The following is a 144,179-nucleotide window of genomic DNA, read 5'->3' on the forward strand; positions in this document are numbered from 1 at the left end:
GAGCCCACTGTTTCATTTAGTAACTGCCTTAAGATTGCTGCATATACTTTAACTATAGGTTTGCAAATGATTAATGCATGTCTGTTTCATAATTACCCTCTATGCCTCCCTGTAATGCTCTAGCAGTATTCAGTATGAAACTATGAAAACCACCATTCTTCTGGTTTGAGATGTATTTAATTAAAACTGCAATTCTACATGTTATTTCCACAGTCCAGTAATTTATTTTAAATTGGAGTATTTCAAATTCCACAAACAAAACTGAAGAACAACAATATTTTGTTTGAATTCTGTCTTCTGTACACTCAGTGATCTAAAACACCACAATATCCAACATACACAAACCTCAGGGAAGGGTTAGTAAATACATACATGTGGAATCATGGTGCTCTTTGTTCCTGAATGGAATGGTCCCACAGAAAAAGCACAGGATACAGCACAACATGAGGGCACCTGGTACACATGAAGTGAGCAAAACACACTAGCATTTTCTATATGCGCAATGGGGAAACCTGCATAGGTTAAAGGGCCTTTGATGCTCATTTAAAAATCAGGCAAGTTGTCTGTATGCATTTTTCAAATAATTTGGAGAGCGCCGTGATCCAATGCAGAATATGCTGATTAGTGTTGTCTTTGTTGGCAATGACAGTCTCGCATGGTCACATACCAGTATTTTCACTTTAGCTTTTCTTTGAATAAAAGATTTAAATGCATTTAGACAATACATACTGAAAGCTGTTTACATACACTAAATTTAAGAGATTCAATATTAGAGTTTCTTTAAACACTACAGAGTGCAAATCAGGTTCTTCACAATAGATTGAATAGTAAGCAGTTCTTCAAAGAATGAGGGGGAAGAAAAAAAAGCCCACATGAATACTATTCCCCTTTGAAAAGAAGTTCTAATGATGCGGAATGTGAAAATAAGGTTTTAATATAGGCGATCCAAGTCTATAGTTAGAAACAAAAAAGTAGTCCTTCATGAAATAAAGGTTACAAGAACACATTGCCTGTTTCCCCGTTTATAAACTGAGAAGTGGGTAGACGATGCTTCAGTATGAAAATAGGAGACTACAGCATCAGCTTCCATCTCACATGCTGTACCCAAAGCCAGGCTGTGGCTGCCCATATGGTGGTGCAGTGTAACCATAACCAAAAGGTGCCTGGGGAGGGACTGCCACACTGGGTCCTGCTGTTAGCATCAGCTGGGGCTGACCTAAAGGTGACAAAGAGGAAGAGAGTCTGTTAGCACCCAGGGTTAGCACTATTATCTTTTCCACTCTAGCAGCGCAATCACAATTCACTGAGTAAGTTGTGTGGGGCACTTTTGACTGTCCCAGTTTGGAATACAGTCTCACCCTGAGAAGGTTCCTGCCTAAAAAAAGCCAACGATGCAGAATTCAGGACCACAACATCCTATATTTAAAGCAGTAACACATGCACATTTGACATCATCAGGCCATACATTTGCCAACAAGCCTATCACATAATACACATTACTTTTAGTGACTAAAATTTTAGCACGGGATAACTTTACAAGTTGTTAAAGTTAATTTAAATCTCTGATTTTAAACATCTGGATGGTAATGAAACCTAACATGTTCTAGCAGATAATCCAGCGCTAATTTAGCGGCAGCAATAGAAGACACATTCAAATATGCACTAAATATGCAATGCATTAGGTATGAAAAGCATGGGAACATATATACCTTCTATCAAATACTTGCTGATGAAGCTGAAATAGTTGTTGACCACATAAAGAAAACATGACATGTAAAGAACTTTTAGAGAGAGAAACACAATGCCTCCCTAGCCCTCCAAATCATCTCCTGCTAGAATGTAAGCTTTCTTCCACCAGAACAGAGACTCCCTGTGTCCCCTTCTTGTAATACAACCAAAATTATCTTTACGAAGTGAGTTTTTTGGAAGTGATTTACCAAAGACTCACCTCGATTATCTTGAAAATTCTAACCCTAGTTCAACCTACTTAAAACGCCATGAATGCCCAGCAGTCTGTGGATGCCTAGTAAATAACAACTATCTTTTTTATTTCTTTCCTATTTCAAATACGTCAAACCTCATGTAACATTTTGTCTACCCAGTTTACCTATCATCATAATAATAGTAATGATAATGATGCCTATACTGTCCTTTTCCTTAGTTGCCTGAGACAAAATGGTCATAATTTTATACTTCTTTCCAAAAAACATCTGGCTATAAAGCTTTTAATCATTCAAACCACAGAGGCTAATATAAGGAAGACAAACTGCTTTGCCTGCGCTATCTGCAAAGTTCTCAAATGGAAACTCAAGCCTCATTTTCTGTCTTAGATCTAAGATTTAAATTGAGGATGCATCCTTTATGTAAAGCACACTGAAGACAGCCATGGCACATTGGTTCTTCTAAAAACCAAACCCACTGTTAGTTGATTCTTTCTTAGTGACTTAGGAGCAAACAGACCAGTCATTAATCAGGTAACAGGAAAACCTAGGCCATCTTTAATAACTATTTTTGAGATATTCTATGCATGGAAGATATTCTATGCATGGAAGATTATCAGAGTGGATAACATCAAAAAGCATTTTAAATGGTCCTCAGGAGAAAACAGTAATAGTTGGGAAGACTATCCCTTAATTCACCACATCATTTGCCCCTTTCAAATCTTACTACATTTGAGAGGGTCTAACTTAAAAAGAGACAGATTACCATAAACAATGGGCTGAGTCTCTGTAGCTTGTTCTTCTTCTTTTCTTAACGACTCCGAAGCATCTAATTTATCCACCTAGAGAAAAACACGTCATGTCAGTTAGAATCTCAAAAGCACTCCGAACTTAGGTTTATGGCAGAGAGTGGAAAAGCCTTAGTATGTTAAATTCTTTCAAAATAAAACAGACTGGCAAGAACATTCTCAGGCCCCGTCAAATTCAACAGCAATATTCATACTTCAGTAAGGGTGTTTTCAGCACTGTCATAATAACCCCTCAGGAAGGAGGGGTTTATAATGCATAAGAGCTCACGCCAGGCTAAGACTGGACATGCTGGGATGCAGCCTGAGCAAGGGAGAAAGTGAGAAGGAAGTGTATACACTATCAGAGGTGATAAGGAACTCATAACTATCAAGACTTCCTTCCCAGGGGGAATAGATTTGAAAAAAGTGAAATGAGTCTAAATGCTTGAGCAGGATCAGCAGCTTCCAACTAACACAGCTCCCGCTGAGGCTTATATTTTATAGACTGAAGCCTAAGTTCCAAGGAACTCCATTTTCAATCTTACTGTGTAACATCATTTTTCTTAGTTGCCTGAGACAAGATGCAAAGATTAATGGAACATGTCCCTAAAAAGTAATTAGGGTTACCTGACTTGGCTCCAACTTTAGAGGAAAGCTTTTACTTTTAATGAAGCCAAAGAAATAAATGGCTATGCTATACTAGCTAATCAAATTGGGAAGTATCACATAGTTATCAGTCCCAGTGTATGAGTGAAGGGCATGATGGCTACTACTCAGCTCTTTTAAGAGCTAGGTGGGGGCTTTGGCAAACCACTTCTTCAACCCATGTATTTCCTCCTCTAGAAAATGAGGCTAACATAACTTCATTCAGTAAGTCTGTAACACACACTGAGAAAAAACAGGATCCTGGCATTAGAGAATCTTCTGTACCATATACTCACATTGCCTTTACACTAGCCTATTATTTGTATTTTAAACTGTATTTAAAAATTGGCATCTGAGCCAGTTTTTCTCTACTACAAAACTTCAAATCTCAGTGTTCTATGTAGATCCATGGAAAAGTTGTAAAAACTAGATCTTCTGAAAATGCTAAAGCAGGACCTGTGTTCTACTGGAAACTTAAAATAATACTTTTGAGTGTACACACAGGCACCGAAGGTTAGGAAAGTATTATTTTGTAATTTTAAAAATTACATGTATTTACTGGGAGGCAGGGAAGACAAGCATATCCCATGATGTGCATGTGGAGGTCAGACAACAATCTGAAGAGTTGGTTTTCTCATTCTACCATGTAGGCCCCAGCGACAGAATCAAATTTCATGCTTGGCAGCAAATGTCTGTCCTAGCTGAGACAACTCAAGACAATGTTTTATACTTATACTAACTTCTCCATGTTAAAAGCAATTGGGTCTAATCCAGTCTTGTTAAAGGACTTTTGAGAACTAAGGTTGAGTAGTTTGTCTACCCTAGGAAAATGGGCTTGTTTTGCTTTAAGGTTTGTGTTTTTGTTTTGGCAGGGGAGGAAAAAGACAGTTTCATTGTGCATCCCTGGGTGGTGGTTTGCTTTTATATACTGTTTTCTTACTTTATAGCCTTTATGATCATGTTACAAATTATCCTAATATCAAATTAAAGACTACCATGGAATGTAAGGATCATACCCACTATTTGGCATTCAAATTTACAAGAAAAATTATTCATCTGTAGAATTTAAAGCACAGCTATGCCATCAAGATCATTTGGGGTTTGCTAACCTGGCTAATATGTGAGAATAGTTTACAAAAGTTATAGAGAAAACTTGGATGCCTGTACATAAATAATTTCTAAGATAAAGAAAAATGAAACCAAAAAACCCAGTACTGCAAAATACATCTCCAGACTTTCAAGGAAAAAAAAAAACAAAAAACAAAAAACCTCAAGTAAACAGACACGTATTGTTGAACACAGGTCTGCTTCAGAAACACATGGGAGACTAGAAGAGCCAGCATTATCCAAATGCCTAGTCATTGACATAGGCAAGGAGGGAAGAGGAAAAACACAAATTCCAGAGGAGAAACACCAACAGAGGCAACGGTGTCAGTGTTTTTATATAATGGGACAGCCTCAGGCACAGGAACATCCAATTTTTAATAGCCCAATTTAGATTGTACAAAAAAAGAAAAAGAAAAATCGGAGAAGGCTTTTATGAACATAAGCTTTTGTTAAGAGCTGTAACAAAAGTTTCTGATCCTTGGGTTTAAGAAGAAAAATTAAACACAATCATGCCACTGAAATCAGTTCCATTGACAATATGAAAATCAACTAAATTGTAAAAGGCTTTTCCACAAAGACTGCAATATGCTGCCGAGTAAAAGTTAACATGCAGTCAGTTATTTTGGTGTATGTGTGCATGAAAAAAAGGCAAAAGTACTGAAGCAAGAAGTGAGATCTGAAGATGACTGGTGCCATACAGGCTCAAGAAACACACACAGCCCACAGCAATGCTCTATGTTTCAGAGTAGTATGATGTAATTGCAATGACTTGTACATGCTTGATTTAAAACAACGCATAACATTACAGTTCAATTACCCGTTTTTCACACACACGCTTTCTAACTGTCTTGCTTACTAGCTGCTGAAGGGTCTCACACACAATGCATTTTACTCAGGTTTGCCCTAAGTTCCAGTGGTGACTCCAGTCTGATCAACAGAATCCCAAGGCATTGGCCCCACCCAAATTCATTTAAATTTAACACTCCTTTATTTCCCGACCCCTTTCTAGCCATAATTTTATAGCAAGCGTAAGTTTTAAAGTTTGCTTCATTTATACTGGGACAGAGACAAGCCAATGAAGGAAGCAGCAACCAAATGGTGCCTAAATTTGGCATTCTTGGATGATGAGGCAAGTAATCAACAAGAGAGCAAATTTTAGGTAGTTTCTAAGGCATGCCTTATGACAGATAGGTGTTAATATTGCCTTGTTATAAACATAAGCAATCCATGTTGCTTAGCAACAGTTACAGCAAGCTTGGCTGTCTCATGATTGAAAAGATTTTGGTTCCTCTTAAAAATGGACTAGCACCATGAGAACTGGACACCTGGAGAAACATGAGGAAAGTCTCTTCGGAAGCAGCTAGTATCTCTTGTATCTACTTTCAGCAAAAAAAATTAGTAAGAATCAAGAGATCAGAAACTGGATCACAGTCCTTCAATACCACAAAAAACCCAGGAAACAAACAAACAAAAAAGCCCCACAGAACTCCAAAAGCCTCTTAGGGCATGTACATACAGATATAAATTCAACAACTGTCAGGCAAGCTCACAAAATAAAAAAAGAAGATATTTTAATTTATTTCAAATATTAAGAGAATCCTACTATTGTCCAGATACCCTGACAGGGAAAAGAAATTTCCTGATAGTTTGGAATTAATATTGAAACTCACCATGCTCAGTTTTAATAATATATTAAAGAGAGACTGTGAACCAACTACTGATTAGCCTCCTGCCCTTCCTAAAGCCTATTAGCCGATTAGTAGCAAACATCTACTAATGTCCTACAGCTCTATTATAGTTATGTTTCAAGGGACTTGCAGAGGCTTAGTGAAAATTTATTGGGGGGGGGGAAGCAGCAGCAGCAGTGTAGAAAAGGAAGGAAAAAAATCATGCAAATTTCTTAGACTTAGTCCTCCAGACTTAAAGATGGAAAAGAATCAACTTTCACCTTTTCCTTTATTGCATCAACCTGCAAAGGAATTCAGAAGGTGCAGCTTAGAAAAAAATCAAATTCCATATTGAGCATAAAAAGGTAGAATCAGCAACAAAGGTTCAGGGGAGAAACATGTACCCACTAAAAAAGGTAGGAGCGGAGTGGAAGTAAAGGGCAACGGGAAGCAAAACTGAGAATCCTTTTAACTTTAAAGCTCACTGCAGAAGTATTTATGCTAAGTCAGTGTGAAAGGAAGCAGCTTAATGGCTAGTAATGGACAGCGCTTAGGTTAACAGCAGCCAGGTCTCAAAAGGTGGCATTATGCATAAGAAAAGAAGCTTGGCTCCCCTGTGGCTAAACTGTGGTAACTCTTTTAATCACACTGAACTGAACTTACATATAAAATATTATTCCCTTAAAAAAAATCTAAGTGCAACATGAGGTATGCAGGTAGGTGGTCCCCTAAGGAAAAAAATTTCCTATCCTGGGGTTTATTAGTAGTGTTTCCCCACTTGTACTCAGGAATGTTGAAGAGATCAGAAGTGAGACTTGATTTTGTTCTGACAAAATGGATCTTTTAATATCATTTAAATTTTCTATGCATAACAAAAATCTATTCTAACATCAAAAAGAGATGCTAAGACGAGCAGTAAATTTTATAAGGTGGCTGTATCCTCAGTTTATTTAATGTGTATTTAGGAAACATGGGTAATTGCAAATTTCCTATTGTATTTTTAAATTAGGTGTCTGATTATCAAAAAAAAAATCTGTGATGATTAGCAGGTTGTTAATACAATACAGCTTCCCCATGGGAAACAGGTAATGACATGAAGTCAGGAACCAAACAAAGGGAATCTATAGAAGTACATACGGAAATCCGAGTTAAAGGAATTGATTTTAAAATGCTATTTTAAAAGATCTCATTCAAATGTTAAAACAGATAGTGCTATTCACTTTAAGAATACAGAGGGTAAACAATGACAAGCTTGAGTTCCCTTCCTAGTCATGGCATCTGTCAGCTCTTAAGAAAAATTCTATATAATAGGAACATTTTATGATCAACTAAATAATTTATACTAGAAAAAAATAATGAAAACTAATATGCATGTAGAGTTGCATATATTCTCAAGATTATTAGTTTTGAATATACTTCTGAGAATCATTACCTTGGTCAAATATTCTTTCATGACCTGGATGAAATAGGGCATGGCAAAATCCATGATATTGTGCCTCCATGCCGTTTCCAGGACAACATCTGGTCTTAAAAGATCATAACAGGTAAAGAGACACGCTCCGAAGCACTCTCTTTTTTCTTCCTGCAAAAACCACTGTAGGAGTTCTTCAGCCAATTCTGTATCTTTAGATTCAGAGGCATACTGCATCGCGTCCTATTCAGAGAAACAATGAAGTTTAGAGGTTTACCCAAACATGCTGACTTAAACCAGCCCTGGAAGTTAAAAAACAAAACAAAACAAAACAAAAACCCACTGACTTAAAGACCACATTCACAAAAGGGAGTTACCCTACCAATTCTCACACCCACGAAAGTAACACTTGTAAGACACCATCTGAGTTGTTTGGACAGCCCACCCCCACTTTATCAACCTTGTAAAGGCTGTCTTTTTTGCACAGCTCTACGCTCTGTTTCCAGCGATTGTTGCCTTTGAAGAGATAAGCAGCAATTCTTCTGAATTCAATGAGTTCATGTTTTTCCAAACGCTGAGCAAGTGAGATATTGTCAAAGTTGTCATAAGCATCTATTGATGTTCGCAGAGCCTTAAGAGACAAAGCCATTCAAAAGTCAACTAAAGGCTTTCACTTTAACATTTTTCACAATTCATTTTGATGGAAACAATTAGATGAAAGCATAAAATATACCAAGACAGATTCAAGCATCAAACTACAAAAGTTGTAACCTATGTTCAGATGTCAATCTTCTTCATCTGCTTCTAAAACAATAAATAAAATCCTCAAATGTACTGCACAGTTTTCTTAAAGTGCAATCTCCTCCCAGGTTTCTGGTATTGATACTAACTTGACCAGCTATGAAGCTGGGAGAATATGTAATATGGACAACAACTTGTGCTGTCAGGAAACTATTCATAAAATTACATGATATTCAGCCTTACAGACTAGACTCTGAACCTAAAGGAAATCATGCTGACCCAGAAGTCTGAGTCTGAGGCAAGCCTGCACTGCATGCACTACTAGGCAAGTTCCAGTCAGGCATACAATTAAGTGAAAGAAAAAAAATGTCAATTAGCTTAACTTAGACAGTTTCTATTTATGTGCTATCTTTTACAAAAGCAAATTTAAAAGACAAATACTAAAATATTACACAAGAAAATAGTTAGGTTTACTTACTAAGAAGTAAGTTTTATGGACTAACTGAAAAAGCCTACGCACCCACATGCCTGCTTTATTAAGGATAACAGTAGCTTTCACTATAGAATCTGGTTAAAGGCAACTTTAAACCTAATCAGATTTACAAAAATCCAAAGGTTTTACCTGGTAATCTTCTTCTGTAATAAAGAGGTTGTTCAGTGATTCATTCACAGATTTGTTGTTGTGGTTCTGAACTGAGCGTAAATATGGTTTCACCAGTGGTAGCTGTTTAACCTTTAAAATAAAGTTTGTTAGAAAGGTAGCCATGGTTGAAGGTCTATGAATCTTCACTATGAAGTTCGGTTTAAAATGGTTACCTTGCTGAAATAATTGACTGCACGAGTGTGATCCAACCGTGGAGACAGCACCATGAGCAAGTCATTTAACAACAAAGGCTTGAATTCTAAGTAGAACTGGATTGCTCTGTAGTACAGTTCCACATTGGCCACCTAAAATAGGAGAAACCCATGCATTAGAAGCCAGTTCCGCCAGCCTGGTCTACAGACCAAGTGCCAGGATAGGTTCCAAAGCTACACAGAGAAACCCTGTCTCGAAAAACAAAACAAACAAACAAAAAAAAACAAACAAACAAACAAAAAAACCCCCGCAATTCCTTCCCAATGAGCCTTGTCCTTCCACAGCCCATACCCCTGAGGGTATGCATACCTTGGTGATGATGTCTTTGAACTGCCCTTCCTTCCATGCATCAGTGGGATGGTTCATCATGGTGATTATGGCATTATCATACTCTTCATACTTGTCATACAGGAACACCAGCTCTGCCCAAAGGTGGGCTTGTTCTGCAGCTCTCAGCACCTGTGTAACAAAGACCAGTCGTGTAAGATGCAAGCCCGACTCCTGCTATTAGCCTAAATGATTAGAGCTGCCTCATAGTGGTGAGGATTGTTACCTTAGGAATATTCACTCTTGACCAGAACAACTCCAGGTGTTCCCTCATTTTCTGTGGCTTGAATTTAGAATACAAAATGGCTAGTTCGGTAAACATTCCCATGTGAGCTCGCTCTAGTCCCAAGGCTGCCTCCAACATGGTGATGAGTTCTTCAAAATATCCACGATCCTAAATAAGGGAAATGTGCAATTAGAAGATAGAATATCTATACAAAGGTCTCAATTCATATAAAGGTCTGGTGTTACCTGATAGTAGTTAATAAGTTCCTCTAATTCATCTGCATGTACTACAATATGAAGTCCACACATTTGAGCCAGACGGAACTCTTTCCCATCTACACAGGCAAAGCAGACCTACAATAAAAATTTTCCAATATGAGAATCCAAATATAAATGCAGACAGTTATGTCACCTCAACAGTACAAACAGAATTTTCAAACAAAATCTCAAGTCATCATTCAAACTTAGATTTAAGATTACCTCCTTCCATGTCCGAGTACTATTAGCTTTTCTAGCACCATCAACTGCTGCCTGATATTCACCAAGGTGAACAAGGGTAGATGCCAAGCGTCCGAAGTTAGAAACATTATTGTACAACAGCTTAGCAGCATCATACATTTTTTCATCATAACAACGGTCACCAACCTAGGAGGAAAAGGTAATCCATTATCAGTAAAATACAGGTCTCAGCTCAATCCTTTTTTCAGGTTCGTATCTTTACACTGAGGAACAGATAGGGACAGTTGCATATGTTGTAATCCAGCACCCAAGAAGTTGAGGCAGAAGCACCCCAGGTTTAAGGCCACCTGAGAGATTCCATCTCCAAAATTACAAACAAAATGAACAAATACACACACTCTCTGCCTCTCCTAAGGATAATTTAATTTCTTAGCACTAACATGTTGACTCTTCCAAAATGATAAAGATGCTCAATCACTGAGTTTTACATGTGTTTAAAACGTGGGGTCAGTGAGATAATTCAGTTGGAAAGGTGCTTGCCTTGCAAATGTTAGGACCTGGTTCAATACCCACCCCCGCCACCCACATAAACAGCCAAATATGATGATATGCACTGATGAGCTGACAGATCAGTCCTTTAAACACGCTGGCCAGCTGGTCTAAATTACTTTTTGACACCCAACCCAACAAGAAACTCTGTTTTTTTGTTTTTGTTTGTTTTTCTAAAGCAGACAGTACCTGAAGGGTGAAAACAGAGCTTGTCCTCTGGCCTTTGCATGGACCTACGTACAAGCATCCCACCAAACATACACACACATTTAAAATGGAAACCCACTTGCTGAATATGAGCATTATTTGGCCCATTGATGAACTCTTCTAATTCTGCAAGGCGATTTGTTTTAGCCAGTGCAAATATCAATTCTGTTTCCACATAGGATTCTCGAGCCTTCTTTCGGGCCATCTGCAAATACTTCACCAGTTCTTCCCAGTTTCCTAAATAGACAAATAAGCCCATAGATTAACATCCTTATTTTATATCTCAAACAAATATATAAGATCTGCTATTAGCACCCTCCCCTTGCCAATTATAATTATTTTTTGAGAGTGTATCATGCTATGTTTATGCTTGCTGGCCAGCTGGCGCAAATTGTTTACTGATACCCAGACCAACAAGAGACCTTTCTTTCTTTCTTTCTTTCTTTCTTTCTTTCTTTCTTTCTTTCTTTCTTTCTTTCTTTCTTTCTTTCTTTCTCTTTTTAAAAGTGGATAATGCCTAAAGGGGGAAAACAGAGCTTGTCCTCTGGCCTTTACATGCACCTACACACAGGCATCCCACCTAACACATACACACACAATTATGATTATTATGATGATGATGATGCCCAGGCTGTTCATGAACTTAAGGCCTCCTGCCTCAACTTCCCAAATGCACATCACTTCACCAGCTTAACTCCCTTTACAAAGAAATAGCACACAGAATAACATATAAAGATGGATACACCTGAAAGTATAAAAATTCCATTATATTTTTGTATCATTATTCATTCAAGGAATATTTGATACCTTCCCCACACACTTCCTTTAAGTTACACATTACAGTTCTATCAGGATTTTATCAGACCTATTAAATTCACACAATACAGTCAGTCTTTGGTCGGATCAAGATGCTGGGTTGAAAGGTTTCATAAGTAATCAAGAATCATCTAACATCTACACAACTAAATGTTGAGATATCCAAATGCTTAGCTTAGTAATTTTCTAAGGTCTCAAAGGCATAAAGATTAGAAGTCATACCACTAGTATTGGCAGCCTGAACAACTTCCATGTAGGATGAAGGATCATCTGCTTTGATGTATGAATCAATGGCTTCCTTCACCATTCCTTTCTGCAACTGAGCTTTTGCAAGTTGACTCCAAACAGCAGGCTCATTGCAGCGTTCAGCAAACTCATATGCACGATCCAGGTTTCCAATATGTTCAATTAAGACCTGAGGAACATTTTTGAATTGGTGTTACAGTAAAATGGATCTTACACATTTACACTGATAGCATTTTATGATTATTCTACTTTGATAGCAATCTATGTATACCATAAAGTAATGCATCAAGTCATTACTTTAATTTATCTAATTTCAAGATTACCTGAACTGCTGAAGTATTGACATCAAACTTCCGGAAAATAGCAAATGCTTCTTCAAACAGCTCATTGCTGATGGCAATATTGGCAATATCTGGAGCATCATAATTATCCAGGCGGTTAATATACTCCATAACACGTGTTCGGTCAGCCTTAATTGCAGTGAGGATGAGGAGGTTTTGCAGATTCCTTTAGAAAGCAAGACATTCAACCACAATGTTCATAAAGCGTATCAGTGATAAGGAATAAACACTGTGACACTAGAGGGTTATTTGTCTCAGGGGAAAGTGTAAGAACACGTAAGAGTATTAGGAGAGTAACAATTCAGAAGACTGCCTCTAATCTTTATCTTCTGTTCCTTCCCCAAAGTGGTTAGCTACAATGAAAGACTGAGCAGAAAGCTGGTACAATCATCTGCCAGCGTACCGTACCTGTGTTCACTGAATACAGAGTTATCAAGGACAATTTTCTCCAGCAGTTCAATGAGTTCATTAGGAAGATCTGCTGTCATAAAAGCCTTCACAGTTACTGACACCTCTTCTGGGTCCTGAGTTTCAGACAAGGCTGTCTGTACAACCTACAGATGATATACAGGGAACCGTTACGAAAAATCAAGGTATTTTCAAGAAGACATGGCCTAGTAAGGATAGGTTACATAACTTCTTATTAGAAAACCTCAAACAGGAGAAAAACGATCTCTAACTTACTACTAATCTTTGTACAAAAATAAACATGAACGTACATTAATAATTACGTTAACGTTAGCAATTATGTAATTTTTACTTTCTCCTCATAAAACACTGTCCATAACAACACTTACCACTATTACTTTAATGGCTTCCTAGTTTCAAATCCCTAGATGCAGATTATAAAATGAACAGCCCTGGTTTTGGCTACTTTCATATGCCCAGACGTCATGACAACTGCAGGAAACTTTCTATCTACTTGAGACTGTGCCTTGGAAATGCTTCCTAGGGCTAGTGAAAAACTCGGAGGTAGTAATCTATACTTCAAAAAGTGCTGTACCTCTCTATCAGAAGAATTTAAGAATTGTTATAATAATGAGCAATAACCAGCACTTTAAACTTGAGATTGCAATATTATATAGATATAAAAACGTCAACTGTGGTACTGTGGTTATTTAGTTAGAGTCACTATGACTGATTTGGGCATTATGTGTGCTATTATGCACTATTCCTGTGGTTGTGTGCATGAATGTGTTCAGGTACATGTGCATGTATCAAAGGCTGACACCAGGTGTCTTGCTCACTCCGTTTTCGATAGAAGTCTCTCCCTAAAGCTGGAGCTCACCCAGCTGACCTAGTTGACTGCACTAGCTGACCAGGATGTCCCAGAGATCCTTCTGTCTCTGTCTATACATCACTAGGGTTAAATACAGGGACTCCTAAGTCCAGTTTATATGTGGGTGTTAGGGATGGATCTAAACTCAGGTCTTCATGCTCGCCAATGGAACCATCTCCATGACACCTACTTGGACTTTTAAGAAGAATTGGAAATAGGTTCATGATACACTCATCACTCATGATGAACTCAAACTTCTAAGTGCTGGGACTTCAGGCATAAGCCATCATATCCCCTCCCCCAAATCACTTGGATTTTTGTGTTATGTATTATCAATTCCATTGTGTGCTGACTTACATGAAGACATGTTTTAAATGTCTTCAATTTAGTCAACTGGTCAGATAATAATGTCTAGTCAATCCTAATTTATTTCCTTTTAATGATGATGAACTTAAGAAAATTATGTTTTTAGATTTCACTTTCCTTAAATTTAATGTATATCTATGTATAATTTTATATTTATGTAGCATTTTAATGTTCTTTAACTTCTTCTGTTTTCTGCTATAGTTAAATATGACTCATTTGAGTTTATCTAGGTTGTAATGAGAGCAAAGAATTCCAAGGCAAAGGAAGGGCACCATTTTTGCTGTTTTTACCTGGTCAATCAATGGTCTTCTGTATGGATTGCTTTCCAGTAGCACACTACCCCACAATTCTGGATCTTTTCTACGGACCAGGTAACGGGAAAGACTTTTGAACAGGGAATTCTCATTGCAAACCTAGTGAAAATAGCAAGGGTTATTTCAACACACAAAGTAAAAATACTACAGATAACGCTTTGTTTTGTAAGAAACCTATTACTTCTGCCGGGCAGTGGTGGCGCACGCCTTTAATCCCAGCACTCGGGAGGCAGAGGCAGGCGGATCTCTGTGAGTTCGAGGCCGGGCTGCACCGATAGCCTCCAAAACAATACAGAGAAACCCTGTCTCGTAAAAAAAGAAAAAAAAAAAAAAAGAAATCTATTACTTCTATATAATCTCTTAGGGGATGTCAGATGTTCTCATGGAAACTCAACAATGGAAAAAAAAGTTTTAGGGGCGTTAAAAAAAACATTCCATTATAACATCTGTTTACTTTTTTTGAGATGGTGCAGAGCTTCAAATCCCTGTCCCCTGCTGGAATTACAGACATTCACTACCATACTGAGCTTACTTTGGATGTTAAAACATTAGTATTGTATTACTTTAAATCATAGGCTTTGTATTATAGCCATACAGGGCTGGTTACCTTCAAAGCTTTCTTTCAGCGTTTACTAGTCTTGCATACTTACTTTTTCATACACTTGCATATACAAATGCACAATCTCTGAAAATATATACATACATAAGACAGTTTCTTAGATCTGATCACTAAAATGATTCTAGAAGCAACTATATCTCCAGTATAGACCTCGGTTACTAATAGCATCCTTCGCTAAAAGGGATAGGGGCCCTTTGGAAAAATGAGCAGCTCTAGGCTGGTAAAGTTACACAATGAGCCTCCTTCATTGTTTATCAGAAATGAAGTACCCTAACAAATCAGGTGACAATCTGAGTTCCAACAGAAATAACAGTTGTTGCAGAATATTTGTTAACTCTGCAAAGATATGTTGCCTTTGCTAATGTGCAGAGTATCTGTTTAACTATATAAAGATATGTTGCATTTGCTTAATTATGTAAAGATGTATTTCTGTTTTACCTTGCCTGCTTAAGGCACCTGATTTGGTCTAATAAAAAGCTGAATGACCAATAGTGAGGAAGGAGGTATAGGTGAGATTTCCAGACAGGGAGAGTAAGTAGAAGGAGGAATCTAGGCTAAAAAAAGAAAGAAGACCAGGGAGAGGCCAGGGGCCAGCCAGCCAAACAAGGAGGAAACAGGAAAGTAGGACACACAGAAAGAAAGTTAAAAAGCCCCAAGGCAAAATGTAGATGAATAGAAACAGGTTAAATTAAGTCAAAAGAGCTAGTGGGACAAGTCTAAGCTAAGGCCAAGCATTCATAATTAATAGTAAGTTTCTATTTCTTTATTTGGGAGCTGGTTGACGACCCAAAGAAAATTCCAACTACAAATAGTAATGAATAAGAATTCAAACAGTAAAACAAGAATCTATGAATCCAGGAATGTAAGAATACAACCTGATAAATATGACAGAATTTTTTTTTCCAATGATGTGGATACTACCCAGGGCCATGCTCATGCCAACCCAGTATTCTACTCTAAAACTCTTAACACATAATTGATAAACAAGAGAAAGGACTGAAGTTTCACAGAGGCTAAGCAGGGTAGGAGAGGCAAGGATGTATGCATGGCCCACAGAATGTGCCCATCTGATTATAATGTGCCTCTGAATGCAGAAGCATGAGACAAACACCATTTAAGAAGTATTCTGGCTGGGTGGTGGCTGTGCTCGCCTTTAGTCCCAGGACTCAAGAGGCAGAGGCAGGCGGATCTCTGTGAGTTCAAGCCCAGCCTGGTCTACAAAATGGACAGCTAGGACTGTTACACAAAGAAACCCTGTCTGGGGGTGGGTGGGCAGAAGAGTATTCCAAGCAGAAATGTATGATCTAAATCCAATCACAGAGAATCATTACAGAAGTACTTGATTGTGGCCAAAAGGCTAGGAAGTAATACAGGGAAACTCAAAATGAGAAATGTTTTACTTTTGGCCAGGCATAGTTCAGATGATGCAGGCTTTCCCAGCACAGCATGGGAGGGACGTAAAGGAGACTATACATCTATATGAAATGTACACATGTCAGTGAGATGGCTTAGTGGGTAGAGGCACTTGCCACCAAGGCTGATGACCTATATGTGGTTCCTGGGATCCATACGGTTGAAGGAAACTACAGATTCCCACAAGTTGTCCCCTGACTTTTACATACATGTACACAAAAAAAAGTAAACATTTTAGCTTACAAAACATACAGAACAGACAAATCTACAGGGGTTGAGTGTGGTTTGGCATTTGTGAAGGTGTGTGGGAAGCAAGAGTATAGAGAAGCTTTACTGAAAAGAGGGTCTCTTCCTCAGTGATGAGACCCTGAATGGTGGGCAAAAATAGTGATTATGTAACACTGTAAATTACTAATAGTCACTTAGTTGTTTACTTTATGTTGAAAAATTTGGGGGCCGGGCGGTGGTGGTGCACGCCTTTAATCCCAGCACTTGGGAGGCAGAGGCTGGCGGATCTCTGTGAGTTCGAGACCAGGCTGGACCAACAGCCTCCAAAACAATACAGAGAAACCCTGTCTTGTAAAAAAAACCATAAATAAATAAATAAATAAATAAATAAATAAATTGGGGGGGGGGGCTGGAGAAATGGCTCAGATGTTAAGAACAATAACTGCTCTTCCAGAGGTTCTGAGTTCAATTTGAGTTCAATTTCAGCATCCACATGGTGGCTCACAACCATCTGTAATGAGATGTGCTGCCCTCTTCTGGCCTGCAGCTGCAGGCAAACATGCAGGCAGAATACTGTATACATAATGATTTTTTTTTTTTAAAAAAATGGAAATTTTGGCTTTTATCCCACCAATAAATTTTTTAACAGAATAGATATAAAAGAGTGTTAGCAAAGGTATCCAGCACTAAAAAAATTTTTTTCTAAGAATTGATTCATAATAAAAACACTAAAGAGGATATAATTAAGATCCTAAACTACACAAAAACCTGACAGATCCTTCAAAGTACCTATTAATGTATTGACTGTAAATAGTACCTATGTGAAGATACTTTTTCATGGGGTTAACATGTCAGATCAGAAAGAGTGTACACAGACTTTACACTTTGAGCACATTTAGGTTTACTACTTATTTCCAATTAAAGTTTTTTAAAAGCACCTGACTGCCCAGAACTGTTCCAAAATACCTAAAAGTCATACAGAAATTCAAGTTTTGTTATCACAAAAGATAAAAGTTAAAGGAATACAGCTGCCTCTGCACATGCTCAGCACGCAGAACTTACATTGATGAGCTCCAGGTCACACTGGCCACGTTCATAAGCGACACAAGCCAGATGTGGGTCTCTCTTCTCACAATACTTTCCAACAACACGACTGTCATAATAGGGGTTTTCACGAAGAAATCTCTCTGGGTTGTTATTACTGTCGATGTATATTTTGGCTAATGCATTGTGAGTAGCAGGTTCCTCACAGCCCTCATGAATTCTGGCCTCAAGCCAAGGTAGAAGCAGCTTCAATCTAGTGAAAACAACAAAGCCCCAACATGCCACGTTACAAACAGCACAACCCTCTCATAACTTTAGAAACACAGACACATTTCAGAGGGAAAACTCCATTTTCAACTCCAAAAGCTAGCCTGACCCCTTTCCATCAGCTGTTGAGCAGCTTCAGACATCATTACTAAACTACCTGGGGCTACAAGTTTATCTGCTGTAATGTGGAAAAACAGTACTATACCTGTTTCTTTTTTCAACTTCAGCCACAAGCTCATCAGTAGAGAATTGACCTCTTACAACAAGAATCAAATTTTTAATGACATCTTCTGAGCAGTCAACATCAAGCAACCCTCCAATAACCACAGGGAGTCGACTTGGATTTACCTAGGTTTAGAAAAGAGAAAATAAAACGCAAATCATGACATTAATAAGCAAAACTGACTTAAAAATATAAAAGACCATTTTTTTTAAAAGCTCATAAACTGTGAATCTAACTTTCTAGTCAGATGAAGGAATTTAGCTAAGTCCAGCTTTTAGTAAGGCCCACAGTCTGGTCAGAATCAGGAGTACCTGTCTCATAGACTCCCATGTTGGTTTATTAATTAGTTCTACCTAAGGATTACTCCAAAAGCTAAGTAAAAAACTAACAACATCCAAGACAACTATGGAAGATTACCGAGTATAAAAGCTTCAATTATGGCAAAACTGCCCTGCTAGAGTATCTTAAAGTTAAAAGATAAAGTTTCCAATACCTAAATATGACATTGTTTAAAACACATGCTTGGGGCATGGTTCCTAGATTTTATAACTTCTTCAACTCGCACATGTCATATACTAGCATGGATGTAAAAAAAATTTTTTTTGGTTTTACAAGACAGGGTTTCTCTGTATTGTTTTGGAGGCTGTCGGTCCAGCCCGGCCTCGAACTCACAGAGATCCACCTGCCTCTGCCTCCCAAGTGCTGGGATTAAAGGCGTGCGCCACCACCGCCCGGCATGGATGTAAATTTTTAATCAACAGAAAGATTATCCTGGGACAAAAAAATACAAAAATCTACTTTAGCAGGCAGACCATTCTTACCAGGCAAAAAATTTCAAGAACAATTTGGAATACTGTAGTGTAAGGTTTCAATTATTGAAGCATAAAAATATTTACCTTCTGGACATATATCTCTATATACTTCTGAAGGTTGTTTCTATATAAATACAGCACCAAGTCATGGACAAAGTCAAACCGATCACAGACGATGATAAGTGGCAACTGATCTGTTAGTTTTGCCTCCTGAAAGAGGGGGGGGGGGAGAAAGGGTTTCAATTTTCCCCTTGCATTAAGTAAAATATAAGAATCCATTCTGTGCTGATGGGAAAGAGAGGTTCATACAAATTTGACTCTTCTGTTAAAAGAAATAACCCCAAAGCTGAATGCACATCTATCTCCCCATTTCAACATATTTTACTAAACAAAGCTTAGATTCACAAGCAAACACCAAGCCCTTCCCATACATCCGTAATTAAAAAAAAATTAACAAATTAAGCTTTGTAAGCCACCAGCAGAAGCACACAGGTTTTAAAATCACTACATTGGGACTTTCATTAATAAATAGTTCAGCTGAATTTGTCAATTGGTTTAGTCACTATCCTCACATAGGTGGCACAAATGCTCACATTTGCTTCAAACTAATGATTTCTTCCTCTAGCCCTCCCCAATACTAAGCTATATACCCAGGCTCTAACAACCTACTTTAAGTAAGTCTACCAAGAGCACCATGATAGTGGCCATGAATTAAACACCACAAAGAATTTAAAGAAAAGACATCTTTAAATTGCCAACTGCTTTCACCATTACAAAGACAAAGCTACATGCCTACTTATACTGACAGAGGTGTTAGACAGGGAAAGGTAAGACCTGTGTGGGGCAATTACCTGATACATGTCCTGTTATATTCCACGGACATAAGGTACAGCACAAAAAACAACAGTTTCCATCAGGAATTCATTTATACACAGTGACACATCCCTCAATAAATGATTCCTCTAAGAGTCAAATAAGGAAACAGAAACTAAGCAGAATAGGACTTTTCCTAATGGTAGTCAAATCTTTTAAAGGTTAGAATAAAATGGTTCTTTTGTCTTTGTTCTACCACTGAGCAACATTCCCAGACAATTAAAATGGTTAAGATTAGGCTCTAGCTACCTAATTATAAATCACATGAAGATTAATCCATGAAAGCTTCAGAAAATATCAAGAAAATTTTGTGAGCTAAGCTAAATTGAAAAAGTAAAAATGACTATAAATTTGAAGTCAAAGTTCAACTGCAGGCTGTTCACATTAAGGAAATACAATGTATGAGCATTTCAAAAAGTGAAAACACTACTAACAGCTGCTTCAATTATTTCTAGAAAGTATGTCTGCTTCTATAAATGCAGAGTTTCTAGGCCAATTTTCCCTCCTAAACAAACATTTAAAAAATTCAGTGTCTCACATAAATCTGTGCACATAAAACACAAGCTTCACTACTTAGTGGAATAACATACAACCAAGTCACTCAGTCGTTTCATTCTTGACAACAACTGTGGCGTTTTCTTGTTTGTCTAAACCTTCACAACATGCATGAAATTAATGCTGCACATTTCCAAACATTTCATTTTTAATTATGTGTATGGTGATGTGCACATGTATGTAAGAGCCCACAAAGGCCAGAAGCACTGGATAACCCCAGAGTTACAGGTAGTTTGTGAGCAACCTGACACAGGGGTACTGGGAACTGAATTCGAATCCTCTCGAAGAGCAGTAAGCACAGTTGACTAATGAGCCATCTCTCCAGCCCCATGCTATCTATACATTTTCAACTATTTACTAAGTTATTAACCTTTATTCTTCTGGAGCTGTGTAAATTCATGTAAAGGTTTTCTACAACATGAATGTAACAACTATTTGCTGAATATTTATGTATCAGGCACTCAAGTAAATGGTCCTGTGTCTCAAGGACACTACCACTGAGTGAGGAGAGACCAGCTCCTTCAGAGCAGAGGGTATTAGAGTGACAATGAAGCAGGACAAGAGGAACTGGTACAGATATTCTATTGTTTGCACACGTAATGTAGACGCAAGAGAACTTCGGGAGACATTCCTCAGGAACACTATTCACCTCACCTAAAGTCTTTTCATTGGCTTGGAGCTCACCAAGGGATCCACCTGGCCAAGGCTTACAAACATGAGGTATCACAGCCAATATTTTCATTTGGGTTTGGGATCTGCCTCAGGCCCTCATGCTTTAATGGCAAGCACTTTCCTGACTGAGCTCTAGTAGTTTCTATTTTAGGTCGAGTAACTTGAGGAAAACCTCTCATGACATTTGATCAGAAAGCTGAAGGTCAAGGAACAAGTTATGAAGGTCTTAGAGAAAAAGCAGTCTGGGGCAGATGCAAAGCTCCCAATACACAAGTTCCAGAACACTGAGTCAGTCACCCAGGAAGACTGAGGCAATTCCAGGAGACAAAGCATAAAGGGAGCAAGGAGTAAGTCATGGGTCTGAGAATAGTTCCACACTACAGTTTCCCATATCTGGCTTAGATTTTGAGATTTTTATTTGTTTTTTAAAGTCTTGCAAGACAGGGTCACTGTGTATAGCCCTGGCTGGCCTGGAACTTGCTCTGTAGACCACAATTCACAGATCCACCTACCTATGCCTCCCAGGTGTTGGGATTAAAGGCTTGGGCCACCACTGCTCAGCTAAATTTTTTGTTTGTTTTTGTTTTTCAAGACAAGGTTTCTCTGTGTGGCTTTGGAGCTGTAGACTAGGCTGGCCTTGAACTCACAGAGATCCGCCTGTCTCTTGGATCAAAGGCGTGTACCACCACCGTCCAGGTATAAATGCTTTTTAAACTTGAGAATGTCATACTTAAGTTGTACAGGTTAAGTTTACTTCTGTTTTAACATAAAAGATAACTCAAACATTATTTCCTAAAGCTGAAAAGAAATTAAAAGAAAAGATGAGTTTAATTACAAAAATAAATTCAACTAAGAATCTGGTTGTATTAAAAAAAGAAAAAGAGGCCAGGCCGTGGTGGTGCATGCCTTTAATCCCAGCATTCGGGAGGCAGAGGCAGGCAGATCTCTGTGAGTTCGAGGCCAGCCTGGTATAAGAGTTCCAAGACAGCCTCCAAAAGAACACAGAGAAACCCTGTCTTGAAAAATCGAGAGAGAGAGAGAGAGAGAGAGAGAGAGAGGGAGAGGGAGAGGGAGAGGGAGAGGGAGAGGGAGAGGGAGAGGGAGAGGGAGAGGGAGAGGGAGAGGGAGAGGGAGAGGGAGAGGGAGAGGGAGAGGGAGAGGGAGAGGGAGAGGGAGAGAGAGAGAGAGAGAGAGAGAGAGAGAGAGAGAGAGAGAGAGAGAGAGAGAGAGAGAGAGAGAGAGAGAGAGAAATAGTGATGATACTCAGGAGGAAGTGAGCCTTTGTCCTGCACTAGCAGCAAAGACCAACGGACTTCTTGCATTTGGTAAGTTGTTTGGGAACCCTAGAAAGTTTGGTTTTTGGCATTATCATGCTAGCTAGGCTCCCCAGAAAAGTCACAAGGGATAAGATGTGACTTATAAAGGTTACCTTTCATTGTACAATGTTAAGACAATTTCAGCATTTTGACTACTTTGTTACATTTAAAACCCCTATGGGTTCATCAGCTATGCAACACAGAGCCTAGGATCAATTCAAGAGAACTAGTCAATACAGTTATGAACTATCTCCAAGTGATAGTAGCCAGAGAGGTAGGAAATGCAATATTCATATAAAAATGGTTTCTACTCAATCTAGAACTCTCCCAGTAGACAAAAGTAAAATAACTACATGTGTGTGACAGTGGGCAAGTAGTACTCTGTGGGTTTTACAGTTTTCCATAGATAGATAGCTACAACTACTTTTTCCCCATAAAATAACTGGTAGGCCCAAGAATACTGCTAGCAAGCAAAGATTAATATTAAATAATTAACAGTCCTTAACTACACTCTAAAACTTAGCATTCGTTAATGTATTATTCTTCACTCCAGCAGACAGTCTTTACTTCTCTCCAACAGAATTCATGTGTCACAAAGCCAAGATTTCTTGACACCTCTTAATTTATGAATTATACATAATTAATGTTTTCTTTTCTAAACTCAGACAGATTTGATGCTAGAAGTAAACCTGGATGTTTTCTTAGCACATACTAAAGGATCCTGAAAATGGTACCAAAGATAAACTGATAAAGAAAAACAACAACAAAAATATCTAAGTAAGAGGCTGGCAACATGGCTCAGTAGGTAAAGATGCATGTCACTGAGATTAACAGACCCAGGACCAACATGATGTAAAGACAGAACTGACTCCTGGCCTCCATGTGCTTGGGTAGGCACAGGAACATCATCACCAACACAAAATGAACACGTAAATAATGCTTTTAAACAGAAGAGAGAGTAAACTAAAGGAAAGCTAAGTCAGGATTGATGCATGTGGTTCGTTACCTATAACTCTCTGCATTCTTGAAAATGAGGCAAGGCCAGCCTAGACACTATGAAGTCAGACTACATTCTCAAAAAACAAACAAACAAAAAAAAGGAAGGGAGCTACATAAAAATGGCTCAAATGATAAGGGTGTTTGCTGAAAATGTGATGATGTGAGTCTGATCCCTGGGACTTACATGACAAAAGGACAAAACTACCTAATACGCACAAAAATACAGACAAAAAATTTTAAAGGCAGTCGTCAAAATAAAATATAATAAAAATTGGGCCTAAAAAGAGAAAAAGAAAAAAGGAATCAAAGCATTCTAAAGACTGGAGGTCAGGGTGATTACTTTATTCCCCCATTTCAAGACCTAGTCTCACTATGTAGATCAGGCTGGCCTTGAACCCACAGAGATCTGCCTCCCAGGTGCACATGGGTAAAGATCTAAGTGCTCTAAAATGTATTAAGAACAACTTTAAAAAATGTTTTTCTAAAACAGGGCATAGAGGTGCACACCTTTAATGCCAGCGCTTGGGAGGCAGAGGCAGGCAGATTTCTGTGAGTTTAAGTCTAGTCTTGTCTACATAGTGAGTTCCAGGACAGCCAGGGCTATGTAGTGAGACTATGTCTTAGATGGCGAAAGGAAAAAAAAAAAAATCCCAAAATGTTTTTCTTTTGAAAATTAAAAAAAAAGGATATTCTTAGAAAATGAAACTGTTTTTCCTTCTTTTTAAACAGATGGTAGTTCTTATGTACTACTTACTAATTTCCTTCCTTATTTCTTTAGAAACCACAGAGTATGAAGTTTAGAAAAGAGTAACCAAGCACAGAATTTGAGAATACTAAAATTTTCAAGAGTAAGGAAAACATTTCTAAGCATGGCTGAACTGTAGAACTGTTGACTCTTCACCATCCACAAGCAGCTCAAAGCCACCTACCTTGAGAAAATTCTTAACTCGCTCAGGATCATAGCAGTTGCTTTCTCTGCAGATTCTTTCCACTTCTTTGATCTGCCCAGTCTTGCAAGCCGCCTGAATGTATTTAAAGTGCACATCTGGGTCCTGACTAAAGTTAACAATGGATCCCAGAAAATAAAAGAGACCTTAAAGAGACAAAAACAATTAAAACTGAGAAACATAAGCACATTTTCTTTCCTTATTGTTTTTGGAGCCACGGTCTCACTGTGTAACCCTGACTGGCCTGTTTGGTTTTTTGAGGCAGTGTCTCTTTATATAGTCCTGGATTTTCTTATGTAAGTCAGGCTGGCCTCTAACTCACAGTGATCCTCCTGACTCTGACTCCAAAGTGCTGAAATTAAAGGCATGCGCCACTAAGCCTCGCTACATGGACACTTTTAAGAATGGCAGAACTAAAAATTATTTAAGAATTAGAAGCCACTGGGCGGTAGTGGTGCATGTCTTTAATCCCAGCACTCAGGAGGCAGAGGTAGGCAGATCTCTGTGAGTTCAAGACCAACCTGGTCTACAAGAGCTAGTTCCAGGACAGCCTCCAAAGCCACAGAGAAATCCTGTCTCAAAACCACCCCCCTGAAAAAAAGAATTAGAAGCCATCACTATAGAAAATGTCCTTAAAAAATTGGCTACTTAAAAAGTCCAGTAAGAATACAAATTAATCCAGAAACCTGTTCAATAAAACAAACCTAAGTTTCAAACCCTACAAAGCAGAAAATTCTCTTTATGAGTGTTTTTCTGTTTTTTGGGAGGATTTTTACTCAAGTTGTCCTTGAATATGTGACTCTCCTGCCTCATTCTTCTGATGGCTAAAATACAGGCAAGTGGCCACTATGCCTGGCCCTAAAGTTTCAAATAGTAAGAGACCAATAACAAAGCAAATACCACATTCCATGAGAGATTCTAAATTAAGGACCATATACCAGATGTTTTCCCACATAAAAATAAGAGAAGACATGTAAAAGCAGTTTCAAAAGAATTTAGTGTGGTGCTGTTCAAAACTTTCTGCATCGATGAGTTTCTCTCACCTATACTGTCTGCTTTAGCCACTAACCTCTCTACACGTTCAGCTAGACTGACTACAAAAATTTTAAATAGATACATGTGGTCAGCAGCTACTGTGCAAAACAGTAAATTCAACATATTGTTAGCACACAAAAAATAACTTATAGAATCTCCTATTCTACCCCTCCTATATAGAGCACTAATAGCAGAGAAAAGGTTAAGGAGGGACTAAGATTTAGCTAATGACTCTAAGAGCCCCCAAACAAGTGGTTAAATAAGTATGACTGCTAGAATGGATGCTCTTGTGACTTAGTGGGTAGGAGTCAAAGAATATGGTAATTTTGCATACACAGGCAGCTGCCACACAGTGAGTAATCACCCAGCACTAAGCACCTGCAGTACCAACCTAGCGAAGCACAAAATGCCCTTAAGAGACCAACTTGCTATTTCAAGAGCCAGATCTATGCATGCAGTACTAATGCAACTAGCCATCAGTATTTTCATTTATACAATACAAAGACAATACATATTTTATCCCAAATCCTGCTTTTAGCTCACTCATAAAAAATCCAAGCAGATGTTCTTCTACACTGTATATATAGGATCTCATGCAGAGGTCATTTCCCATAAAATTTAAGTTTTGTATAAGACAATTTCCAAAGGTTTGAATATATGTCTCTCTTGACTACCAATTCTTACACTAATTACCTTCAAAACTCTTGAATGACTCAAAGAGTTCAATCAGAGACTGAGTTGATAGTTGTTCATGATACTTAGAAGCCACTTGAACACAAATCTGTAGATTTTGACGAATATTGGCAGACAGCATGGCTCTGAGACATTCTAGGGAGTCTTCAACTGATAAGGAGCCAAAGTAATTCACTAACCACTAGAGAAAGAAAAAAAAAAAGAATAATTTACTATCATCCAGTGCCAACATACCAATTAATCACAACTAACAGATAAGAAACAAAATACCTCAGGGTTAAGAAGATGGGTATGAACAACTGCACGTTTTATGTCATACAAATCAGTGAAGTGTTCTAATGCACGCTGCAGTAGGCCCGCCTTTTCACACAGCTGGGCGATATGAGCCCGGTCATAGTGGGTGAACATCTGATTCCCTAGAATGGCATCTGCAACCTAGAAAACCACAGACAGGATGAGCTTGTATCACCTCCTCTTTACATCATACACAACACCCAAAAAAAGACATTACAATTCAAGACTGAATGAGTGAAAAGTATCAAAGAATACTAGCTAAATTTTCTTCATTAAGAACACCTCAAAACTCTGAGTAAAAAATCTAAACTTCTGCATAGTCACTCACAAGAACAGGAGTGGAAGCATGACTAAAACACATGACAACTATGTTGGCTGTTTGTATGTCAACTTGACACGGGCTAAGGTCATCTGGGTAGAGGGAACCTCAACTTTGGAAGTGGCTCTAATAGACTGCTAATAGGCAAGTTTATAGGACGTTTTCTTGACTAATGATGGGGAGAGAGGTAGCCCACCAGTTAAAGTGTCATCCTTAGACAGGTAGGTAGTCCTGGGTTACATAGAAAGCAGGCCAAGCAACCCAATAAGCAGTGTTCCTCCATGACCTCTGCTTCAGTTCCTGCCTCAAAGTTCCCGCCCTGACTTCTCCCTGAGTTGCTTTTGTTCATGGTGCTTTATCAATCACAGAAACAGAAACCCTAACTAAGATAACAGCACGTACCTGAGGAGCGTGCATAAGGTTCATCTCAAGCAAGCGTGTCTGTAAAGGACCTTCAGAGGGGCGGTTGTTCTTCAAAGCGTCAAGTAAGAAGGCAGTGCATTGCTGGATTAGATTGTATTCCATGAAGACATCTACAATCTATTAAAAGACAAAATCAGGAGATACAAGATACTATTGAAGGGGTGATCAGTTTGGGGGGTAATATGAACAAATTACAATGTGTATGTATGAAAAAGTCACACTAAAACTCATTTTTTGCATTAATAAAAATTTGAAAATTCCCAAAATATTGACAACTTGTATACAAAATCAACATGATCTTTTTATGTACAAAAATGTAAAATACAAGTTCAAGGTTTACTTATTTTTAAATGTTTATTGATATTTATTCATTTTATATATATGAGGATATCACTTATAGTCATACATGACTTGAGTTTTTGCTTGTATGTATGCATATATATCACATGCATGTGTGGTGCTCAGAGGCCAGAACAGAACATCATACCCCCTGGAACAAGAATTAAGGATGCCTGTGAGCTTGGAATCAAACCTGGGTCCTCTACAGGAGCAACAAGGGCTCCATAGTGCTGAGCCATCTCTCCAGCACCCCCCCCACACCTGATTTAAAGAATATTATTTAGACAACCTGACCTCATACTTAAATTATTGGAAAAACTAAGTATATGAGTATACCAGCTCACACCTGTAAATGCTAGTATTCAGGGGATAGGAACTTCCAGACCAGCCTGGTCTACATATGAATTCCAGGCTTAAAGAGCTACAGAATGAGACTTACTCTTAAAACAAATTAAACCTAAAATAAAAGTAATTTAAAATGCAGTTACTGTGAGTAATGGTTTAGAAATAAGTTTAAAGAAAATCAAAGGAAACACAGTATGAAAAACTGACTTACACTTTTCTATATGCCCCTCTTTCCTCAACAGTGTCAGACACCACTGTGTCTTATCATTTATATATCACTTCTGGTCCTTTTGGACAAGATCAAGTATATGATGTTTCATATATCCTTCCCTAATCAAAATGGTGGTTATTTTAAAATATTTCCTGGGCCAGTGAAACAGCTCAGTGGATAGAGGCATGTGTATGCAGGCCTGACAACCTGAGTCCAACCAGGTGGCAGGAAAGAACAACTCCCAAAAGCTGTTCCCTGACAACCATACACAGGCCATGGCACACCTGTGCCTGTATTAACAGATATGAGATAATAAATATTTAGAAAATCTACTCTTCTGTAACATGTTTTGGTAAGATACTTGGGGTTTAGCCTAATCATCTCAAAGTTTAGCTTAGTCTTCCAAAAAGTTTTGGAAGTTCATAGACAGTTCCATGTCTATGAACTATACAGCTTTAACATATCATTACCTGTGTGATATCAGCAAGAGGCTCTTCGTCCTGAACTAACATTTGAGCAAACTGTTGTCCCTGATCTGGACTGATGCGCATTACATTTCTCAGGAGAAAGATCCAGTCTGGAGTGTATCCAACCTACGAATAGAGACTTCAGTCATGCCACAAAGTTTCATTTTTAAAGGATTTATAGCTTTTTCTATAATGAAATTTACTAACAGAACTACTGATAAGTATAAAATATTGTTTATAATTTAAGACAGTCAATAAGACCTTTATGATGACATATTTGCTTAGACTATATGATTGTATTCCTTCTAGTCATTTTGAAAACTGTACTAACACATTTTTAACATGGCTCTGCTATCTTAGAATTATATTTGCTTTCATGTATTAACACTAGTTATGAACTCTGCATATAGCAATTAAGGAATTTTTTTTAAAGTTCAAAGAAATTAACCAACAAAAATGAATCAAGTTAAGGCTAATTTCTCTCAAGCTTTTTTTTTTTTAAATAAATTTGTGTTGATAATTTGTTCCACTGAACTCACTTTTTTAGCATATAAAACAATCTTCTGGACTTGACCTGTCTCTGCAAAGCACTGGATGACTTTATTCGGGACATTGGCCCTGAGGTACACACTAAGTGCCAACGTTGGGTCCACAGACTTGACAAGATCACCCAGTTCTTCAGAACATTCCAGCTGTCCAAAGGAAAAGAGAATTTGGTTAGTGACCCATTAGTTGTTTCATAAACAAGAAGTTGGTACTACTCCCCTATAAATATAACTCATGTAAAGATACTCATTTTCCAAAAATATAAATGTGCAGGATTTGTGATTGGGGAACTCTTGTTACTGCACTCACAAAAATAGTTCTGTGCAATTCTCCAGAATGCCTCCTTAAACAAGAAAGATAGACACTAAGACTTTGTTTGCTTTTAGGAATTTCTTACTACTTTGTTAAGAATATACCTTTTCTTTATTCAAGAGTCTTATACATCTAACTACTAAGATTCAAATATTACAGTCACGTTTTCAACTTCTCAAAAAATAATGTCACAGGTTTTTCTATTTGTATGTGCCCATGGAGATCAGAAGAGGACATCAGAGATTCTCTTGGAGCTAGAGTTGGAGGTGGTTGTGAGCCATATGACATGAGTGCTAGAAACTGAACTCACGTCCTCTGGAAGAACTTAATATATGCTCTGAATCACTATAAGTTATCTCTTTAGCCCCCCCATAATATAACTTTTGATGTAGTATTGTCAATGAAAACGGAAAATGTCAGTTAGCCTATATTATTAACACTTGGAGGCTAAGGCAGGAGTTCAAGACCTGCCTGTGCCCCAAATGGAGACATTGTCTCTAAATAAGTAATTAATTAATTTTAGAAATTGAGCAAAACGACCCTTATTTATATAAGGGCTATTTTAAAACTCTAGGGGTAATTTTTAAACTAGGCTATAATCAAGAGCCTAAGATCCATCTTTTATCTTTTTTTTTTTTTTTTTTTTGGTTTTTCGAGACAGGGTTTCTCTGTATTGTTTTGGAGGCTATCTGTCCAGCCCAGCCTCGAACTCACAGAGATCCGCCTGCCTCTGCCTCCCGAGTGCTGGGATTAAAGGCGTGCACCACCACCGCCCGGCTTTTTTTTTTTTTTAATTTTAGGATTTGAGATAGTAAGTCAGGACACTAAATTTACAAAGTTAAATATACACAAATCAAAAAATTTCTAGGTAGTATACAGCAGATACATGTTCAAGTCAGCTTCCTAAGAGTTCTGTTTTGTAGTCAGGTGGTGGAGGCACACGCCTTTAATCCCAGCATTCAGGAGGCAGATCTCTGTGAATTCGAGGGCAGCCTGGTCACTACACAGAAAAACTTGGTCTTTAAAAACAAAATAAAACCAAACCAAAAAAAGGTTATGCTTTGTATGAGTTTCAACCCCATCCCTCCTTTTTGGCAGTTTTGGGAACTGAACATAGCAGAGCCTTATAAGTAAGTCACTCCTCTGCCACTAACCCACACTTCCTGTCCAACTTTCCACTTTATTCTACATATACTCATGAATGCCAGAGACTATGGGGTCAGGTTATCAGTCCCCTGGAAGTTACAGGGAGCTATGAGCCTCCAGATTTTGTGTTGGGAATTTAACTTGGATCCTCTGCAATAGCAGTATGTACTCTTAACCACTGAGCCATCTCTCGAGTCCCAATGGTAACGTTTTAAAAAGAGTAACCCTTATAACTCAGCATTCAAAGAAGTTCTATCAATCTAAACATCTTAACTGAACATGTTAACTAATGGGCGATGAACCAATTTTATTACAAGTGAGTCCCATGTGAGTACAAGCAAAAGGTAATGATATTCAAAAAATTAATACCCTTTCATATAGGTCAACTCAGTTTTATCTTGATTGTTCTCATCCTGTTATTTTATGAAATTAAAATAGCTCTCATATATTCAAGCTTAGCTATTCTTTAGTAGAGAATGGTATGTGGCCAAGCCTCTCAAGTCTGAAATAAAATCCTCTAGTATCCTGTAAGACAAGACTAGCAGAAGCCAGATTAAGAAACATGAACTTAGCCTCCAGAATGTACCAATACTACCAATACACACTAAAGCCAAAAGGTTTAATATCTTTGTAAATAATTCACTACAAGAGTGCTACCTCAGTTCCTGACAATGGCAAGAAACTTGGCAACTCAATACATTACTTAGGTAGGAAAGCTTAAAAGTTACCTATTGCCCCATAAATAATATTTATTGCTTGCTTTTCAGTCATTCTTCTACATTAAAAAAAAATTGTGCTCTGCCAGGCAGTGTATTGAACACCTTTAATCCCAGCACTTGGCAGGCAGAGGATAGCCTAGTCTACAAAGTGAGTTCCAGGACAGACAGGGATATATAATATAAAGTCAACAGTACAGAAAGGTAGTAAATATTTTTTTTTACAAAAGGCTCCCATATTTGAAACCTTTTAAATACTTTGTCAGGTAACACCACTTGACACTATGAAATCACTGTCAAACACTACCTCCCTACATCAAATACAGCAAGCTTGGCTGTCTTGTAAACACATGAGTGATCTTACATTTTATATAACATGTTCTCCCTGCATACCCAAGTATGTTTACCAGCATCAAAAATTACAATTGTTGCTTGGAAGTGGTGGCGCATGCCTTTAATCCCAGCACTCAGAAGGCAGAAGCAGGTGGATCTCTGTGAGTTTGAGACCAACCTGGTCTACAAGAGCTAGTTCCAGGACAGGTTCCAAAGCCACAGAGAAACCCTGCCTCGAAAAACAAACAAACAAACAATATTACAATGTTGATGAGTTTATAAATTCTTATAGGGAGGGAGGGAAAGGAACTACGAGGCTTGCATATCAAGTGTGGGATAGGGAAGATCACATGTTGAGCAATGTCAGATACATAGAAAACATGCCTGTACAATGAAGTAAGCATCTCATGTGAAAATTTTCCAAGGTCAAAAAAATAGTAACTTACTTCTAGGCTACTAGTTTTAACTACCAAGCAATAACCCTGGATCACATTTTAAAATGACAAGGTCTCTTCTTGTTCTACTTCCACTAGCAACAGATAACAGATGGAGATACTCTGATGGAAACTAACAATTTTAACTTGTTAACATGGTATTTTAATCAAAGGAAAAGTCTATCAATATTAATTAAAAGTACCTTATCTTCTTTCAACCATTTCTCCAAAAGCTGTTTCCGTCCTTGCTGAAGTACAGGTCTACACAACTCCAATGATTCATATTTGTTCAGCTGGCCCTGGTCCAAAAGGATTCCAAAGTACTGAAGTAGAGGTGAAGTTTGACCTGGCTGAGCTGGGACACTCTGGAATCGACGGATGGTGTCTGGAGTACGAAGGATTCCCTTTAGAAAGAAGAAATATTAAAGATTCCTCAGTGGCTAAATCACACTACTAAACCTATAGGTATCTGATCAATCTGAACTGCATGTTTGACCCATTAACTCCACCTTTCAAATATTCACCACATAGTGCAGATTCAATAAATGTCTGCCATATAACTGGCTCAGTGTCACAAAAATTATTCAAAATCAGAAACATGCCAAGGTAATTGATTATATCAATGCATGAAACAATAAGCACAAATAGGCTTTCCTAGGGTTATCTACTTTCTAATGGTCACCCTTGAAAACATATACTTACAAGTAGGATTATAGTCTGGGCATGTTGCATTTATATATTTAGGAATATGTGCATCTACATCTATGTATGTAACAACAATTAACAAAGATATGAATTTGAAAGAGCAACAAGGAGGGACATATGAGAAGGTTTGGAGGGAAAAAGTAGAAAGTGAGTAATTACATTATAATCTCAAAGTTTTTTTAAAAGGTTAAAAAAGGATAAACATAATCATGAAATGATAACCACTAAGTCATTAAATCAATTTCAATTAAGTACAAGTTTCATAATTAACACTGGTTAGGAATCCAAGATTTTAATTCAGTTCAACATAAAGTAATGTAAAGGCTTATGGGAGTAATTCAGCTCATTTTTCTGACAACTATATACAGACTACAAATCCAAGAGTATCTGTTTAGTGATTAACTTTCCAAATTAAAACAGACAGCCATTGTTTATTAGGCCAAACAGCGTTGTACTTTAGTAATTGAACATATCTGCACCTATACCCACCATAGGTCTATAGTTACACATCCTTTCTAAGATTCTGGGCTTTTTTAAACATCAACTCTAGAGACACTGAGAATTAATTATCATATTCTATTAGAGGAAAAATATAACTGTTAAGTTACTAGTTACTCTTACAAAGCTGGTTCCTCTTCTAGCAGTATCAGAAATAGAGAATATTAACAATCTGTCAATCACAGTAACTCCAGTTTCCTAACTATTTACCTTTGGTGCATTAGCAGCCACCTTTGCAGCCTCTGAGTAGTTTCCTTGGGCAAAAAGAGCGTTAAATTTCCGGGCAAAGAGTTCTTCAGCGCCAGCTAAGTTGTTGCGCACAGCCATTCTCAGAGCCAAATCAGGATTTTGTAGGACATTGGTGATGTAAGGAATTATGTTTTCTTCTTCCACACAAACTGACAGAACCTGCAATTTAACAATTAGAGAATCATTAGACTGTGTTAAATCTTTTTAGACTAAGTCACAAAAGTAACTCAGTTACTTTTGTGAAATTCTGACACTTGCCTGTTTTGCTACCATCATAATTTATTTCTAGAACCTCTGCTATCAGTGCTTACAGTGTATGGTAAAATTACAGAAGGAGCTCTAGGTTAACAACCAGCACAATAGCAGAAAGAAGGAAGCACTCCCAGTTCTATAGCTCCTGATCATCAAATCATCCCTAACCAATTTTTTTTTCCTCATGAGAGACATATATAACTGAATATATAGATGAGAACTACATGATTTTCAAAAATCACCTTTGGGTCAGGCAATGACTCATGCCTTGAATCCCAGTACTCAGGAGGCAGAAGCAGGCGGATTTCTGTGAGTTCAAGGCCAGCCTGTCTATAGAGTGATTTCCAGGACAGCCAGAACTGTTTCACAGAGAGACTGGGAAACCCTGCCTTGAAAAACCAACCAAACAAAAACAACAACAACAACAACAAAAAATACTAATCTGGAGGAGAAGCAGTAAATGACAAAAGCTATACAATACTAGATTTTAAGAATCTTAAGCATCTAAGAAAATAAAACCCGTCCTGGAAGAATTTTTTTCTTGTTTCAATACAACATTCTCACAAAGAAAGAGCCATTTGCTAGATGATAGGAAGAGTTGCCAAATATCTCAAACTCAGAGCAGCTATTACCAATTGGATGATATCCTACCCAAGTGGGTAACTTTACAGACACCACAATAGGTACTTTAACATATGACCTTCTCACATTAAATATTCAGTAACATTAAGGAAGCTAAGAAGTGGATGTAGATAGAATTCTTATCTCTGTAGCTGATGGATCCTGTCTTGGAGATAACAGAAAAGAAACCCACAGAAAAAGGAGTTCGTCAAATTGTTACCAAAACAGTTTCCCCTCCAGAGATTTACTTCTTTTGATAATAAAAATATACGCTGGGTGTCGGTGGCGCACGCCTTTAATCCCAGCACACAGGAGGCAGAGGCAAGTGGATCTCCGTGCATTCGAGGCCAGCCTGATCTACAGAGCGAGTTCCAGGACAACCTCCAAAACAATACAGAGAAACCCTGTCTTGAAAAACCAAGAGGGGTGATGGTGGGGGGGGACAAAAAAACAAAACACACCTAACTGGCTCTAAACCAAACAGTTCCTATGATATAGTATTAAAAAGATTTATTATACACTGTAGTGTTTATATTATCTTTTTTTGGTGATGAAACTTACTTTAAGGATGAAATATCATATGAAAACTAAATATAGATGATGGAGGGATGGCCCCGTAGGTAAGAGCACTGGTTGCTCTTCCAGAGTGCCTTGGTTGATTCCCAGCATCCATCTGGTAGCTCACAACTGTTATTCCAGTTTCGGGGGTTCTGATGCCCTCTTCTCATCCCTATAGGCACCAGGTACTCATGTGGTACACAGACATACACGCAGGCAAAATACCCAGACACATAAATAAATAAATAAATAAATAAATGATTCATGCCATTTACTGAACCTAAAAATAGGGTCAATGCAAAAACAAATTAGACAACAACCTATCTATTTTATTATTGTTTTATTAAGTTTTATGTTTTTTGAAACAGGTCCTCACTGTGTAGCCTTGGCTGGTCTCCAACTCACAGAAATACTCCTGCCTCAGTCCTCCAAGTATGGAGATTAAAGGCATGCACCCCATGCTGAATTTTATATAATAATCTTTTTATTTATTTAAATTATATGTATTTAGCACGTGAATGTGTATACTCATGCATCAACACACACCCTAACACAATTTTATTAGCTTTAATCTTCACCTTGAACAGATATCTAAACTTATATCTGCTATTTTATATCCTTTGACACTCATCTCATTTCTTCTCTTTGCCTTCCTCCCATGATGTACTCTTTTCTGATACCCAAAAATTATCTTTGGAAAAAATACACTAGTGATAACATGTTACCTAAGCGGTTATGGTAAAGGTTTTTCTTACTTGTCCCTTTCTGTTGACTCCTATTATTCCAGCTGTGGCTTCATGAGGTGCAGTAACGAAGATTGTTTCTCCACTGATTCTGTTCATGTAGATGCATGTGCCAGTCTCAAGATCATAGAGGTGGATATAACCATACTTGGTAATCAGGAACACCACATCATGCTTTTCACTTATCTGAAGAGAAAATGAATACTTTCTATAAAACTCTGACATGAAACTTAAAATGCTAAAGTAATATTAAGGTTTCCTTCATTACAGCTTGTTATTTATATGTGGGACAGATAAAGCTCAGACATAAAACACAAGAGTATGAATGAAACCTGAATGACAAAAGAGAACATAATTCTGACAATTTAAGATAACACAATTTACTTATTACATGAAAATAGGATTCTTATTTTACCAAGTTTTATTAATAATTTTTACAGTAATTCTTTTAAGTACCATTCATCAACTATGGGCAGGATTTAATTTGAGATTTTTACAAATCCATTTATTTTGATGAAATACCTGCATTGCAACAGGAAAGTCATTTTGTGCTTCTGGAGGAAAGAAAACATCTACTGCTTTCTTTGGGAAGGGCTGGTTCCCTGTCGGTGGTGTACCAACTTCAATGATATGCAACTGTTCAAAGAAAAGAAAATTACTATCAATCTAAATCATTTATCAGCTAGTCATTGTAAGTTTTTTGAAGCCCCCCAAACGGAAATAACCAAAACATTCTATAACCAGTGAACTGTATTTGATCCATCTACACTGTGGGATACTCCTCCATAAATTAAAACTGACAAGGAGGAAACGGATCTCAAAGTCACACATTTACTTTATGATTTCTTTTTTGTTGTTGAAACAAGGTCTCATAATGTCGCCCTGGAAACAATATTTAGGTCAGGGTGGCCTGGGACTCAAAGAGATCTGCCTGTCTTTTAAGTGCTGGGATTAAGGCATGTACTACCATGCCCAGCTATATACCGTTCTTGAAGTGGCAAAATTATAAAGGTAGGAAGTAGGTCTGACTCTAAAGTCATGATGGGGCTGGCAAGATGGCTCAGTTGGTAAAAGTGCTTATGGAATAGGTCTGACCACCTACCTAAATTCAATCCCTAGAAACCATGTAAAATAGTCACATGCATCTGTAACTCCAGCACTCTTAGGACTACATGAAAAGTTGAGGCAGTGCTAAGTGCTAGGATTCAAATCAGTGCCAATCTCTTTCTTTAGTCTTGAAAACTACTTACTAGAGAGACATTGGGTGGAAAAATGTAAAAAAAAAAAAAAAAAAAAAAAAAGATGAAATTGGGGTCTTTCTGATTCAGGGACACAGAGGACAGTACTCTACAAGTTCTGGCAGCAAGTAGCGTCAGTCTTCCATTTTAGAAGCAGCAAACAGTTGTTTTCCATGTCTCTCAGAGCTAGGATGCAAGCCATGTGACTTTGCCTATACTGGACTTCAAACAGGGAGCTCAGGACACCAGGCTATTTTAAGACTGAGGGTGAGTCCGTCTACTGTGGTAGTGGTAGTGAAAATAGCAGCAAACTGAGTCACCAGGCATCTAGCAGTGCAGGCATAACAAAAGCACAGCATGATTCCTTGGTGGAACCCTGGCTACTACCCATTTTTTTCTGATTTCTCATTTCCCACATTTAGTGATACAACTGTCCTAGCTACTGCCAGGTATCCAGTATCCTGTCAATAAATTTTTTATACTCTAATCAACCAGACCTTGTTTCTGCTGTCCTCAACTACGAATTCTAATACACAAAGTGCTTCAATCTGTCTAGGTAATTTCAATGTACAGCTAGGGATGAGACTCTCCAACTTAAGCTGCTGTCCATTCCATCGATATCAAGTCACCTAGGGGATTTAAAAAGGACAGCACTTAACGAAATTAGACCTCATCTTGGGCAATACTTAACGAATCAGACTGTAGACATGTACTGCACACACAAATGGGTATTTTAGCAACTCTAATGAGGCTATGCAGAATAAAGTGGAAGACACCAACAAAAAGCCTTTGATAAAGACAATCAAAACTAAGATTACAAAGAGCACAAAGCTGGGCACAATGGTATAAAGATCTACAATCCCAGCACTCAGGACCGACTTCAAAGCCAGCCTAGGTTATATAACAAGATACTGTTAAAAAAGTAAGACCCACAGATGGCAGAATAGGAAATAATATTAAAAGAATGTTATCATTTTACACAAGCATTACTATACATACCATTTGTCAGTCACCACAAATCTGATTATGAAATTAGTAAGGAATAAAGATGACTATTTTGAACTTAGATAGCAAAGAGCAAAAAAGACTCACTAAAATAATTACCAGACAACTTACCTTCCCTCCTGCCTGACCCCGTACAGCAAAACAAAACAACGTTGATTCTTCTGCGTTTCCTTCCATCTTAAATTGTGCAAAGCTAGCTGCATGTCCTTCAATAGGTTGAGACACCTTCCTATCTACAGAGTAGAGCTGCATAGCTCCAACCACACGGTTTTGCTGCAAAGGATCAAAAAATAAATAAAATTTAGAGATCCAATGATCCAGTAGACCTCAGATTCAATTTGTGAAGCAGTTATAATACTTTGCCATTTTCAGCAGCACTTGTTACTGAATCTCTCAATACTGAGTTGATACATCTTAACTTAAAGTTTAACTCCAAGCCTTATCTTATTTAAAGCCTAATAAGACGTGCCTCATGCTCATGTTATCATCTCTTTACACCATTTTAATACACTACAGCACACTGACTCCATAATAAATTCTAAATCACTCAGTCACTACTTAATCTGTAAGAATTAAAAACAACTGGTAAAAGTACTGAAATTCTATGTTAGCAATTTAATGTCAGCAATTTTAAGCCAGCAACCGTTATTTTTAAAAAGAAAAAAAATCTTTCAAAAATCAGTCAAATGCAACAATATTGGGTTTAAAGACCTAACTAAAGTGTATGTCAAAACAGTTTCTTAGACAACTTTTTTACCAAAAACTAAACAAATATTACCTGTGCAGATATGCCCGTCAGAAGCAACCACTTCTGCTTTGCATCTGTACGGTAATTGATAATCTGGCATCCTGCAAGGCTAGAATGACGATCAAACATTTTCACTGGCTGAGACTCTCCTTCCATACTCCAGTGATAAACTGCATTATCCGTAACAAGAGCAACCGTATTCAAGGAGATCCATTTCCAGAAGGTGACATCATCAGTCATGGTGTGGGCCTTCATTTTACTTTTCATTTCAATGTTAAATATTTGAAGAGTTTTAGCAGCTAAATACAGAATTAAAGAATAATGAAAACAGTGAAGTTCAAAATGAATTAATATCTACCTAAACTAGCCCTTAACTTCCAAATAATGTGGTTCCATCCTAAGACTAATGACTAACTACACACAGGAGTCATATTGCTAGAGCTACAGCCACTGAGGAGCAAACAGCTGAGACCAAACAAACCAGTCTAAAGCTACAACCTTAAGCAGAACTCTTACCTCTTACGGACATGTCTGCAACACTCTAAACACATGACATCTGCAGGATTCTACATCCCAAATGAAAATGAGACTAAGGAACAGCTTTCTTATTGATAAAAAACAAAGCTGTAACTTTCATTATAGTTAGTTCACACAAAAACTAAGGTAGCTGTATATACGTAAGACAAAGCAGATCTAACAGAAACACAAGGAAGAAATATCTACTTTTTAAAATGCAGTCATCTCTCATTCAACTCAATCTTGTGGAAACTGCGTTTTGAAAAGAAGTTGTACTTCAACTTTGTCATGTCACCACAGCGCATGCTACATTTAACTGGTCTAAGATACAATGGGAAAATAGAAGTGCTGGAGAAAGGAAAGGGAGACAGGGAGGAGGATGGTTTCAGATGCTGTTAATATACTGGAGGTGAGAACAAGTTCAAGCTTCATCCAGTTAAGACAGCAAGCATTTAGTAAAGGAGGGTGGAATTTGCCTTGAATGTTAAAGTCCAGAGTCAGATGCAGGGGCTTATACTTAGCATTTGAAACTGGTCACCATTGAAAAGGTGATTTCATTGACATCAACAGTGGTCAAAGTCCAGCTATCACTAGGCTATGAAGAATAGTCCTCCAAGACTGAGGATAACTCCATTCCTGAGCCACAGAGAATCTGGCTCCAAAAGGACAAAAGCTGTCAGAGTGGGAGGGTGACAGGATAGGCAGGAGACAGACAAAGCCTAAGGAGCTTTGTACCACAACCCGTCTTACTATGTAACAGAACCTTCTTCTATAAGGACTCCCATCCCACACAGTTTATAAACCACAACCAGACTCAAGAAATTGTGGAAGTTATAGTCCTGTTTATAAAAAGAAGGCACGAAGTTTAAACCGGCTTCAGAGGGCAGCAGAATTTTGTAAGCATTTGCCTTTCTTTTATTCTGTTTTTCATGAAAGGGGCTGGAGAATATGTAAGTTTAAGGATCTGGGAAAGGGAACAAGGGACAACATCCATGATACAGACCAATAGACACGGAAATAACATACTATTTTACAAAGCTATACAAATTTCTCAATTATTCTTTTTATAGAACAGGACAATGACTAACACAATCTAATTTAAGGTAACTCACCATCTGCACACATAAGAAAGCATTAAGAAATGTGATAAGATAACAGTAACATTAAAAATAGAAAAGAATTTGGCAAAATTTAGTTGATGCCTTTTAAAAAGAAGTGTGATGGACGCTAAGCGCTTGAATTCAAATCACTTAAGGAAGATAAAGGACACTTAAAATGTAATATACTTTTATACAGAAGCAAAATATATGCCGTCACAAAACATCTGGTTTCTGAAGATGCGATCGACCTTTCCCTGAAACAAATTCTGATGATTTGTTGACTATTCTATTCTTAGCTCCCAACCTGCCCACCATTTATTTACCAGAGGGCTAGGTTAATATTGACACTCCAAAGTGTTCCAAAACCTGTACCACAAAACCAGAAAGCTAGGATTTCTAATTTTCGACTTTTATGATGCTCCACAATAAAATCTATGAGAAGATTCCCAAATCCTGGCCACCTATGAGATGTTCAGCAGGGCATTTGCTACCAAGTCATCCCCAAGAGCCACATGGTGGAAGGAGAAACAAACTTCTCCAGGTTGCCCTCTGACCTTCATATGTATGCCCTCACACATAAACACACACACACACACACACACACACAAAAGGTTATAAAAGGAACTCTTAAAAACTCCCCAAAGCCAAAGAGTTCTCAATACTTCTAGACTTGATCATTTCTAATAAGAGTTATTCAACATTTGTATTATTAGAGATTAAAGGGGCTGGGCATGGTGATGTATGCCTTTGATTCCAGTACTAGGGGGCTTTTTGAGTTTGAAACCAGCCTGATCTACACAGCAAATTCCAGGACACCCAAGGCTACTGTCTGAGACCTATCTCATCAAAACAAAACAGAAAACTACCAAAACCAAAACAAGCCCCCAAAAGTTTAAATGATATGAAGGAAAGACTGATTAAAACTTCAGCACCTCTAGAAACTCATCCACACTTACAAATTACTGGGAATCTGAATTCTTTTCTCTTATTATTAAGAAAAACAAGGGCTGCAACATAATAGCTCAGTGGTAATCATCTGCAAACCTGCCACGTGAAGCCTTGGGTTTAATCCGTAATTAAAGCAAGAAGGAAAAGGAGACAATTTTAAATGCCATTTCAAGAGTCCAGTAGTTTGGTACCTAGTCTTCTTAGTAACTTCTATTCTTCTATTAACTTAATTCCAAAGTTCAAAGTAAAAGAAAATGGAGGTTCTCAGATGAGATTGTTTAAGTTCATTTAAATTGATAAGCAGTACAGTTCCCTTGTAAACAAGTTAGTTTGGCTGGGCCTAGTTGCCCCCACCGATGATCCCAGCCACTCAAGAGACTTGGGCAAGAGAGTCAAAGCCAACCTGGGGAACAGAGCCAAGACTCAGGTAAAAATAAGGAAGAAAGTAAATAAATAAATGAGTAGATAGGTAAATAGATAATGTGCAAACACTCTTGATTCCAATGCTTGGTATTCATTCATTCTCATTCTTCTCCATGTTCTCTGACCAGAGTCAATCAAGCCATTTTCAGAGCTTGATGATCTAAGTTCAAAGAAGCCTATGGTATAGAAGGGCACAGAATGGAGAAGCTGATCATCAATAAACTTAGTGTTTAAGTCCTAATATTAAGCTATGGCTTATTATAGAATATTACTTTAATTCCCTTATACAGAAATGCTTTGGTTTCATCATATCAGATATAAAACATTAATGTATTTATCCTAATACTTAAAATTTTTCCAAGTACATATATTCTAAGATATTTCACAGAAATATGCATTTAAAAGTCATGAACGTTAACTCAAGTTCAGGACTGATTACAGCTTTACAGATTTAATTAAATTTACTCAACATACTAAAAGAAAAGGAGCACACCATTAACTGTATTTGCACAAAATACATGTAAGAATTTCATGAAAACCACCCCAATCTTTTATACCTTTCAGCGCAATCACTTTGCTGGCAGGATTCATGATGGCACTGTCTGCTGAGATTGGTCTTCGAATTGGATTACTGGGATCATTCATATCAATGATTACCACCTGGGCCTGTTCTCCTACTTTTTCTCTAATGCAGATGAATTTGTCTGACTCCATAGTCAGGGTACTGAAGCCAATGTTTGCTGGGTTAATACCCAGGTTCTGGAGCTGAGAAGAAATATAGATCACGTTACCAAATGTGCAAATAAAATTTGACATTCATAATATCATCAGTATAAATAATACTTTAACCATCAATGCAAGATCAACAGTGACAAGAATGGGAAAGTAGCCGGGCGGTGGTGGTGCACGCCTTTAATCCCAGCTTTCAGGAGGCAGTTGGAGACCAAGCCTGGTCTACCGAACGACTTCCAGGACAGCCTCCAAAACAATACAGAGAAACCCTGTCTCGAAAAACCAAACCAAAAAAAAAAAAAAAAAACAAGAATGGGAAAGTAACAGATTTTCTTCATTGTCTTAAAAAAAATGTGGCATTCAACTGCTGTATGCTAACTTCATATTACAACTACAGAGGTTAAATACGAGGAAAGAGCACCTTCTGAGTGCTGGTGTTTATGGTTCAGTGATTTACGACCATTATGTTTCTTGGTGAATTGTAAATCTTTGAATTATTGGACTCACCCTCTCCTATCCCCAACTAAGCACAATTATTTATCCTCCTCTATTAGGCTTTGGGGACCTGTAGTTTAAGGTAAAGTAATATTTTTAAAAGAAAAAGATTTAAAATGTCAGGAGTTCTCAAACTGAAGAAACATGGGCTAGCATGAGCAGACAAGGCCATGTTGTACAAAGAGTTGGAACAGACTATACAGGAGTGGCTCTGTCAAATACCTCCATATAAACAGTACTTGCAAGGAGTCAGGCTAGAGAATTCTCTCCAGGAGAAGCACGTGCTGCTAATGCACAGGGATGTACAAACGTCTAAGAGAGCTAGTACTTAAAATAGCATGGAGAGTATAGACTAAGAAAGGCTTGAGCAGGGAATCAAGATTATACAGAGGCAATAAAGAATTGCTTGTTTGACAAGCTAAATTTACCTCCTAAGAATCCAAAACTTACAATATAGATAGAGCTACTTAAGAATTTAAGCAGTTGGGCATGGTAGCACAAGTCTGTAATCTAAGCAAAAGCAGATCTGAATTTGAGACTAGCCTGGTCTACAGAGAAAGTTCCAGGATAGCCAAGGCCACATAAAGAAATTGTCTTGAAAAACCAAAATGAAAATAAGGGGTTTTTTTTCTTTGTATAAATAGCAGACACTACAGTATTTGCTCAAAAACAGTGGCTCTACAGATGGTACATCTTTGAAAACAGTGTATGAGTACAGAAAAAAGGATCTCTACTAGAATGGGTCACTAATTCTCTGGGCGATTAAATCCTTCTAAAATAGACTGCCTGAAGGGCTGGCTCTACTAGCCTAGGCCAGATCATACCCCCATTTCCCCCTCTCCTTCCATGGTAGCAAATTCTCATAGTGTAAACTGAGAATAAGCCCTTGTCCTCCAGCTATGTAGTTTCCCTTCACTGCACTGGCTGAGCAATGTCAGCTCTATTTTATGGAATTCTTTTGTCAAATTCATTTGCTACAAATAAACAGGCCAGGATCTGAACAAGGTCCAGAATGAGTTTAACAGCTTTCTTTTACTTTCACTTCCCTTTAATTCCTCAAATACTATTGGTAAAATAAGTTATAAAATGTAGTTATAACTCAGACACAGCACACCAGAGGGCAAAGAGCCAAGAAACTATCTAACCACTAATGACATTAAGGTAGAACATTAACTAGCTTTATAAAATAAGCTCAAGATATGCTGCAATGCCAGGCAAATTCACAAGCTATAAAGTAGGTAACTTATAATGAATGTGGAATTGATTTTTACTTCTTTTTGACATTAACCTACTGGGTCAAGACAGGGTTTCTCTGTGTTGCCCCGGATGTCCTGTAACTCACTCTGTAGACAAGGCTGGCCTTGAACACACAGAAATCTACCTGCCTGCACCTGTCTCCCGAGTGCTGGGATGAAAGATGTGCACCACCAGCTTCTACTTTTAATTTCAGAGCTGGAGAAAGATGAATGGGAAGTTGTCCCCAAATTTACAAATGGACCATGAGTGGGATTCAGAGAGGAAGTCGCTTCCTTGGATAAACTAAGGAAAACCAAGTTATCCACCTTATTCCTAAGGAGGAATACACATTTGTTTTTCAGACTAGAGGGCCATTAGAATCTCTCAAAGATTCACTGTGATAGTTTCCTTCTCAATAGTTGGAAAAAGTGTTCCAATGGCTCAGAGTTCACATAACTATACATATAAACACAGCACACTAACTTCTGAATTACTCCATGAGAATTATATGACTGTCTACCCCAAGCCTTCACCTACTGTTCTTTAGAATTTCAGGTATCATTGTTTAATAATTTCTTTGGTATGTGAAAAATGCAGACTTATATAAAATGTTAGTCAGAAAGTAAAATTAAAAACAAAATAATTTAAGGAGCAGGACACAGTGACTGACAGCCTGCAATACCAGCACACAGAGGGTGAAGCACAAGGATTGCCAGGAGTTTAAGACCAGCCCAGACTATAGAGATCCTGACTCAAAAAAGCTAAACAATAGGCTGGAGGGCTCTGCATTAAGAAAACTGGATGTTCTTCCAGAGTACCTGGGTTTGATTCCCAGCACCCACATGTTAGTTCACAACCATCTGTCATCAGCAGATCCAATGGATCTGATGCCATCTTCTAGCTTCTGTGGGTATCAGAAATGCACATGGTGCATAGACATACATGCAGGCCAACATCCATACACATAACACCTTTTCCTATTAAAAAAAAAATGATGCCAGGCAAAGGTGACACATGCCTTTAATCCCAGTACTCAAGAGGCAAAGGCAGGTGGGTCTCTGTGAGTTCAATGCCAACCTGGTCTACAAAGTTCCAGGGCTACACAGAGATATTACTAATTGAACTCAGAAAAGGACTCCTTTCCTATCCTTCAATTTCAAAGGCAACTCTAAGATAAGAAGCTACTATTAGCAAAGACAGTAAACCTAAAGAGCAGAACGCTTAGTAGTTCCCTCTTGAAATCATATTATTTGTCTTAAAAACAACAAAACAAAAACCAGAAATGTGTTGTCAGTTTGAGAATGACATCTTGAGGGTACTCTGGCATGGAATGAGTATTCAGTGCTCGTTCTGGTCAGTAAGGGCATTAGTCTAGTCTTAAGGAGCACGTGTAAGGGCATTTTTTATACGGAAAAGGGGAAATCCACCATAAACTGAAGAATGAGTCACATGACTAAATATTTTAAGGAAAATGGTGAAAGAACTTGATTACTCCAAGTGGCTGGGTTTGATAGCTTCTTTCTACCTGTGATTCTACTTACTCGGGGAGTTGAGGCAAAAGACCATTAAACCTAAGGCCAACCTGGGCTATATCACAAGACTTATCCCAGAAAGAAAGAAGAGACTTAGACAGAGACAGATAAGAGAGAACCAGTGAGCAAACATGGAAGAGTGAGTGCAAGAGACAGCATGAGAGAGTTTTATGTGTGTGTATCAAGTAGACTAAATTGAAACTAAAATGTTTAAACATATTTATAAGTTAAAATACACTTAAATTATTACCATTTGTTTAAAAACAAAACAAAACCAAAAGCAGATCTCTGTGAGTTTGAGGCCAGCCTGGTCTACAGAGTGAGTTCTAGGATAGCCAGGGCTAACCGAAAAACAAACAAACAAATTAATGTGGCACTTTGTAAAAATTAAACAAGAAACTTCTCTTTCCTAGAAAAGTCTTTCCTGGATTTTCGCAAAAGATTCTGCTATTTAGCAGAAAGGTGCACTTGCCTCCACTTCTGCAAAGAAGGTTAGCAAGTTCTTTTCCCTTCCTGGTATTACTTGAAGCAAATGCCAAGATTACACATCAATTCTGTTCATATTTTCCTATAATATAGGCAAAACAGAAAAATACTATCATAGCAGTGAATATGGTCAGCCACCATTAACTGTAATTCTAACTTAGACGCACCCTTAGAGTAAGAACACATAAAAACTTGCCATGCTAGATAACTATATTTAATGGTATTTGTACAGATAAAATCTTTCAAAATGTAGCAATACTACTACAGCTTTTATTTTCAACACAGTCGGAAAATGTTAAGTCAACTATAGAGGTGTATGATCTATGCCAGAGAAACTGATGAATTCAGAAGACATAAGTCTGCAAATTTGCATCAATTTTAAGACCTACAGCAATACCCTAACTATATCCAGATTTTAGTAGTCTTAAGTGACAAAAAATTGCCACTGAAGCTAAAGATATTCTTCATATGTTTGTCTTCTAGCTAGTTTTGTTGTCAACCTGACATAACCTTGAGTCACCTGAAATGAGAGACTCTCTGTGAGGAATTATCTAAAGCAGGTTGGCCTGTGTGGGATCATCTGAACTGTTTATTGGCCCTGTGGGTGGGTGGCACCAATCCCCAGACATGGCATTCTGAACTGTTGAAGAACAAAAGAATCTAGATGAGCAGAACCAAGCAGTATCTGTGTGGTCCTTCCCCTATGGCTGCGGCTGTGATGTGGATTTCCCCTCAATGATGGACTGTAACTTGGAATTTGTAAGCACATAAGCTCTTTCCTCCCCTAAATTGCTTTCAGTCAAGGTATTTCATCACAGCAACAGAAATGAAATTTAGGAAGCTTAGAAATTTCAATTATGAAGGGTTTTTTTTTAAACTTCAAAGAGCTTTTATTTAACTGTTCTGAGAATCTAGAGAAAATGAATTTTGATTCACTTGCATACTTTTCAGCTTTCACATGGCAAAAAAAAAAAAAAAAAAAGGTTCATTACAGTACTATGAAGCCACTTAACCCAATCAGTTTCTCATTCAAGCGACTATGGAGCATTTCCATAGAACAATTAAGAATATAACTCCATTCTCATTTTTTCAAACAAAAACTAATAGGACAATGAACAAAAGCATACTAATTATCAATGCTTCTTTCTGAGAAACACATGATCTTTGTAACCTGTAATTTGGTTTCTAGGCTAGATTTTGGTTTGCCAAGTGTCATTACTTTAGGAGCTAAGCTTGAACTTAGCTTACAAAACATAAGCTGATTTATTGGTAATCAACCAATTCAAAACTTCTAAGTACCCTGGAATTACCCAGTTATAAACAATATGTAAACTTCTCCTTTACACACAAGGCAGGTGTGGTGGTGCACACTTTACCCAGCACTCAAGAGGCAGAGGCAGGTGGATTTCTGTGAGTCCAAGGCCAGCCTGATCTACAGAACAAACTCCAAGACAGTCAGGGCTACACAGAGAGCCCCTGTCTTAAAAAAGAAAAAAAAAAATAAATGATTTCTTCATTTCAATTTGTATCAAATTGGGAGAGGGGGGGCACTTCAGTTTAAGATTCTATAGTAACAAGATACAGCATTTCAAATTTTCCATACCCTATAGAGCAGACGTTTTCTTAATTCAAGACAATTACAGTAAACTTCATAATTATAAAGTAGCATTGAAGATTAATTGCTTTTCTTGATTCCCCATAAACCACCCAAACCCTAGCTTTTCCACTAAAATAGTCATTCACAAGTTATATCTTTATAGTATTCCCTCATTTCAAACATTTGGAATGACAATACCTATTTTCAGAATTGTGAGAACTTAATGTGAAATGCTATAAAAACAATGCCCAATGCCATCAGACCCTCGTAGATTGAATAAACAACAGGGCAGAACTGTGGGCCCAGCTCAAGTCAACTGTCTTTCATTGCATTTCATTATCTGCTTGATTCAGCTGTCCATAGGTTACGGGTGTGAATTTCATTTCACTACACTGATAACAGCTAGTAGGTTCTAGGAATTTTACTCAAGACCCTGAACTATTCTCTTTCTTCCCCCTGTCTCTCTTTGTTTTTAATACAGCCTTGCTATGTAGCCCTCACTATACTACAACATATTGTATATTCCAGACTGGCCTCGAATGGGCAGTGGGAGACATCGATCCTTCTACTTCCTGAGAGCAGATTTCAAGCACATGTTCCCATGTCTTGTTTTCATTCTTTTTGGGAAGGAAACTGTACTTTAGGACTAGTAACTCTGCTATTTTGATTATTAAATTTCAAAGAACAGAATCTTCAAACCCATGGCACATATTCCTGCTAAGTAACCCCATTTAATTTATTAATATCATACAGAACAGCATTGCTAAAGTCTTCTAACAAAACTAATAAATGTCTCCAATACCTGTGCTGAAAGCTAGCAAAGCTATTATCACTCAAGCGGACAATTACAGTAAATTTCATAATTTGATTATGAAGTGCAAATGGAAATCTAAAATTCATTGCTGGAATCCTCATAAAAAGCCCAAATGTCTGTTATAGCCCTCGTTTTTCCACTAAAATATCTATGGACAAGTTAATATCTGTGTATTGTTTCTTCGTCTCAAACATTTAGAATGGCAGTACCTATTCTCAGAGCTGTGAGGATTTAATGTGAAATGCTAAAACTAACAAGGTTAGTTTCAAAGTTTCTTTCATCCTAAAACACTCAAGACTAAGAAGGGCAAGTAGAAAGCAGACATTCCATTTTTTTTTTTTCCTTGTTGACATACAAGAGTTGACTGAAACCACTGGGTCCAAAGCCTCGTTACTAAAAACCAATAGTTTTCACTTTTCCTGGTCTGCCCATGCCCCACAATTCCAGGCTACCTCAGAAAATTCGTCTTTAGACTCCCCAAATAAAAAAGCTTTTTTAGAAATCTTCTACCATTAAGCTTTTGTTTTTCTTATGGATGTGAATGTTTTGCTTGCATGTAAGTCAGAAGAGGGCAAGGGCATCAGATTCCCTGTTGTGAGCTGCCATTTGGGTGTTGGGTGCTCGTAACTGCTGAGCCATTGCTCCACCTCCTCTACCACCGATCTTTAACATGCCTTTCTAAAATTAGTCTAGAACCTTCTTGCCACAGAAAGACCCCTTTTCAAGATAATTGTGGATGAGAAGGTAAAATCCAGGAGTTGACATTGAAAAACATAAACAACAAAACTGTCAAGAAGGAAAATTTAAGATGGCTCAGTGGTTAAGAGCCCTTGTTGTTTTTCTAGAGGACCTGGATTCAAGTCCCAGTGCCCACATGGTGGCTCACACCATACATAACTCCAGTTCCAGGGGCTCCAACGGCCTCTTCCGGTCTCCACAGGCACCAGACAGGCAACTAATGCTCAGTCTTATGTGAAGACATAACATCCATGCACATTAAAGGGAGGGGCTGTTATTTCTTAATTTCTTTTTTCTCTTTTTAAATGATTCATTGATTCATTTATTTTTATTTTGTGTGCACTGGTATTTTGCCTGCATTTATGTCCACACGGGTGGCACATCTCTTGAAACTGGAGTTACAGACAGTGGTGTTGTCAAGTGGGTCCCCTGGAGGAGCAGTCAATGTTTTCAATTGCTGAGGCCATTTCTCTAGCCCCTATTTCTTAATTTCTTATTGAAGAAAGCTAACTAAAAAGTGACAAAACGGACTGGTCACATGGCTCAACACTTGTTACCAAGCTTAATAATTTGAGTTTGAATCTTTGACTAACATGGCAGAAGGAAAGAACCCACTCCCACAAATTGTCCTTCAACCTCCATATATATGTCATAGCACACAGGCATGTATACACACAAATAAATATATAAATGCAATTTTTTAAAGTAGTGCCGTGTAGGGTACACTGTACTGGTACATGCCTGTAATCTCAGTGCATGGAAGGCTGAGACAGGAGGATCTCAAGGTTGGGGCCAGCCTGTGCTTCTACATAGTAAACCACTCTCCAAAATGCTTGGGGTGGGAGAAATCAATGAATGCTAAAACTAATGGATTTTTAAGGAGTGATGGAAATTTGCAGACTCAGAAGATAATTACAGAGGAAAAGGAAATTTGTGGTGCAGAAAACTCAGCTCCAACTTTCATCAAGTTGTATCACAAGCAATGCATCAATCAAACTGACAGCATATGCTTTTTATCATTTCAGTAACATTCCGTCCAAATAAGACAACCCAAATCACTACAGCCCAGCTGATGGGCCCAAATTGAGGAACATTTCACAAAATTATACACAACTGTATCTTTCCAAAAATGTCTTACGTATAGCACATTCTAGATTTTAAAAACCTAGAGGCAACATTATTGGAATAACTGATAAATCTGCATAGGACCTGAAATAACCACATTCTGTTAAAATTCACCATTTCCCAATAACTGTACTGACTTACCCACCACATAGACACTGTATTTTAGGGAGTTCTATCTTTATTGTTACCAAGCTCTAGAACTAAAGCTTGTTTGATGCAGACAATTCTGAAAGAAACTGGTTTGAATGTCATTCTACCATTTCCTAAGTAAACTTTGCTGGGACAATTGCTTTGCTCTTGTTTTCTTAAACAGAACAGCAAAACCTTGACAAGCCAAGGAACCAGGAAACTTGGTGGAGGTAAGGCAGAGCCAGAATACATAATAATTTGGTCAAAAACTGAAAGCGTTGTTAAATGATCACATGAACCACCAACATATGCAATCTGGCAATATACATGCAGAACAAATGCTAGCAGAGACACACAACCAAATCAAACATACTAGTGTCAGACAGTTAAGAGACAACCCCCATTAATGCTCAATCTCCGCATCACTTGCAACTGTATTTGTGAATACTGAATAATACGTTTTTGCTCTGTTTCACCCATCCAGCAGTTCTTAATCAGAGCAGACAGGAAGAAATGCATCACAAATCATCTTTTCTACAAGTACACCCAAGGAAAATGTGTCCCACTAAATGCCTAGTAAACGTGGAGCAGCTACATCAGCCGAAAACTGAAATACATGAAAGCTTGTGTTTCTGACCAGCATTACTTAAGACTTAAGTTTCACAATTAGTGCTTGGCACCACACTTTTCAGATCTTTCTTCCTTGTTTCATCTGAACAGTGATAACGTCAGCAAGTATGCATGAACTACTACATTTCAGACAAAGCTATTTTCTCAATGCTCTATTTACGTATGCTTCTGCTAATTCTTGCAGCATAGGACTTACTAAATAGGAGTCAAGAATTTAAAAGGTGAAGTTTTAGATACTACAGCTATTCTATAACCATTATTCCATCATTACTTCCCCAGTACAGGTATTTCTAAGTATGCATTTCGAGATTCAGTTAACTTCCTACCTAGTCTAAGTATTTCATTCTGCCTAATTTCTTCTACAAACACCAAGCATCCTCTACCTTCCACCAGGACTAAACACAGAAAAAATGCTGAGCTGTCACTTCACTGGAAACTGGACCTTCCAGGAAACTAGAAAGAAGAATGTCAAAAACTGCAGTTGCTATAGTCTGCAGGAAATGAGGAGTGCTGAGAATGCAGCATTCCTTGGTTTATGCCATCAACAGGATACCAGCCACTGTTTTTGTTGGCTCCACAAATTTCAAGCAACAAACAAAACACTTTTAACCTTTGCTGATCCTTCACTTAAAACATACAGGTTCCTTTCTACTCCAAGGGAATCTTTGAAGGAATCACTATTGCTTGGGAGAACTCCTAACTTTTGGCAATAACTAAAAATTGACTACAATACAAGCAAAGAACTACAGCCAGAGACTAGGACTGAGTCATTTAGTTTGACAACACTGAAGTCGGAGACCTAAGGAATTTTCCTACTTATAACCTACTACTGACATGGGATTTTGTTTGTGTGTTGTTTTTGTCTTTGTTCTTTTGAGACAGGGTTTCTCTGTGTAGTTCTGACTATCCTAGAACTCACTTCGTAGATCAGGTTGGCCTCAAACTCAAGAAATACACCTGCCTCTGCCTCCCAAGTGCTGGGATTAAATGAGTACACCACCAATGCTCAGCTTAATGTGTAGGATTTTTGGTTTCGTTTGGTTTGGATATTGGGGGAGGGGGATGCAACAGAGAGATGGCTCAGAGGTTAGAAGCACTGGCTGCTCTTCCAAAGGACTCAGGTTCAATTCCCAGCACCCATATGGCAACTCACAACTGTCTCTAACTCTGGTTCCAGGGGACCTGACACCTTCATACCAATGCACATAAAATAAAGTTAAATAAATCATAAAAAATTAATTAACTATCATGCTGTACTATTAATTTTCTGCTTGGACTACTAATTTATAGCATAACCAATTTACCAGTTTACCAGGTACTACAAGTTACAAAACCAAAATTATTTTCTTTTACAGATTACTAAACATTTTCTTGTGGCACAAATGCCACAAATCTCAAACTAACATGAATGAATGAAATGGCATTCAACATGAAGAGTTACTGGATATATCAAAAGCACTTAATATTAGCATTTCAGTGAGTTCAAACAAGATTGCAATCACTAAATTGTTTGTCTTCATTTAACACCAACTGAGCACCTATTACTTGGAAACTTGATTTTTTTTCTTTTTTTTTTTTTTTTTTTGAGAAAAGGATCTTAATTTGTAGTTCAACCTGACCTAAACTTGAAACCTTCTGCCTCAACCTCCCAAGTGCTGGAATTACAAACATGTGTCCCCATGTTCAATTTCTTTTTTCTTTTCTTTTTTTTTTTTTTTTGGTTTTTCGAGACAGGGTTCTCTGTGGCTTTGGAGGCTGTCCTGGAACTCACTTTGCAGACCAGGCTGGCCTCGAACTCACAGAGATCCGCTGGCCTCTGCCTCCTGAGTGCTGGGATTAAAGGCGTGCGCCACCAACGCCCGGCTCCCCATGTTCAATTTCAATACAGTATTTTAAGTATAATTTTGTATCAAACTGTTACTTCCATTAAACTGTAATTTTATCGCTAATTATTACTGAGGAGATAGAGGAGGGAACAGATTTTAGGCTTTTAGGGACTTGTATTCAAATTGTAGATCATGTTTTCCCAAAAGGGAAAGAAAAAAGCCATCTCAGTAATATAGAAGTCAGTGTAACAGTTTAAAAAATGAAGAACTCTGGGTGTGGTGGTGCACACCTTTACTCCCAGCACTTGGGAGGCAGACGCAGGTAAACTTTATGAGTTTAAGACAAGACTTGTCTACAAAGCAAGTTTCAGGCCAGTTAGGGTCACAAGGAGGGACCCTGTCTCAAAAAGAAAAGGAAGTATTTTGTTTTTATTTGGTCAAAAAGAGGGGGGGGCATCCTTTATGCTTAGAATAAGTTTTAGTTTAACAAACCAGTCTTGGTTCCTTCATATAAGCACAGCTTATTTCCACAATCTAAAAATAACTTTCATCCCATTTATTTTGGTCACTTGAATTCCTAAATATGTAACCTGTTCCTGGCTAGGCATGGTGATACATGCCTGTAATCCCAGCACTTACGAGGCCAAGACAAGAAGAGGCCAAGTTAGCACCAAACTCGGCTACACAGCAAAATCCTGTCTTCCCCCTGCCCATACACACAGCAGAAACAAGACAAAACATAATGTATGATTCCACTTATGTAAAATAGCCACAGAATTAAGTCCTTAGAGACAGAAAGCAGATTATCAGTTGCCAGGGAACGGGAAGAAATGAGAGGAAGATAGATTGCTCAATGGGTATAATTTCCAGGCAATGAAAACGTTGAAAATATACACCTAAGTGATGCCACATTTAAACACTAAGTCCTTCAATTTTTATTTGCTTAATTATTTACTTAGAAATAGGGTCTTCCTATAGTCTTGCCTGACCTTACACTCAAATACTGCCTCAGCAACCCAGAGCAAAATTACAGGTGAGCGCTGGTTTCCACGACTGTGCACAGAATGTTTTTCACATGCACGTTCATGTTAAAAACAGCTCATTTAGGTTTTGTGAATTTTATCCAAAAAAAAGAATTTGAAAAGGCTAGGGTGCTTTTTAGCTCAGAAATAAGAGATTATGCTTGGCAGGCGCAACGCGGCCCTGGGTTTTATTGCCAGCAAATGAGCACACATACACACTGCATTCACTTGTAAAAGCTCTTAGCTCCTTTGAAAGTATGAACTCAGATTAGGCAGACTCTACGTTCTTTACATATAGGAAAAGAAAACATGTTCTGGAGAAAGGGTGCAGAGGATAAACACCTCCTGTTCCTCCAGGCAACCAGAGCTCAGTTCCCAGCACCCATGTGGGGTGGCTCACAAGTGCCTCTAGCTTCAGGGGCCTCTTCAGGCCTCCAACCTACCTGTTCCCCATTTATATAAAAAAAAAGTAACTTGAGAAATATTTTTTACACAGCACATTTCAGAAACTTCAACTCTTTGTTATGCTTTGGATGTATCCCCTCCACAAAGTTCACCTATGGGAAACTAAAACACCAAATCATATACAAATCATATTGTAGTGGTGGGTCTTTGGGAACATTATGGTTTGAATAGGAAATGTCTCCTACAGGCTCATGTGTTGGGTTACTTGGTCCATAGCTACCTAGTAGCTTTATGTTGGAATTCTGGAGACCTGAGCAGGACACCATCTGACCCACTGCCATAATTTTCTGCCCAAGCATATATACCCAAACAAGCACAAACTGAACCCCTGAAACCAATTGCCTTCTTCAGGTCACATATATCTTGATCACAGCTACAACCCCCTACACACACACACACACACACACACACACACACACACACACACACACACACACACACAAAGAAGGTAACAAAGATTAGATGAGGAAACACTGCTCTATAAGAGACAAGTCTAAGCCAACTCTTCTCTTGCCATGTGGTGCCTTCTGCCAAATGCTGTAACCAGGCCCTCATCAAACACAAAAAACAATGTTCTTGAACTTGTCATCTCCCAGAATAAGCCAAATAAATGTCTAGTCTTTATAAACTACATGATCTTATATATTCTGTAATAGCCACAAAAATCAACAGATACTATTTTATATAAGAATTTTTTTTTAACCAGTGCTTTTATTAGTACCAGAAAATCATCTCTATCCCAAAGCACTTTTTAAAAATCCATTATGGTGGCACTGGAGAGATGGCTCAGTGGTTAAGATCAACAGCTGCTCTTCCAGAAGGACTCCCAGCATTTGTATGTTATTTCACAATCATCTTTAACTCTAGCTTCTGGGAATCCAACACCCTCTTCTCCTACTATATATATATTAATCTATTAAGGTACAACCACTAAACTTTTAGACACGCTCGTATCAGGGAATGTCTTCCCATTTGTCTTAGGATATAAATTGATATAAATTATCAGTTAATAGTTAAGATGTTTGTGACAGTTCCAATTGTGAGGCCATATAAAGAAGAAATTTTAAGATGTATAAATCCAGGTGATTTTGGGCACATGGTACTTTTTGTCAAATAGTATTTTGGTGTTCAATAAGTAACTGTAAGAAGCTTAATAATTAATGCAGACTTTTGTTTTTCCAAACAGGGTCTTGCTATATAATCATGGCTGGCTTGGTAGGCAGGGCAACCTGGTCTCAACTTGGAACATTCCTCTTGCTAACATGTCAGGCTCAGCAAGGCTCTTTTACTGTAAAAGCTAACTAACTATAACGTGTGTGTTGAGTATGCCTGTGTGCCATGACAACTGTGTGGAAGTCAGAGGACACAACTTTGTGGAGTAGGTTCTCCCTTCCACTGTGAGTTCCGGGGACTTATGAGTCACCAGATTTCCATGGCAAGCACTTTTTCTTGCTGAGCCAACTTGCAGGCCCTCAGTAAGACTCCTAATAAAGAAATTTTTTCCTGAAAGCTGTTTTATGGTTAAAAATCAAACAAACAGCCAGGCAGTAGTGGCACATACCTTAAATCCCAGCATTCAGGAAGCAGAGGCAGGCAGATCTCTGTGAGTTAAGAGGACAACCAAAGCTAACGCAGAGAAACCCTGTCTCAAACCCCACCCCACTCCCCCCCCCAAAAAAAAAAAAAAAAAAAATCAAACACAAAGTCATCGTGTCCACAGCCCAATATGCCCAAATACAAACTAGTGGGGAAATAAATGAGTATTATAAACCATGTACTCTGTACAGATTTCTTTGCACCCTCAAACTAAGGTCCATTCAAAGTTCTATAAGCCTATACATTTATAAATTCTACAAGTTAAGCATGTGTAGTCTTTGGTGGTTTCTCATATGAGCCAGCTGATCAGAAATAAATGAAAATAACTGTTAACTAACTCCCACTTTTCATCTACTATGAGATTCTCTATTTCAATAGATGACGATCATCAAAACACCGTCATCCCTAAGACCCTTCGGTATACATCACCATAGGCTTCTTTCCTTCCCTACACCAGAAATAGTCCAGGTATAGAAAACTGGAAACAATCTGACAGAACTCCAAGATCCTGGCCTCGACAACTGGGCAGACTGTGGTTTTCTCCTTCAACATGCTGTACATCTGTACCTTGAGTAGATAAAAGGACACTTCTCCAAGGAAGTTGAGAAGGATTAATATTTACAAGGTCTAAGTATTATATTATACACACAACCTGTGCTACAGTCTAACTTCACAGCTGCCAAGAAGTATACTAATAAATGAGGAAGTGGGGCTGAGCCAAAATCCCGACACAATTAAATAAAACCCAGACTAGCATTTTCAGAACTGTGCACTGCAGTTTATCAAGTTTCATAGTATGATGAAATTTTGGATCCTATTCTTGCAGAAATAACTGGAAAAGAAAGCCTACTTTACCTAACTTAGAAACAAAAATGATTTACCTAGTAAGTCCGAACAGGAAGTACTAGCACAGCTGGCAGCTCTGCTTCCAAAGCACAACCATTTCCCTTCCCATCCCTGTGACACTCAAGCTGAGCAAGCTTATCCTACTCCTCCTTCCCTCCCCAATCCTCACACACAATGTCTTCCACTTCAAGTTTTGCATTAATATAAATCCAAAATCATGAGCACAGTGAAAAAGACAACAGTGGCTTCAGAATGGAACACACTCATGCAGTCATTAAGGAAAGGGTAATAGGAAAGTCCCAAAACCTCTAGCTTATAAGAGGGATACAGATAATCCTGGTCACAAGGTTAACTTGGACCCTATCTTTTTTGAATATTTTATCTAAGAACAGAGAAAATCCCTTTAAATAATTAAGGCAAAGAGAAAAAAAATGTTGGCTCATATAAAAGCAATTATGCTACCAGACATGGTGGCACAAGTCTGTAATTCTAGCCCTTGAGAGGCCAAAGCAGAAGGATGAAGAGTTCAAGGGTACTTAGTTTACATGCACAGAAAGACCTTATCTTCAAAACAAAGCCACCTAAACTAAAACTGCTGGGGCTGGAGAGATGGCTCAGTAGGTAAGAACAACCACTAGCAACTCTTCCAGATGACCTGGATTCAATTCCCAGCATCCAAAGCCTGACTTCCAAATGTCTGTACTCTAGATCTAGGGGATTCAATGCCCTCTTCTGGCCTCTGTGAACACTGAACACAAGCGGTACACACATGTACACACACACACACAAACCAAACACTCAAATGCATGAAAAGAAACACTATGAAATGTATGAATTAAAGAATACCTCAGTACAGAACAAGCAATAGTGACTTTTAAAAATTTTTATTATAGTGTATGTGTGCATGATGTGTGTGTGCATGCATATGCATGCCATGTATGTATGTAGAGGTCTAAGAACAACTTTGTGCATTTAAATATAGAATTAGTTTGTGAAGTCAGTGCAGTGAGTTCAAGTGAATGAACTCAGGTGGCTAGACTTGTGTAAAGTGCCTTTACCAGCTTAGCCACCTCACTGATCTGTGATGTATTTTACAGTCCAAACTATATAGACCATTCATTGAAGAAAGCACCTTGCCGAACTGAAAATATAAATATTAAAATCTAATTACTATCAGTGTGGCCCCAACAGTTTACTGCTGTAACTTGAGCTTTACCATCTGTAAAGAGTAATCCCAACTATGCAGGGGGATGACCATAAGACATTTAGCAGGTTTAGAGTAAGTACTTAATGATATTTAAATAGTTGTAAAAGTTAATGGAGTTTGATTTTGAAGCTCAAATTTGAGGGCAATTATCCAAGCTTTTGGCTATCCCTACAAGTTATAACATTAACTAGAGTTGATGAGTTGATTGTAGACACCTACAGGTATGATTATAAGATAAGCTGACATCATGTAGCATTAGCATGGCAATGTATGTAAAATGAATTTATTCTAGTATAAAGGACTATCAACTATGGATGTATTTCCCACCTCAGTTGAGTATACTGACTTCACCATTACCACCTTAAAGAATGTAGAAACAGACCGAGAGCTTGAGACCAGCCTTCTTGACTACACAGCTAAGAGACACCCTATCCTAAAACAAACAAACAACAGTGTGGTATGGTAGGGCACAGGCAGCTATCACCCTGAGGACTACAGCAACTTCCAGGCTAGCCTGGTCTATACAGTGAGACACTGCCTCAAAAGAGTGGGGTGGGAATTATACTAATAAAGGCCTGGCTAGTATTCCATATGTGTATTAGATGTGATTAATGAGATTTCTGAAAAACATCTGCACAATGAACAACAATTAAAACTATACCAAAGTCACAAAATGAAAGCTCATAGATTTGGAAGGAGACACAATTTCAGATCACTATTAAAAAACTGTTGTATTAAATCCTATATATCAAATGTTCAGATATACAAAAGCTCTACATAGAGACAACACCCATGGTTACAAATGAGACAAGAATCAAGATGCAATCTGTATTATTCATATACATGGCCATAAGCAACACCTTACACTGAGCTCTTGAAACTTGGATACTATGACTCACTTTACATTAGTTCAGATCAAATACCTAATAGTTGACAATTGAGTCAACTATCAGAAAATTCAGTAAGCTGGGAATGGTAGAGCATGCCTTTGGGACCCCAGCACTAGGGAAGCAGAGGAAGGGGGAGCTCTTTGAGGCCAGCTGGTCTACATAAGTTTCAAGCTACTTAGGGCAAAATAGTAAGACCCTGTCTCAAAAAATAAAAATAAACCAAAATAAGTCAGAACAGAAAAAGTAAAAAAATCTAGATGTGCAAATTTGGTTACCTTACAATAAAGCATGTAATCTCTAACTATTTATCAAGTACTTCTAATGAAGATAAGGTCTAGACCCAGATGTCTGGGTGCAAAATGCCCATTTTAAATAAAAATTTAAAGTAAATCAAAGTGTTCAAAAATTGTAAAATACCTTGATAGCAAATTTTAGTTTTAATATGACCACCACACAATGAAAGCAAAGTAAGAGGCCACATTTTTCTGTTAGTCAGCACTTGGTTCACCAGCCCAGCCTCCTTTGTTCACTGCATCACATCACTGACCTTACTTTAACACTTTAACAGGCAAGGCCAAAGGCCAACAGGAAACAAGAGCAGCAGGAAATCTGTGCAGCTTCTTGCTCTTTTTTAAAAAATACATTTATTTATTTTATGCCTTTGAGTATTTTTCCTGCATATACATATGTGAACCAAGTGTGCCTGGTGTCCTTGGAGGTCAGGAAAGCCCCTAGAATTTAAAGATGACTTTGATTTGTCATTTGTGGTCTAGGAAGCAAACACAGGTGTTCTGAGAGTACCAATCACTGTTAAGCACTGAGGTGTCTCTTCAGTTCCTGCCTGGCATATATCTATATATCTATATATCTATATCTACATATATATATATATATCTGTCTCTGTCTCTCTCTCCTCCCTCTCTCTCCCTCCCTCCCTCCCCCTCCCTCTCTCTCCCTCCCCCCCCTCCCTCCCTCCCTCCCTCCCTCCCTCCCTCCCTCTCTCTCTCTCTCTCTCTCTCTCTCTCTCGGTTTTTCAAGATAGGATTTCTCTGTATTGTTTTGGAGGCTGTCCTGGAACTAACTCTGTAGACCTGGCTGGCCTCGAACTCACAGAGATTCACCTGCCTCTGCCTCCTATGTGCTAGGATTAAAGGCGTGCACTACTAATGCCCAGCCTGAGTGGCATCTCTTAATGGCAGTAATTGCAGCAGTGCATGGTGGCAGGCCTAGAATCCCAGCACTGAGGATGCTGAGAAGCTAGAGGATTTTGGATCTGAAGTCAAGTCACCCTATGCAACATTAGCAAGACATTGTCTCAAAAAGAGATGATCCATGGCCAGGTGTGGTGGTATTTGCCTGTAATCCTAGCACTCTGGAGTCATAGGCAAGCAGATCTCACAGTTCAAGGCCAGCCTGATGTATATATTGGGTTCCAGACCAGACAGAGATACATAGTAAGACCCTCCCTCAGAAAAAAAAAAAGGAGGAAGTAGGGAAAGGAAGGAAAGAAATTACTGTTTTAGAACTCCTAGATACAGATTCCATTCTAACTAGGACCTGAATACTACCTTCAGCCTCACTTTGAGAAAGGGCCAAGGACTGAGTGAGGACACTCAGTCCCAATACACAATACACAACAGACAGTCAAGAATCTGGGGTTCTCTTCACTCTCTAGTCCTCATTCATCAACACCGTGTCCCTAAAGAAAGACAGAAATCCCAGCCATGGTCAGAAACAATTGTCCCAACAGCAAACTACCAAGTTCCTAAGACTACAAATTACACTGCATTAAAATGAAAACTATAGTTTTACATAACTTAAAGTATTCCCCAGTAAGAATACAGTATTTTCGCCAGGCGGTGGTAGCACTCACCTTTAATACCAGCACTCGGGAGGCAGAGGCAGGCAGATCTCTGTGAGTTCGAGACTATCCTGGTCTACAATAGCTAGTTCCAGGGCAGCCTCCAAAGTCACAGAGAAACCCTGTCTCGAAAAACCAAACAAACAAACAAACAGTATTTTCATTAAAATAAGTCAAATTCCTTAAAGCTAACATTTAAAAAAATTCTGGAAAAAAAAGTCTTCAGTTTAGAAAGTCTTTCCACGGCAGACTAAAGTGTAATTCCAGGTGATATGCTCTTCGAGTCTACTTAAGCATACATTACATCCCAGGAAAACACTGCCTTCTCTTTGAAAACTAAAACCTTAGCAAGAATCCTACTATTCCGCTCAGCAACATATTGCATAACTGCATTTATGGATCAAAGGGAGAAGATCAGGGTGGGGAGATTTGTAAGCAAAAACTAAAAGTACCCAAGTGTTCAAAAGGATGTGCTAATTGTAAAGATGCTTAATAAACCAAGAATTGAGAATTTCAGGCAGTGGGGTTTTAATATACCAAGAATTGAGAATTTCAGCGGGGCGTTGGTGGCGCAGGCCTTTAATCCCAGCACTTGGGAAGCAGAGACAGGTGGATCTCTGTGAGTTCGAGGCCAGCCTGGTCTACAAAGCGAGTCCCAGAACAGCCTCCAAGACAATACAGAGAAACCCTGTCTTGAAAAACCAAAAAAAAAAAAAAAAAAAAAAAAAAAAAAAAAGAATTGAGGATTTCAGGCATTGGGGTTTTAATATACCAAGAATTAAGAATTCCAGGCAGTAGGGTTTTGGTTTTTTTGTTTGTTTGTTTGTTTGTGTGACAGGGTTTTGTGGATGGCATCGAACTGTCTGAGTTCTGCAACCTACAATTTCTTCAGGATCTGTTCTGACTAAAACTCCTTCATCACATAAAATATTAACATTTATGTGATGTGATTGTTGTTCCAAGCCTCGATGACAGATCTTCATGAAAATAGCAATTTTTTTTATAAATACCAATTGCAACATTCTCATAAAAAAGTTTAAAATAGGGGCTGGAGAAATGGCTCAGTGGTTAAGAGCACTGATTGCTCTTCCAAAGGACCCGGGTTCAATTCCAAGCACCCACATGGCAGCTCACCACATTCTGTAACTCTAGTTCCAGTGGAACTGACACCCTCACACAGGCAGGCAAAACACTAATGTTCATGGAATAAAAATGAATAAAAATTTTTTAAAAGTTTAAAATAAACTTAAGAGTTTGCTGTTAAGTTTCACAAGTTAACTCTAAACTCTCTAGTTCCTCATTTCCAGGTTCTCCTATGTGTTTTAGAAAACTATTTTCTACCAAGCACAATGGCAGAGGATTGGAAATCAAAGACTTAATATGACAACTGAAATAACCCTTAAATGTGTTAAAAGAGCGGGGCTAAAAAGCTGAGGTCAGGAGATGCATTATCTTGGAAGATAATGGTGATTGGGGCTTCTGGTGCAATTGATCACTATCTACTGGAATGGAATCCTACCAGTCAAGCATAAGCTTAGAGAGAAACATGATTCTACAAAATATGAATGTCAGAGAGCTTCAAAAATACTTGTAAAGCTATTTTTCAATATTCAAAATTTTCACATTTGAGAAGGAAATATTTTCTATTATTTGCAGAAATTGCTACTCACATGCCACACCTACATTAAATTTATTTTAATTAGGGACAAGTTTGGATTCCAATCTGTAGGACCATTCAATAATTCTTGTCTTGTGTTTATTAAAAATGAAAACCTATTACTCAAATCACCAATGATCAATAAGTAAGATTTACCAAGGGCAAACCACTGGTCATGTGAAATGATTAGCAACTGCCTTTGCTTCTCTAGTGTATGGTTTATAAACATGATTGCAGATAGGCATTTATTTTTGTTGCACTTTAATGCAGACAAGCCCATTGTCCACTAGGATCCAGGAACAATGTGAAGACACTAACTCTTCATATTCGTTTTTAACAGAGGGTCCCAAAACAAGTTTGAACTGAGGACAAAAATTCACATCTTGATCAGCATTGTCATTTTTCAGACTTTTGCAAAATTGTGATCTTACTGTCCAACAGATTAATTATCTGTACTAGACTATTGCATCTTCCTTCATAAATTAGCCCTTCAGAAGATAGACCTGAAGGCAGGCTTCTTTACAGGGATATTTGAGAGGGGGGAGGGGAGGAAAGAGTAACTTGATATGAATAAATAATGTTAAAGAGTCAGGACAAGTTAACCAGGAAAATCATCAGTTCGGAAGAAGCTTAATTCAGCGAAGACCTCCAATGGTCACCTGCCTAGACCAACCATTGGCATTCTGCCAGGTTAGACAATGGTGTATTGACTACAGGATAAGGCACAGTTGGGGGCGGGGGTGGGGGGGTTGCCCAACCTACTAAAAAGAAGCCAGTTACAGATCAACTGGTCTGGTTCTGACTCAGAGCAGGTATGCATTTACTACAGGCTCTGCTGAATTCCACACAGTCTTGGGAGACATATTACCTGCTAGATTCCAAAAGGCCACAAATAACCTCTAAATAACTCTTCCCACCTTCTAGAATCCAAGTGACGTTAAGAGCTACACCACCTCACGAAGAAACCAAGAAAGGAAAAATATGCGCGTTCCCCTTGGGACCTTGACCCCCAAGCACCCAGAGGCTGACACCGCCCCTAGCCGCCCCTCCATTCTATCTTCTTTCTGTTCCTGCAGTGAGTGACCTTCGTTCGGTTCCTTATAGATTCAGGGAAGACAAAACACAAGCCACTGCTACCCCTACCCCAAGGTGCCTTTCTTAGTTGTGAACTGCAGAGGGAGGATGAAAAAGGTTCCTCCTTCCCAACCCACCCGACACACAATTTCTGGGTGCAGACTAGGTGTGGAAATGGGAATAAACCAAGGGAAGGTGACAGCCCTGCATCGGCCCAGGGTTAACGAGAATTCCCGCTCCGGGAGAAACGTACGAGAATCTCTCCCACATACCCCCTACCCAAATGAATGAACTAAGTAAATGGGAAGGGAGTCTAGTCTAGCGTGTGCAATTCAGTTCTTGCAATTCAGGAAGCAGACTAAGAGGCCGTCAGACGTAAGGTCTGGCCTCGCCGCCCTTTGCACTCCGATTCGTCATTTCCATCCTAGCCTAATATCACTTAACCCTTTAAGCTTTTAAGACAGTGTCCCTTCCGCCATCTACGCCAAATACCAACACCCCCCCCCCGCCTCCCCTCGATCCCTTTCGGGTCGGGCGGCCGGCTCCGTCTTTCCCACTGCCCTCGAAAAGGCCCTCAGCAGCCCCGACCCACACACACCTGGAGATGCTCCTGAAAACGAATTGGCAGAATCTGGGCCATGGCGCTGTCGGGGGGTATGGTCTCCTCCTGTCACTGGGCTACGGGGCACAGCCTGCCCGGGCTCTCCAAGGGAGAGGAGGAGAAGGGGAAGGGGGGGAGGCTGGGCTCAGCAGGATACTCTCCGGGGACGCAGGAACTGGCAGGCAGACGAAAGAGCTTGGGTCGGGGGCGGAGGCTCCAGGGGCCAGGAGAGCCGCAATGGCGGAACCGGGAGCAGCGCAGACTCCGGAAACGGCTGAGCCCTGCGGAAGGATCCCGGGGCAGAACTCCGCCCAGCCTCCTCACCCCCTCCGCCTTATGTAGCCTTCCACTAGAGCGGTGCCGCGGTCGGGCGTAGGGATTCAGGGACGCAGTGCGCGGAGCGCTCTTCGCTGCTGCGACTGCGGGGAAACAGAGGGACTACTTTTTTAAGACTCATCACTTTCCCTAGGCTCCGGTTTCTCCCTCCCCCTCCCCCCACTTTTTTTTTAACATTTTGCCACATCATGCGACTCGGGGCGACCGACGTCATTTCCGCAGGCGCTGTAGGACCCACCCACGCACTTCCAGGTGCACGTGATGCGAGCAGGGAAGGGTCGGTTGACGGCTGCCAGCGCGGAGGGCGAGGGTTAGGGAATGGCCGCGGCTTCTGGGGATGAGGTGGCGGTTGGGCCCCCTGCCGGCGTGGCGGCCGGATCGTGCGGAGAGCGAGTGCCTGAGGAGGAGGCCGCGGCGTGGGCGCCGGGGTGACTCAGGAAAACGGCCGCGCCGCAGCGCTCTTCGGGCGGCTGACTGCGGCGCGCCTCCCCCGCCCGGTTGCACGCAGTGGGTGGTTGCTGACACCTCAGGGAGGGGGATCGCGCCGGGCTGCAAGCCTCCCTGCTCTGACGCACGCCCTGCTGACGCCGGGAGAACCGGCCGGCTCTCCGAGTTCCTCAGATAAACCACCTCAAAGGACATTGTAGGCCATGTGAGGAGTGTCTCAGGCTGGCCCTTGGAGAGCGCTCCCGCGGACATTTTGGTGGATTTAGATCCACCTGATGTAGAGATCAGCTTGGCCTTCGAGACTTGGAGGGTTGAGCAACATCAAATTACGAGTCTTAAAGATTTAGATCAAGGGATGGCTGGTGAAAGGAACCTTAAAGGCTTTCTTGGAGCGGAGGGATTGACTGTTAGTCATACGTTAGTAGGACCATTGCCTGCCATAGCACTGTGGGCAATATAAGCACTTCAAAACCGAGGCACCGTGGCTTCCCATAGCATTAAGGTATCTGCAGCATTCATTAGCGATTAATAGCCGCCCCAGAGCGCTAGATATAAGCGTTAAGATGTAATGTTTCACAATAGCACTAAATATAAGGAAGGTTTATGGAATTCAATCCCATGCCTTTCATCTTTTCTTTTATTCCCTTGAAATTTCTTGAGAAAATAATTTTCATTGCGCCTTCCACCTAAAGAATATAAGACCTCATTAGGTATACAATAATTTTGTGTAAGCAGTTTTGCTTGAGAAATCTGCTTAGTCATTTTAGTTGCTTTTAGTGTTTCCACCCCAAATACTGTCTTCCATACCTAGGCTGACAGAAGAAACTGGCAGGGAAGAAGGCAGTTGGAGATGGTTGTGAAGAAGAGCCTTGCCACCATATTGTAGGATGCTTTGTGTTTGCATAATTTCACTTTATTAAGACAAGTCTTTGAATATGCTCTGTCCTGCAACGTTTGAAAAGATCGTTTTAATACGAGGCTTTAGGTCTTTTGGGGGGGGAGTAGGAAGATTCTAAAATTCTGAGAGTTACTGTTTTACTACAGAAATGCCAGTAACTTAATCGAATTGCATTTTCAATCTCAGAAGAGCTACATGATGAACAGATCACAATTATTGACAAGTGCTTTGCATTTTCATACAAACCCTGTAATTTTAAGTACATTTAGAATCGCCAAAGCAATAGATTTTACTTACTTGATGTGGAACAGCTAACCAAAAAGTGCATTGAGTCCCCAGACTGCTGTGTCATCTCACATAGAAATTTCAAGAATGAGTTTTCACAAATCATTTCGGAAGAAGAAAAGTAGATTGTAATATCCCAAATCATTTTGCTTATTAGTAGAACTGCCTTCTTGCCTGCCAGAGCCTTCTCTCGTCCTAAGAGTAAAAGACAGTATTGGGGGAAAACACTAAAAGCAACTAAAATGACTAAGCAGATTTCTCTCAGCAAAGGCACCTTAAATTTAAGGCAGTTAATGCACACCCCTCCCTCAAGAGAAATGGTCCAGATGGTAATCAGTGTTATTTAACGCTGGTGCATTGTGGTACACAGTTGAACTCCCCAGGGGAGTTCCAAGGCAGGAGGATCTACACAGCAACCCCACCACATAACAAGACCCTGTCCCCAAACTAAAACAGCCCCCCAAACTGACATGTCTCTTAAAAATCAGTAACTTAACAGTAATAAAAGGTGTATATTATATTATACTACCCAAATATCAGCCACGTGGACCCAGGAGAAAGGGTAATTCTCTAGTTTAGAAACTTAAGTTTCCTAAATTGTACCAAAAGGCATGGTTTTAGGTCCTACCTTAAAATAGATAACCTAATAAGTCCTAAAACAAATTCTGCTATCCAGAGTAATTCTTTTACCCGGAACAGACTACTGCAATGGATGACTCATCACCCTGGCTTTAGTTTCAGATATTTTAGTGAAGAAGCCATGTTGCTAAATAATCAAGGTCTGAATTTGAAGCTATGTTTACAGAATTATCAACAGTAATGTCTTGCATATTAAGTGCCTTTAAAAATGGCTTGGTATGTTATTTTGAGGAATTCTAGTTTCTCAAAACTTACACAAGAAAACTATCATTCATCAATACCTATGTTATATGCCAGGAACTCTAAAGTCTAAATATGTATAACCATTCAGGAGAAATAAAAATACAAAAACACCACTTTTAGGCTGGATGTGGTGGTATGATTCCTTCTTGGTTCATCTTTTTTTTTTCAAGACAGGGTTTCTCTGTGTAGCCCCAGTTGTCCTAGAATTCACTCTGTAGACCAGGCTGACCTAGAACTCAGAGATCCACCTGCCTCTGCCTCCCAAATGCTGGCATTAAAATTGTGTGCCACCACTGCCCGGCCCATAATTGTTCATTTTAAGGCAAAAGCTTTTGAAAAACTGATCTTTTAAAAACAGCTTGAGCTAATTACAGTGTAAAAGTAAGGCCATTTCTCAGATAGTCAAAGATTAATTTGAAAGCAGAATTCTAATGATTTGTACCAAATATAATTCAAATTTTAATGAAACCATGAGACACAATTTGGAATTACACAGGTAAGATAACTGGTTTTGCCATTTAAACAGCACCTTTGAAATATCTCAGCCATCTAGAGCTACTGATAGGAATCCAAGCAGGATTACACTGGGGCTTTATCTTTTCATGCAAGATAAAAGAACATAAGAAAATGAATATCCTTTGGGTCTCAGGAATTGGTCAACATAGTGTTTCAGTTCTGTATGAACAGACTGCAGGCAAAGTTCCTCAACAAGAATGGACAGAGGGCTGGAGAGATGGCTCAGAGGTTAAGAGTACTGGCTGCTCTTCCAGATGGTCCTGAGTTCAATTCCCAGCAACCACATGGTGGCTCACAGCCATCTACAATTAAATCTGGTGTCCTTTTCTGGCATGTAGGCAGAACACTGTATATGTAATAAATAAAATAAAAAAATAAATGAACATTGCCTTAAAAAAAAAAGAATGGACAGAAACATTTGCAGAACCAGATGGCTCTTCTGTTTTAGTATGAAATGAACCTGAGTTTAAAGAACTCCTTCACTGTCAAGCTTTTCTCCAACCACTGTATAGACAAGTTTTATAATGTTATCAGAATGGCAGTAAAATCTATATTTAATAGTCATCTTAATAGCACAGAGTATGTTCCAAATGAAAGGCTAAGACTAGCTTTCTGGGAACATTAAACAGGCCCCTCCCTTATTTTTTTGATAGATCCTTGCAGAGGAACGAAGTAGCTTGGAACATTCATTAGGAGCTTGTCTTTTTCATGCCCTAGAGGTATTACTGCTTCCAAGTCAAAGCAAAGTATGACCCACAAACATGTTCCTTCAACAGTTTTGTCGTACTCAAAGTATGACCCACAAACATGTTCCTTCAACAGTTTTGTCGTATTCAAAGGTTAGATCTCAGTAGCAGGATACATGTCTTGTAGTAAACTTTCACTACCTCATGGCAGAATAGTTAAGTACTGAAGCTTAGTAAGTACTAAGTTTTGGTTAAATCACTAATGAAGTTGTATGTGCCCTGAAGTATTTTTCAGCATCTGTAAAGTCAAATACACAGATGTTAAATTCTTTTGTAAAGTCTTTTTTAAAAATTGATATGGTGGCCTGGTTTACAAGTGCTAGTTCCCAGGACAGCCTCCAAAGCCACAAAGAAACCCTGTCTCACCCCCCCCCGCAAAAAATATATATGTGGTGAAGAGCTCTCAGAGTTCAGAACTACCCACATTGGGCAGCGCAAAATCACCTGTAACTCCAGCTCCAGGAAATCCATCATCCTCTTCTGTCCTCTGCAAGCATACACACAAAAGTATTTTTTAAAGTTCAGAAAATGTAATATAGGAAAGCAGTTCTGAATACTAACGGTCTTGTGTTCATCACAGTGATGTTTTTATATAGGACCCCTAACAAACATTACCTTGTCTCAATGTGTACTAAACCAAGAGCACAACAGAAAGAAAACCTGGGGAGGGGGCAGTGCTTGATGTCACATACTAGGCAAGTGCTTTACCACTGAACTACATTCCCAACACTTGGGAGGCAGGACAATCAGTGTGGTCTACATAGCAAGTTTCAGGCTAGCTACAAATACACAAGACCTTACACTGTCACAATTTGTAAAAATATGTTATCTACCTGATAATTGACTTTTCCAATTAATGGAGTTTAACATTACTCAAGTAACCCAACTACAAACTTCCATTCATTCTGTGACACTGGATTGATTGGGAAGTTTGTGGCATTCATGATATAAGCTGTAGTACATTGGATGAGAAACGCATAACTCATAGGCTTATACATTTGAATATGTGCTTCCTAGTCACTGGTGCTATTTGTAGAAGTTTAGGAGGTATATTCTTTCTGGAAGTAGTACGTCACTTGGGACTGACATTGAGAGTATATAGCTTTCCCCAATTCCATCATTCTGCTTCAGGATTGCTGTTAAAAGATCTCTTGGTTTCCTGCTGCTACAGTGCCTGCCACTTGTCATGCTTCTGTTCTGACAAGACTGACTTATACCTCTGAAACCATAAGTCAAATTAAACTATCTTCCTTAAATTGCTTTTGCACATGATGTTTTATCACAGTAATAGAAAAGGAACATACAGAGGTCTACTTCATACTTTTTTTTTTTGAGCCAGTGCTGTTAACAACAAAAGTCATAAAAAGGTTCTCTTTTAGGCCTACTACCCACACAAATATAAAGAAGCAGATATATTTTTAATAATCTCTAGTTCAGCCTCCAGATCAGATGTGGTAAGATGAGACTCATTACTAAGGAAGACTTTAAATTCTAGTTCTTTAAAGGGAATTAAATGGAGGAACAAACTGGCACACAATGATAGAGTGTAAGTGCTGCATACTGCAAAAGGATAATCTCTGCCAACTGACTTAAGTTTTTCTCTCTGTAAGAATGAGTGGTATTCAGGCTGAGAATGTGTAGTTAAGTTAGTAGTTAACTAACATGAAGCCATGGGTTCAATATCCAGTACCACAAAAATGTGACAGTGTATGCCACTAATCCTAGACTTTGGGAAGTAGAGGTAGAGTCCGGAGTTCAAGGTCACCCTTAGCTATATAATGAACTTGAGTCTGAAACAGATGAAATCCCAGCTTCAAGAAAAATAAGTGGCACTCAAACTATTACTTGAGCTATTGAGTGTTTACCCAGGATGAAGACCAAAAACACTATAATCCTTTTTAAAGCTCCTCTCAGCACTACATTAAAAATCTTTTACATTTCTTTATTCTGATTATGTTGTAGAGTATTAAAGATGTGTTACATTTGTTGTTTTTTCCAGACAGGGTTTCTTTGTGTAGCTTTGGAGTCTATTCTGGCACTAGTTCTGCAGACCAGGCTGGCCTCGAGCTCACAAAGATCCACCTGCCTCTGCCTCCAGAGTGCTGGGATTAAAGGCGTGCGCCACCAATACATGACTTGATGTGTTACATTTGTTTATGCTGTGGAAAATTAGTTTAATGATGCAAAGATGTGTTGCATTCTTTTGTTGCATTTTTTTAAACAATGTGTTACTTTGCCTGTCTAAAACACCTAATTGGTATAATAAAGAGATGAACAACCAATAGCAAGGCAAGAGAAAGGATAGGCGGGACTGGCAGGCAGAGAGAATAAATAGGAGAAAGAGAGAGAATCAATGAACAAGAGAGGAAGGAGGACTTCAGGGACCAGCAACCTAGCCATCTATACAGCAAGCCATGTTGTAAGAGATTAAAAAACAAAAAAGATATACAGAAATAGAGAAAGATAAAAGCCCAGAGAAAAAGGTAGACGGGATAATTTAAGAAAAGCTGGCTAGAAATAAGCCAAGCTAAGGCCAGGCATTTATAAGAAAGAATAAGCCTCCTTGTGATTTATTTGGGAGCTGAGTAGCAGGCCCCACAAAAGAGTAAAGAGTAAAAACAACCAACAACAACTATCCTTTTTGTTTCAGTTAAATCCTACTTTTCCTAGGCAACCTAGCTTAAAACGCATTTACTTTCTCCAGCCACTATTATTGACTATTTTACCCAGTTAACTTGAAGACTATGTCAACATGCCAGTAACCACACCTGGATTTAACAGAACAAGCATTTACATTTCCAGGAGCTGGGGATGTCTGTTGGTGGTTATAGAGTGCCTAGTATGCAAAAGGCTCAAAGTCCAATCCTCAGTACCACAAAACTGAGTATATATCCAAGTATTTTCCATAAACAAAACACCAATCTGATGCTAGGGGATCGTTTGGATTAACCAATCCCATTTCATGTTTTAAGTGAAAATAAGTAATCTTACATTAGGGAACACAGGTGGATTTTATCTTGACACATTATTTTGAGCAATTTTAAACTCATGGGAAATTTTGTATTTGTATTTTTTAAAGATTTTTTAATTTAAATTAGAAACAAGCTTGCTTCACATGTCAATCATTAATTTATATTTCAAGTTTAAGGGAGCACTGAACAGTAATAAGGATTATTTTAACATCCTAGAGAGACTTAAGATTGCAATTTAAATTTGTTAGAGCCAGTGAGATGGCTTAGTAGATGCTAGTGCCTGCTCCCAAGCCTGATGACCTGAGTCCCATTTCTGTTAACCACACACTGGAAGGAGAGAATCAAATTCCACTAGTAGTCCTTCTGATCTCCAAATGCACTCCATAGCATACACATGCCCATACACAAACACACACAAAATAAAATGAAAAAAGACAAATTTGTTTATTCCTGGTATTCTCTCACTTGCTCTGCTAAGAAACAAAGACAGAGATTAGAAATCTCATTAAAATCTTTTCTTGAAAAAGAACATTTAAAAAGTTCATTCTTTTAATGAAATGACAGATCATGTACTTTTTCTACTATAACATTTGTTTCCTTTGTGTAGCAATTTGAGGCAAATTCCAATTCTTTCAAAAGCAAACCACTCTAAGCCGGGCGTTGGTGGTGCACGCCTTTAATCCCAGCACTCGGGAGGCAGAGGCAGGCGGATCTCTGTAAGTTCGAGGCCAGCCTGGTCTACAAAATGAGTTCTAGGACAGCCTCCAAAGCCACAGAGAAACCCTGTCTCGAAAAACCAAAAAAAAAAAAAAAAAAAAAAAAAAAGCAAACCACTCTAAAACTACTACTGTTACTCAGCATCTGTTCACCTTCTTGCCTTGACTAGGTCAAACATTCCCTTAATAATCCTTTTAATGGAAATTGAGAGAATATTTTTTATTGATATTCTCATCAAAATTATCTCAAAGCTGCTTCTAACCAAAATTATTTTTTATCCATAATACTCAATCCACAGGTTTCCATGAACTGTGATTTCAGTATTTTTGGGTTATTATTTTTCTGCATATATATTCTATATGCAAAGTAAAACTGTTAGTCACCCTTCTCAACACCCCAATGTTTTTTTGTTTGTTTTTTGGTTTATTTTATTTTATTTTTTGGTTTTTCGAGACAGGGTTTCTCTGTGGCTTTGGAAGCTGTCCTGGAACTCGCTTGGTAGTCCAGGCTGGTCTCGAACTCACAGAGATCCGCCTGCCTCTGCCTCCCGAGTGCTGGGATTAAAGGCGTGCACCACCAACGCCCGGCTTTATTTTATTTTATTGAAGGGACAGAATCTCACTGTGTAAACCTGCATGGCCTGGAACAATTGTGTAGACCAGGCCATCCTCAAACATAGATCTGCTTGCCTCTGCCTCTGCCTCCTCAGTGCTGTTATTAAGGGTAGGTGTTATCACACCCAGCCCTAAGTTTTAATTATTTGTTGAGATGTGTCTCTCTGCTTGGGTCTGTGCATGGGGGTGGGGGTGGGGGAGGTCCGCATGCCTTTAGTTCCAGCACTCGGGAGGCAGAGGCAGGCAGATCTCTGTGAGTTCGTGGCCGGGCTGGATGGACAGCCTCCAAAACAATACAGAGAAACCCTGTCTTGTAAAACCAAAAAAAAAAAAAAAAAAAAAAAAAAGAGTTACAGCTTGTTATGATCTACCTAATGTGGGTGCTAAGAACTGAATTATAGTCCTCTACAAGAACAGAAAGTACTCTTAACCACTAAGCCATTCCCCAGCCTGAGTGTGTGTGTGTGTGTGTGTGTGTGTGTGTGTGTGTGTGTGCGCGCGCGCGCACATGTACGCATGTGTTTAAATTGTGGATGTATGAATGTGTTTCCTAATTCTATGTTGGTCCACGTTGTACTTAGAACTCGTACATTTACTGAAAGTTCTTTCTTCAAGGAATGCTTTTCCTTATAATACCAACAAGTTTTAGATAGATAGATGATAATAGATATATACACACACACCCTTAAAATAATTAAATGGAGCCAGAGATATCAGTTGGATCCCCAACACTACATACAACCAGGTCTGCTGGTATATGTCTGTAATCCCAGCATTTAGGAAATGAAAGCAGAAGAATCATTTTAGGCTAGTTTAGGCTACACAAGACAGTGTTTCAAAACAAAAAATTACGTCCATCAAGCAAGAATCACCAATTGACAAAGATCTTTGTGTTTGTGATATATTCTAATAATCCTAAAGTATCTTCCTTTCAAATTATTTTAAATTGAAAATATTTATTACTATGTATACATAGGCATAATATGTTTCTGTAGCACACATATAGAGATCAGAGGACAACATTTTGGCATCAGTTATCTCATTCTACCTTTACATGAGTTCAGGGAATCAAACTCAACCTCCACTAGGCCAAGTGCCTTTACCCAGAGAGCCATCTTTCCAGTCCTGAAGTACTTTAGAATTGTAAAAGAAGTAGGTTGAAGAAATTTTGTTTTATAAGTAAATACTGTTTTGCTGGGCCGTGGTGGTGCACGCCTTTAATCCCAGCACTCGGGAGGCAGAGGCAGGCGGATCTCTGTGAGTTCGAGGCCAGGCTGGACGGACAGCCTCCAAAACAATATAGAGAAACCCTGTCTTGTAAAAACAAAAAAAAATACTGTTGTATAATGAAGGTTAGTATCAGTAGTAAGGGCAAGTACTATGTACTTTCAGCTCTGATACCCTAGGAGATATTCAAGTAAAAAGACATTCAAGTAAAAGATGTCTAACTGTGGGGCTGGGTAGACTGTTGTGTAAGCATGAGGACCTGAGTTCAGATCCTTAGCACACTTGTAAAATACTGGGTGTAGCAGCTCAATAGCTGCACTGGGAGGTGGAGAAGGATGATTTCTGGGGCTTGCTGACCAGCCATTATAGCCAATTAATAAGACCTCTAAGTTCTGTGAGAGACTTTGCCTCAAAACAGTAAGGTGAAAGTGACAGAAGTTAACACCTGATGTCAACCCCTGGCTGTGGACTGCTGTGCATGCACATACGCAGTCTGAAGAAAGAGGAGAGAAATCAAAACCAATGTCACCATATAAAATAACTTGGTTTTCTTGTTTTTTAAAATAATTCTGTAAAGTTGAAGACTACAATTTTTTTCCCAGACTGAAATATGAGGAACAGACTAACTATAACACATGATCCCTGGTTGAATCTCAAACTGGAAAAAAAAATCTAAAAGATTACTAATAGCTGGAAAGTGTGATGCATGTCTTTAATCCCAGCACTTGGGAGACAGAGGCAGACAGATCTCTGAGTCCAAGGCCAGGCTAGTCTACAAAGCATGTTCCAAGACACCACTACTACACAGAAAAACCCTATCTCGAAATAACAGCAAAAAAAGATTAGGCATATTGCCCCTTTAGAATTCCTCTCTCCTAGAATTCCTCTATAGTCTACTTTCATTCTGCTTGAGAGGAGGGGGGTGTTGATTGATTGATTGAGATTATTTGGAACAACTAATGAAATTTGAATATGGACTATGATACAGAATTTGGTGGTTAATATTTACAGGCTGCTCTTCCAGAGGACCATGGTTTGATTACCAGCACCTACATGGTGGTGCACAACCATCTGTAACTCCAGTTCCAAGGGATCCAATGCTCTCTTCTGGCCTCCAGAGGTACCAGGCATACGTGTTACACAGACATACATACAGACAATTTGACACTCATACACATAAGATAAAAATAAATCTAAAAAAAATTATAAAGAGCTTCCATTCCAAGAATCCATTCATATCCATATTATCTAAGGAAATGCACTTATATATCTGAAAAGGAAAACTGAAAGGACTAAACAATTTGAAAGCACAAATTAACAATGCTACAAACATTCAAAGAAATTATCACTACTTACCTTCAAAGAAAAGCAAGATTTGGGCTTTCACCAATTTTTCAAAAAGGCTTCAAGTACCTAACCACTGAACTTAAAACTTTTTAGACACCAAAGGATAGAATTACCTAATAAATTCAACTTAATTTTTACACACAAGATACAAAACCCAACCAGGTATAGTGGTGTGCGTGCGTGCATGTACATATCTCTTGAGAAGCAGAAGCTAGAGGATAACTCTGAGTTCAGAACCAGCCTGGTCTATGTAGCAATGCCAGGCCAACTAGAGCTGTACAGAAATAAATAAAAAACAAATAAATAAATCCACATACTGTCTATTGGGTTTTAGTGACACTAATAGCTTTATTTAACAAACACTGAGTGACTACTATGTGCAAAGCACGATGCTAGGTGCCATGAAAGATACAAAGGTGAAAGACAGAGACCCTGCCCACAAGGAGCGTATAATCTAATGAGGAAGACAGACATACACACATAACTACAATACAAGGCAGTAAACAAGAAGAGGAGGCAAGTGCTGAATGTGGCCTGAGTATGATGTTAGCCTTAAGGTTCTGATTTGAAATACTAGTGAAGTGTTGGCAGCTTTGAAAATCCCATCTCAGGATTAGAATAATATGTGTTTAAATGGTCCTACCCAAGCAGCTGTAGTCAAGAGAATAGGCCTGGTCGAGGGGCTGCTTGAAAGCACTGTCACACCTACATACATTGGTTGACAAAAGTATGTAGGAAGTTAAAAAGAACTGTGAGTGTGTGTGTGTGTCTGTGTATATACACTGTCCTTTGGTTAATGGCTATAGCTACTGTTTTAAACAATATATTTTTATATAAAAAAGGAATTTGTATAATCCCAGAAAAATCAATTTAAGGATTAGGATTAATTTAAGAAAGAATCCTGCCATAGGCAATTTTATTTACTAATTGAATCTTTAAATATCTATAAAGCTCTGGAGCAATTAAATGGTTAGACATCTAAGTATTGCTGAGTAAAAACTTCTTAAGTTTAGCCTTCTGAAGGAAATGGTCACATACCTGATACAACACTATTCTAATAGTAATAAGAAGGCCTTGAAGAGATTTAAGGAAAATAATCTTTAATGTTCAATGCAAATGGAATACACGCTGATTAAATACAATTCAGTGTTCTTTGAAAATATCTCAGTGATAGCGTTTGATACCTGTTAAGGCCAGCAAAACAGAAGTGAGGAAAATATTGTATCATCTTTCATTGGTTTCATGTACCATTGCCTATGACTTTGCAACCCAATCTTTTATTTCAAAAATGTCATTTGTTGGTATTGATAAGATGTGATTTATAAATTCTGATTTGCTTTTAGCTCACAGGCTAGGAACAGCTGCTGACCACTTCCACTTGACAGTACTGTCTGAAATAACTGGCAAAACAGAAGCACATTTCCTGGCTGCTTTCCTACTTCCTGAAGTGGATGGTTCACTGCTTAGCCCGTTTCCTTCAGCGTGTCACTGTGGTCCTGGATTCTCTGCTGCTTTCTCTCAAGGAAACGAGCCCGTGCATCTGAGATAGATTTGTCATCATTTCTTCTTTGCATTTTCTTTAGAACTTCTTTTGATATTCCATCTGAAAACAGTGCAAAGATATACCTGATTTTCAACATTAAGAAATAAGGGCTAGAAACACAGTTCAGTAGCATGCACTTGTATAGCAAAATCAGAGGTAGAGACAGGAAAATACCTAGGAGTACCACAGCCACCTAGCCTAGAGTACACAGTAGCAAACAAAGACCCTGTCTCAAGTAAGCACCAAAAACTGAGGTTATCCTCTGACCCCCACATGCACACACACATCATACATATACAAATATATTTTTAAAGAAAAAAGATCAACAAGGGAATTAAATGCTGCCTATTCAAAAGTCGGGCTGAAAGAGCACACAGGTGGGAATGCTAAGTTCAGTGGAACAATGTATACGTCACATGAACAAGACTCTAGGAGCACCACTACAACCACAAAAAGTACATGAGGCAACAGGTAAAGGTGCTTACTGCCAACCCTGACAACTTGAATTATCACCAGGACCCATGTGACAGGAGAAAGCTAACTCCCACAAGTTGTCCTCTGCCCAAACTTATATACAACACACACACACGTAATTAACAACAATAACAAAAAGATTTATTATGGTTAACCAGTCAGAAAAACTAACCCTAATTCAAGCATACTGGACAATATTATAACACTGCAATAAAACATCTAGTGAGTACCATATTTAAAAACCTTTTAATGAGCCAGGCATAGTGATGCATGCACTTGATGATACCAGCACTTGAGAGTCAGCAAAAGGTAGATCTCTGTGAATTCAATCAAGCCCAGCTAGGTCTACATAGCAATTGTCTAGCCAGCCAGAGTTACATGGTGAAGCTCTATCTCAATAAGAAACCCTTCTGTGACTTCTTGAGCAACATTTTGTACCATTTATTTCCCAGAGATGTTAAATCATCATTCTGCCTCAAAAAGTTGTTTAATATATGTGAGCTAATTGTGTTTTATATTGTAGTTCATCACCACAATTGTTTTTATCTTCCATCTATAGTCCTAATTGTACAGAAAACCTGTTGGAAAAATGGAAGTTCTAAGGTAATAAGTCACAAAATTTGATAAAATAAAAACAGTAAGTAAAACTGGGAAAAACAAAAACAAAATATAAAAAAGGGAGCCAGGCAGTGGTAGTGCACACCTTTAATCAATCCTAGTACTCATGAGGCAGAGGCAAGCAGAACTCTGAGTTAAAGGCCGGCCTGATCTACATAGCAAGTTCCTGGAGAGCCAGGGCTACACAGAAAAACGGTGTCTATAAAACAAAACAAACAAAAACACTGAGAAAAGATGATGTCATAGTTAAGACAACACCTATGATCCCAGCAGTCAGGATACTGAGACAAAAGGATTATCACAACTTCAAGGCTCCTCTGGTCTACAATGCAAACGCCTTTTCAGAAAAATAGTAGAATAAATGATTCACTCACCCTTTAGCTGTTTCACATTTTCCTTATTTGTCCATTTTCTTCTTGCATCTTCTCTCATTTCACGTCTAGCGACACTGCTCAAATCATGTGCATTAAGTTCATGCAACTTGGGTAGTAAGTCTCTTACCCATTCATAACGGATTGGACATACAATTCTTGCATAGACTTTGGTGGTAACTAATACTTCATGAAAAATAATCCATTCAAGTTTAGTTTCCTGTTCATGAAGCTATAAATAAATATAAGGTTTAAATGAACATAAAAATTTCATTTAAGGATAATTATTAATGATCAGCCCTACTCATTACCGCAAGGAAATAAGGAAAGTCAGGACTACAGAGAGAGACCCCGCACAAAACCCAAACCATGCAAAAGCTCTAGGGCGTTGGTAGCTCACGCCTTTAATTCCAGGACTTAGGAGGCAGAGGCAGGTGGATCTCTGTGAGTCTGAGGCTAGCCTGATCAAAACCTTGTCTCTAAAAAGCCAAACCAAAACAAGAACAAAAAAACTAACAAAAAAAGAAATGGGGGGAGAAAAAAAACCCTGAAAACCCATAAAGGTATTTGTTGCAAGGCAAGTTGGTGTAATCTTGTAATCTCACTTCTCGGAAGGTACAGGCAAAAAAGGGCTTGAGTCCAGCCTGAGCTACACAGATCCTGTCTCAAAAAAAAAAAAAAAAAAAAAACAAAAAAACAAAAAAGTACTTACTGCTGAGGAAGGATGAATATGAACTGGACTTCCACGCCCATCCATTGTGCAAAACGTTCTGCCAACAGATCTATACATGGAAAAAACAAAGGATGAAGACCAAAATTAAAATAAGGGATATACTATGTTTTACTACTAAAATGAGCAATTTACCTGGGGAAGAGGAATCACTTTAACAAACAATACTACCACAAGAGCTGGTTTAAAGATGCCATATAACTTGCCTGTCTTAAAATTATATATTCTCCTAATGAATATCTATACAGTAAGAACATCTTTTATCACTGAAAGGCTAAAGAAAGGAAGCTGTGATTACAGAAGAGATTTAACTGGTGAGTTTATACTTTATACCTTTAAAAATATGTATTAATGTGTATAAGCAGGGGTGCATGCATGCTTTGCTATATGTGGAAGCCAGAGGACAACTTTGGAGTCAATTCTTCTACCTTTAATTCAGCTCCAGGGTTCAAATCGAGTTCACCAGGTTTTCAGGGCAAGCACCTTTACCCACTGAGCCATTTTACTAGCCCTACAATTATATTTTTATGTTAAAGTAACTTCAGCATGTTAGTCATTCTCACATTTCTTCAGTTATTTTATATGTGTGTGCATATGCCCATGCATGTAAATATGGAGGTCAGAGGTCAATGTGGGGTATCCTTCCTTAGATTCCTGAATCTCATTCTAAAATAAATTTATAAAAAATTACAACATAAAGGACAATTTTTTTTACTGAAAGCATTGATAGTACCCAATACCTCACCCATTCTTACCAAATGCTTACCATTCTCCTTCCTAGTTATGATATAACCACCAAATCAGAAAATTAACACTGATGCATTACTAACATCAAATCCTGAGACCCTACTGATGTATATACCACCAATGTCCTAGTAAAATCCTTTAAAGCAAAAGGACTCAATTTAGGATCAGAACCATCTTTATTTTTCATTACCTTTATGCTGGGACACTTGCTCATCCTCTTTTGACTTTCATAGTGGCATCACTGTTCCCAGGCTCTCTCAGATAATAGTGCCAGGAGACCAGGCATAAACCACCATGCCTGCCAAGCCAACTTTGACTATTTCTAATTTCTTTCACCATTATCCTTAGTATTTACTTATGTGATTCTTTTTCTGTTATATAATTTCCCATTGCCAATGTTACTATTTTCTTTACGAAGATAGCCTTACTTCTCCCCATCTTAATCAGCCCTGATAGTCCATATCTAAGCTTTCCCAGGGATGCCATTCTGTCTTTTTTGGCTTTTACATTCTACCTGGGGCCATGAAACTACCAAAAAAACTCTTGTCATTTGCTTTAGGTGCTGATACAGCTGCCCAACATGTTCTTCTCTTCCTATCCTGCCTGTACCCCAATTTAAATCACAGTAGTTCCCTGTAGTTCATAATGATAATTATGAAAAGATTTCAAACCTTCAATCTTTAAATATTTTAGCACTGCAGTTAGATACAGTATTGTTTATGAACTCTCTCAAGCATAATGCGCACCTTCGAGCAACATTTTTGAAGTAGCCTGCACAAAGACATCTTCGTAGTACTTCATGTTTAGGGCCTTCAAAAGTCTCTCTTGGGAAATCACTTTGCTGTAGAAAGAATATGCATTCAGTGATAAAGCTCACAGGACAATTTGATCTAATCTTTTTTCAAAGTTCACATTCCTAAAGACTTCTGGGTAATACATTGAAGAAGGATTAGATTTAGCCTTGCACCCGAAATAGTCCAAAGACATGAGAATATATAAAATAATGATTGACAAGCTGGGCGGTGGTGGCGCACACCTTTAATCCCAGCACTCGGGAGGCAGAGGCAGGCGGATCTCTGTGAGTTCGAGGCCAGGCTGGACCAACTGCCTCCAAAACAATACAGAGAAACCCTGTCTCATAAAAACCAAAAAAAAAAAAAAAAAAAAGATTGACAGAATACCATGTATCAGGCAACAAAAAAAGGATGATGACCCAAGAGATAGGAAATTAATACCAATAAAAGCTTCATCCTAGTCTTGAGAAAGAAAAAAAATCCTGGCAGGTGGTGGTGGTGCACACCTTTAATTCCAGCACTCAGGAGGCAGAGGCAGGCAGATATCTGTGAGTTCAATGCCAACCTGTTCTTCAAAGAGAGTTCCAGGACAGTCTCCAAACCTACAAAGAAACCCTGTCTTCGAAAAACCAAAAAAAAGAAAAGAAAAGAAAAGAAAAAAAGAAAGAGAAAAAAATTTAAGGTGTAGAGCTCAGTGTTTAAGAGCATTGGCTGCTCTTCCAGAGGACCTGGGTTCAGTTACCAGTATCCACATGGCAGCTCACAACTGTCTGTAACTCCTGTTCCAGGGGAGCTGACACTCTCATACAGACATATACGCAGGCAAAACACCAATGTGCATAAAATATAAATAATTATTAAAAAAAGAAAGAAATCCAAATAGAACCCAGAGAACTCATAAGGAAACAGAGCCAAGAGTCTGAAAAGACCAAAGTGGCTGGAAATTGCAGGAAAGGGTAAGTTCAAGACAGATTTTAAAAAACAGCATCAGAGATCTGCAAAAAGTAATTAAGTGTCTGCCCAAATAGATAACTCCCAGAAAGATAAGATTGCTTAGTATCTCACAAGACTAAGAATGGTGGTATAAAACGAAACAAAACAAAACAATTCTCTAAATCCTGGTTTTGGATAGAATACTAGAAGGGGATTACCTTTAATCCCAGCACTTGGGAGGCAGAGGTAGCAGATCTCTGGTATATATGGAGTTCCTAGCCAGCCAGTGCTACGTAGTCAGACACACAGAAAATAGCATGAAACTTTGGCAGGTATGTATATTATTTTAAAAATATTTATCTTAAAATATGTAAATGTAAGCTGGGCGGTGGTGGCACACGCCTTTAGGCAGAGGCAGGTGAATCTCTGTGAGTTCGAGACCAAGCCTGGTCTACTGAGCGAGTTCCAGGACAGGCTCCAAAACAATACAGAGAAACCCTGTCTCGAAAAAAAAATGTAAATGTATGTCTATGTGAGTACGTGCAGATAAGTACAGGAGGGAGGTGAGAGGCATAGGATTCCTGGGAGCAGGTGTTACAGGCAGTTATGAATCACCTGATGTGGGTATTGGAAACTCTTCTGCAAGAGAGTATAATCTTGAACACTGTACAGTCTGTTCAGTACTATTAGCCTTTCTTCTTTCTTGTCTTTTTTTTAGACAGGTTCTATTGAGCCCTGGCTAGCCTGGAAACATAGACTAGGTTGTCATCAACTGACAGAGATTCATCCACCTGCTTCTGCCTCGAAGGTGCTGGAATTAAAGGTATGTACCACTAAACCCGCCCAGATCTATTGTCTTGATTGTAGTAATGATTTAACAGGTGCATGCAGATGTCAAAACTCAGCAAACTGGACAATTTTTGTTAAGTGTTTTAGAATTTTTTACATTGACTTGGTGAGTGGATAGGTGGATATCTTCATGACAAAGCATAAATATGTGTGGAGTCAGAGGACAACTTTTGGGAGTTGATTTTTCCTTCCAACAGGAGAGTTCCTGAGATCAGACTTGGGACATTAGATTTGGTGGCTTATATTCCTACTGGCTGAGTCATCTCACCAGCCTAACATGTGAAGCTTAATATGTGTCAATTATTCTTCAGTACAACTATTTAAAACTATTTTCATTTCTTCAGATATATGTCTTTACAGCTACTAGGATTCACTAGGTCAGAGAGAGATGGCTGTACAAAGCAGTATGCAGAGGGAAGGTGGCACAAATGTAAATGTACTTCACTGAAAACTCAGTATGACATAGACACGTTTAAAATGCTAGTCAAGAAAACAAAACAATAAAAACTACAGCAATCACCTGTTTAAGTTTCCTGATCAGTTCCCGAAGTTGAGCTTCCACACGAAATGCAGAAAACAAGCACCGCCAGTGGATCCAATGCTTTTGACACCATGAAGCTGGAGCTCCACTACAACACAAAAATACTGGTGTCTTGAAAATACCTTCCATAAACGAAAGACAAAAGAGTCTTCATTTCCTTTACAAAAAATGGAAACCAGTCATGTGTGGTAGCGCAGGGTGGGGTGGTTATATCTTCAGCACTTGCGAGGTAAAGGCAGAAAGTTCAGGCGTTCAAGGTAATCTCCTAAATCTCCTACACAGCAAGTCTGCTGCCAGCCTAGACTACAGGAGACCATCTCAAAAAAACAACCAACCAAACCACCACCACAACAAACCTCAAAAGGAAACACTAAAAAGAGCATTTTGGAAAATTTGACAAAAAAAGTATCAGGGGCTGGGAAGATGGTTCATCAGTTAAGTGTACTTGTTGTCCCTCACTTAATCTGAGTTTGGTTCCCAGCATCCACATGGTGGCTCACAACCATTAGTAACTCCAGTTCCAGGGGATCCTACTACTACTTTAGTTTTCATGGGCACCAGGCATGCCTGTGGTACATACACATGCATACAAGCAGGCAAAACACTCATATACCTAAAATAAATCTTCTTAAAGAAAAAAATTGACAAAAAAATTAATGTCAGGTCTTCTGACTAAATTTTAAAAAATAATTTGTAAATAGGCTTCTTTTCACACATATGAATTAACAAATATCTACTCATTATTTAATCTAATATTTAAGTACTAAAACCAAAATTCTGTAAAAATCACTTTTAGGAAGAATCTAGGAAAGAGGAGAATCAATATACAATAAATGCCAATTAAATGACATGACGGCATCCTGGAAATCTCACTGATGTGAAAAATACCTTGAGGCCAGTTTCATCCCATTGAACCTTAATGTCTAAGGTCATATACAGTAAGTATGCAATGGAGCTGCAGATCAGGCTAACATTTTCCAGTATGAAGGATCGGCTCACATACCTTGACTTGCATTGTTCAAAAATGACAGCTAAAGTTGCAAAGTCATTAAATCCTCCAGCTTTTGCTGCCAATTCTCGATGTCTCTGTTCTGCTTCCTTCTGGTACTCTGGATCAACTAAAAGGCAAATCAAGACACAGTTTAGTTCCATGTTAAATCAAGTGCCCACATTCACTCTGCTTTCCTTTTCACTATGTTCAACAAAATCTGCCTCACTCTTTGGGTAGAATAAATTAGCTTTGCCTGTTTCTCCCATAAGTGTCTGTACTCATCCCATATCCTGCCCCCACTTCCATTGTTTGCAATACACAGTATCTCCCCACACAGCTCAGAATGACCTGGAATCTGGAATGTAGCCCCACAGCCTTGAAATTCTCTTCTTGCCCCTGCCTACCTAGTGCTGGGATAACAGAGCTGTACCACAACACATAGCTATTTTTCTTTTAAACACATGCTGGAGATTTACAATAGCCAACATTATTTCCCTCAATTAAATTGTCTTTAAAATAGTATCTGGAATTTACTTTTCTGAAAAATTCATTGTCTACAAGTAGCCCATAGTTAAAATGGATGTAAGGTAAAAGTTCCATGTCCACATTTTGTCACATAAACAATCTTCAAGGCTAACTACTATTACAGATGGTTCCCAACTTAGAATAATCAACTTTATAATGATGCAAAAACAATATGCTTCACATTCAGTGGAAGCCGTACCTCCAATTTTCTATTTTACTCTTTTCCCAAATTTCAGCACAATAAGCCCTTCCCAACGCTAGTACTATATGAGGCCTCTGCTCCCAGTCAGACATGTGACTATGAGGATAAATAAGACAAATAACAGATACTCCATAATGCACCATGCAGCTTTGTACAGTAGATTACTGTTTTTAATGTATGTTTGACTTAGGATGCTTTTAATTCTGGATGGATTTAATCAGGATGTACCCCATCATGAATCAAGGAACATCTGTAGTAAGTTTATCTCTGTCAACTATTTTCCACTTACCTCCTTCCACCATGTGGGTTCCAGGTATCAAAACAGTGATCAAAAGTCAGCAGGATTGCTCAAAAAGTAGAAGTGGTAGCCTCACAAGCCTAATGAGTTCAACCCCCAGAACCCACATAAAGGTAGGAGAGAACTGACTATACAGTTTTGTCTTTGGACCTCCACATGCAATGCAATGCCAAACGTGTACATCATACACATACAAAAAGTGATCAAGCATTGCCTAAACATATAAAGAACATACACAATCTAACTAGACATTATATAATGAATTCAAAATAATAGGTAAACAGAACCTCCATATACATTAAGCTTCTCTATTACAAGTATTCCCTAATTTTATAAATAATGTATAACAAATATACAGAAAACTACTTAAGCTATAAATGTACACTCCAAGAGGTAGTTAATAAACATAGTATAACAATGTATTCAAGCAGATCAACAATTATGAGCATCAGAGAAGTCTAATCACTTAATACTACCATCCATTTCCCTCAGAAGGGTAACCATAGCCTGACTTCTAACTCCACAGATGGGTCTTGCCTGTTTCTAACCTTTAAAAACATGTCTTTACATTGTGTGTGTGTGTGTGTGTGTGTGTGTGTGTGTGTGTGTGTGTGTGTGTGTGTGTGTGTGAGAGCATCCCACAGCATCAAATATGGAGGTTAGAAGACAACTTGCCATAATCAGTTTTCTCCTTCCATCATATGGTTCCAGCAGTGAAACTCAAGTTGTCTATCTTAGTAGTAAGCACCATTACCCACCGGCCCATCTCATCAGCCTTGTTTCTAACCCTTATATGAATAGAATCACACAGTATGTACTTGATGAATTTAGATGCTTTTGCTCAACATGCTTTTGAGAATTATCTTTTACTTACTTTGATCCTTTTTCTCCTGAATCCATTTCAAGCCCGACATGCTCTCTAGGCAAATTCCCCACCCAGCACTTGATTAGATTAATCTTTATTCTGCCTGGGTCCCTTGGGTTATGAAGCCACATAGAGAAGCTTACAGTATGGCCTAATTTTTCTGTTTTATTGTAGGCTACCATACAAACCTTCAATTCACCTACTATAGTCATTTACACACTGGTTCAACCTCTTACAGAGATAGCAGCTTTATTCTGCAAGTTCCAAGTTAGTCTTGTCAATATAGAAAGTGTTAAACCAACTAAAGCTACACTGACTCTGTTTAAAAAAAAAAGTGCTGGGAAGATCAATGGTAAAGTGCTGGTCAAGCATGAGGACCTAAGTTTGATCCCCAGGACACATATAATGAAAAAACAAAATTTAAAGATTTAAAAATCCAAATGCGATAGCCTCTACTTGTAATGGCAGCACTGGGTAGGCAGAGACAGGTGGACCTTTGAGATTAACTGGCCAGTTAGCCTAGCTTACTTGGCAAGTTGCAGATTGTGAGAAATCTTTTTTGGGGGCCCTGGCTATCCTAGAACTCACTAAGTAGACCAGGCTGTCCTAGAACTCAGAGATATGCCTGCCTGTGCCCCACCCAATGCTGGGATTAAAGGAATGCACCACCAGAGGGAGAACTCTTATCTTTAAAAAAAAAAAAAAACATGTATAATGCTTGAAGAATGGCACCTAAAGCTGTCCTCTGGCCTCCAAACCCAAACATTCCTGCATATATACAAACATACAGACACAGAGTAAAAGGAAAAGTAAACAGGCCAGGTGTTGTGGCACATACCTATAATTCCAAAACTTGGGAGGAAAAGACAGGTGAATCTCTGTGAAGGTCAGGACAGTGGCCTGGTCTACATAGCAAGTTTCTTTCTTTTTTTTTTTTTTTTTTTTTTTTTTTGGTTTTTCGAGACAGGGTTTCTCTGTGGCTTTGGAGGCTGCCCTGGAACTCACTTTGTAGACCAGGCTGGCCTCGAATTCACAGAGATCCGCCTACCTCTGCCTCCCGAGTGCTGGGATTAAAGCCACCAACGCCCGGCTCATAGCAAGTTTCTAATCTCTTGATTTTTTTGTTTTGTTTTTTTGGTTTTGTTTGTTTTTCGAGACAGGGTTTTTCTGTATTGCTTTGGAGCCTATCCTCACTCTGTAGACCAGGCTGGCCTCAAACAGAGATCCATCTGCCTGCCTCTGCTTTCCGGGTGCTGGAATTATAGGTGTGCGCCACCACTGCCTGGCTCCAGCTTGTTTCTTAATCATAAACTTGTTCAATAACACAACAATTTCTTTCCCAGGTATTTTTTTAAAGCTAAGCAAAACAAAAATACATAAAAGGCTTGCACAAGAATTTACTCAGGAGATTGTATTTGAAATATTTCACTCATAAACAACACTAAACAAGAATAATATACATGTTCATGGACAGGATAATACATAACTAATTGTATGTTCATACAGTGGAAACTACTCAATAAAAGATCAAAATACAGATACATAAAATAATACAGATGAATTTCACATGGAATATGTTCACCAAAAGCCAAATATACACCTAAAAGTTTATGTTGTATATTTCTATTTGTAATTTCAAAAACGGCAAAACTAACATTAAAAAAAATTCCAACCAGGTGATAGATTTGCCTGCCTTTATTCTCAGTTCAGAAGGCAGAGGCAGGCAGAGCTCTGTGAGTTCAAGACCAGCCTGGTCTACAGAGTTCCAGGACAGCTGGGTTTACACAGAAAAACCCAGAAAAAATTGTTCTTACATTTTTACATGTTGGGGAGTGGGCCATGCACTTGTGCATTTGCACTCTGCAAATGGAGGTCAGAAGAAAATGTGTAGAAGTTCTCCTCTACCCTGTGGATCTCAGAAATGAACTCAGGTTGTCAATCTTGGTGACAAGTGCTCATGACATAACTCAGTCATGACATCACCCCTGAACATTCTCTATTTTGATAGGGGTGCATGTTATATGGTATGTCCAGTTCATAAAATTCACTGAATTATACTAATATATATTTCAATATATTCAAAATTTGCCTTAAAATATCAATGAAGGCCTTCAAGATCACTTGATCTTGTCATCCAATCTAATTCTTCTTCTAACCTTAACTATTGAAGTTAGGTTAGTATTGAACCCAATTGTTTTGTTTTGGTGTTGTGTTTTCTCCCTTTGGTTTTCTAAGACAAGGTAAGAGGTCCTCCTGTGTTACTTATAAAATGCTGGAACTACAGGCATGCACCACTATACCTGACTTTCTGGTTTTATAAATGAAAAACATGGGAGTCTGAGAAAGCTAAGGCCATAGTCAGATACTTAGGTATTGGACAGTCAGAACACTCAACTCCTGACATCCACTTCATACTCCCCAGTAATTTTGGGGGTCTCTTTAACCTTGATAATTCCTAAGGAAAGCCAATCAACATTATTTATCGCACGTACTATTTTACTGGGAGAAATGTTGCAATTGGGTATATTATAAGACTTAAAGTTTTATGAAAAAATTTAGTACATTTACAAAATTTATTTTGTATTTGTGCATGCTCAAATATGTGGTAGTCAGAATACAACTTATGGGAGTTAATTCTCTCCTTGCATCATGTTGTGAATTCTGAGGAACTCAGGACATCAGTACTGGAGAGGTGGTTCAGCAATTACGAGAATTAGCTGTTCTTCTCAGAAGGCACATGGCAGCTCACAATTGTCTGGAACTCCAGTACCAGAGGATCCAAACCCCACTCTGGCCTCAGTAGGCACCAACCAAGCAAATGGTACACAGATATACATGCAGACAAAACACCAATACACATAAAAATGAATTAAAAACAAAAGCCTCATGACATGAGACTTGACAGCAAGTACCTGCTTAATGTACCATCTTGCAGGTCCAAGAATCAACATTTTGGCAGTTAAAATTGAGGTCTATTTGGGGTAGGCAGAAAACTAATTCAATAACAAAGTACTTTTACAGAAAAATTTACCACCTTTATAATCACAGCAATGACAAACCAGTCTGGACCCAACACTCATAACCTACAAAAGGAAAGGCCAGTGAGGTGCACAATCTCTTGTTATAGTATTAGCTGTTGACAAGGTCTAGTGACTACTCTGAAGATACTTATGGGAAAAAGTGATTTTTTTAGATAAAAACAAAGTCAGCACATGTTAAACTGTCTCATACTGGCACACCAAGAAACAAAAAAAAAGGAAATATATAAGAATATATGTAAACCATAAAAAAGAAAGAAATACTCTAAGGATAAAGGGCTGAACTACCTGTTCTTTTCATTCCAAAAAACAAGTTAATATATTACTAATTTACCACAAAAGAACAAAGGTTCACCTTATTATCTAGCTTTATCCTTGAAGGGAAATTAACTTTTAGCTAGGAATGTTATATATTCCCTACGCCAAACAACTAAGTTAAAGGATAACAAAATATAACCACCTATTCTGTTTCCTGTCTCACAGCTATATGGTAAATCCCCAAAAGGCTCTGTGAATTACTGAAGACCAAAGTAAACAGTCAGACATAAAGTACATAGTTAGAATCTTCCCACTGTTAGATAGCAGTTCTTCCTAACTTGATTTACCAGATCACACAACAATCATTTTGTGGATTTCAACTGACTCTGCAGTTCATGTGGAGAGGAAAAGACTGAGAACAGCCAGGGCAATGAGGAAGGGGAAGGACAAAGTCAAGGATTAATTACCTCATCTAACTACTTAAGAATGCTCATACAAGGGAGGTTGTGGCATATGCCTGTAATCCCAGCACTTGGGAGGTGGAGGCAGGCAGATCTCTGTGAGTTCAAGACCAGCCTGGTCTACAGAGTGAGTTCCAGGACAGCCTTCAAAGTTACAAAGAAACCCTGCCTCAAAAAACCAAAACAAAAAAAGAGTGCTTATACAAGTATAGTCAACTGATCTAAACAAACAAACAAAAGCAGTTCAATAGGGAAACTACAATATTTGAACAAATGATGTTGAAACAAATATATACCCAACTATGATATGACAACATTAAGAGAAAAATATAAATGGCCGTGGTAATGGCAATGACCTCATTGACATAGTACCAAAAGGAAGATCCACAAAAGAAAAGTTATATTAGACCTTCATTAAAATCAAAATCTTCTGTCTGCCAAAGGCAATGCCAAAACAATGAAAGGATAAATCAAACACTTGAAGAAAGTACTTAACAGCTGGGCAGTGGTGGCTCATGCTTTTTAATCCAACACTTAGTAGGCAGAGGCAGGAGGATCTCTCCCAATTTGAGGCCAGCCTGGTCTACAGAGTGAGTTCCAGGACAGCCGGGACTGCTACAGACAGACACACTGTCTTAAAAAAAAAAAAGGAGGGAGGGAGGGAGGGAGGGAGGGAGGGAGGGAGGGAGGGAGAAAATACACTATACATTGGGGTAGATGAGGTAGCACACACCTGTTTTTTTTTGTTTTGTTTTGTTTTGTTTGTTTTTTTTTTTTTTTGGTTTTTACGAGACAGGGTTTCTCTGTATTGTTTTGGAGGCTATCGGTCCAGCCTGGCCTCGAACTCACAGAGATCCACCTGCCTCTGTCTCCCGAGTGCTGGGATTAAAGGCGTGCACCACCGCCCGGCTCGAGGTAGCACACACCTTTAATCCCAGCAGTGAGCAGGTAAAAGCAGGCAGAAATCTGTGAGTTCAAGTCAAGCCTGGTCTACATAGGTAATTCCAGGACAGTCAGGGCTACATAGAGACCATGTCCCCAAGATCCAAAACAAGCAAAACTGGATAGTGATACTATGGTAACTTTTTTGTTAAGTTTGTTTTGTTTTTCCAGATAGGGTTTCTCTATGTAGCCCTGGCTGTCTGGGAAGTCAGAGATGCACTTGGACTGCCTCTGTCTCCAAGTGCTGCTATTAGAGTGAGCCACTACTGCCTGGTTGCAACTTTAATAGCCAAAACATGAAAAAGTAACCATTCCCTTTAATAACTGGATAAATTCCATATAATAGAATGGAATACCATTTAGTGATAAAAAGAAATGAGCTATCATACCCCCATAAAACAAACAAAAAACAAAACCATGAAGTGTGGTGATAGTTTATTTATGCTATAATAAATAAATCTTGCCTGAAGATCAGAGTGCAGAGCAAGCCACACTAGTTAGCCATAGAGGCCAGGCAGAGAGGTGGCACACACCTTTAATCCTACCACACTGAAGATAGATGCTGACAGATTTCTGTGAGTTCAAGGCCACCCTGGGCTACATGTGAATGAATTTGTCTAAGAGAGAAATAGAGCTCACACAAAGGTAATCCCAGCACGCCTTTAATCCCAACACTAGAGAGGTGGAGACAGGAGTGATAAGGCTGGACAGAGAGAGGAATATAATGCAGAAGGAGACAGAAGCTTAGGCAGTCTCAGCAGAGTCACTCTGAAGCAGTCCGAGGAGGCAGTCTGTAGATAGGATGGCCCCTTTGATCTGAGCACTGGTAGAGGTAAGAATTCTAATGGCTGGCCACTCTGCTTCTCTGATCCTTAAGCTTTCACCGCCAGATAGATGACTTAAGAGTTTTATTATTAAAATCAAAGAGAATTCATGCTACAATGGAGGAATCTTTTTGTTTTGTTTTGGTTTTACAAGACAGGGTTTCTCTGTATTGTTTTGGAGGCTGTCGGTCCAGCCCTGCCTCGAACTCACAGAGATCTGCCTGCTTCTGCCTCCCGAGTGCTGGAACTAAAGGTGTGCACCACCACCGCCTGGCACAATGGATGAATCTTAAATCTTAAATGACAGAGATCCATTTGAAAATGTTACATACTATATGATCACAAATACAAGATTCTGAAAATGGCAAAATAATAAAGACAGTAAAAAGATCAATTGCCAAATGGGTTGGTTTATATTATGTGTATGTGTGTGAGCATGTACATTCTCCATCTACCTGAACACCAAGGGACAACATGAAGGAAAGGATGTAGTGATGAATAAATGGAGAGCAGGGGATGTTTAAGCAAATAAAACTATTCTATAGGATTCTGTAGTTGTAGATACTGGATATGAGTAAAAAGTTATAGAATATGCAATCAAATGAGTGATCCTTTCAGTTAGTAACCTATCAGTATTGATGCATGCACAGCAGCAAACATATCACCAATAAAAGATGCTCATAAACTGGAAAAACTGTGTGGCTAAGAGAATGGGAACCTTCTAAACTTACCCATTTTTTTGTAATCATAAAACTTTTCTAAAGAAAACAGTCTATGAGGGCATAGGAAAACAGTGTCTTGTTTTCTTTGAGACAGGGTCACATCTGCTGCCCAGGCTGCCCTTGAATCAGGATCTTACCACCGCTCTATCATAAGACAACTGACATTACACCCATGCTTCACCACACTTAGCAATCAAATTCTTTACAAAATATAAAAATTGCTTATGGGAGTCCACTAGATGGCTCAGCAGATAAAGGGGGCTTACCAATAAGCATGACAATCTCAGTTTAGTTCCCAGAATCCACATGGTAGAATAATAGAACCAACTCCTCCAAGTTGTTCTGACTTCCACACACGCACTGTGCGTCTGTATCCTTAAGCACACACAAATGTACACACACACACACACACACACACACACACACACACACACACACACACACGGTAAAATAATATAATACAACGAAAATCTTTAAAAATAAAGTGTTTACCCGGTCTGATAAAGACATTTTCCACAGATAACATTGCTGCTATTGGAAGCAGTAAATCTTCACAATCAAGAGAAGCAGCCTTGATCACTGCACATGTCAGATGTGGGGGGAGAGGAAACTCCACCATGGATAAACCCAATCTTGTCACATGACCACTCCTTAACAGAAAAAGAAAGTTCTTAGGACTTTGGGACCATACAAATATAATGTTCATCATTCAGAATAAATAAGACATAATTTAATTACTTAAACTCATCTCTAGAAAATCAAATTTAAAGAATAAAACACTGTGTCATTGGTAAGAACAATGAAAATTGGTTGGTGGTGACCCATACCCTTGATCCTAGCACTCGGGAGTGGCAGGCAGATCTATGAGTTCCAGGACAGCCATGGTTACACAGAGAAACCCTGTCTCAAAAAACAAAACAAAACAAACAAACAAAAAAACCCTAAACCAAATAAACCCTCTATTGTCAGAAGTTGTACTTTTCTTTCCCTTTTCTTGTTGCATTTTCATTTATTTAATTAGTGTATGTGCACACACATGAAATAGCACAGGGGTCAGAAGACAACTTGGAGGAAAATAGTTCTCCTCTTCCATCCTGTGTGTCCCAGAATTATTTGTTTGTTTGACTTTGGTTTTTCAAAACAGGGTTTCTCTGTGTAACAGCTCTAGCTGTACTGGAACTCGCTGTATAGATTAGGCTGGCCTTGAACTCATAGAGGCCTCAAACTCATAGATCTTCCTGTCTGACTCCCAGATGCTGGAATTCAAGGCATGCACCACCCCAACACATGGCCCCAAAAAACTACTCAATGAGATAGGATACTGTAATTCAAAAGTTACAAACATTCATCAGAGCACAGAGTTATCCTTGAAGAAATGAAGGAAAAACAATTATCAAACCTTCCCCCAACAAACAATCATGACAACAAAGAGTCTCGGCATTTTTTTTTCTTTCTTTTTTGTTCTTTTTGAAACAGGGTTTTTCTCTGTGTGACAGCCCTAAGCTGTCCTGGAACTAGCTCTGTAGACCAGGCTGACCTCGGACTCAGAGATCCAACTGCCTCTGCTTCCCAAGTACTGGGATAAAAGACATGTGCCGCCACCACCTAGCCCAAGTCTTAGCACTTTTTATGTAGCTAGAATAATGCTTGGTATTGAAATGGTATTCAAAATTACTTGTTAACTGAAACCAATTAAGAAAAAGTGCTTTGGTTTGGCTTTTTAAAAAATGTTACATTTCTCCTCCTTGTTTACGCAGCTTTTTGGTTGTTTGGATGCTTTGTGTTGTTTTAAACAGAGACTCTCAAGGGTGGCTTCAACTGCCATACTACTGCCTCAAGACTCCCAGGTACTGGGATCACAGATTACAGGCATGTACTTCCATGTCTAGCTACAGGAAAACATCTTTATAGTTCAGTGTTTGAGAACTGAGGTAAACAAAGACTAAAGGCAGATTTTAATTGCATGTAAATCAATTCATTAACATTGAAATAAATTCCTTCCTACTTCTGAAGTAAGACTTAGAACCTTTTTTAAAATAACGAATCGAAACGCCAGGCACAAAAGCTCACACCTGTTATTCCAGTATTTGAGAAGCTGAGACAAGGAGGATTATAAATTCAAGGCCAGTATAGACTGTATGGTGAGTTTCACGCCAATCTGGGCTACATAGCTACAAACAAACAAAAGATTAACAATATGTTTAGATTATACTTTTTACCTGTCAATAGCATCACACTGATAAAGCTGTTTAAGTGCTTCCAAAATAAGTCTCTCATTAGGTGGATCCAAATATGGAAACCTGTATATTTAAATGAGATAGGGAAAAGTCAGAATTATTAATAGAAAAGACTTTATACACACTTGATTTATGTCCTTAAAAGTTTCATTTCTCCACTTCATTTTCTTGTTGTTTTTGTGGACAAGGTCTCTTTCTACAGAGTCTTGGTTGTCCTGGAACTCAAATGCATACCAGGCTAGCTTCAAAATCAGAGATGCACCTGCCTCTGCCTCCTAAATGCTGGGATTAGAGGTGTGCATTACCATGCTTCAAGTCCTCTTCTTGCTGAAAACATCCTAGCACCATGGTCCACATTCAAAAAGAGGAAATTTTGCTTTTTCTGGAATTACATTTCTCTCATTCAAAACATACTTCTTTTTATTCTTTTCTCTCTATCTTAATCCTGACTCATACTTTGTAGCCAATTACTGTTTCTTCTCTTCTGCAGGCCATGACTGTGTTTATCAAGTTGTTACAAAACAGAGGAGAGTGTCAATGATGGATCAGCAAGTAAGGGTGCTTGCCATCAAGCCTGACAATTTGAGGTCTATGGCCAAGATTCCATGGTGGAAGATAATGGACTCCTGCAAGTTGTCTTCTGACCTCCACATGTACACCTATGTGCATGTACACATGCACAATCTAAATAAAGAGAAAAAGCAGCTAAAAGTAGCTGAAAATTTCAAGTTATCTATAGTAACTTAGGGCTGGCCTTGATTTCAAAGAGACCTACCTGCTTCTGCCTCCAAAGAGGTGAAATTAAAGGCATGTGCAACCATCCCTAGTCTCCTGACTCCATATTTTAATTACAAGAAAAATGGCTCAGAGTATAAAGTGCTACCACACCAGGCTTATACCTGGTTTCTTCTTTTTCTTTCATTTCTTTCCTTTTTGATCTTATTCAAGTCAGGATTTTGTTGTGTATCCCTACATTGACTTTGTCCTCCCAGCAGTCTTTCTACCTCAGCTCTTCTAATGCTAGGATTACAGATGCGTACTCTTGACAGCACATGCCGGTAATCCTACCACTTGAGAGGCTGAGGCAAAAAGATAATGCATTCAAGGCCAGCCTCAGCAATATAGCAAGTTTAAACAGCCTGGAAGACATGGGACCCTTTCTCAAAAAACAGCAATGGGATCTGGAGAGATGGATCAGGCATTAAGAGCCCTTGCTGCTCTTGTAGAAGACCTAGGTTTAGTTCCCAGAACACAGATGGTGGCACAACAATCTGTAACTCTAGTTCCATAGGATCTAACAACACTTCCTGACATCCATGGGCACCAAGTATGCAAGTGATGCACACACAGACATGTATGCAGGCAAAACATACTTATACATAATATAAAAATTTAAAGAAAAAAGCAAAAGAATAGTAACAATGTAAACAGTACTAAGCTATTTAAAATGAATTAATCTCTATTCATTTCTCTTTTTTTTCTAGTATGTATTCACTCTTGGTTATTTTTAATCCATTGAGAATATGCTAGGAATTAATGCCAAGCTTACTGGGCAGTTGCTTTTAAAGTCTCCTCTTCCTAAATGAGAATATATCAAGACACTGATTTTAAATCAGGATTTACTTGAAAATTTTCTGTTTGGTCACTAAGCTCTTTCAATGGCTTGTTATTTCTTTCTCAATGGCATAATTTACTAATACAGTTAAATTTTATGTTTTATTCTGCATACTTAACTAGAAAATCTTTTGTCTTGAGCCAGATATGGTGGTGCACACCTATAAGATCAGTAGCTGGAAGTCATAGTCAGTGGATCACTAATAGTTCAAGACCAGCCTGGTCTTTATAGTATGTCCAGGCCAGCCAGGGATACATAATGAGACCCTGTCTCAAGAAAAAAAAAATCTGTAGTCTTATTTGAAACCATCTAAATTGGCGAGTCAGGCTTGGTAGCACTTGTGTATAATCAAGAGACAAGAGCAAGAGGTTTGCTAAGGCCCATCTAGTCTATATAGTGAGTTTTAGGCCAGGCAGAACTATACTGTGAGGCTCTGACTCAAACAAACAAACAAACACAGGAAAATATATGCACATTATATCTGGCTCCATAAAACTTTGTAGTCAGAATTATAGTGGTCAACCAAGCATTGCGCGGCATGCCTTTTAATCTCAGCACTTGGGAGGCAGAGGCAGGCAGATTTCTATGAGTTCAAGACCAGCTTGTTCTACATGGTGAGTTCCAGACAGCCCTAGCTACATAGTGAGACCATCTCAAAAAAGCAAAACAAAACAAAAAACAAAAAAACAGTGATCACTAAAGGCAACCAGCATGATAAGCCTCCATTAAGCCAGGGTTTAAATATGAGAAAAAGATCAAATCTAAGTGTGATTGCTTGAATGTAATTGGCCCCCATAAGCTCATAGGAAGTGGTACTATTAAGAGGTATGGCTTTTTTTGGAGTAGTTGTGTCCTTGTTGGAGGAAGTATGTCACTGTGGGGGTTGGGTTTTGAGTTCTCCTAGAGTCACAGTTAACCATTTCCTGTTGTCTGCCAGATGTAGGACTCTCAGCTACTTCTCCAGCACTATGTCACCATGCTCCCTGCCAGGATGATAACAGACTGAATCTCTGAACTCTAAGTGGGTCACCACAATTAAATGTTTTCCTTTATAAGAGTTGTCATGGTCGAGCCGGGCGTTGATGGTGCACGCCTTTAATCCCAGCACTCGGGAGGCAGAGGCAGGCGGATCTCTGTGAGTTCGAGGCCGGGCTGGACCGATAGCCTCCAAAACAATACAGAGAAACCCTGTCTCGTAAAAACCAAAAAAAAAAAAAAAAAAAAAAAAAGAGTTGTCATGGCCATGGTGTCTCTTCATAGCCACAGAAACCCTAAGATACCCAGTAAAGCAATACAAGCTTTGAAATAAAAAATTCAAAAAACTTGAAGGCAAATAATAGTTTAACAGTTTACTTCTAGATTCCTCAATCTTAAATTGTAGCAGTTTGTCCTAAGTTCACATAATTAAAAAAAACTTATAGCTCTTTGAGGCTGATGAACATGTTCTGAAATTTGACAGTGGTAATGGTCCTATAACATTATGAATCTAGTAACAACTATTTGAAATGTATACTTTCAAATGGCTAAAATACAGAATTACTTTAGGTAAATTAACATTTTTTGTTTAGTTTAAAAGGAACCAACAAGAGAATCAACCCTGCAAATAGGTTAGTCTCAATTCCTGAGGACAAATGAGTCAAAAAGTACAAAATGGTTTCTGAGAAGTAAGCAGGCTTCTTCCACTCTAGCCACATGTCTTTCGAGGTTGCCCACATACCTTATGACATCATGTATGGCAAGGCACTTTAATGTCAGAACTACAGATGTCAAACTAGTTCTCTTAATCTCCGGGATCACATGATCAGGCATGCACTGGTTCCAAAAGTCTTTACTATAAATCCGAAAGCATTTTCCTGAGGCAGTCCTGCCAGCTCGGCCACTTCGCTGTAATGCTTCACTTCTACAGAAGAAAACAAAACAGTCCCCAAAATGTTCTGTGGGTTTGCCAAGTAATTTACTTCTAATATTCAAACCAAGTAGAAACACTCTAATCAGCTAACTGTCCTGTGAACTTAAAGCTTGGTAAAGAGACTTACTTGGAAATAGGAACCACCTCCAGGATGTCCAACCCTAATCTGGGGTTGTGATTTAGCTGCTTCACAAAGCCTCCGTCCACTACATACCTAAGAGAATGAAACAAATTAAGCATCCACAAAATAAGGGGAGATGGGTTACCTTTTACCTTTATTTATGTGCTTAGGTGTTTTCCCACATGTATTACTGTGCACCACATGCATGTCTGTTGCCCACAAAGGCAGGAAGAGGGCCACCAGTCTCTTGGAAATGGAGTTACAGACAGTTTGGGAGTCACTAAGTAGGTGTTGGGAATCAAACCCAGTCCCTCTAGAAGTGTATCTAGTGCTCTTAATCACTGGGCAATCTCTCCAGCCCCAAAAGTTGTTCATTTTAACCTCTTCAGATTCTCTTTTTCTAACACATTTACTGCAATATTTATATTAAATACAAAACTTAAAAGTCAGCTTAGTTAAAATGGTTTGGAGAGTAAAGGCACATACCAACAAGCCTGATGACCTGAGTTTAATCTTTGGGACTAGGATAGTACAAGGCAAGAACCAACTCATACAAGTGACACAAGTGATCTTCTGACCTCCACTTGTACACCTACACACACACACACACACACACACACACACTCACACTCATATACATGTTAAAAAAGGAAAGAAAAAAAAGAAGTTGAAAGTCAAGAAATGGAATTATCAATCATAGTTAATGACAAAGTAAAATCCTCTCAAATTAATGGTAGTAAAGCCAGTGAGGGAAACATTTTGGCCTCTCTTCAAAAAACTAAAATAGAATTATCATGTGACCTAGCAATTCCATTCCCAAGTAATAGCAAAGGCCAAGAAAGTAAATTCATCAAATTGTTCATTAAAACATAACAGACTGGGGACTAGAGAAATGGCTCAATAGTTAAGAGCACTGGCTTTTTTTTTTATAGAGGATCAGGGTTTGAATCCCAACATTCACATGGTGGCTCACAACCATCTGTAACTCTAGTCCAAGAGGATCTGACAGCCTTCTGGACTGCACATACTGATGCACAGACAAAACACCCATACACATAAAAAACAATAAAGGTAGTACTTAAAACTGTAAATGTACTAAATTTTAAATTTCTTTCTTTTTTTTTTTTTTTGTTTTGGTTTTTTGAAACAGGGTTTCTCTGTATTGTTTTGGAGGCTGTCCTGGAAGTCGCTCTGTAGACCAGGCTGGCGTCGAACTCACAGAGATTCACCTGCCTCTGCCTCCCGAGTGCTGGGATTAAAGGCATGCGCCACCAATGCCCGGCTATTTCCATTTTTAAAGTTATTAAAACAGGGTTCACACTCAGCTCTGAATTGTTGTAACAAATTCAAAATCTAATTCTTTAGCAACCCATTTTAAGGCATGGTAGAACAAGTCAGGTAAAGAGTTACGTTAGGGTCAGGTGGCAGCGGCGCACGCCTTTAATGCCAGCACTCCAGAAGCAGAGGCATGTGGGTCTCAGTGAATTTGAGGCCACCCTGAACTACAAAGTGAGTTCCAGGACAGCCAGGACTATTACACAGAAAAACCCCATCTTGAAAAATCAAATAAAAAGAAAAAAAAAGCAGAGTTAAGTTAGGAATAGCACCAAGTCTATCATTTTACTAAATAATATTCTAAAAACTACTAGACCTTTGCCTGTATGGCAAATATACAATTACAGAAGTCAATGTACTCTACTGTTCTAACCCTTTAGAAAAGAAAAATCACTAGTTTTTCTTTTAAATTTTAAGTGTCAGGCCAGGCGTTGGTGGCGCACGCTTTTAGTCCCAGCACTCGGGAGGCAGAAGCAGGAGAATCTCTGTGAGTTCAAGGCCAGCCTGGTCTACAGAGTGAGTTCCAGGACAGGCTCCAAAGCAATACAGAGAAATCATGTCTCGAAAAAACAAACAAACAAATAAATTTTAAGTGTCTATTTGTACTTGATTTTTGATAAAAGGTCTTACTATATGGCCAAGGCTGGCTCTGTAGTCACTATGTAGCTTAAGTAGAAGAAATATAATTTCTCTTTACTCATTTACCCAGAAGAAATGTAATGGAATCTTAGGGGCTGCAATCAAGCCTTTGTGTGGCAGGCAGTCAGACACAATGAATCATACAAAATACACTGGATAATGTATCAAAAAGGGATGTAGCTCCGAAGCCTGAAAGAATTTCACATTAGCTATGAATCCAGAATTGAACTTTGCAGGTGATTCTCTACTAATTTACTCAAAATCTGACTGTATTACTGACTATATCCAAAAGCAATAGGGACTTGCACCATAATTCGATTTCACAAGGAAGTGAGAAGAAACTGTCCTTCAAGGGAGGCCCGAGCTACTGGCCTGGCAGCAGCATCAGAGGCAGGCTGGAGCCACTGCGGTCAGCTTCCAGAAGCTAAGGCAAGAAGTTCCTACGGGAAAGAGCATCTGTGTCCCAGCCAGGATCCACTGTCATTTCTTGGTTCAAGATACCCTGCTGCTACAGCAACTACTGGAACCTCAGTCCCACCTATAGCTAGAGGAGCAATCACCAAGGGGAGGAGTGTCCACCAGAGCTGTAGCCCCACCTGAACCTCAAGGAGCAACCACCTTAGCCTTGGGCCTACTTCCACCAGGACGAACAATCACTGGAGGTCCTGCTCTGCTTGTACCTGAAGGAGTGGTCAAAGAAACCACAGCCCCCAATTATACAAAGGAGGGAGAGAGAGAGAGAGAGAGAGAGAGAGAGAGAGAGAGAGAGAGAGAGAGAGAGAGAGAGAGAGAGGGAGGAAGAGAGAGAGAGACCCCCCTGAAGAACAAGCTCCTCTTATACCGATTAGAGGAAGAGATGTATACACAACAATATAAGAACACACTCAACAATATAAAGAGCAATAAGGCATCACTAGAAACTAACGGTGCTACAATAGCAAGACCTGAAGAGATCCCAATGCAGATGAAGCAGAAGAAAATAACCTAAAAAAAAAAAAAACCTTTATGAGGATGATTGAGTCCCTTAAAGAGGAAATAAAAAACTCCCTTAAAGAAACGGAGAAAAAGACAAAAGAAAATTGGAAGAAATCCTTAAAGAAAACCAAGAGGAAAACAAGTGAAGGAAATAATTCAAGATTTGAAATCTTAAATAGAGGCAATAAAGAAAACACAAACCTAGGGAACTCTGGAAATAGAAAATCTGAGTAAATGATCAGGAACCACAAATGCAAGCATAAACAACAGAATAAAAAAGATGGAAGAGAGAATTTCAGGTGTTGAAGATACAATAGAGGAAATAGATTCATCAGTCAAAGAAAACATTAAATCCAACAAATCCTTAACACAAAACACAAACAGGAGGTCTAGGACACCATGAAAAGACTAAACCTAAGACTAATAGGGATAGAAGGAGAAGAAGCCCAACTCAAAAGCACAGAAAATATATTCAACAAAATCACAGGAGACAACTTTTTCAACATAAAGAAGGACATGCCTATGAAAGTACAACCTTAATAGAACACCAAATAGATGGGAAAAAATTTCCTCTCGAGCCGTACATGCCTTTGGTCCCAGCATTCAGGAGGCAGAGACAGGAGTTCGAGGCCAATGTGGTCAACAGAGGGAGTTCCAGGACAGGCTCCAAAGCTACACAGGGAAACCCTGTCTCAAAAAAAACAAAAAACAAAAAACAAAAACAAAAACAAAAAACAGTCCTCTCACCATATAATAAAACAATAAAGCTACAGAATAAAGGAAAGGAAAAATAACAGGTAACATATAAAAACAGACTTATCAGAATTACATCTGACTTCTCAATGGAAACAATAAAAACCAGAAGGTCCTAGACAGATGTTATGCAAAGAATAAGGGACCCATGGATGCCAGCCTAGATGACTATACCCAGAAAAGATTTCAATAACCACAGATGAAGAAAACAAGATAGTCCATGCTAAAACTAGATTTAAACAATACCTATCCACAAATTCACTCCTACAGAAAGTACTAGAAGGAAAACTCCAACCCAAGGAAGTCAGCTACATCCACAAGAACACGGGCAATAGATGAGCTTACAGCAGCAAATCCTAAAAAAGGAATTGAACACAAAATGCCATCACCAACAACAAAGACAAAAGTAACAGGAACTAGCAGTCACTGGTCATTAATATTCATTAATATAAATGGTCTTAACTCACCTATAAAAAGACACAAGCTAATAGATTGAATATGAAAATAGAGTCTAACCTTGCACTGCATACAAGAAACACACCCCAACCTTAAAAGACAGACATTACCTGGAGTACAAAATGAGGGAGGAATGATAATCTGAACAAAGGAGTCAAGACCATGATGGGGAAACCCACAGAATCAGATGGCCTGAGCCAGTGAGAGATGACTGACTCCGATCTGACAACTGGGGAACCTGCATAAGACCGAACTAGACTCGGTGAATACAGGTAACAATGGTGTGGCTAAGGCAGTATATGAGGTTACCGGCAATGGGTCCAAGCTCTAACTCTAATGCACAAAGTGACTAAGTGACTTTGTGGAGCCCATTCCATAAGGAGAGATACCGTGCTTATTGGGGGGGGGGGGGTCAGGGGATGGGACACAGGACTGGGTCCTGCCTCAATAAGATGATGGGACAGACTTAGTAGACTTCCTAGAGGAGGCCTTACCCTCTCTGAGGAGCAGATGGGAGGTGGAGTGGGTGGGAAGTAGGGGGGAGAGGAAGATGAGGAGGGAGGGGGAACTGGAATTGGAATGTAAAAATAAATATCTAAAAAAAATAGGATCAATTGTGGACTCAAATATATCCTAGAATGAAAAAACAAACAAAAAACTAACTAGCATCAACTGTGGACTAAAATATATCCTAAAAAAAGAAAAGAAAAGAAAAGAAATGCTCCCTTCAGATGAACATTACATAGACAAAATTACCAAACTGGGCTGGAGACAAAAAGGCATACCAAACCATGTAAAGTGTGCATTAATAACAACAGCTAGAAAACCATCTAGCCAAAACCTATGAAACACTATAAATAATTTTGTGTTTAGAAAGAAAAGGCTTCAATAATTAAAAAGATGACATAACTCAGAGTGTATTTCCTACTCCATATCCCACTCAAAGCAATCAGTAATTATATAACATGGTAGGTGAGCTAGGTGTGTTGTCACATATCTTTAACCACAGTACCTTGGAGGCAGAGGCAGGTGGATCTCTCAAGTGTGAGGCCAGCCTGGTCTACTGAGTTCCACACAGAGAAACCCTGTCTCGAAAAACAAAAGCAGTGAGTTCCAAGCCATCCAGGTCTACACAGTGACTGGAGAGATGCTCAGCAGCAGTTAAGAGTACTTGTTGTACAAGCATGGGAATTAGCATTCCGATCCTAGCATCCATGTAATATGCCAGGTCCTGGCATGCTTGTAACCGTAGCAGAGTAGGCAAAGACACAGAATTAATGGGGCTTGCTGGCTGCCAGCCTAGATGAAAAACAGGACCTCTAGGTTGTGAAAAAAATCTCCCTTCAAAAGGAATAAGGTAGAGAATGACAGAGGAGGGCACCCAATGCCCTCAGGCCTCTGTGTATATGCACATTCAAATAAAATTTAAGAAAAGAAAAACACTAAAAAAAAAAGTAGGTGAGAAGGGAGTTAGTTAAAAAACAACAACAACAACAAAACACCCACAGGTTGGCAAACTCTAATGATTTACAGTTAACTAAATGATTTCCTTTACTTTTAGAGAAGTTTCAGAGGTTGTTAAATCTGGGGCAGTAAGACAGCTCAGTGGGTAAGGGCACTTGCATGAAAAATCTGGCCACGTGAATCAAATCTCCAGTGCCTAAATTTTGACCTCCACAAGTACCCATATGCACAAATAAATACGTTGTTTTTTTTTTTTTTTACCACCGGGCATTGGTGGCACACACCTTTAATCCCAGTACTTGGGAGGCAGAGGCAGGACTCTTTGAGTTTGAGGCTAGCCTGATCTACAGAGCAAGTTCCAGGACAGTCTCCAAAGCAATACAGAGAAACTGTCTTTTTTTTTTTCCAGACAGTGTTTCTCTGTGGCTTTGGAGGCTGTCCTGAACTAGTTCTTGTAGACCAGGTTGGCCTCGAACTCACAGAGAAACTGTCGCAAAAAAAAAAAAAAAAAAAAAAAAAACCTAAAAGAATAAAATAAAAATAAAAAATAAAAATTGTACCTGATTCCATCTATTGTCAAAGATGTTGCAGAAATATTGGTGGATATGACACATTTTCTAATTCCAGGTGGAGGTGGCAAAAATATTCTCCTCTGTTGATCTAAAATATACAGAGAAAAAATACTAGTTTAAAACATGTTCCTATCAACACCAAGCTTTAAAAGAACTTTTTCTTTTCATTAGAAGTTGCATTTTCATCACCTCTTCTTTCTTATGTAGCTCTTTCTTTTCTTTTCTTTTTTCTTTCTATGGCTTTCCTATGTAGCCCTGGCTGTCCTGCTATCCTGGCACTCTCTTTATAGGCTGGCCTCCAACTCAGAGATCTGCTTACCTCAGCTTCCTGAGTACTGAAATTAAAGGTGTGTGCCACTACACCCAGCTCATAACCTCTTAAATAATCTAGAATCTAAGCTGTTACAACAGAATCTAAAACTATTTCTGAATGTTTCACTTTTAAGAGTTTTAAATCCAGGCTGGAAAAATGTCTCAGAGCTTGAGAAAACTTACTGCTCTTGCAGTGGACCCAAGTTTGAATCCCAGCACCATATCAATTGGCTCACAACCACCTTTAATTTCAGTTCTAGAGGATCTGAAGCACTCCTGCCACCAAGGGCACCTGATCACATGCACAGACCCACCTAAATAAAACATAAAAAAAATCTTTACAAACAGATTTTTTAAACATATGGAATTATATACTACTATTACTACAAAAAGATCACCTACAGCAATGTCCTTTATCTAGGTCATAGCTCCATGTAAAGACATGTATAAAAGTATGGACTTATTTATTAAAAAGCAAAGACATGCACACACACTCATATTGAAACTTCTTGAAGCTAAACCACAGATTTCCAAACTAAGGATCTCTATCATCGTTAAAGATTGATTAGCTAGCAGAGCAGTGGTGCCTTTAATCCCAGCACTGAGGAGGCAGAGGTAGGGAGATCTCTGTGAGTTTAAGACCAGTCTGGTTGGTATACAGTACAAGTTCCAGGACAGCCAGGGCTATAGAAAGAAACCCTATCTCTAATAATAATAATAATAATAATAATAATAATAATAATAATAATTGATCAGCTAAACAGTTTTTACTTTTGAGGTGTGTCTGCCTACCTAATAACTACTTCTCCAAAGAAGTAAGGTCACACCCATTCCTAGTAGGGGAGGATTAGCCCTAGTGCAATGCATATTGTGTAGTAGCTTTTGCCTCTGGTTTAGAGTATAACACCAGGAATAAATATTTTCCCCTATGCTAGGCCAATCTGTTTATCTCATAAATATAAAATAAAGTCCAAGAAATGCTAAATTTCATTTGGCAAGTAAATTGAAAAGAAGAAAATAAATTTGTGAGCCTTAAGGATGTAACCAATGTATATAGAGACAAGAAAGTTAGTTTAAAGAAACAAACCAATTATTCATAAGTAGACAAGAGAGTATTCCTATGTTCCTTCCTGCCCCTTTCCAGAAATTAAGAGACATGACTGTAAAATAAGGAAAAATACAGTTTTGGACCCACCTACCAACTTAAACAGAAAATGACACAAAACATTGGCAAGGATACAACAATATAGGGGAAAGGGAATAAGTGAAAGTTGCTAAAGGATAACTCTAAATACATTCTGATATTCTAATAATTGATGAATTTGGAACAACAGAGTAAGCTGTCAGAGACAGAAGGATATCAGACAATGAATTCTTTAAACTAAGAGCTGAGAAATGATGGTAATGACAAGTTCTAGGATGTAAGAATTTGAATGGGGGCTGGAGAGATGGTTCAGCAGTTAAGAACACTGGCTGCTCTTCCAGAAAACACATGGCAGCTCACAACCATCTGTAATCCCAGTTCTAGGGAATCTGACACCTTCACACCAATGGACATAAAATAAAGGTAAATAAGATATATATATACACACACACACACACACACACACACAAAAGAATTTGAATGGGCAGCTGCACTGAAGTAAAGGAAAAGATCAAGAAACTTCAAAAGAGTTGAATGGGGGCTGGGCATTGGTGGCGCACGCCTTTAATCCCAGCACTCGGGAGGCAGAGGCAGGAGGATCTCTGTGAGTTGGAGGCCAGTCTGGTCTAAAGAGTTCCAGGACAATCTCCAATTCTACCCTGTTTTAAAAATAAAAATAAAAAATACTTTCTATGTCAAAGACCTCCAGCCTCCTGAGTGCTGGGATTAAAGTGTGCATGACCACAATCCGTCTACTTAAAGGAATTTGAGACCCCTTCTAACTCTCCCAAAAGGCTAAGTACTTACAGTGATAAACTTTTCCAAACCCATACAAGTATGTCATTTATGAAACAACAGGTATATTTCAATGGGGTTTGACTTTCCCACACACATGACAGGAATAACTTGAACAAAGAAGTCAGTAACTCGACTCCCTTGATAGTCTATCTGAGCTCTAGGACATGTTTGTTCTTCAAAATGTTCTGCTTATTTGCCAACTGTAACTCAGCAGATACAACTGGAACGATGTTGTCAATATAGCAGAAATTGTGCTGTTCATTGTAATAAAAAGTAGGGGATTTGATACAACATCTTGTTTCCATTCAAAGCTTTGCTTCTGCCTCCAAGGCCTGAATGATTTGAAAACAAAACAAAGAACAACAAAAAACTTTTGGATTTCCTCTCTCAGAGAGACAGGGAGAGAGACAAAAAGAAAGAACTGTGAGAGAAGAAGAACTTGAAGTCTGAAACTCAGTTTAACACATATTTTAACAGGATTTTTCAATATTTACAGCATACATACCTGCATTAAAGTTGTTCACACATCTTTAATACCAGCACTTAGGAGGAAGAGGTAAGTTTGAAGCCACCATGGTCTATATAGCAAGTTCAGACTAACCACAGCTATATAAGGCCATGTCTCAAAACAACATATATACATATAATTATAAAAACATCTCCTAAAGTGTGGAACTAAGTGATTGCTAGGCACAATCCAGGCCAAAGAGCCAGTTCATATCATTTGGAAGGGATTACATAGCAACTGACTACATCTGACAAATGAAAATTTTAGTTATCTCAACTGGGAAGACAGTTAAGATTTTCATTTAAAAGATATTATCATGGCTAATACATTTTAAAAAGATTAAATAAAAAATATTTATCTTGAGCTAAATGTGGCATTTTATACCTATAATCCATATTCAAGAGGGAGTCAGAAAGAGCCCAAGCTGAAGGCCAGCCTAGGATACATAATAATATCCTGTCTCAAAATATCTACCTCGTTAATTTTACCTATTCATTAACCCAGGTATGAGTCACTATTGGAAGTCTTTTCTAAGCTGGGTGGTGATGGCACATGTTCTGAATCCCAGCACTCAGGAAGCAACTCAGGTGAATCTCTGAGTTGAGGCCAGTGATCTACAGAGCAAGTTCCAGGACAAGCAGGGCTACACAGACAAGATTTGTCTTGAAAAAACAAAAACAAACAAGTAGATTCTACAAGTTGCAACCAAGAAATGCTCCTTTCTCCTTACACGCAAGTGAAACTTACATGTCACCAAACCATGACAACACAAAGAAATAATGTTATAAAAGTATCTGCAAAACTCACAGAGACAACAAGAAAGAAGAGAAGCACAGTGGTGCACTAATCAGGCTAAAAGCAGCTAAGAGAACCCAGGAACTGCAAAGATGGCTCAGATGTTGAGAGTACATATTTTTCTTGCAGAGGATTCTAGTTTGGTTTCAAACACCCACATCTGGAAGCTCATAATCAACTGCCTGTGACTTCTGGTCTAGATGGACACATGCCTCTGTAGGCACCTGGAACCATGTGCACATACCCACACAGATGCACATATACATAACTGAAAATAAGGAAAATCTTAAAAAAAAAAAAGGATCCTACACATCTACACCTCTCTCTTCATCTACCTGTTGTGTAATATCCTTTGGGATGCTGCTCTCATTGTTAATAAAAATCTGATTGGCTGATAGCTAGGAAGGATTATTGGGGAAGAGAGGATTCTGGGAAGAAGATGGACAAAGTTGGAGGAGTCTCAAGCCAGACACAGAAGAAGCAACATGGGAAGTTCATAAATGAGGTAAATGAGCTTTGAAGCAGTATATAGATTAATATAAATTAATATAATTTAAGTTGTAAGAGCTGGCGGGAGACAAGCCTAAACTATTGGCTGAGCCTTTATAATTAATATTAAGTATCTGTGTGGTTATTTGGGGAGCGGCTGGAGGGACAGAAACTACATCTACCCACCCCGCATATTAATCAGTACTGCATCAATGCCACCTGAATGCCTCTTTGTACTACTACATGCTACTATAATTATGTTCATAATGGATCAACAACAGCTTACCCATCATAGTACTTACAAGAAAAAACAAACTAAAATGTCCAATGATAGCTATATACATACTCATTCATACAACTTCATCATGTAGATATATACATCAACATAGAAAATTGAATAAACTCAGAAATAAAGCTTGTAATGATGGTGGAACCAGAAGTATACTTTTAGAAAGGTATGTTTACCACTGGGAAAATGAGTTAGTAGACAATAGGAACAACTCAAAACACACACACACACACACACACACACACACACACACACACACACAAACACACACACACCCCAACACTGTATAATGGCTAAAAAATAAAGAAATGATCTGGTAAAAGAATACCTCTACAGAGAATGAAGAGAAGGGACAGTGGTTAAGAGCACTGAATGCTCTTCCAGAAGACCTTGGTTCAATTCCCAGCACCCACATGGTAGTTCACATCTATCTGTAACTTCAGTTTTAGGGAACGCAACACCCATGGCAAAAGCACAGTGTACATAAAAATAAAGTTATCTTTTAATTAAAAAGCACCACTATTAAAAAAGAAAAAGAATACCTCTACAAGTTGCCATTTACTTGGGTTAAAAGATCTAGGATGATAAATGCACATGCTAGAACTCTGACTTACAAGATCCAAGAGGTTTATAGTTCAGGAACAAGAGAGAACTAGAAAAGGCTCTCAAGAGTCAATTACAGAAGCGGCAAGTAAGTCTGAGACCTCTCCCAAACAAAAATGGTTAAGAAAATAGCAATTAAAAGCTGAATCCTAGCTGGGTGTTTGTGGCGCACACCTTTAGTCCCAGTACTCGGGTGGCAGAGGCAGGCGGATCTCTGTGAGTTCAAGGCCAGCCTGGTCTACCAAGCAAGTCTCATTTCAGTGAGGAAACCAAAGCTGGAGAAAATGTACCAGCAACAGCCCCAGAAAAGAAATAGTCACGGGGGTTAGACATGTGTCACCACACATAGCTTTTTATCATGGTTTCTGAATTTTTAAATTACAAAGTCAATATGAAAGTCCAGAAAATAATGAGCATCATAATAATTGCCCTTAAGCAGTGATGGTGCACACCTTTAACCTCAGCACTCAGGAGGCAGAAGCTGGCAGACCTCTAAATTCAAGGCCAGCCTGGTCTATAAAGGGAGTTCCAGGACAGCCAGGGCTATTATGAAGAGTAACCTATCTCAAAAAGAAAAAAAGTTAACTTTGTATATTATGCTCAAAGGTCCACAACCAGACAGAATTCAATGAAGACCTTGTAACACTGAAGTCAGTCTACAGAAACTGAATTAATTTTGGTGTCTGTCCTTGAGACTTGGCCTTGGCTTGAGGTGTGAGTTCCCAGATAAGTCTGGTCTACAGAGCAAGTCCCAGGTCAGCCAGGGCTACACAGAGAAAAACTTGTCTAGACATCCCCCCCATACACACTTCCCAGAAAAGAAAAGAAAAAGAATTGCCTTTAAGATGTAAAATGGAAGCCTGGCAGTGGTGGTGCACGCCTTTAATCCCAGCACTCGGGGAGGCAGAGGCAGGCGGATCTCTGTGAGTTCGAGACCAGCCTGGTCTACAAGAGCTAGCTAGCTCCAGGACAGCCTCCAATGCCACAGAGAAACCCTGTCTCGAAAAAACAAAAAAACAAACAAAAAAAGTAAAATGGAGATCACTACTTAATCTATGATTGAGCCTACCATCACAATATAATCTGGTCTATGGTTAATTGCTAATGTAATTTTTAACTATTTAAAGAAATTATTATTTTGTGTATGGGTGTTTTGCCTATGTGTATGTCTGTGTACCCCATGTGTGTGGTGCACAAGGAGGCCAGAATCAGGCTTCAATCCTTTAGAACTAGAGCTACATATGATTGTTAGCCACCATGTGGCACTAGGAACTGAACAAGGGTCCAATGGAAAAGTAGTCAGAGCTCTCAACCAATGGGCCATCTCTCCCTAGCCACAACATCCCTTTACTTTTATATATTAAATCCAATAATAAAAAAGTTTTACAGAACAAATTCTAGCTCTTATTAAACAAAATTTATTATAGCCAAATACCCAAATAAAACTGTGTTTTCTCTTTGAACAGACACACATACTTCAACTACATCATCATTCGTGAAAAGGAGGACAATATATGACTACTTAATAAGAAATGGAAATCCACTCTGCTTACTGGACATATCTGGATACCTAAGATCTCTATCAATTTTGCAACAGTGGCAGACTAAGTATTGAGAGAGTCCTCATTTGTAAGAATCCCCAAAAGGAATTTTGTTCTGTTGGGAGAACACAAAATACATTCTTAAAATACTGAGGAGATCCAAGGTTCTCGAAAGTTACCATAAAAGGATTTTAAACAAAATTGTTTTTCCTAAGGATGATGGCTCTCTTAACGTTTTACTTCATGATTTGGCTTAACACCTAGGAGTTACAAAACTGACATCACTTCGTGAATTTTTTTGATCCAAATACTGATGATCTGTCTTTTTTCTGTGTATATACAATAATTAATAAAAATACTTTAAAAGGGGGCTGGAAAGATGGCTCTGTGGTCAAGAGTCCTTGCTACTCTTTCAGGGAACCAGAGTCTGGTGCCTAGTACCCGTATCAAGCAACACACACCTGCCTGTAACTACAGCGCTAAAGTATGTAATGCCCTCTGTTGGCCCAGCTGGATCTAACAAACATGTACTCATACACTGAAACACATGAATAAAAAAAAGCTAAATCGTTTTAAAAAGTCTGACTGTCATATTTTCTTTCCTAGCAAGGGAGTACCTGTTGTCATAGATCCATAACAAGGGAGTATCAACAAGCCATCTAGCGTGGTGTCTTGTACATCATAATCGTAATCGACAGACTCAGCCATCTGAAAAAGCAGCTCACAACTCTTCTCTATTTCAAATTGGCCTGGAAGGAGATGAAGAACTTTAGGAATTGAACTACAAATTTTGAAGATCTTTTTAAAGTCCAGTTTAAAAGTAGTATAAGGTTATTCTAAATCACTTTTTTGATCATATAAGATATGGCCAACCTCAACAACAAAATTCAAGCAGAGGTATGTTTCTGATTTCTAAAGGAACAAAAGTGTTTATCTACAAACCTTTCATGTTGTTCATACAGAGTTTCAGGAAGACTAAATTACTCACACATAGGAGAAACTACTACAGGAAATACTGAATTCAGGTACATTGCAAAAATATGAATTAACTTCCAAAAGGCAAAGAGATAGTTTTAAATATCTCACTTCAGTCATTAGTATAAGGCAGAGTAAGCCATCAGTAATGAAATCACTTATTTCTGCTAGGATGCAACTAGTTAATAGCGCACACCTTTTATTCCAGCACTCAGGAGGCAGAGGCAAGCAGATCTCTGTGAGTTTGAGGCCAGCCTGGTCTACAGAGTCAGTTCTAGGACAGCCAGGGCTGTTGCAAAGAGAAAGCCTGTCTCAAAAAAGAAAAACAAAACAACAACAAAAAAACAAAACAACAAAAAAATAAATGACAGTTGGGATGTCAGAAAAAAAAGAATTAATTACTCAGAACCAGGATTACTTAGCCACTTTAGAGCTCTGTCTACAGTAACCACCCCCTCCCCCCCCCAAAAAAAACTAGTCTCCAGAGTTCAGCCCTTTCTATGAAAGAGTAGTGTAACTCACATGTATTTATTGGCGGGTCTGGCATTCTGTATACCTATTAGCTAGCAGAGAATCATAAAAAGGCAATACAACAGTTGAAAAAACAAGTTCACATATCCTAGGAGAAGGGACAGTCTGTCCACTTTGGTGCCATATTTCTTGCTTCCCAAAGGAAGACATAACCAGGTGCAGTGATGTGTGCCTGCTCTCCCAGAATAGTCTGGGCAACACATCAGGAAAGACCTCATTTCGAAAACCACGAAATCATTTTATTTACTTATTTATTTACTGAAGAATTGAGGGTTTTTGCTTGTTGCTGTTCCTCTTTGTTTTTAACATGGGCTTATCATATAACCCTGAATAGTCTTAAATCTGTAGCCTGATCTATCTTTGAACTAGCAGTAATCATCCTGCTCAGTCTCCAGAGTCCTAGGATTAGCAGTATGCACCATTATACCTGGATTACAAATTACAGTATTATTAAACTTAGTAGAGAATGCTCACCAGTCAAAAAAACTAAGATGTCTCCAGCCATTTCATTCAAATGAATATCCATGGTCACTTTCACAATCTAAAGAGAAAACAAAAAAGACAATAGTCATATGTTGGTATAAAATACTCGTTCTTCCCTTACCATATCTTCTTGCTCAAAAAAGAAAAAAAATTCAATCAGGCTTCCCAAAAGTCCTAGCATTCATGAAGGCCTGATGGCTCAGTGAGTAAGGTGCTTGCCACATAAGCTTGATGACCTTAGTTTAATCTCTAGAACCCACAGAAAGGTAAATAGAGACAAAAACTCTACAGAATTATCATCTGACCACCATATGCATGCCATGGCATATGTGAACATCCCCCCCACCCTGCAATACGTCATACACATGCAATAATAAAAATAACATGATAAATTAACAAATTACACAAGTAAATAAAATCACAGACACAAAAAGATTTTAAGTAATACCGCTTGAATATATGCAGTATTTTCTCTGTCTCGAGGGCCAATCAAATTGCAGAATTTCTCTCTGACTGGATAGAGCCTTCCAGGTATATCAAATATGGGGCAATTTCCAAAGAACGCAGAGAGCTTGGCTAGTTCCATAGTTGCTGACATCACCACCACTTTTAAATGTTCCTTCCTGTTAGGAGACTTATCTTGAAACAGCTTCTTCAGTAAACCAAATAAGATATCCTAAAAGGAAAATCTAGTAAGTCACAAATGCTAGTGTTATTAATTTATTTATTCATTTTACTTACTTACTTACTTACTTATTTTTTAATCCAGGTCTCAGTGTTTAGTTCTGGTTGGCTTAGAACTCACTAAGTAAAGCAGGCTGGCCTTCGGGTAATAGAAATCTAAATCTGCCTGCCTCTGCCTCCTGAATATAAGGAGTATTTATTTTTTGAGACAGAGTTTCAAGGGCTGTTGTGGAACTAGATATACAGTCTGGGATAACCTTGAACGTCTAATCTCCTGCTTCCACTTGCAGAGTATTGGGATTAAAGTAGTATACCACCATGACCATTTTTATGTGGTTTTGAGGACCACAGCCAGGGCTTTGTACAAGCAAGGCAAGCAGTCTACTAACTGAGCTACATCCCTAGCCCAGCTAACTTATTTTATTTGGTTTGTTTGTTGAGGAAAGGTCTCACTATGTAGCATGGGCTGGCCTGGAACTCCTCTGTAGACTATGCTGGCCTCAAACTCTTAAGAGATCTGCCTACCTCTCTGCCTCCTGAGTTCTGGAATTAAATGTGTATGCCATCATGCCCAGCCATAACATATTTAAAATAGATTGCTATTATAACCAAGGAATTTCTATTGCAAAAGATTAAAACGTAAGAGGAGGCAATTCTCACTACAGTAAACAGTTACTCCAAACAAATGAACTTCTTGTTAATTATAAAGATATTTAAATACTCACTGTAGTTAAAGTCCTTTCATGGGCTTCATCCAAAATAATGACACTGAATTTGTTAAGATTTGGATCTCCCAAAATATGTTTAAGTAAACATCCATCAGTCATGTATTTGATTGCTGTTTCCTAATATTTGAAAGCACAGTACATCAACTTGTAATATCACAAAACTTCGATGATTCCCCATTCCCAAATGCACAGACAAACCACCAAGGTCTACACTAAGAAGAACATAAAACTGTCTAACAAGGATAGTTAACTATAAAACTATAAATAGGAACTGAGAGTGCCCTGAAATAAAACAAGTCACCAATATGGAGATAAAAAGAGGTCATGGAATGTGGCAAGATAAATACCTACAGACAAGCTATGGGGGATACTTCAGTGATAGTGCAGGCATTCTCTAGCACGTACAAGGCCCTAGGTTCTATCCTCAGCAAACTAAAAAGTCTTTGCTGACTTGGTTAATTAAATAGTCAAGTTTTCCACTGACTAGAAGAACACCAAGACACAGCACTGGATGATGGGGAATGTCCTTCTGTATACTGTAAATATATGTTTCTTTTACTGGTTGATGAAAAAAAAGCTGATTGGTCAGTACCCAGGCAGGAAGTATAGACAGCGCTATCAGACAAGGAGAATTCTGGGAAGAGGAAGGCACAGAAGAGTTGCCAGGGAGACAACATCATGTAGCTGCCAAAGGAGTAACATGCTGAAGCATTCTCTGGTAAGCCAAGACCATGTGTAGAAATACATAGATTAACAGAAATGGGTTAATAATTAAAAGAGAGCCAGCCAGTAAGAAGCCTAAGCCATTGGCCAGACAGTTATAATTAATGTAACCCTCTATGTGTTTACTTGGGACTAAACAGCTATAGGAGAAGGCAGAACAGAAATTCTGTCTACAACTGGATATGTTGGCTAGTTTTTGTGAACTTGACATAAACTATAGTCACCTGAAAAGAGGGAACCTCAACTGAGAAACTGTCTCCAAAGATAGCCTCTGGGCATGTCTATAGCATTTTCTTGATTAATGATTGATGAAGGCAATACCATCCTGTGACAGATGGTCCTAGGAGATTGTATGAAAAAGCAAACTGAGCAAGCTGTGGAAAGCAAGGCAATTGACAGCTCTCCATGGCCCCTATTTCCATTCCTGCCTCTAGGTTCCTGCCTTGGCTTCCCTTAAAGACAGTATGTAAACTGTAAGTCAAAGGAACTCTCTCCTACCCAGCTTAGTTTTGGTTGGTATTTTATCACAGTAATAAAATCCAAACTAATATACCAGATTAACTCTGAAAACAGCAAAGTGTGATAAGAGGCACAAAGTAAAAATACTGTGCTATTCCACTTAGATACTTTGACTAGGCATGTCCATGGACAGAGATCAGAGCTACAGGGACTGAATACACAGTTTGTTTGACACTATAAAAAGTTCTGAAAATAGCAGTGATAGCTGAACATTGTAAACTGTGCTGGATCCAATGTCTGTATCCTGAATTATATACTTAAAATGGTTAAAATAGTAAGTTTAGGGAACTAAGCTAAGGTCCTCTGCAAGATCAGTAAGTACTCTTAACCACTGGTCCATCTCTTCAAACTTGGTGTTGATTGCATTCACATTTAAACTATTTTGTTGTAGTAATAAATGTACATTAAGATAAACAATACAGAGAACCCTGTCTTGCAAAACCAAATAAATAAATAAAAATAAACATTACTATCATTTGATAATGGACAAACTAGTTAAGGAAGACGAAAATAAGAGTCTCAGTTACCTAAGAGAGAAAGCCTTAACAATATGCAACAAAAAATAATTCTAAGGGCTGGAGAGATGCCTTAGTGGTTAAGAATACTTGCTACTTTTTTTTTTTTCCAGAGAAGAGGGATTCAGTTCCCAGCAACCATAAGGTAGACACCATCTGTAATTCTAGTTCTAGGCATCTGCTGTCCTCTTCTGGACTCCTTAGGCATTATACATGATGCACGTATAATACACAGGCAGGCAAAATACATTCATAAAAAGTAAAAAGCAAAACAAAAAACTTACTTTTTGTAGAGTAAGAGGATTGAACTCAGGTCCTCATGTTTACAAGGCAGGTTCTTTACCAACTGAGCTATCTCCCCAGGCCATATCTCACCCCACCCCCATTCCTTTAAGATTATTTATTGATTTGCTTTTTATGAAGGAGCTAACTAGCCCACTTGGGGAGTTCAAGGTCAGTGAGAGACTTGTGTCAAAAACAACACACACATTGGCACTCAAAAATTATCCTCTGACCTCTACACATCTGTGCATACACAACATCACAGAAAGACAAAATAAGGGCTAGAGATGTAAGTTTATAGTACTTTTAATGTATACCAGTAAAACTTTTGTACCTTGGAGCTACAATCATCAAAACGAACTTGGTATCCTACTTTAGATCCCAAGGTGCATTTCATTTCTTCAGCAACTCTCTGAGCAACTGATATGGCAGCTACTTTTCGTGGCTGAGTCACACCAATCATACCATATTGTGAAAACCCTATCAAAACCAGAAAACAGAAACACACAAAGTTAGTTAGCAAAGGTTTCTTCCTACTGAACAAAAATTAAAATTGTTCCTGGTCAGTCAATACAAATGGTATGAATGTTTCCAGAAGAAAATTCTCCAAATTAGCAACATGCTATAGTATGTTTGTAAATATACTACAAACAAATCTATTAATTCAAAACAGAAATGCACATTCAGGGACCAAAAGATGGTTCACCAGGTAAACACACTTACCTGATGACCTGCGTTCCATCCCAGATGCCACAGTAGCAGAGAACTGACTCCCTAAAGCTATCCTCTGACTTCACATGCACACTGTGACACACGTGTCTATACACACATATAGTGATAGCATACAAAAGGAAATTAATTAAAAAATATACATCCATAGCCATTCTAAATGTAATTAGGTTTCAGGTTTTTACTTTTCAGTTTTTTTTGTTTTTTTTCGAGACAGGGTTTCTCTGTGGCTTTGGAGGCTGTCCTGGAACTCGCTCTGTAGTCCAGGCTGGTCTCGAACTCACAGAGATCCGCCTGCCTCTGCCTCCAGAGTTCTGGGATTAAAGGCGTGCGCCACCAATGCCCGGCTTACTTTTCAGTTTTTAAAAACATTTAAGTAGTAAGTAGAGGATTCCGTAGGTTTGTCTCTTTGCTTGTTTTACTTTTTTGACAACATCTCATTATATTATCATACTGGTCTCAAATTAAGCTCTACCAATCTTCTTGGTGCCACCTCCCAAGTAGCTGGTACTATAGGCATAAACACTGCACCTTCCATAAGAAATGTAAAACTGGCCAGGCGGTAGTGGCGCCCGCCTGTAATCCCAGCACTCGGGAGGCAGAGGCAGGCGGATCTCTGTGAGTTCGAGGCACGGTTAGATCGACAGCCTCCAAAACAATACAAAGAAACCCTGTCTCGTAAAAACTAAAAAAAAAAAAAAGACATGTAAAACTGAAATAAAAAACCCTCCACACCCTCCCTAAATTTTACTTCGCCACAGAGGTAAACCTGGACTTAAATATACCACCTTTCCATAAATTTTTGCAGACATTTTAGTCATTCTAATATTTATGAAAATGGAGATGCAACATATAGTTGGTAGCTCTTTTTTCTTTTTTCTTTTTTTTTTTTTTTTTTTGGTTTTTACGAGACAGGGTTTCTCTGTATTGTTTTGGAGGCTGTCGGTCCAGCCTGGCCTCGAACTCACAGAGATCCGCCTGCCTCTGCCTCCCGAGTGCTGGGATTAATGCTCCACCACCGCCCGGCTCTTTTTTCTTAATAACATGTAAAACATTGGTGTGCCTTAGCAGATGTCTAAGTAGGCTTGATGCAGCACATTAGGATAATATAAGGGCCAGGCGTGATGGAGGCCAGGATGAACAGCTTATGGAAGCCATTCTCAAAAAAGTTAAGGTTTAAAAGATACGTTGTTAAGCCGAGTGGTGGTGGCGGCGGCACACACCTTTAATTCCAGCACCCAGAAGGCAGAGGCAGGCGGATCTCTGTGAGTTCCAGACCAGTTTGGTCTATAAGAGCTAGTTCCAGGATAGCCTCCAAAGCCACAGAGAAACCCTGTCTCGAACGCCCCCCCAAACTGTATGTATGTATGTATGTATGTATGTATGTATATAGTGTGTATATCTCTGTATTTGAATGTGCACATTCAGGTCCCCAGGGGTCCAGAAGAGGGTGTCAGATTCCCCAGAGATGGAGTTACAGGTGGTTGCTGGAAACCAAAGTCTGGACTCTAAAAAAGCAGCAAGAGCTCTCATCTGCTGAGCCATCTCTCCAGATCCCCCCAAATTAATTTTTATTTTAATATGAATCATATCCAAAATGATTTTGCTCCTTTCCAACCTTATGATACAGAATGTTGTCATACTGGTGAGACAGATACCTTATCGATAATTTGTTAGCTTGATGCTGATAGAATCTGAGAACATTTACCTGATAAAACTCTGAAGAAAGAATAAAAAAACAGCAGAGATCAACAGTCATTTCCCTTCAGGACTGTTTCAGTTCTCACTGGTCAACAAGATAACCTTATTCTGAGAAGAAAGTTCGCATTTGCCTGCTATCCAAAGCTGGCCTGGAATTCACTATGTACACTGTTAGGCCCTGCCTCTGTCTAACAAGTGTTGGGATCAAAAGCATGCACCATCACACCCAGCAATTAAAATGAAGAGAAAAAAAAGCCACCAACCATTCCTGAGCCTGAAATAAAGCGAAGGAGACATAGGGAGGTTGGGGAAATGGGAAAGTTAGGGCAAAAATGGCCATTTATACACTACACCTTAAAAAAGTTTCGTTTTGTTTCTCTCATGCTTCCAGTTTTATCCAAGAGTAAAATTACCTGCTTCATAAAGGTATTTAGGGAGCTGAGTTGTTTTACCACTTCCTGTGTTCCCAGTGACAATGAGGAACGAGTTGTCCCTCACAGCTTGAATAAGCTTTTTTCTTTGTTTCTGAATGGGAAAAGTTGGCGTTGTCCCTCCCTCCTGCGATGTGCATCCTTTTTCTTCTGCAACAACACAAAAACAACTGTGCAATTAAAGGACCTGTGACGATCTGCCGATGTCTCAGAACTGAAAGAAGAAAAGCAAAGGGATCACACAACTGCAAGAATCCATTCATGACTTTTCAGTTGAGTCACCTATGTACAAATCACATGTGAAAGTTTATAAACTCACAACAACTTTTTGGGAAAAATCAGACAACTTCAACGTTGTTGATGTGCAACTCAATGTACTTGACAAGTCAGTCTAGCACTAGGCAGCATGAATGCGTGCGTACCTACACAGAAGCACAAAACTCAGTTTTATTAGGCAGCAGACCCACACCCTGAACACAGTGGAACAACTCTCAGAAGAATAAGAAGCCACCTGTATTTGCTTCTGATTCACGGTTCAAGTTAGGTCCCTGTTCAGAGTGACTGATATCCCAGAAGGCCAAGTGGTGGGTAACCATGGAAACTGGCTCCTGGAAACGGGCTCCCTTCATACCGTACCCAAAGGCAGGCTGGCGGCCCGGCGAAGGGGAGGGGGATGAACGAGTAGAGAACAAAGGCTTTATGAGGTTGTTGAAGAACAGAACGCGTTTGGGCGTTCGGGTCCACTTTCTTACCCCCCGGCGAGGTTTTCACCCAACTTGGGTTTGGGACCGCCCCCCTCTACAGCAAAGTGCTCACAAGGACGCAAAGTTCGCCTTCAGGCTTGACAGACCAAGAGAACGCCAGAGCCTCCTCCCCATCTCCTCTGCCACCCAGAGATGTACTTTTCGCCCCGCAAATAACTCCCGCCGGTTGCCGCGGCGTCCCGCGGACCGCACCTCTGTCAGCGATGCGAGCAGCTGACGGACGCTCTTCCTGGAGCTCTCTTGGTCGTTCGCCCTCCTCCTGCCGCCTTGGCGCCCTGCCCGCGACTGCGGGAAACCGGGACATAGACCCTGTCCGGAGAAGAGGCAAGCACGTCCACCGAGCTGAGGAGATGGGAGGGGAGAGACGAGGGCGCGCCCTGATGACGTAGGGGTGTTTACTTCCGCGCGTGCGACTGGCAGCGAGGGGAGGAGGAGCGGCTCGATGACGTGGCGCCGTCCGCTTGGATGCACACAGGCCCGCGCTCTTGGGGGCCCCGAAGCCCCGCCCCCAGAGGCGTCCCGCCCACTGCCACGTGCCTCCCCTGAGCTGCGAAGCCTAGCACCTGGAGCTGGTTCCCGGTTTGTTTGGGTATTTTTTTTCCTTTTGTAAAAAACTTCTAGGGTGACATAAGGCAGAGCTACTCGTCCTTTAGGTGCCACGCCATCACCACAGTCTCCTCTGTTTCCGTACACATCATTCTAGTTGACCCTCTCCCAGGAGCTGCAGCCATCCTACACTGTGACCTTGGGCAACTCACTGTCCTATCTCCTTATCAAGACACACAGTAACTGAGTTTCCCGCCAACTTCTAGTTCTGTGGTTTTCAAACCTTAGATTATCACGCTCTTTCACGGAACTCTGCATTTACGTTTATCTGCATGTTTTCCATGCCCTCCCAGTCGCTGGGAAAGACCACGGGAGGCAAACTTTAAGAACGCTATTGTTCGTTGTACACCCTGCAGGTAGCAGTGACTCGGGTGGACAATCAAGATTTGTTGAGGATAGATCAATAAATAACGTGTTTTAGACATAAGCTGGCTTTTAATGGAAGTGTAAATTCCTTAGGAAACAGAACTGCTGAAAATCCTACAGATACACAGTATCCGAGGTGTGTGTGTGCGCGCGCGCGTGTGTGTGTGTGTGTGTGTGTCAGAAAAGGTATTTTGGGGGCTTGGTGTATAGTTAAATGGTAAAGTACACATCTATGTGTTCAATCCCCAGAACCACACATAAACTTTATCAAAGCTGAGTGTGATGGTTTGCATCCATGGCTCCAGTACTTAGGAAGCTGAGGCAGGAGAATTGCTATGAGTTCCAAGCCACCATTAGAGTACAGAATGAGACTGTCTTAAAGAAAGAGGAGGTGGATGAATGGGAGAGGGAGAAAGACATGAAGGGAAGGGGGTGGGGAGAGGAATAAAGGGAAGGGAAGAAAAGGAAGGAGAGATGATCTGGACCAGTCCTTCAGTTAAAATACCTGCTGATTCTTTAAGTAAAGTCAATTGTAAAAACATGTGAAGACAACTGCCTCTTACACACAAACACACACACACACACACACACACACACACTCACCATGTAGCTGTAGCCCAGGCTAACCTAGAACTCATGATCTTCCTGCCTCAGCTACCCAAGTGCTGGGATTACAAGTATATGTCATCACATCCTTTCTTCTTCTTGCACTTTTCAATAGTTCCTGCTGTTAAAATTAATCAAAATTTACAGGAAAGCAACAGAAATCTACCACTTCACCTCTCAACCCAACTCTTTGACCAAGCTGAAAAAGACATACAGTTACTAGAATTCAAGACTTTGTTTTAAAGAGTATATGTACCAATTCCTTTTCAATGGAACTGACCAACAACTTTTTTTTTTTTTTTTTTTGGTTTTACGAGACAGGGTTTCTCTGTATTGTTTTGGAGGCTGTCGGTCCAGCCCGGCCTCAAACTCACAGAGATCCACCTGCCTCTGTCTCCCGAGTGCTGGGATTAAAGGCGTGCACCATCACTACCCGGCGACCAACAACTCTTAAAGTGCAAATTTATCATATTTTGAATGATAGCAAATCAGTGTAACCTTCTAACAGCTTTGGTAACAGCAATAGCCATGGTAATGAGAAAACAACTAGGTTCCTCCAAAGCATTAAAACCATCTCCAAACCTTCTGCTTTCTATTGGGAATTCAAACTATTGTGTCAGAAAAGAGCAAAATATACCTTTGTGGCAATGCTATGAAGGCATTGATGACTCAGTATTTCAGTACAGGACCAGCTATTTCACAAAGCCACTTGCCCAGAAAATAAGCAGAATCATTTCAAACCAATAATGGTTACCATTTGCAAAGCAATTTGTAGTTAAATGTTTAAGACAAAAGTATTCTTTATTTTTTTGGCAGGGGGGGGCCAGGACTAACTATATATTCCTATATAGCCTTGGATAGCTTGGAACTCAATATGTAGGTCTTGAACTCACAGAGATTTGCCTGTCAAGGGTGATGGGATTAGATGTTACTATTTTCTGGTTTTCACATGTGAGGATGAAACTTCCAAAGCTTTCTCTTTGTGACAAAAAAGAGAGATAAGAAAGCTAAGAATCAAAATCAGACTAATAACACTATACCAAAGTGAGAAATGGTATTGCCTAAATGAGGCATTTTCTTCCAATGTTTGTAACTCTTATAGAATTGACTTAATGCATTGAAAACCACCTAGGGACAATTTCTCTACTGCCCACCAGTTCCTGAATAACCACTCAGAGGCTTAATGTTAATTATAATTATTTGGCTGATGGCTCAGGCTTATTATTGGCTAGCTCTCACATTTAAATTAACCAATTTCTACTAGTTCATATTTTTACCACAAGGCTTGTTACCACACATCTTGCTTCTCTAGTGGTTGCTGGCATCTCCCCAACTCTGCCTATTTTTTCCTAGGATCTTTGCTTGGATTTCCTGCTTGGCTCTATTCTACCTGGCTGTTAGCCAAATCAGTTTCTTTATTAGCCAATGGTAATGAAACATATTCATAACATACAGAGGGGAATTCTACATAAGCCAAGAATGAAGGAAAATAAAAAGCAGAGAGTCCAAATGTTAACTGTTATTTTCACAGCCAAGGCCACATAAAATATGTCACCATTAATGACCTAGAGCTATTCCTAATGGAAAGGTTATTTCTTGAACATTGGGCTTACAAATTACAGTAGCAAACTAAACACAAACACAGAGTGAAAAGGGGAAATGTGTAGGTTGAATTTGAAAGAAACTTCTGCATTCCCAACATCATTGAATCTATGTCTACTTACCTTTGAATCAGGAGAAAGATCAAAAGAAGAGATAAATAAAGAAAAAGAAGTATGGATTGCACCTCGCTGCTATTGCTTCAGTGTGCAGTCTTTTAAAACATTCTTGATTCCATGCACTCTATTTCTGAGCATTGAGGACTCAATTGTAAAGACTTACAAAAATACAACAACATGATTACATCATCTTCAGGAAAGAAAGGGAAATACAGGATCCTTGCTGTGATGGTTAAAGAGCCCCAAAATTTTCATTCACTAGATTGCAATAGTGAGTAAAAGCACTTGTGCACACTCACCCCCCCACATTGTACACACTCACACACGTAATAACAAATAATTGACTATTTTAAAGTAAAAGCAATTCATGAAGCAAAAATATCATGTATGTTATTTATATAATAGCTAACAGAGTTACAAACACCATAACAGAACCTGATGGCTCATGGTTCATAGAAAGAGTAAAAAATAGTATCAAAATACATGGATTTTTGTAAAGTTCACTAATTTTATTAAAGTAAGGATTGTTTTGTTTATGTAAAAAGAAGCAGACAGAATCTGTACTGTACATGGGTGAAAAAATAATTAGAATACAGACTGAAAACATACTTCATGAGTTTGTTGATCACTGGTTAGAATGAATGAGGTAAGTAGAAGGAAGAGAAAAGAAGGGAATGTTAGAGGTGCCAGTGTCTATGTGATGATTGGGAAAACGCTTGGATAGGCATGGTGGTGCATGCCTTTAATTCCAGCTCTTGGAAACAGAGGCAGGAGGATCTCTGTGAGTCTGAGGCCATTCTGGTCTACACATCAAGTTCCAAGCCAACCAAGGCTACAAAGAGAGACCCTGCCTCAAAAAGAAAAGACTTGGTTGGTGAAATTGCATGAGATATAGCAGAACATGTTTAGGAGTATTGAAACAGGCATGGAAGAAGTCACATTTTAAGAATTGTGGAGTTTGGTATTATAAATTTACAAATTTCAAGCCTTAAAGATCAGTCTGATTCTCTGTATTTTCCTTCCTCACCACATTTTTTTCATTTGGCTGGTAAAGTGAGGACCTTCCTCCCCAACTCTCACCAAGGCAAAAACAAAGACCCAAGGGTGTTCCTGAGCAAAGGACCCAACTCAAGCCTCCTGTATTTCATCAGTATCTGGGCCTTGTGAGAATACAAAGAGACGGGAGGTGTGGTGAGGCAAGGATTGACAGAAAGGATAAAGAACTCTCAAGTGGACTAGAAAAGGAATTTTTGAGGTTGTTAGAAAAGATCCAATGGAAGGGATTCAAGAAAACAAGCCAAGCCGGGCGTTGGTGGCGCACGCCTTTAATCCCAGCACTCGGGAGGCAGAGGCAGGCAGATCTCTGTGAGTTCGAGGCCAGCCTGGTCTACAGAGTGAGTTCCAGGACAGCCTCCAAAACAATACAGAGAAACCCTATCTCGAAAAACCAAAAAAAGAAAAAAAAAGAAAGAAAGAAAGAAAACAAGCCATCCTCGGATGTAGATCTCTTTTAAAAGTAAGCAGGGGTCAGCAAGGTGGCTCACCGGTTTGTGGTCATGGTGTTGAAAGCACATATTATGGAGGAGACGATCTGAGGAACACAATGGAGCTAGAATGATGGAGAAACTATTTGTGGCTAGCAACAAACAAACTAAGCGTTGGAAGTTGAGGAAATACCAATACATGCTAGATACAGCTTCAAGACAAAGAAGAATACAAAGGTTCTACTAGATCAAAATACTATTAATTAAGGAATTTTGAGAAAGATGCAAAAATGAACATTTTATCTCTAGCTATGGTCTCTGTAAATCTTGAAGTTGCCTGAAGGTGGCAAGCTGGGTTTGAGAAACTTCAACAGCAACATTATTTAAAAGAAAAATTAAACACTTTTCAGTATGGATTACAAAATCAAGAAAGTGGAAAAAAATCAAAACCAAAGTAATCATTTTTAAAGCTTGTTTTGAGACAGGTTTGACAAGGTAGGCCAGCCTGGTTGAACTCACAGAGATCTGCCTGTCTCTGCCTCCTGGGTACTGGGATTACAGGTGTGTACCGTAAGTTCTGTATTGTTTAAATTTTATACATAGTTAATATATGCACATTTAGTGGTGCAACTTCTTTTCATTACTTTAATATTCTAATTTGTATTGTCCTTGACTTTTCAATTGTAATGCAATTTCTTCATAGGAAAAAAATGGGGCTGACAAGTATTTCTTACCATTAAAATCTATACTCAGCATTATTAAAAGTCTTGTATCAAATGGTCAGGCTTATTAAGATTTAATTTGAAGACGTCATTTTAACAAGTAATTGTGTGAGTCATGTCATTTATACACAGTAGCATGACCAATGTAATCAATAGATAAGAAACAGATGCTGCCAAGATGGCTCAACAGGTAAAGGCATTTGCCACCAAGTCCCACAACTTGAGTCCTACCCCTGGAATCCACACAGTGGAAGGAGGGAACCATCTTTCTCAGGATGACCTCTGACCTTCACATCTTTGGTGGCCTGTGTACACCCATATGCATATACACCTACACGTGATAAACAAATGTTCTCAGAACTACAGAATAGTTACACCACTGTCTTGATTGATACTTTAACTTTACTTTTAATTGTATGTGTATGTCTGGGTGGGGTATGTGCACTTGACAAGAGTGTAGGTGTCTGAGGACAGAGTTTGACTTTAATATACGACACTCCAGAGGACCCACCAAGGACCGCCAGGCCACAGGAGGCATGCTAGTCTGCTGCAGAGATGTATTTGACCCTGAGACTCCACATGTTTTTGAGGACTCTCCTCTCTTTAACATCATCAGTTCACAAATCCTTCTAAACCACTGGAAATGACTTTAAACAAGAGCAGAGCCAAGCATGGAGAAATGTAAACATTTTGCATCCACTCAAAAGGAAATATAGTCCTCAAAGGGAAGGCACTTCTTACTTGACCGAAAAAGGATTGCTACCTTAAATTGACAAGTTTGTTTGGCTTTTCCTTATCATTATGGAGCAAGACAGAAGCTTGCAAATAAAATGGGTCCATCTAAGAAAATAAAAAGCAGCAGTTTCTTTGTATATTGGAATTATAATGTGGGTAAATTTCTGAGCCGCTATACATACGCATGCGTGTGGGTGCCAGTGTGGATGCTGACACACACTTGTGTGTGCACATATGCAGTTCAGAGGACAGACTCTGCTGTCGTTCCTTAGGCACTGTCCTTTTTTGAGACAGGGTTTCTCATTGCCCAGGAACTCACCAAGTAGACAAGGCTGGCAGACCAATGAGTCAGTCAGTCAGTCAGTCAGTCAGTCTCTCTCTCTCTCTCTCTTTCTCTCTTTCTCTCTTTCTCTCTCTCTCTCTCTCTGTGTGTGTGTGTGTGTGCGCGTGCACACTTGCTTCTGTGTCTGTGTGTGGGTGTGACTGTCTCTGCCTCCCCAAGGCACCACCATAGCTGGATATTTTCACGGGGGCTCAGAGGCACTCATTTTGGTCTTCCAAGCACTTTACTGAGTTAGCCTTGGCCATATACATTTTTGCAGGATTTATTATTCCTGATCTTCTACTCCTGATGTTAATACTGTTCATTAATTTGCATATATTACTTCCCTTTTGAAATTAACTACGGCCCAGGTTGTATGGACCAAGGAGAGTCCAGACATGTTATCTACCATGTATTCTGGAAATGGCGGATGTAAAGCACATGCTTTACATCAGTAAAATTAAGAAAAGATTCTTTTCTTTGTCATTACAAGAAAATGCCTACCCTGCCATTCTGTGTTCCCTTCTGCTTTGTTTTCCTTTCCTCTGCTTTAAATGCACTTACAATTAGAGCCATACAAAGCCACGGGTACTGTGATCATTCCTTGCCACCCAGGCCATTCCCCCCAGGGAATGCAGAACATTTAATAAGCCTGTCCAGCATCTAATAACAAAGGAGAGACACGTGGCAGATCATGATAATGATTTTTTGTCTTTATGGAAAGATGAAAGAAGAGCCTGACCTTGCATAATAATAATCACTTTGTTATTCAGAGAACTTAACTGGCATCTCATGCATTTTAATGTGCCATCCATTTTCTCACGACTTCTCCCCACAACGCTCTGTGAGCCTTTACAGGACTTCATTCCCTTATCTCTTAATTTCCTCCAAGGAAATTATTCTACCTAAGCCAGAAGACTTCAGGGTGTTGCCTTTCTGTTGGCTTGGTCAGTAAACTAGTCTTTGTTGACATTAAATAACCTATAACTGTCACACTGTGCACCAACAGGTTTTGTACTTGTTCTGCCTTAATGTAGTTTGCTTGAATGTTTTTTTAAAATTTATTACAAAATAACCTGGAACATTCTGTGATCACAAATCTGTGCCTTTTTACAGGAAGCACAATTAGTGGCATTCATGAAGGTCAGTCTTTTCCAAGTTCTGGAGTATATTTGGTCTTTCTTCTTCATTCTTCTTTAGCAGGCACAACTCATTCTGAAATTCAGTTCTGCATTATGTACAGACAGCACAATAAAATTACATAACACAACTTGATTTCTGTATTCAATGAAGTATCTTAGTCAAGAATTTCCAAACAGAAAGTCCTCATAAGAATTTGCATCATATTAAGGGTAATCTTCTGAGCTGGGTGTAATGACATATGCCTTTAATCCCAGCACTTGGGAGGCAGAAACTGGTTCAAGGACAGCAGCCTGGTCTACATAGTGAGATCCAGGACAGTCAGACCTAAATAGTGAGACTTTGTCTTAAAAAAATAAAACAAAAATGTTATCTTTTGCAGAAAACAAACCTGTGGTTTCATGGGCTGCAGGTGGATGGTGGAGCTTGACTTCAAAGAGATGGAGGGGATTCCACAATGTGGAACTATTTTCTCCATATGTTGACTATGGTGGAGTGTACTGTGTATAACTGTCAAAGAATTACACATTTAAAACTGGTGAATTTTATTACTGCAAGAGCAAGGTAAATTGGAGAGGATTGAGTTAACTCCATCCTCAGAGAAAGCCACCCTGAGAAATTCCCTGGGTGGCACAAGGCTGATTCAGCTCCAGCCAAGAACCCAATAACAGTTCAAAGGAGCACCCAAACTGTCCCACCCTGGACAAAGTGACCCCATCTGGGTGGTCAGGCAATGACTAATTTTGGTAAATGACATCGTTTCACCACACTTGTCCTTGTGGGCAACTGTTAGTAACAATTTTGAAATTCCCCTAGCCCCCATGTCAATGAATCCAAAGGTCACCTACTTTAACACAATCCTGAACAGCCAAGGTACATACCACCATGCTTGCAGTTTTTTCCTTTATAAACTCCTTGCAATTGAGACCAGGCACCCTTTTTCCTGCAGCTGCTGTGCCAGTTTGCTGGACATAGTACCTGCCGAGGCTTGTAACTTAACATTAAACCTTACACGTTTGCACCAGTGAGTCTGCTTCTTGGTAGTCTTTTTTTGGGGGGTTTCACGAACTTGGCATAAAATTAAATGTAAATTATACCCCAATAACAGCAACTAAAGAGCCTGGCAGTGGTGACACATGCCTTTAATCCCAGCACTCAGGAGGCAGAGGAAGGTGGATCTCTGTGAGTTCGAGACCAGCCTGGTCTACAACAGATAGCTCCAGGACAGCCTCCACAGCCACAGAGAAACCCTGTCTCGGAAAATAAAAACCAACCAAAGAATATCCCATGTTGAAAACAAATGTTCCTTATAGAGAATAACTGACAATAAATGTTATTTAACAACAGACTGGTGTGTTCGTTACATGACTGATGATACCAGGAAAAGTGTGGGGCTAGAAGAGGATTTGAGATGATTTTGCATTCCATAAGGCAGTGCTTTCAACATTGGTTCAACTTTAGAAACACAGCCAGCCACCAAGAAGTTCAGGCTTACCTCAGAGAGAGAGAGAGAGAGAGAGAGAGAGAGAGAGAGAGAGAGAGAGAGAGAGAGAGAGAGAGAGAGAGAGAGATATCCTTTTTTTTTCTTGCCTTCCTCTGCTCTTTACTCGCACTTCAGAGCTGACCTAATGAGAGACCTGAGTTTGCATGACTGGACGAATGTTCCTCCTTAGATGTCCATGTGCATTCCTGTCTCACTCCATTGAGTTCCCGCTCAGGCTTCCTTCACAAAGAGGACTTTCCTGAGCATGATTTCTTAGACAGCGCCTGTTGGTCCTCTCCTTTTGATTTTTGCTCAAATCACTAATGATTAGCTCATATTATTTTATAGTTGTCATTTATGTAAACTCTGTGGGAAGAGCGGTGAGTGGCGAAGGGAAAGTATAGTGTAGTGCTTATCTAGTGTTTGCAAAGCCCTGGGTTCAATCCCTAACAAGGAAGGATGGACAACCAAAAGAAAGAGGGGCTGGCAAGAGGGCTCAGTGGGTAAGAGCACTTCCTAGATAAGCAGAGGACCTGAGCTCCAATCCCCAGCAACCACAAAGAAAATAGTCACGATCGTGGACCCATGCCTGTCACCCCAGAAATGGGGGAAGTGGGACGCAGGAAAGTATCTAGAGCTTGCACACCCAAAAATAAAATTTTAAAGGAAGGAAGAGAAAAACAAAAGGAGAAAGCAGAGAAGACCATCCTTGGAAAAGGGCCCATACGATTTATTCACTGTGGTGGGTCTTGTCTTAGTCAGCTCTCCAGTACTATAGCAAAGCAGCCGAGATAAATAACTTACAAAGAAAAGGGCTATAGCAGTATTTCTCTTTAAAAAAATAATTTTTGAGCTGGGCAGTGATGGTGTACACCTTTAATCCCAGCAATCGGGGGAGAGAGAGGCAGGTGGATCTCTGGGAGTTTCAGGCTGGCCTGGTCTACAGAGCAGGTCCCACGACAGCCAGGACTGTATACAGGTACTCTACCTCAAAAAGAAATTCATTTTCAGAACTGGGAATTAGACCTAGATCCTCACATGTAGTAGACAATGTTTTTTGTTTTTTTGGATCATAGCTTTGGCTCCATTCCTTTAGGCATTCTGTGAGACAACACACCCAGGTGAGAGCACATGGCAGAGAACAAAGCCATTTAAATCCAGAGACAGAGAGCAAAAGTGGGAATAAGGACGTTGTTTTTAACTATGTTGTTCTATTTACCAATAAAGACTCAGGAGTCAGATGTTGGGGTGAAAACTTGCTTGATCAGAGAGCCCAAGAAGCAAAAATGGCAGCTATTCAGGTTTTGGTCAGAAACCCAGCAAGAGCACTCCTCTCCACCAACCCAAACCAAAGATAAAGACCATGAATGTCTCAGGCCCTCCCTACACCTTCCTTTGTCCATCTTTCTAGATTCCTGCTCCTCCATCTCTCTGTGGTTAATTCTTGTCAACTAGATGCTGCCTCCACCCCTGAGCCAAGGTTGATTTTATTAACCCAGTCTTGGGGTTTCACAATTTAAACACTAACACAGTAAAATTACACACAATAAGAAAAGTTATCAGGTATTGGTTAAGATAAAATAAATGTTTTTTAAGTCTAACACAGTAAAATTATATGCAATAAAAATATATATCAGGTAAGAATTACATTCACAATGTCAAGTTCATTTGTATTTGGCAAATTCAGAGAAAAGTATCTATTGTCTTGATGAGTCCAAAGATTTACAGCTAAACCATTTTCTATCACAACTTGAATTACCAGCCTAAAAAAAATATCCTTTTAAACCTTAAACCAATTTTTAAATAAACAACTTAAGCTTTTATGTGTCTTAACCTTGTAAACTTTACAGCTCTTTTGTGTTTCTTTTTTGAATTTGATAACAAAGAAAACAGTATAACTATCTAGTATTCAACCTCTATGAGATACCTATAAAGGATAAAATATTACCTGAGTAAACAGAAAGTACCCTTTTATCCTATCATTCCTATATCCCCCCCCTTTTCTTTCTTTTCATCCCTCATCCACATTTTTTTCAACAATATATAGAAGAGAAAAGATAGAGGAAAGAAAAAGAAAGAAATTCCGTAATCCAACCTCCTTTGTTTAGTTTTCTCCTTGACTATGACCATTAGCAACTTGCAACTAACCCCCTAAACAAAAACAAACATCCATAATCCACCAAACAACCAAAAACCACCCAACTAACTCTTGGGAATGTGGACATTGTGTTCCCAAAATTATTTCCTGTAGTCAGGCAGTGGTGGAGCATGCCTTTAATCCCAGCACTCAGAAGGTAGGGCAGGTGGACCTCTGTGAGTTCGAGGCCAGCCTGAGTTCCAGGACAGGCTCCAAAACAATACAGAGAAATCATATCTCAAAAAAACAAAAAAAAGAGTGAAAATAAAATCAAAGGATTATGAGATTAGTAGCAATAGACTAGTCCCTTACTTTTGGGGGCTCATCTGACATGAGACAGAGATTTTAGATTTTCCTTTAACAAGCATGCATGTGTTTAGAGAAGGAGAGAGCCGCACTCCAACTGCAAAGTCAGCTTTGAATTTTCATTGAACTGGAAGCACAAAAAGACTATTTGACTTTTATGTTTGCAGAGAGCAACAAAAAAAAATGCTTTGGGAAGATTTATGAAATTCTACCCTGTTGAAGGTAGGCTATACCATTAGACCAACTTACTCTTTTTTTTAGGACATTTTTCTCTTGATGTTTTGTCCGTCCTCTTCAGCTGCCTCATTTGTTGAGTGTTCTTCAGATTCCTTAGTTGGATACTTTTATTCTCCTGGAAAGACAAAAACAAAACCATGCTCCAATCCTAACTTTGGGGAATCCCTTTTTTACATCTTTGTTAAGGCAAAATGGTTTTTGACAATAGAAAAAGTATTATTTTTTAATAATTTTTTCATACCTGGTCAAATGAGAGGCATTTGTTAGTCTTATAAATCAGTTTAAATTGAATGGCCATGCTATTTGTTGAACTCTTATCTCTCCTAATAAAGAGGTCTCTCCTATTCAAATCTAACTTTATCAATCTTCAATGGTATTCATAACTTTTCTTCTCTTGTGGAAACAAAAGCAACACCCTTTCCCAAACTGTAATACATATCCTGGTTTCCATTCGGAGATCAACACATCTTTAAATTATATAAGCTGATTTAATTAAGCAGTTTTTTTCAACTATCCCGTGTCTTTCCCCAGTGTTTGTCCCTTTTCATTGGCATTTAAAACATTTAAAGTTAACAAAGTCCTGTGTATTCTATCTCTGGGGGTCTTTATTACACCTTTCTGCTTATTAAGTATATCTCTTAAAGTGTAATTAGATCTTTCTAATAACTACTTGTTCTATAGGATTGTGTGGTACACCTGTAATATGCTTTATATTGTAATATGAAAAAAATTGTTTCATTTTACTAGAGACATATGCTGGAGCATTGTCAGTTTTAATTTGTGGGTATTCCCATGATAGCCATAACTTCTAATAAATATGTAATTACAGAATCAGATTTTTATGTTGCTCTTTGAAATCCTAAATATGTATCTATGGAATGGTGCACATACTTTAATTTCCCAAACTCTGAAAAAAGAAACACATCAATTTGCCAAATTTCATTTCTTTGGATACCTTTTTAGTTACTTCCTTCAGGTAATGGAGTTTGGTTATAAAAGGAACAAGTAGGACATTTTCTTTGGTTGTTGCCAAGTGATGAAAAAATCTTTCTTCAAATTTTTGCTATTTTTATGGGAATCTGCAGCTTTCAACACATTTCCTATTAATAGCTGACCAATTTCATCAATACCTTGTGATAGAGGGCCTAGCAGACCTATATGGGATCTGGTATGTGTTATATACTATGGATGGTTTCTATTGCTGATTACTTGTTGTAGTTGAATAAATAACAAGTTAATTCTGAATCATCTGGAATAAGTTCCATGGTTTCAACATATAAAACAAATCTTCCTTCATAGTGAGAGTCAGTAACTATATTAAGAGGTTCTGTAACATCTAATAATACCATGAGAATAGCATATAATTCTGAGCTTTGAACTGAATCATTAGGGCTTTGAGTCACTTTACTTATTTTTTTCTAGTTTTTTGAGATAGGGTTTCTCTGTGGCTTTGTAGGCTGTCCTGGAACTTAGCTGTTGTAGATCAGGGAGGTCTTGAACTCACAGAGATTTTCCTGTCTCTGCCTTCCAAGTGCTGGGATTAAAGACGAGAGCTACCATAGCCCGGCTACTTTACTTATTTTTCCTGACTTAAAACATGCCTTTTCTGATTTTTTTGCAGCATTACAGAATGTAAAGGCTCCAGATATTGGTATCCCTTTTACTATATTGGGAACAATTCAATTAGTTCTTTTTATAAACTGAAGTCTCTTGCTTTTGGAATATTTGTTACCAATCTCTAGAAAAAATTACTGCAAGCTCTTTGCTAATATTCATTTTCTGCCCATAATGAGGCAATTTCGTCATTAGTGTTACTTTTACTGGTCAAGAATAAGACCACTACCACAATTCAAAGGCAAATTTGGAGCAAACTTTAATACTGGCCAGGTGGCTGGCCTCTGGCCAAGTCTGTTTCTGGGTTTCTAGGAGATAGCCCCAAGTCACAGTTTGCAGTGGCTTAAGTATTTCCCATCAGGTTCAATCATGGGCAAGCATACATCCTGATGTATTTCCTGACCGTGAGCCTCCTGCTCACATGTGATCAAGTACATCCACTGTACATTGGTCAAACAAACTTGTTTAGGGGATTGAAAACATGTGGCTTGTTATCTCTCATAAACAATTGCCTTCAACATTTCAGGAACTATCTCTCCTTGGGCAAGGGGATTGCAGATCAGAGACATTTTTCTTCCATGGATCTTTGAAGCATAGTAATTAAAGTTTAAAATGTTACTTTGGCTCTCACATTAGTAAAAGGAACCAAAATTTCTGCTGAATATATTCCTGCTAATTGATGAAGTCTCAGTTTTCCTTTCAGAATCTGAAATTCAGAAACCTTTTCTACATAGGTCTTTAATAGTTTTACTCTGCTTGTGAGGTAAAAATGCCCATTCTAAGATAACATCTTCTCTATACATAAGAATTCCTGTAGGATAATGAATAGAAGTTAGAGTGACTAGGATACAGTCAAGCTCTGGATCCAAGTGATCCACGTGTACCTCCTGTAATTTCTTTTCTACCAGAGTCAAGTCTCTCTCAGTCTCAGCTGATAATTTTCTTGCACTATTTAAGTCCATATCATCTTGTAAGATTCGAAATAGCCAGGTGGTGGTGGCACACACCTTTAATCCCAGCACTTGGGAGGCAGAGGCAGGCGAATCTCTGTGAGTTCGAGGCCGGGCTGGCCCGACAGCCTCCAAAGCAATACAGAGAAACCCTGTCTCGTAAAACCGGAAAAAAAAAGATTTGAAATAAATTACTTAGCTCTTAAGTAGTTAATCCAGTTGTAGGCTATAGCCAGTTAGTATCTCCCAGTCATTTTTGAAGATCATTGAGTTTGTAACTGATCTCTCCTGGTTTGTAATTTCTATGACTTAATTTTCTCTAAACCTATCTTTTTTTTTTTTTTGGTTTTTCGAGACAGGGTTTCTCTGTGGCTTTGGAGGCTGTCCTGGAACTCACTTTGTAGACCAGGCTGGCCTCGAACTCACAGAGATCTGCCTGCCTCTGCCTCCCGAGTGCTGGGATTAAAGGCGTGCACCACCAACGCCTGGCTTAAACCTATCTTATAACCTGAATAATTAATATAATCTCTTCTTTGTATTTTTAGGAGCAATTTATAATTCCCAATAATGCAAAATTCTCTTTACTTCGTCAGCCATCTTTTCTAAAATATCTATGTCTGCATTAACCAGTAAGATATCATCCATATAATGGTAAATTATATATTGATAAAACTGTTTATGATTTATTTCTAGTGGCTGTTGCACAATATATTGACACAAGGTGAGGTTGTTTAATAGTCCTTGTGGAATAACTTTCCAATGGTACCTTCTAAAAGACTGGGAATTTTTAGAAGTAGGCACTGTGCAGGCAAATTTTTCTCTGTCCTTCTCTTGTAAAGGTATAGTAAAAAAGAAGTCTCTTAAATCAATCACTGTAATAGACCATCTTTTAGGTAATAGAGAAGACAAAGGAATTCCAGACTGTAAAGAGCCCAGTGACTGAATCACCTTATTTATAGCTCTCAGATCTGTTACCAGTCTCCAGTTTCCAGCTTTCTTTTTTAACAACAAATATAAGAGAATTCCAATATGATGAGCATTAAGAAGCTCCTATATCAGCTGTTTTAGTGCATGTAATTTTTCTGATGGCAAAGGTCATTGTTCTACCCACACAGGTTTGTCAGTAGGACTGTTGGTACCTTTGAAAGACCAACAGCTGTTGTGCCTTGACTATGTCTAACCTTAATAGTCTGTAACTGTTCTTTCTAATACATCTTAATAATTTTCTCAGAGGTATACTTTATTTTATTGTTTGTTTCTGAGATTGGAGGAATATTAACCTATATTTTCCATTGATGCAACAAATCGCATCCCCATAAATTCATTGCTATGTCAAGCCATGTATGGCTTTAATTTTCCTATCTGTCCTTCTGACTCTATCCACTTACTCCATCTTGTACTTTGTTTTGCCTGAGATAAAGTTTCAATCCCTAGAAACTGAATATTTACCTCCTGAGAGGACAATCCAGATTACAAGTTTTCAGTGAAATTATTGCTATATCTGTTCCTGTGTCTAATAAACCTACAATTTCAATATCGATTATTTGCATTTTTAATTTTGATCAATGATCATTTATAGCAGTTTACCAAAATACTTCTTTTTTGGTCCCTCATGAAAACTTTGTTGTATCTTTTGTTGTGTCCTTGATCACATCCAGAGCAGTGTGGTTTTAACAACAGGTATTAAGTCTTTTAATTGGTCTGTGAATGAGTTTCTCCAATGATAGAAGGAAATGATTGAATTAAACTTGATACTGGGACCTGCAAGAGGCCCCTTACACTGTTTCACAATGACAAAGTGTTACTTTTCTTGTCCCTTGTTGATCTGCATTCATTAGTACAATGCCTGCCTTTGCCATACCTTCTGCATACTCCAGAAGGCTGGGGACTTCAATTTGAATTATCTCTAGAAAAAAAACATTGTTTCTAGGAACATCTTGCCTACAGTCCCTTTTCAGATGATCTTGTTAACCACAATTAAAACATATGACATTTCTGTTTTTCTAAGCATTTCTAGAAATTACTTCTCTTATCAAAGCAGCATCATAAGCATGAGATCCAATATCAGCTATACTTCTAATCCATTCATCTATTGGTGCTGATATTGCCTTTAAAGGCCTAATCATGATTTTATATTCTGAATTAGCATTTTCAAAAGTCAAAGATTCAATTAATATTCATCTTACTTCTGGATCTAATACTATCCGATTTATAGCAGAAGTTAATCTTCATAAAAAAATTAGCGAATGTTTATTTTTGGCCTTATATAATTTTAATAAAGGACTTAGACCTTTTTTACTGATTCTTCAACACCTCCCAAGCATTTTAAAGCTGTTAAATGACATAGGTCAAAGATGTGATCATCATTCACACTGTTTTTGCAAATCAGCATATTGACCTTCACAAAGAAACTGATCTTGGGAAATATTAATGCTTCTAGTCCTATTTTGTGGTTGTTTTATGACCCTAGCTTCCTCTTTCCACCATGTTCACCATTGAAATTAAAGACCAGCTTCCAATATTGATGTTGCTAAATCTTTTCAGTCTTGTAGATAATTCTATTCTGAACTGTCTGTGAATTTAGTATCTGATTCACATAGGGTGAATGCAAACCATATGAAATTCCTATAGGATTCCATCTAATGTCTGCATAACCACTGGGATATGTATTTCTGCTGGTCATTCTTTTATAGTAACTGGATAAACTAATGTAGATTTTCTAATGTTCTTGGGCACCCCTCTTCAGTTTCCTCATGCAGTGGTGTGATAGGTTCTTGTCTAAATTCCTCTATTTGTGTCTGAGTATTTTTATTATTTTCATTATTAGGTCTCTCAAGGCTTGTATCTTATCAGTCAAATTATCATATTTGGCGTAGTTATCAAAGCCATTTTTAAGGATAAAATATGATAGCAATTACAGTCAGCACTATGTCAGTCCTTACTAAGTCAGTTATCCCTTCATTTATTTTTTTCTATTTCAAACTGTCCATTATAGACTACACAGAGTCTCTCTGCATTGTGATAGTTCCCCTTCTTTATGTGGGAAAGATTTTCCTTTTTTTCAAATATTGCTTAACTCTCTCCTTAAGGATTTAGGCGTCTTACCAAGTCTGCAGCAATGGCTGCGGTGGTGGGATGGTGAGGCACTCAGGGCCAGCGTGCTTGATGGCAACAGTGGCAGAAGCCCCAGCTGGAGGGCCACAGTAGGAAAGTGGCAGCGTCAGAAGCTGCAGCACTGGCTAGTGTGATATGCAACCACATGTCGGATTTCAAACTTTTTTAAACTAAGTTGTTCTATCTACTTGGGAATCAGATATTGGGGTGAAAACCTGTTAGATCACAGAATCCAAGAAGCAACCAGCTGACCTTCCTTTTTGGCTGGAGACAAGAATGCATCTCTCCACTTGTCTCAAACCCAAAAGACTGTGACTCTCTCAGACCCTCCCTACTCCTTCCTGTGCATGTCTCTATCCACATTCCAGGCTCCTCCATACTCTTGATGGCTGATTCCGGTTAATTAGTTGCTGGCTCAGCACCCTGATGCAAGGTTAACTTTATTAACACAGCCTTGCTTGGGGTTTCACAAAGCAATCAAATATCCAGCAACAGCTGGAACCCTCAATTCTCTTGAAAGCCAAGCTCTCAGTGACTTAAAAGCCTCTCAGAAGGCCCCGCCTCTTAAAGGCTCTGCCACTTAATTCCCAATAACACCACCCTCAGGACCAAGTCTTTGCTTAGCACGTGGGCATTAGAGGACATTTGACATCTGAACTGTAACAGGTGTCTAGGACCAGGATTAGTTCTTTGCACCCTTTGTCAGTGAATGGTTGGGTTTTCCACAGTTCTCTGGCTATAGTAACTCAGCCAAGTCCTGAGGTTCTCACTTGAAACTCTGACAGTTTCCACTGTATGTCTTTTTTTTTAACTTTTGCCATATATTAACATTTAAATCACTATGAGTTCAAAACTTTACCTGTTTAGACAAAAGTACACAAGAGAGAGAGTTGTTCTAAACTATCATCTTGATAGTATGATTGTCCTGAAGCTGAGCTGTAACAATAGAGCCCTCTCCTGTAGGTCATAGACAAGTCTCCCTAGAAAACAGCTGTGGTGATTTGAATGAGCTGACCCCCATAGGCTCATATGTTTGAACTTCTGGTCCACAATTGGTGGAAGTTTGGGAAAGGTTGGGTGTGTGGCCTTGTTGGGGGATGTGTGTTGCTGGGGGTGGGCTTATGAAACCTCAGAGCTTAACTGGAAGGCAAAGGAAGATGCCTTAAATGAGAACACTGAATCAGGTGCGATAGTATGTACCTGTTGTCTTAGCTACTCAGGAGGCTACAACAAGCAGATGGCCTGAGCCCATCAGAAGGTGGCTACATCTCTTAAAAAAGAGAGAAAGGGGGGCTGAGAAGATGCCTCAGCAAAAAGCCAGTGCACCTATAATCCCAGTGCTGAAGGGGCAGAGGAAGGAGGGTCCTGGGACTTTCTGGCCAGCCAGTCTATAACCCCAGAATTGGGGAAGCAGAGAAGGAGGGTCCCTGGGACTCACTGGCCAGTCCAGCCAATTAGTGAGCTCACAGCTCAGTGAGAGAGTTAAAAAAATAAGGTACAGAGTCATTGGAGAAGACATATGATTTTGACATTTGGCCCACACACACAAAATATAAAATGAATAGAGGGAGAGAAAAAGATGCATACACACAGGCATTTGCAATGTCACATCACAAATTTAAGGAGTTACACTGAGATGCTTTAACAACTTTCTACAGCTTATAATTAGTTATTTGAGCACTAATGAAATACAAAAGCTAAGACAAGGCATGCAATCCTTTAATGCCTAGAATGATTCTCTGTCAGGTGATTGGATACCCTCCTCTGACTTGTGGGTACCTTCCCTGATCCCCCACACCTGATCACACACACAAACACAAGTAGTTGTCTATAATTCCATCTTATCTCCACCTCCTATTAATTGTGTTTTCTTTTTCTTTTCTTTTTTTTTTTGAGACAAGGTTTCTCTGAGTAGCCCTGACTGTCCTGGGACTTGCTCTGTAGATCAGGCTGGCCTAGAACTCAGAGATCCTTTTGCCTCTACCTCCTAAGTGCTGAGAGAAGAGGTGTGAGCCACCTCTGCCTGGCTAATTGTGTTTTCTAAAGAAAAGTTTTTGGGGGGGAGGGCTAGTGAGAGGACTCACCAGGTAAAGACTTCCAAAACTGGCATCCTGATTTCAATCTCTGGCGACTAAGAAATGGCAAGAGACCTGACTCCACAAAGTTCTCCTCTGACCTGCACGTGTACACACACTCTCTACTTTTTTAAAATTTTAGAAATAAGTTTTCCTTCAAAAAGAGCCATTTGTTTCACATTGGAGAGGAGGAAGGAAAGAGGAAGTGTGTGTATAAGGTGGAACCTGAACAGATGTGAGCAGAGAGGAATACAGGAGGCCGCTGCATGAGGCAAGAAGCAGGGGGACAGAGAGAGAGAGAAGTGCTTCAGCAGGAACATATAAGATGCTCCTAGTGTTGTTATCTCTTCTGTCTCAAAAGATTGCATTTAAAAAATCACAAAGCAGGTGTATTCCCAGTATTTGGAAGGCTGAAGCAGAGGGTCACAAATTTCGGGCTAGCCTGGGCTATATAGTGCCTCTTGTGCTCTGTATCAAACTCTCATGTAACTCCCCCAAAGGTACCACTCATTGTCCTAGTTTACTTCTCTGTTGCTGTGATAAACACAAAACCAAAAGCAATTTGAGGATAATAGGGTTTATTTGGCTTAGACTTCCAGGTCACACTCCATCACCGAATGGATGTTGGGGCAGGAACCCAGAGGCAGGAACTGAAACAGAGACTCCAGAGGAACACTGCTTGCTGGCTTGCTCTCCCTTGCTTGTGTTCAACCAGCTTTCTTTTTTTTTTTTTTTTTTTTTTTTGGTTTTATGAGACAGGGTTTCTCTGTATTGTTTTGGAGGCTGTCGGTCCAGCCTGGCCTCTAACTCACAGAGATCTGCCTGCCTCTGCCTCCCGAGTGCTGGGATTTCAGCTAGCTTTCTTATTCAAGCCAAGAGCACTTGCCCAGGGCTAGTACCACCCACAGTGGGCTGGGCCCTCCCACTTTAGTCAACAATCAATACAATTCCCTATAGACATGACCACTTGCCAATACGATGTGGGCAGTCCCTCCCTCATGGGACCCCCTCTTCCCTGGTGATTCCTGGGTGTGTCAGGTGGCCAAAACAAAAAACTAGCTAGGACATTCATCTGTGCTCTTTTTTTCCTTTCCCTTTTGTTCTTATTGTTCTTTATTTTTATGCATTAGTATTCTTACCAGGAAATGTATGTTGTTGGATGAGCTAGCACCTTCTTAGGGAGTCTGACAGACCCAGGAGGCTCAGGAAACTCACATTACAGGTCTGGAGGAGACTCATACTAACAGAGACTGCACTTGCTCTTAGTCAAAAAGCCTCAACGCCAGAGGTCTGAAAGGTGGATGGGAAGGAAGGAAGGAGGGAAGGAAGGAAGAGAGGGAGGGAGGGAGGGAGGGAGGGAGGGAGGGAGGGAGGGAGGGAGGGAGGGAGGACTCCTCTCATTCATGCTCCTCACAGGGAAAGATGAGATGGTCATTTGTTTGCATCCAATTTTTATCTAGCCTGTCAATGTCCACATGGTTCTATCTTGCTTGCTCAATGATTTCACAGCCGCCACTGGAGCTTATCTTAACACAGGTAACATGCTAAGTTGTTTGTGGGGATGAGTGCCAGGTAAAGCACACCTGATACTTGTCCTCTTGGAACTTAAAGTTTACAGGTTATCATGTAGTGCGAGAATCAGGTCTCAAACAAGTTATAAACAAATAACAAGTACCGCCAGGCATGGAGGCACACACCTGAACTTCCTTCCATCCACTCTGGAGGCTGATGCAAGAGGATCATTTGAGTCCAAGAGTTTGATACCGAGCATGAACAGCTTAGTGAAACCCCACCTCCAAAGGAAAAAAAGGAAGGGGGGTGCTGGTAGGGTGGCTCACAGGTAAAAGTGCTTGCTACCAAAATTGATGACCTGTTTGAATCCTGGGATCCATATGGTGGAAGCAGAAAACTGACTCCTGAAAGTTGTCCTCTGACTTCCACACACAGTGGCTTGTGCTTGTCTACACATATAAACAAATGAATGTAATAACTCACCTTGAAAAAAAGCAGGTGGGGGGTGAAAGAGACGGCTCAGTGGGTAAAGACACTTACCGCTAGCTTGATAATTTGAGTTCATTCATGGGACCCACATAGTAGAAGGAAAGAATTGACACCACCATGTTGTCATCTGACCTCCACAACATGTTCACTATGGGGCTCTCTCTCTCTCTCTCTCTCTCTCTCTCTCTCTCTCTCTCTCTCTCTCTCTCTCTCACACACACACACACACACACACACACGCAAACACACACACACAATATATATAAACAAATATATATTACATATGTATATATAATAACTTTTTTGAAAAAAAGGCCAGCTGTGGTGGCACACACCTTTAATCCCAGCACTCTGGAAGCAGAGGGAAATAGATCTCTGTGAGTTTAAGAGTAATGTACTCAACAACAACAACACACACACAGAGAGAACTAGAGAGAGAAAGAGAGAGAGAGAGAGAGAGAGAGAGAGAGAGAGAGAGAGAGAGAGAGAGAGAGAGAGAGAGAGAGAGAGAATTATTTTTAAAAACTGTGTGAATGATGTACTGGCAAGTTTTATGTCAACTTGACACAAGCAACAGTCATCTAAGAGGTTGGAACCTCAATTGAGAAAATGTTTTCATAAGATCAGGCTGTAGGCAAGCCTATAGAGTATTTTCTTAATTGATAATTGATGTGGCAGCTGGGCAGTCGTGACTCACGCCTTTAATCCCAGCACTCGGGAAGCAGAGACAGGCAGATCTCTGTGAGTTTGAGGCCAGCCTGATCTATACATTGAGTGCCAGGACAGGCTCCAAAGCTACACAGAGAAACCCTGATCTAAAACACAAAAATAAAACAATTGATGTGGGGGCAGCTTACTTTGAGTGGTGTCGCTCCTGGGCTGGTGGTCCTAGGTTCTCTACAAGCAGACTGAGCAAGCCATGAAGAGCAAGCCAGTAAGAAGTTGCACCCCTCCATGACCTCTGCATCGGCTCCTTCCCTGCTTCAGTTCCTGTCCTGACTAACTTCAAGGATGCACTACAATATGGAACTGTATGTAAGTAGAATAAACCCTTTCCTCCCAAGTTGCTTTGCTCATGGTGTTTCATCACAGCAGTAGAAATCCTAAGATATCAAGTTAGCATGTGGTTTGCTGGTAGAGTACTTGCGTGTAACTGGGTTCTATTCCTAGCACCCTAAGACAAATATAACAATTAAAGTACTATCTAGGTTCTGTTTTGTTTGAGAAATGACCATCTGTAGCTCAGGCTGGTCTTGAACTCCTGCCGAAACCCAGGCATTCAAGATCAGCCTTGGCAAAATATCAAAACTCCTACCAACAAAAAAAGTTGGTACTTTATGGATTGGGTGTGTGTATCTCAATGGCAGAATGATTATTTAACAAAGTGAAGATTCTGACCTGGGCTAGCTCCATACCTGACCCACACCAAAACTAATAAAAATACATGTAATTTTAAAACATTATTAAAGTATTTGATTTTAGCAGTTATCTGGAAATCTGGCAGTATTTACTTACAGATTAAAAATACAAGCGAATCATTTACATGTCTCCTAGAAACAAAAACTTGTATGTTATACCTCAAATAACTTGAATAATGCTGTAGGTTGAGGGTTTGGTTTTGTTTTTAACTCTAAGCCATCTATTGAGGCTCCAAATGACGCTGTAACGATAAGCAACAAACTTACTGAAGTAAAACTAAGTATTTATTGTAGAAATTACTCACAAGATACCAAACAAGTAACCCAGATGAGCCAAATAGTCCCCCCCCGCGCCCCCTGCCGAACCGGAAGCCGAACTCCGGGAAAAGAGACCAAGACTTCCTGTGTGCTGTCTTTTATGCCTTCCCCCGTAATGCCCCCTAGCCAGGCCCCTGCCTCCCGAGTGCTGGGATTAAAGACGTGCGCCACCACCGCCCGGCTAACAGACATTTTAAAAAATCTAAGTAAACAAATAAATGAGCTGGGGCTGTTGTATGGTCACTTTGCTTCTGTGTGGAAAAGCCTGCCTGAAGACGCAGCTCTCACTGAGAAAGACAGAAGTGAGCAGAAAGGAGTGAAGGAAGAGGGGGGTTTGCACAGTTCGATCCTGATTGGCTCAAAGACGCCCTCTTTTTTCATTCTCTGAATTTAGTGGAATTTCTGTGAATAAATTTTATATTATATAATTCCCGCTCTTTGCCTTCAATGTCTACTTAGTGCATTTGCGTTCAGTGAGAAATATTAAAAACATACTAAATAGCAAATGGGTTTTGTTTAGCAACAGCAAATTCATACCAACCACAGTACTTAGTATACTTAGTTTATTTTTAATTTCTTTCATTTTTTTTCCGAGACAGGGTTTCTCTGTGGCTTTGGAGGCTGTCCTGGAACTAGCTCTTGTAGACCAGCTGGTCTCAAACTCACAGAGATCCGCCTGCCTCTGCCTCCAGAGTTCTGGGATTAAAGGCGTGTACCACCACTTCCCGTCTCTCTCTCTTTTTTTTTTTTTTTAAGAAAAATACTTTACAGTCCAGGTCCTTTGTTTCTTTTTGTACCTTAGGTCATGAATTTGTAGGGGTGGGCTCCAGCAGCTCAGGCTCCTTCCTGTCAGTCCTCACAAAGGGTGCTTCTCTCTCTGGATGGAGCTGACTGGCGCCTCAGCTGTAGCCAGGCGCCCTTGTCTTCGGCTTCTTTTTTCTCCTGCTTGGTTTCCTTCACCCATTTCAGAAAGCTGTCTTGGCTCTTAGAGTGCTAGATGTGTTCAATCCACACATTAATTCTCTTGGCAAGAATATTGACCTCAACTTACTTGTTTACAATGATGCCCACGGAATGCTGGGTGACCTTGTAGACTCTTCTGGTTTTGCCGTGGCAACACTTGCAGGAAATTCCTTTTTGAACAGTGCCCATTCCCTTGATATCCACAGTATCACCTTCTTGTAGATTCCCATGTATGTGGCCAAAGGAACAGCTCCATGTTCCCTGAAAGGCCTAGAGAACATAGCAAGCGCCCCTCCTCTCTCCCTATGTGCTTGTCACTTTGACGAGTTACTGGAAGATGTTCTTTTTAAAACAAGTTCTCACTAAGTTGCTCAGGCTGGCCTTGAACTTCCCATTCTCCTACTTCAGCTTCCTGAGTAGCTAGGACAACAGGCCCAGGTGCCTGAGCTGACTCCCTCCTCTTTCCTTCCTCTTTTCCATGCCCTTACACCACTCCCCCCCGC

The 144,179-nt window shown here is 39.1% G+C and overlaps 2 protein-coding genes across 4 annotated transcripts; both read right to left on the reverse strand.

Annotated features, from left to right (window-relative positions):
- Positions 1-201: 201 nt before the first annotated feature.
- Positions 202-64,338, reverse strand: Cltc (clathrin heavy chain). 2 transcript variants are annotated; one of them, XM_013118344.3, is made up of 33 exons: positions 64,026-64,338; positions 42,027-42,234; positions 38,513-38,781; positions 37,846-38,007; positions 36,014-36,127; positions 35,504-35,677; positions 33,279-33,476; positions 32,069-32,269; positions 28,918-29,070; positions 28,382-28,504; positions 26,996-27,133; positions 26,251-26,415; positions 25,981-26,161; positions 24,235-24,398; positions 18,975-19,100; positions 18,061-18,203; positions 17,607-17,841; positions 14,261-14,383; positions 12,734-12,879; positions 12,308-12,491; positions 11,961-12,153; positions 11,002-11,159; positions 10,188-10,352; positions 9,954-10,061; positions 9,709-9,876; positions 9,465-9,614; positions 9,116-9,247; positions 8,922-9,032; positions 8,019-8,189; positions 7,580-7,801; positions 6,429-6,449; positions 2,707-2,782; positions 202-1,216 (listed from the first exon to the last, which is right to left on the reverse strand). In XM_013118344.3, exons 1-33 carry the CDS (start codon positions 64,065-64,067, stop codon positions 1,092-1,094), a joined length of 5,049 nt encoding a protein of 1,682 aa, XP_012973798.1. In that variant the 5' UTR covers positions 64,068-64,338; the 3' UTR covers positions 202-1,091. The 2 variants fall into 2 exon arrangements, with proteins under 2 accessions (XP_012973798.1, XP_005076953.1); XM_005076896.4 differs by lacking the exon at positions 6,429-6,449 and having other exon boundaries at positions 64,026-64,337.
- An 11,000-nt stretch (positions 64,339-75,338) lies between these two features.
- On the reverse strand, positions 75,339-119,742 carry Dhx40 (DEAH-box helicase 40). Of its 2 annotated transcripts, none has more exons than XM_040749418.1 (18): positions 119,554-119,742; positions 118,580-118,747; positions 116,071-116,216; positions 113,695-113,814; positions 112,734-112,961; positions 112,277-112,343; positions 110,914-111,045; positions 103,806-103,905; positions 97,630-97,716; positions 97,311-97,493; positions 93,961-94,041; positions 92,234-92,391; positions 83,619-83,733; positions 82,595-82,703; positions 80,245-80,339; positions 78,734-78,803; positions 78,025-78,253; positions 75,339-76,618 (listed from the first exon to the last, which is right to left on the reverse strand). In XM_040749418.1, the coding sequence occupies exons 1-18, from the start codon at positions 119,663-119,665 to the stop codon at positions 76,479-76,481; spliced, it is 2,340 nt and encodes a 779-aa protein (XP_040605352.1). In that variant the 5' UTR covers positions 119,666-119,742; the 3' UTR covers positions 75,339-76,478. The 2 variants fall into 2 exon arrangements, with proteins under 2 accessions (XP_040605352.1, XP_040605353.1); XM_040749419.1 differs by having other exon boundaries at positions 118,580-118,811; positions 119,554-119,679.
- Positions 119,743-144,179: the final 24,437 nt, after the last annotated feature.

The sequence above is a fragment of the Mesocricetus auratus genome, unplaced genomic scaffold (assembly GCF_017639785.1).
Source record: "Mesocricetus auratus isolate SY011 unplaced genomic scaffold, BCM_Maur_2.0 Super-Scaffold_100007, whole genome shotgun sequence".
NCBI classification, from domain to species: domain Eukaryota; kingdom Metazoa; phylum Chordata; class Mammalia; order Rodentia; family Cricetidae; genus Mesocricetus; species Mesocricetus auratus.

Excerpts from the sequence above, each read along its gene's own strand:
- Cltc (XM_013118344.3), bottom strand. The coding sequence starts at position 64,067 with ATGGCCCAGATTCTGCCAATTCGTTTTCAGGAGCATCTCCAG. Across the intron at positions 12,492-12,733 it reads TCTGTATTCAGTGAACACAG|GAATCTGCAAAACCTCCTCA; the intron begins GTACGGTACGCT and ends TGCTTTCTAAAG. Across the intron at positions 1,217-2,706 it reads GACTCAGCCCATTGTTTATG|GTCAGCCCCAGCTGATGCTA; the intron begins GTAATCTGTCTC and ends TGTCACCTTTAG.
- Dhx40 (XM_040749418.1), bottom strand. The coding sequence starts at position 119,665 with ATGTCCCGGTTTCCCGCAGTCGCGGGCAGGGCGCCAAGGCGGCAGGAG. Across the intron at positions 78,804-80,244 it reads TTCAAAAATGTTGCTCGAAG|ATCTGTTGGCAGAACGTTTT; the intron begins GTGCGCATTATG and ends TTCCATGTATAG. Across the intron at positions 78,254-78,733 it reads ATATTCATCCTTCCTCAGCA|CTTCATGAACAGGAAACTAA; the intron begins GTAAGTACTTTT and ends ATTTATTTATAG.